Below are 144,179 nucleotides of genomic sequence, written 5' to 3' on the forward strand. Positions count from 1 at the left end.
GACCTCAGGATGTGCCAGCCAGTTTCTTTATGATGTTATGTCGGGTCTTCGGGCCGAGGGGTCTAAGGCGCTTCTACATCTACATCAACATTTATACTCCACAAGCCACCCAACGGTGTGTGGCGGAGGGCACTTTACGTGCCACTGTCATTACCTCCCTTTTCTGTTTATAACATCCCAGCTTCCTCAACCAAATTATAACGTCCCAGGACTTTCTGGATCAAATTATAACATTTCAGCTCCTCAACACCAAATTAAAACGTTGCATTAGGAGGTGTCTGCTTCGTGCAAAAGATCTTGAGTTCATATTGACGACAACAAGTAATTCTTCATTACAGACGTTTATTTACAAACAGAACTGAAAGACTTCACAGACTCAACAACTGACTCTCCGAGCTAACAGCACTGTATATCCGAACTGAACTGAACTGGCAACTGACAACTCCTAGGTGTATTAATATCTTTCCAAACAATGAGAGTCTTTGACAATGTTTTGTTTACAATACGATAGCAATTCACGACTTAAAACTAAATTTTAGTACAGATTAAAGTAAGTAAAAGGATCAGTACATATAAATTCTTACAAGCATAATTTCCAAATAGATTTTATAACATTTTTCTACCAGCTTCTGGATAACCTTCACCAGATTTGTACCGATGTTTCCAGAAATATCTTGACATTTGATTCTGGATATTTCTTGAGTGATTTAGAACAACTATCTATATGTAAAATGATTTAAATCGTGTTTCAAAACGCAAACAAATCTTTTTAGCAATATTTCTTGATACAAATCGTCTTTCGAAATTAGATTATGAAACAGTTTTCACAAGTTTTCGTATTTTTGCGATCATAATATAGAATTTTTCCATAGAAAGTTCCAGAAGTGTGCATTAAACGATCATTAACAGACTTTCTCTTTAGCTGGTGAGTTTTTAAAAGTATCTTGTCCATATTATACGAAATAATTTAGCTCAAAACTGAGAATTTATACAATTAATCAGAACTACAGCAAACAGTGAGTCTTTCTTTTACAAAATGAAATATAATTACAAAATTGAATGAAAATAGGGTACTAACACTAATATATATTTACATTAATTCTATTTTTGTTCTTTCTGTGCAAAATGTCCTAATATTGACACAGTACAATGTTTAAACATCACCAAAGTTTCCCTTTACATTTGGCATATCTGTATCGACATCCCCTAAAAGTCTACAGTATCGAATACTTCAATATGTCCCAATATGTCCTGTAATGTTACATGTTCCAGTCACGTGTGGTTCGCGGGAAGAACGGCTGTCTGAAAGCGTCCGTGCGCGCTCGAATCTCTCTAATTTTACATTCGTGATCTCCTCGGGAGGTATAAGTAGGGGAAAGCAATATATTCGATACCTCATCCAGAAACGGACCCTCTCGAAACCTGGCGAGCAAGCTACACCGCGATGCAGAGCGCCTCTCTTGCAGAGTCTGCCACTTGAGTTTGCTAAATATCTCCGTAATGCTATCACGCTTACCAAATAACCCTGCGACGAAAAGCGCCGCTCTTCTTTGGATCTTCTCTATCTCCTCCGCCAACCCGATCTGGTACGGGTCACACACTGATGAGCAATACTCAAGTATAGGACGAACGAGTGTTTTGTAAACCACCTCCTTTGTTGATGGACAACATTTTCTAAGGACCCTCCCAATGAATCTCAACCTGGTACCCGCCATACCAACAATTAATTTTATATGATCATTCCACTTCAAATCGTTCCGCACCCATACTCCCAGATATTTTGCGGAAGTAACTGCTACCAGTGTTTGTTCCGCTATCATATAATCGCACAATAAAGAATCTTCCTTTCTATGTATTCGCAATAATTACATTTGTCTATGTTAAGGGTCAGTTGCCACTCCCTGCACCAAGTGCCTGTCCGCTGCAGATCTTCCTGCATTTCGCTACAATTTTATAATGCTGCAACTTCTATGTATACTACAGCATCATCCACGAAAAGCCGCATGGAACTTCCGACACTATCTACTAGGTCATTTATATATATTGTGAAAAGCAATGGTCCCGTAACACTCCCCTGTGGCACGCCAGAGGTTACTTTAACGTCTGTAGACGTCTCTCCATTAATAACAACATGCTGTGTTCTGTTTGCTAAAAACTCTTCAATCCAGCCACACGGCTGGTCTGATATTCCGTAGGCTCTTACTTTATCAGGCGACAGTGCGGAACTGTATCGAACGCCTTCCGGAAGTCAAGGAAAATAGCATCTACCTGGTAGCCTGTATCTAATATTTTCTGGGTCTCATGAACAAATAAAGCGAGTTGGGTCTCACACGATCACTTTTTCCGGAATCCATGTTGATTCCTACAGAGTAGATTCTGGGTTTCCAAAAACGACATGATACTCGAGCAAAAAACATGTTCTAAAATTCTACAACAGATCTACGTCGGAGATATAGGTCTATAGTTTTGCGCATCTGCTCGACGACCCTTCTTGAAGACTGGGACTACCTTCTCTTTTCCAATCATTTGGAACCCTCTGTTCCTCTAGAGACTTGCGGTAAACGGCTGTTAGATGGGGGCAAGTTCTTCCGCGTACTCTGTGTAGAATCGAATTGGTATTCCGTCAGGTCCAGTGGACTTTCCTCTTTTGAGTGATTCCAGTTGCTTTTCTATTTCTTGGACACTTATTTCGATGTCAGCCATTCTTTTCGTTTGTGCGAGGATTTAGAGAAGGAACTGCAGTGCGGTCTTCCTCTGTGAAACAGCTTTGGAAAAAGATGTTTAGTATTTCAGCTTTACGCGTGTTATCCTCTGTTTCAATGCCATCATCATCCCGGAGTGTCTGGATAAACTGTTTCGAACCACTTACTGATTTAACGTAAGACCAGAACTTCCCAGGATTTTCTGTCAAGTCGGTACATAGAATTTTACTTTCGAATTCACTGAACGCTTCACGCATAGTCCTCCTTACGCTATCGCTGACATCGTTTAGCTTCTGTTTGTCTGAAAGGTTTTGGCTCTGTTTAAACTTGGAGCGAAGCTCTCTTTACTTTCGCAGTAGTTTCCTAACTTCGTTGTTGAACCACGGTGGGTTTTTCCCGTCCCTCACAGTTTTACTCGGCACGTACCTGTTTAAAACGCACTTTACAACTGCCTTAAACTTTTTCCATAAACACTCAACGTTGTCAGTGTCGGAACAAAAATTTTCGTTTTGATCTGTTAGGTAGTCTGAAATCTGCCTTCTATTACTCTTGCTAAACAGATAAACCTTCCTACCATTTTTTATATTCCTATTAACTTCCATATTCAGCGATGCTGCAACCGTCTTATGATCACTGATTCCCTGTTCTGCACTTACAGAGTCGAAAAGTTCGGGTCTCTTTGTTATCAGTAGGTCTAAGATTTTATCTCCACGAGTCGGTTCCCTGTTTAATTGCTCGAGGTAATTTTCGGATAGTACACTCAGTATAATGTCACTCGATGCTCTGTCCCTACCACCCGTCGTAAACATCTGAGTGTCCCAGTCTATATCTGATAAATTGAAATCTCCAACTAAGACTATAATATGCTGAGAAAATTTATGTGAAATGTGTTCCAAATTTTCTCTCAGTTGTACTGCCACTAATGCTGCTGAGTCGGGAGGTCGGTAAAAGGAGCCAATTATTAACCTAGCTCGGTTGTTGAGTGTAACCTCCACCCATAATATTTCACAGGAACTATCCACTTCTACTTCACTATAGGATAAACTACTACTAACAGCGACAAACACGCCACCACCAGTCGCATGCAATCTATTCTTTCTAAACACCGTCTGTGCCTTTGTAAAAACTTCGGCTGAAATTATCTCTAGCTTCAGCCAGCTTTCTGTACCTATAACGATTTCAGCTACGGTGCTTTCTATCAGTGCTTGGAGTTCCGGTACTTTACCAACGCAGCTTCGACAGTTTACAATTACAATACCGATTGCTGCTTGGTCCCCGCATGTCTTTACTTTGCCCCGCACCATTTGAGGCTGTTGCCCTTTCTGTACTTGCCCGAGGCCATCTAACCTAAATAACTGCTCAGTCCACGCCACACAACTCCTGCTACCCGTGTAGCCGCTTGCTGCGTGTGGTGGACTCCTGACCTATGCAGCGGAACCCGAAACCCCACCACCCTATGGCGCAAGTCGAGGAATCTGTAGCCCACACGGTCGCAGAACCGTCTCAGCCTCTGATTCAGACCCTCCACTCGGCTCTGTACCAAAGGTCCGCAGTCAGTCCTGTCGACGATGCTGCAGATGGGGAGCTCTGCTTTCATCCCGCTAGCGAGACTGGCAGTCTTCACCAAATCAGATAGCCGCCGGAAGCGAGAGAGGGTTTCCTCCGACCCATGGCGACACACATCATTGGTGCCGACATGAGCGACCACCCGCAGATGAGTGCACCCTGTACCCTTCATTGCATCCGGAAGGACCTTTTCCACATTTGGAATGACTCCCCCCGGTATTCACACGGAGTGAACATTGGATTTCTTCCCCTCTCTTACTGCCATATCCCTAGGGGGCCCCATTATGCGCCTGACGTTGGAGCTCCCAACTACCAGTAAGCCCACCCTCTGCGACTGCCCGATTCAGTCATGGACTGTGGGTCTGGTCCCCGCGGAGGTTCGAGTCCTCCCTCGGGCATGGGTGTGTGTGTTCGTCCTTAGGATAATTTAGGTTAAGTAGTGTGAAAGCATAGGGATTGATGACCTTCGCAGTTAAGTCCCATAAGATTTCACACACATTTGAACATTTTTTCCGGGTCTTCGGCTTTTTGCAAGTGTTTTTCAGATGTCTTACATTTTAAAGCCCGATCGAGTGTGATACCAAGGTATTTAGGCTCGAAATTGTATCTGTTCTCTGCTGACGGAAGTTTAAATTCAGCTGTTGGTTGGCAATTCCGATGTTTAAGTGGAATGCACAGACTACTCTCTTGGCTGCATTTAGTTGGAGTCTCCATGTTCTGTGATATGTGTCGAGACTTTCTAAGTCTCCAGATAATATATTTTCTCCAAGTGTGCTGGTTTGTATGCCAACGGCAAGGTCATTGGCACAGCAAGACATTTTCCTAGTAGTGTTTGGCGCGTCACTGATGTATAGGTTGAAGAGCAAGTGTGCTAGGAGGGATCCTTGGGGAAGCCCATCGTTTATGGTAAATGATTTACTTTACTTTTGTCCAAGGCTGATGTTGCAGTAACCGTTGATTAACATGTTTCTGACAACTGTCATCAGTTTCTTACTCCGTACACGGCTTTTTAGCTTCAGCGGTAGTCCATCAAGACACACAGTATCATATGCTACTGAACAACAAAGGGAAATGATTCCTTTAATTTCTTCTGGAATCGAGCCTCAATTAGGATATCAAGGCTAGAATCCGTTGACTGCAGCTGCGCTGACTTCTCAACCCTGCTTGATATGTCGGAGTTATCTTATTTATTATTCCTTGAATTCTTTTAAGGATACGCCGTTCCGGTAATAAAATTTGAAACAGCGTTATTGGGCTGTAACTTGAGGGGTTATCTACTAGCTTCTGTATTTGAGGATTGCTAGTACACAGAATGACACTACTTTTTAATGATAAAATGTTAAAAGACTTGTTTCCACTCTGCGGTGGCACTGTAGCTGCCCTGGAGTTGCAGCGTGCTGTTCTTTTTAAACCGTTATCTTGGTGTCACAAATAGAAAACTAGGTTAAATGCAACGTCGTCATGATTTATGCATTCTACACTTATCGGAAACGTAAACATATGAAACTAAAGACTGTTTTACGCCACTATACTAAAGGTGACTCAGCTGAAATCCCACCTCTCTGTGAAAAATAACGGTAGCCTAGCAACATATACATAATTTACTGCAAGTTATCTCCTTTTATACAGCCGTGTAAATAACGCTTCGTAGCACTACTGTATTCTGGAAGCCGTGGCAGCCACCGTATGTGACCCGGGAAGGGGAGGCAGTACATGATTTATGGCAATCGTTTTTCAGGCTTCCTGTTCTATTCGTGGATGACGCGCGGGACGGTCGGTATCCTCTGCTCCCTTCTAAGTTTTCCATATTTTTTTGATGTTATTAAGCGCGTTGTATGTCGGAGAAAATAAGCTTTTTCTCGCCACGTTTTGGAACAAGGTATCTGGGAATTTTGACACCTAGACTCTCCGTGATCCACGGCGCTTTTAGCTTGATGTCTCCCCTGTCAGCTTTTGACGCAGATCTACAACGCTCTTTCCTGGAACACGTAATCTATTCCTACAGTTGTACACTGCTCTGCAAAATTTAAGTAACGTGACATGTTAACCACTTGGTGGAAATGAATGAAAGTGTTGGAGCATAATTCCAGAGGTCTCCCAATCGTACACAGAAAGTTGGAGGACACATCACGTGACGTCAGCATGACTATATCGCCAAATGGGGCAGGCCATGCAACACGAAGCAGTTGAAGGAATGGGATAAGACAGTGTGTGCGTGCGTGCGTGTGTGTGTGTATGTGTGTGTGTGTGTGTGTGTGTGTGTCAATGAGCGAACAGTTACGATGCACTGTGGCGGTGTTCTTAATTACAAGATGGCCCGGAGCCATCATCTGGACGGTTTCACGTGGCAAAGAGTCATTGGGAACATGGAAGGAGGATGAAGTGGGGCGAGCGTAGAACACGTGTGTGGTACTTGGCACCATTACGACATTGTTTCAAGTGCATGAGCAGCTTCCTGAACCACAAGAACTGCTGCCAAAGGAGGGGGAGGTGGTCGACCATGGTCAGCACACTCCACTGTGCTACATGGAAGAAGGGCCCATTTCAGACAGCGAGTGCAATTACAGCCACATTTAACACGCCTGCAAGGCATGGAGACTGCATGCGGGTGGTCTCTTTACGCGATGACCAGTCGTTGTGTCCCGTTCACATCAACACATCTGTGCCACCTTTTGCCAATGTGCCAAGAGTGTGTGGCCTAGACTAACGAGGGGTTGGGTCGCGTGGTCTTCTCATATGAGAGTGGATTCAGTATGAGTAGTGATAGTAGATGTATCCTCATATGGTGAGAAGTGGGAACACGTAATGCCCGAAGGTTACTGTCGATCATGACAATTGCAGTGGTCCAGATGCTATAGTGTAGGGAGGCATTATGTTTCATGGGTGTAATAACTGCCAAATCTTTGAACAGGTATACCCTAGGTATTAGGAAGCATGGTATGTCCAGCCTTTTTTAATGTTCAGGAGAACATCATAAATCGTGGTGACTGTCATTATTTTCTTTGAATAAATATGTCATTTCTGTTCGTCTAATTACGTTTTTAAGTTAATTACCTTCTCTACTATATTTCAGTAGTTCTATATTCGAGCTTTGTTATTTCGCAATGACACAGCAGCAAATGTGACGACTTTGGTTTTTTAAGTTTTGGACACCAATGTATTTGGTAAGTCTCTCACACTGATGAACGATGCTCCTGAGTTCTTAGGAATAGAAGTGAATAACGTTTCCATCAGAATCTTAGTCCGGCATCTGCATCATTATACTCGTCTCCTAAATTTATTAGCTACATGGAGCGCACTGTTGAAACTGGAGCATAAAGGAAGCGAGAAGCAGTCTGTTTGCATTTCCATCACTCCCGGCATTTGGAGAGGGAACGAGTTATCTGAGCTACAAGAGGATATGTTGACTGCATTTTGTGCCAAATGTAGCAACAGCTCTAATTTCCAATGTCTGTGCATTGTTTGCCACGATGACATCGACTAACAAGAATAAGACTCCAAACACTCTAACGCACTACATATTCCCTCGGCTGCGACGCTCTTAGCAACCAGGTCCATATGAGCACTTCACAAACACTAAGAATAAAAATTCCATTTTTGACATGTTTCGTTACGAAGTTAGTTAGACCATCAGAACAATCAACGTCGTTCCAATCATTGAGTGCTAAGTACGCCAGAGTCTCGTAATGATGAAACACATAAGATGATGAAATGTATGGGTGCACATCTTCTAGGGATTTCGGTGGGGTGCGAGACATGTCGAGGAAAGTTTTGTGCATAGTTCCGTTCAATTTATCGGGAAGTATGTGAAGTCCAATCACATAATAGTTGACAATAATCCCCAGCGAACTTGTGCTGATAGGCTCGACAGACCAGTTCATCCCATACACATCTCTTCGTACTGTTGCACATACCATCTCTTGTAAACATGATCTCATCTATAATACTGAATGGGTTCGCGGCGATATGTACTGATATAATTCCCTCGAGTTTCACGCTTAAAAACCAAGTGGTGGTTGTCCTTTCGTTGTTTCTACCAAAACAATACTCGGCAGAAAGTTATTGGATTTTAAAGCACTAGACGCTTCTGGAAGCAGGAGAGAATTTTACCATGACTTCGTCTGCTAACTACAGGAAAACTGAAAATTGGGGTTTTATGTCCATTGCTGTAGGAACCAATTTGCAAATTCCATTCGACATGGAAAGTCCGTTGGCAGTAATGACTGTATATTCTAGGGATATTATGGGTGCGATTGCTGTTCGTGTAAGAGCCTCAGAACAGCTGTTTGTCTTGTATTCAAAAGTCGCACGACACACCGAATGCCGACAGCACGATTTCCACCATACAAAAGTACTGTGATGTGGAAACAGCACAACATTACATCATTGTTCCTCTCTTCCGTTTAATTTAATGGAGTCATACACAAGGGGCATCGATGAACTTTTAATCTGTACGCTTATCAATATTCAATAAACAAACCAGACGCGGAATCGAGCGTCACTTAATGAAATATTGAGGACAGAGAGTAAAGTGGGCGTTACTCATGTCAAGAGCGGATTCGGTGAGAGATTGGTACAAGACTTTTTCCCCAAACAAATAAACAGCGCATATCGTCCATAGTTGCACAGTTGTGCAGATATTTTCATTGGAGTAGAGATAAAACTGCGGTAAGAAATAAAACATAATGCTGCTACTCTGTAATGAAGCACGGAACATCACTGGTCCCTTAAAACGAAATACTCAAAAAATATTAGTTAACACTCTTCGAAATTTTTTCAGGTTCACAGGTTGTTAATGTTGTGACGTGAAAGGAATAGAAAATGAGAAGTTACTACACTGAACGATAGGAATGAAACTAATCACAAGAAAATTTACAGTTAACATCTTTCACTGTGTAACAGTTTACATTTCACCTATTTGAGAAAAAGTCACTGATGACAGAGAATTACCAGTGAAATTAGTTGGGGGATAACAAAAGCGTTTGCGTCAAGGTGGCCCACAAGCGCTGCTTTGGTTTTGTGCAAACGTAGATCAGTCAGGAGAGAACATTAAGTGTGCAGCGATCGTCGCATGATACTAAACAATGTTCACCAACTACATCAAGAAATTGTAAAAATAAATAAAGAAAAGGTCATGGCTTTTCATTGCCGTGCCGAGATATTTACTCCTTATCGATATACTCCAAGATTTTAGTGTAAACAATATGTTAGCCATTATCTTGTTAATTATGCGTTTTCATATATGCAAACTGTTGGGGTAGAGGTTGGGGGGTGGGTGGGGGTGGGATCGGAGGTAATCATCCCTGCTCTTTTAATCCTATTATAGCAAGTCTGACCAGCTCCTGGGGTTCCTGAACGCAATGGGGCGGTGGCAAGACACTGGACTGACAGTCTGGTGCAACTGGTTCGAACAAGAAACCGGTGATCCTGAAAGGACATCATGAAGAGCTGTGTTCAGTTACGGACACAGATTTATAATTATGGCAGGGTTCTTCTCAACAGCGCTTCCTACTCATGATGTCATTTTCTGCGAGGTGCTCATGATGCTCAGTACATGGATTCAAAATGGTTCAAATGGCTCTGAGCACTTTGGGACTTAATATCTATGGTCATCAGTCCCCTAGAACTTAGAACTACTTAAACCTAACTAACCTAAGGACATCACACAACACCCAGTCATCACGAGGCACAGAAAATCCCAGACCCCGCCTGAAATCGAACCCGGGAACCCGGGCGCGGGAAGCGAGATCGCTACCGTACGACCAGAGCTGCGGACTCAGTACATAGATGTATCAGCATTAATATCATTTCATTCTGAACGCCCCCTCGATTCCTGGACACCATTAATTTGTTATAGATAGGTATACATCATAGACGTGTAGAGCTTATTATTTTGTAGAGACGACAATCAGCCCAGCTGGAAGATGGAAGTCAATTCTATTTATGTCGTTCAACTTGGGAGACAATGCATGGATTCCGTACTGCTGCCATGAGCAAGGAGGCATTTCAGGAGCAATGGTTCACATCCCCATCCGGCTTTACAGGTGTAGGTTTTTCGTTTATGGTGAATGACGGGTTGTTTCTCTTCAAAAGGCGGAAGGTATTCATTCCTTGATCCGAGCTTGTCTTCCTTTTTATTGACTTCCTCGTCATCGAAGAGACGTTGAAACGTTTCTGCTACGTCATCGACTAGTTTCAAAAGTACGAAACTTGCCACTCCTCTGTTTTTCAAAGAGGCACAGATCTTTAATCACGCTACCATGTGCAGACCACTAGTTGGCATCTGTCATCAAGTTGTGTCATATATCTTGATCGGGTCAGGGACTTCGGCTGGCGTGTGCCACTCAGGCGGTTGGCCGAGGAATTTCGGTTGCGTCAGTCAAAAAATGTTCAAAGGTGTGTGAAATACTATGGGACTTAACTGCTAATGTCATCAGTCCCTACGCTTACACACTATTATTGTCGTTTCTTGTTACCAATATTAGTTTATTTCCAAGAATAAGCAGCTTTCACTCGGTTAATACTCGGCAGAAATCAAACCTCCATTTGGATCGGACTTCCTTAACTCTTGTGCAAAAAGGTGTGTAGTATACTGCCGCATCCATTTTCAATAAGCTGCCACACGAATTCAAAAATCTTAGCAGTAATCCACGCGCTTTCAAATCGAAACTGAAGATTTTCCTCATGGGTCACTCCTTCTATTCTGTCGAGAAGTTCCTTGAAAAATTAAGATGATTCTCATTGTATTGTTGATAGTGTTTGCTTAAACTTATGGACTGATTTTCTTTCAGGTTCACGAACATTTATTTTTATCCGTTATTACTTTTTATGTTATAAGTTCATGTACTGACACGTTCCATTACCTTGGAGGTTTGCTCCTCAATTTGGTCCTACGGAATTTGACATTTAAATAAATGAAATACGTAAATAAATAAATATTTAACCTAAATTATCCTAAGGACAAACGCACACACACACACACATGCCCGAGGGAAGACTCGAACCTCCGCCGGGACCAGCCGCACAGTCCATGACTGCAGCGCCTGAGACCGCTCGGCTAATCCCGCGCGGCCACGGTTAGTCGTAAGGGACACTCTTGGCGCTGTATTTGTATTTTGTTTCGTTCGGTCGTACCTGGCGGCGACTCCCGTATTGTGAGATACTGGACACTGGCTACCGTTTTCACCATGCTGTATCATACGTGTTGGGTGGATCACAACAAGCTCTAGATGGAGAAATGCTTTTTAGTCCTGTCCGAGTGCATGCTGTTGACTATTCTATTTATCGAGTCAAAGTTGGAGGGAGTAAATTCTAGAGGGGTGGGGCTGCCAACATTACAAAGTAACTTACCTTTCCTTTGTGATCATTTTACAATGATGTTTCCGCTTAGATAACAGTATCCAGTTATGCTTCATTCACCCGTGAGACTTCGTGACCATCAACCCATCTCTTTTTCAATTATACGCAAGCAAAATGTCTTGGTGAGTTCATTTTATGAATTCCGTAATAAGCTGGTAAATTGCGTCTCTTTTTTGAAAGACCTAAGTAAAGCTATTTATCATGTTACTCGAGTGAACATTAGACAGAATTATTTCAGTATTAAAACCAAATAAACCGAAGAACCTGCCAGAGAGCTATCGACCTATTGCACTTCTTAGCGCATGCTCCAAATTACTAGAAACTAAACAAATTAGGCCCTATTATATTGCATAGTGTCCCAGTGGAACAGGCAGCTGCCCAAGTATTAAGCCTCATAACGCACATAGAAGCTGGATTTGAAGGTCAACTAAAAACCACTGTTGTTTCTGCCGATTTAACTGCGGCCTATGATACAGTTTGGAGAGAGGGTCGTATTTACGAACTTCTGAGTAAAATACAATGCATCCAGATAGTATACTTAATGAATAACATGTCTTGTGACCGGCCTCTTCAAATAGTCATGGGAGAAAGCAAGAGAAAAATAAGGAAACTAAATAATGGCGTACCCTAAAGATCGGTGCTCGCACATACTCTTTTCAATCTATACATATACACTCCTGGAAATGGAAAAAAGAACACATTAACACCGGTGTGTCAGACCCACCAAACTTGCTCCGGACACTGCGAGAGGGCTGTACAAGCAATGATCACACGCACGCCACAGCGGACACACCAGGAACCGCGGTGTTGGTCGTCGAATGGCGCTAGCTGCGCAACATTTGTGCACCGCCGCCGTCAGTGTCAGCCAGTTTGCCGTGGCATACGGAGCTCCATCGCAGTCTTTAACACTGGTAGCATGCCGCGACAGCGTGGACGTGAACCGTATGTGCAGTTGACGGACTTTGAGCGAGGGCGTATAGTGGGCATGCGGGAGGCCGGGTGGACGTACCGCCGAATTGCTCAACACGTGGGGCGTGAGGTCTCCACAGTACATCGATGTTGTCGCCCGTGGTCGGCGGAAGGTGGACGTGCCCGTCGACCTGGGACCGGACCGCAGCGACGCACGGATGCACGCCAAGACCGTAGGATCCTACGCAGTGCCGTAGGGGACCGCACCGCCACTTCCCAGCAAATTAAGGACACTGTTGCTCCTGGGGTATCGGCGAAGACCATTCACAACCGTCTCCATGAAGCTGGGCTACGGTCCCGCACACCGTTAGGCCGTCTTCCGCTCACGCCCCAACATCGTGCAGCCCGCCTCCAGTGGTGTCGCGGCAGGCGTGAATGGAGGGACGAATGGAGACGTGTCGTCCTCAGCGATGAGAGTCGCTTCTGCCTTGGTGCCAATGATGGTCGTATGCGTGTTTGGCGCCGTGCAGGTGAGCACCACAATCAGGACTGCATACGACCGAGGCACACAGGGCCAACACCCGGCATCATGGTGTGGGGAGCGATCTCCTACACTGGCCGTACACCTCTGGTGATCGTCGAGGGGACACTGAATAGTGCACGGTACATCCAAACCGTCATCGAACCCATCGTTCTACCATTCCTAGACCGGCAAGGGAACTTGCTGTTCCAACAGGACAATGCACGTCCGCATGTATCCCGTGCCACCCAACGTGCTCTAGAAGGTGTAAGTCAACTATCCTGGCCAGCAAGATCTCCGGATCTGTCCCCCATTGAGCATGTTTGGGATTGCATGAAGCGTCGTCTCACGCGGTCTGTACGTCCAGCACGAACGCTGGTCCAACTGAGGCGCCAGGTGGAAATGGCATGGCAAGCCGTTCCACAGGACTACATCCAGCATCTCTACGATCGTCTCCATGGGAGAATAGCAGCCTGCATTGCTGCGAAATGTGGATATACACTGTACTAGTGCCGACATTGTGCATGCTCTGTTGCCTGTGTCTATGTGCCTGTGGTTCTGTCAGTGTGATCATGTGATGTATCTGACCCCAGGAATGTGTCAATAAAGTTTCCCCTTCCTGGAACAATGAATTCACGGTGTTCTTATTTCAATTTCCAGGAATATATATATTACCTGCCTCAAACAAGATCCATGAAATACGGTTATGCTGACGACCTAGCACTAGCTACCTGCAGTAAAACCATAGAAGAGATCAGAAATATACTCGCAGAGGATCTCTTCGTGGTGGGCACATACTTCGATGACTAGAGTGTTACTCCTAACATGAATACAACTGAAGTGTCCAGTTTCCATCTCAACAATGGACAAGCAAATAAGCAGCCAGTAGTATATTTTAACAACCACCTCCTACGTTACAATCCGTACCCGAAATACCTGGGCATCACACCGATAGAACGCTGTCGTATAAAAGGCACTTGGAGAACACCGCAGCCAAAGTTAATATTAGGAACAACATAATCCACCAGTTATGCGGCACAATCTAGGGAGCAAACGCATCCACACTTAGAACTTCAGCTCTTAGCCCGGTATGTTCCGTTGCTGAATACTGCTCCCCGGCTTGGCTAAATAGCTACCACACAAAGAAAGTCGACATCAAGCTGAATGAAACTATGAGCATGATCAGTGGTAGCTTAAGAAGGACTCCAGTTCTCTGGCTTCGTGCTGTCCTGTGTCATATTGCTCCCCCCACATTCGCAGATAAGAACACCTACTTTAGATAATACAAAAAAATATTAGCAAATGACAGTCTGTCTGTCCACGAAGACCTTCCTAGTATAGCTCTGCAAAGACTTAAATCTAGGTCTCCTCCACTCCTTACTACAGAACAACTACTAGCAGAAAATTTCAATACAAACGACAAATGGAGAGACTACTGGGATTTCACTATGCAAGTCCTAGCCCCCCACACCATCGACAGTACTGAGATCATACCAGGAATGGAACTGCCTCGTCACATATGGAAGACATTTAATAGAATAAGAACTCCACATGGTGTCTGTCAAGAAGCACTTTACAAGTGGTGATTTGCAGAATCATCGTCCTGCGACTCTGGTGAACCTCGCCAGAGTATCCCACACATTACAACCACCTGCCCACTAAGATCATATCCTGGAGACCCAGCCGATTTCTTCCTAGCTGCAGACACGGCACTGGACTAGATCAAATGGCTCTGAGCACTATGCGACTTAACTTCTGAGGTCATTAGTCGCCTAGAACTTAGAACCACTTAAACCTAACTAACCTAAGGACATCACACACATCCATGCCCGAGGCAGGATTCGAACCTGCGACCGTAGCAGTCACGCGGTTCCAAACTGAAGCGCTTAGAACCGCACGACCACACCGGCCGGCGGACTAGATCAATAGCCTCGATATTACAGTATAGTTCTAATTGTCAGGTATCATAATAAATTCTAAATTTGAATATCTTTGTTTGTATTTAAACCGTAATAGTAGTTTTTTTTTGTAACTGCACATCATCATCATATTAACAATGACTTAGATATCTGCACTTGATTTTATGTTATTATTTGATCCATGTAAGCCATACGCTAAATAAATAAATTAGACAAAATTTTCAATGGTATCCGCATTCGTCTGCTATGTTGAAGCTCCCTTTACTCGTTGCTGGAACCAAGCGATTTCCATGTTCTCGACGGACACTGTTCTTATACTGACGGCTTGTCGAATTCAGTGGCACTGTTTAATCAAACCATGCACTCTTTTCCTGGCTCCATATATTACTCTCCTGTTTCATGTAATGGTCGCATTTTAGTGACGAATGGATTCCTGCCGGAAAATGTATACTTCAGATCAGATCCCTCAACAGCTTCATCAGAAACCGCTAGAACTGAAACATTTTTTGGTGAGTATTTTAGATTTCAGTGTTAGTTCTGTCCTTACAAATGGCAAGGATATATGCACTGCACTAGTGTTTGCCTATAAGACGACCCTCTTTAATGACCTCGTTGATGACGGTACTTAAAAGCCTGATCTTCCTTCCTTCTTTAGACTAAGAATATATTAGTTTTGCTGCTCATATTAATTGACTTCTATCCTTCTGAAACTCATGTTCAAATGCTGCGTTCCGCTTCCGAATGTTTAACTGTTGTCTCTGGTTATTTTCGGGCTAGATTGCGTTATAACATAGATTTGCCTGAAAACTGGCTACTGCTAGTTTAAGAGGTTTTAATTAAACTTTCAGTTTTACAGTTTCAAAACAACGATGATGCTTCAGTATTAAAGGCAAATCTTTTTTTTTTTCCTATGTAATGGAACTGCACAACATACCTCGTTTTTCTTGAAGTATTATCGATTATGATAAATCATTACTGTAAAACCTATTGTTTCCTATAATCATTGCTTTTATTAATGAAATATAAAATATATTTTTATATTTTTGGAAACAATTCCAATCATACGTTACTCTACACATATCTTTGTAACCTGAAGAATTGACACACTCAAATCTGTCTGAACTGTGACTGTGTATATCGTTGTACTTATTGTTGATTAGTGAGTAGAACAAGTCGAGTCTTGAGTCTGGTGAAATGCAGTGAAGGTGGAATGAGTTGCAAGCAGCCATTATGAACTGTACTGAACTCTATTTTTTTGTAATTTACTTCTTCAGATCAAGCAAAGTGTTTTGACTCGTATAAAGTGAAAGAAATCGACATACATAAAAAACTAAAGTGAAAACAGAGACTCCTGCTTCATTATTTCATTTCACCGTTATTGTGTGAAACCAACAACTCTCTTTATCATAGGAAGTGAAGTCATCGAACTAGACAACCTGCGAAAGAAGAATTCTGTATCAATCAACAAGACCAAAGTTAAGGAACTTTTATTTTCTTCAAGAGCACTCACTCATTTTCATGCAAATAATCGCATGTTCATAAATGCTCAACTTTGCAAATTGTTTGTTGATTATACGATAATTGAAGACAACAGAGCGTGTAACTCCCTCTCACTTATCGACCTTAATGATAGGGAAGAATAAAATTTGAGAAAAGCAATCGGCACCGAAGTTAATCTGTCGGTAAAGAGGGAGGAAAGGGTTACATCTAAATGAAAAGAAAAATCCAAATGAAATTGGATTTGAATTGATTTTGAAAAAGGGTAAAGTTAATAAAGAAAGTAAATGTGCGGTCGTTACGTTAGTGACTGAAATTAATAGAGAACTTTGCTTCTGAAACACTACGAAAATAAATTAAAAGAGGTTAGTCTTGGTCTACCTCAACAATCACCTCAAAAGCTACATGAATCTACGCAATTTAGAAATAAGAGATTAAACTTTGAACTTGAATTAAATGATTTTGAACAATTAACAATAGTAAAATTTAGAAGGAAACAAGCTGAGCTGCAGTCACAGGTAGGCTAAAATATTGTAACAAAACTCGCACTCTTAATTTGTGCTTGTGTAATCTAAATATTGTAGCCAGCAATGAATGCTTTAACTGAACTTTAAAATTAAAGACGTGAAATGAAATGATATTACTTAAATGCTGGCGTCTGAATTTCAACGACACTCGAGTTCCTTTCGGAAAAGTTAGTGCAATTCGGACAATGAGCAACAAAGGTTCATGCTAAGTTGCTGTATTTTAGTGATGCAAATGGAACAGTTTGAAAAGCTGAAGTCTGCCATACAGCTCTAAAACTTTACATGCTACCAGTCTTCCTTGTAGGTTGATTGAAGGTTTGAAGTCGTCGATCGAGGAGGTGGCGACAATCGGCCGTAGCTGCTGCAGGAGCTGGATGCTGGCGTGCCTTTTTCTGGACATGGTCACCAGGTGAAACGGGCTCTTGATGTGTGTCAGCTAATGTTTCCCGACTGCGACACCGTGCCAGAAACTATGATAGCAAGTCGAGCGCAATTACATGCTGCCAAACCACGAAAGCGCGGCAACTCGCGGGAGCGTCACACAACACACCTCTTCACCGCCCTATTCCAGCCAGACACTGCTTTGCCCGCGCTCCACGTGGCAGAGCCAACACTACCAAAGATCTTAAACACTTTGGTTCTCCACACCACCTATCGATGTAATAGTTCGATAGCATAGTTTTCCTTAGGCAAGACCCCGCGTAAAAATACAAATAATATTTACAAAACAAACCAATTATACATCGGCATAAATGCATATATAAATTGTAAAACAATTGCAATATATAAAGACACAGAATTGTCATATTTTCAGGTAACAAAATAAGGAAAAAATTTATAGTGCAATAAATGGAAATAGGAGGATATGCATCTCCGTCGTTACAAGCAGGGAGGTGTGTTAAACCTTCTGAAAATAGAAAATGTTCCGCGAACTAGCCGCTAACACACCTGATGTGTGTTCCACTGGGATACACGAACTATCAATTACAATTTTGTTGATGGAGTGGAACGTTCTTCAGCGTTGCAGTAGATAGGGAGGCTTGTGGCAGCGTGTAACACGTGTCAGGGGCGGGCCGGCGGTCTGTTTCTGGCGGCGGCGATAAGGCCAGAGGCTGCGGCAGTTACAGACCGACCAGACCGGAAGTTGGCCCTTGGTTGCAGGCGCGAGCTACATCGGGGCGCCGGCAGAGGCGCCCGCGGCGCGGAGGCGTCTGTGTACACAAGTCGCGCTGGACGCGGTTCGGTGCCTTTGTAAACACCTGCACCGAAATATAACGGCCGCATCGCCCCAGGAATCACTGCCGGTGTACAGTGTGTACCGGAGACACACCAATGTGATTGAAAGCAAAGTGTTTTTACCATGATTTGTGCTACGAAAACTAGTAGTGTGATAAAAATATTTGTTAGCACGATGTACCTGTCGACCGATAAAATCCATGGTGTTGTTGTTGTGGTCTTCAGTACAGGGATTGGTTTGATGAAACTCGCCATGCTACTCCGCCCTTTGCAAGCCTCTTGATCTCTGAATAACTACATCCTCCTGAATCTGCTTAGTGTATTCATCTCTTGGTCTCCCTCTACGATTTTTACCTCCCACGTTTGCTTCCAATACTAAATTGGTGATCCCTTGATGCCTCAGAACGTGTCCTACCAAGCAATCCCTACTTCTAGTCAAGTTGTGCCACAAATTCCTCTTCCCACAAATATATTCAGCACGCCCTCATTAATTACGTTATCTATCTATCTGATCTTCGGCATTCTTCTGTAAGACCGCATTTCAAAAGCTTCTATTCTTTTCTTGTTTAAACTGCGTTGTTGTCCACGGTTCACTTCCATACATGGTTACACTCCTCAGAAATACTTTCAATACGGGCTTCCTAACACTTAAATCTTTACTCGATGTTAAGAAATTACTCTTCTTCAGAAACGCTTTCCTTGCCATTGGCAGTCTACATTTTATATCCTCTCTTCTTCGACCATCATCAGTAGTTTTGCTTCCAGGATATCAAAACTCATACTACTTTAAGTGTCTCATTTTCTAATGTAATTCCCTCAGCACCACCTGATCTAATTCGACTACATTCCATTATCCTCCTTTTGCCTTTGTTGTTGTTCATCTTACATCCTCCTTTCAAGACACTGTCCACTCCGTTCAACTGCTCTTCCAGGTCCTTTGCTGCCTCTGGCAAAATTACAACGCGGTGAACCTCAAAGTTTTTATTTCTTCTCCATCGATTTTGATTCCTATAAAAATGGATGTACGTATATTCGTATGTATGTATTCATGTGTATAAGTGTGTGTGTGTGTGTGTGTGTGTGTGTGTGTGTGTGTGTGTGTGTGTGTGTGTGTGTGTGTATGCTCCATATCTCGTCCTAAACCACTGGACCGATTTCAACTAAACTTGGTACAGATATCACTTACTGTCTGGAAAGAATCGCCGTGGGGGTAAAAACCACCTACCTACCACAGGGCTGTGGGTAGGGGCGAAAAAGCAGTGTAGCCCACGACGCGTGAATACACATACTTTGGTCATCCAGTATTTAAGAATGAGAGCACTTAGTGATTTGCAACAAACTTTTCACATAATAGCAAATCTTAACGAATATTTTTTTCGCCGACAACCCCCACAAAATAGTGAAAGGAAAAAAGTTTCTCCCTTGCTGTATTTTCAACTTCCATGCAGTAAAACTTCCACACGAAGTATGACGTTTTAATTTACTTATTTACTACTGACCTTATTCGCATGACGTGTCGCAAACAGTCTTAGGATATACCACTGAAAATACCAGCGGAATTATGTCATTGTATGGTGTATAGTTCACGACTTATGACGTCATAAACGCTGAGATGCGTAAAAAATTTCCTCATCATGCATGACGTTTGAATTTATTGCATCTATACTACAGACTCTATTCACAACACACTTGGCAGACAATAGCCACATACGTCAAAGAATGTATCTGCAAAACTACATGATTATAGAGCACAAAGTTCAGGGGAGACGACGTCATTAATACTGAGCTGCTCGAAAACGAAACTGGAAGTCGCAGTTTGGTATAGGTATTGGTGAAATATGTGTATAAATACGTGTGACGTATGTTAAATACACGAGAAACATATTTGAGATGTACGAAAGCGAGCAAAACTCATCGTAAACCTCGCAAACGATTTCAACGAAATTTGGTACACATATTATCATGACATGGAAAGAAATACCAGCCACGTATTGGGGTTAGTGTGATAACCTGGAGGGATAAGGGGAAAGAGATGGACACACAGGAGGGGGAAGGAGAGGGTGAAAACAGATAGTGGAGAGGAGGAGATGTATACAGATATGGCGGAAGAGGAGATGGACAGAGACCGGAGGAGCAATAGGCAGAAAACGGGCGGGAAGTGATGAACAAAGAGCGAGGGAGGACGAGATGAACAGAGAAAGGAAAGAGGAGTAGGTGAGCAGAGAAAGGAAAGACGAGGAGATGAACAAGGAGAGGAGGGAGGAGGAGATGTTTCATTCCTGGGACATAAACAGGGCGAGACGTTGTAAAACAATACGAAACAATACTCATCCAACCAAATGACTTTCTTACATCGCTGCATAGTCCAGGTTTTATGGCTTCGTCAACAAGTTTTTCTGTTACGAGCGTTTGTATCATGACATTGCTTTCCCCGAAATTCGATAATTTTTTTTTTCTTTTGTGCATTACCTTGTCATATCGCGTATGTATCATTTATTTCAACTATTCGTTATTTGTTAATGGATCACATTGTTTCTTCATTCAATTTGCTACTGTTTTATATTTTATATTGTACGAATATGAATGTTCTGGTTTTACATGCTTTGTCAATCTTTGGTTACGCTCGGAGAAGTACTGTGTCAGAGAGAGAGCAAACGACTATCGATAGAGAGCGTGCGAGTGGTTGCGGTATCGTGGTCGGTTCGCGGGTATAAAACTTTGCAAATTTCGGCGTGAAAGTCGGTGATACGCGGAGGAACAATTAATTACAGTGCGTTCGCTGTGTTAATAGGAGATTGTGCATTATTAAATGAACAGTAAAACCTGAAAAGTATATCGAGTGTTTACGGTGACGATTTTACAAACTGTGTGAACTTGTGACAATTAGCCATGAACCAGACACCATTGTCGTGTGGAGACACTAACTGTTAGAATTGCGTGAAAGTGGACCAAGCCAAAATGTTAAGTAAAATAACTGTGCTGTGATTTGATCAAGAAACATTTATTATATCGTCCAAACTGTCTTAAAGACGACGACGTAATTGAACTGATGTTTAACGGACTGTTACAGTGATAAACACATGTGACTGTTTTCCTGTGGCAACACGGTGAAAGAACTGTACGAAGTATTGGCATAACCGGATATATATCTTAAATGCTAAAGACGTTGCTTAATTCCGACCTACCCGCAGCGGGTGATAAATAAACTTTTAATAATAAAACGTCGCGCGCGTAACAACTCACATACTGGAACTATTATTATCGCGCCAGTACTGCCAGCTGATTCGGCTACAATGGAGACGTGGACCACCGGCGTAACTGGAATATTAATGAAACAGGAGGATCCATCATTATCTTCACGACACGAGCCAGGATTTACTTCACATATCGTCCGCGCGGACCACCGCTGACGTCATCGCACTACCTGGAGCAACAGTTAAGACATTAAAAGAAAATTATTACGCTCGCTCTCATTTCAGAATTAAAGACAATTGCAGTTAAATTAACTATTTTAAAAATACTCTCACAATGTCTCAATTTTCTTTGGTCCCAATAAATATACTTTACATTATTTCGCCTTGTTGACAGTGTTGAAAACCCGCCAAATTAAAATTCAATTAATAATTTTCTTTCAAAATTCTTCTCAGACATTTTGCTGCTCATTATAATTTTATTTTAATGTTCGTTTGTAACTTCTTTTGGAGGGAGTACATATTTTATTTTTTGTGTAGTAAAATTAGCTACCATAAAATTGCGTATATTACTAGCTGATGCTGTCCGCCGTTACTGCTTGAAAACTGCGCCTATTTTCTCATTGGCTGTCAGCTTCAAAACAATATTACGTATTTCGTGGGCATATAGCAGATGCACGATGTCTATGTAGGCCCCTACAATAATTTGTTTTTACTTTTGCAGGTTTACTGGAATTATATTGACTTTGATTGTTCATTTTTCCTCGTTAAAGTGATTTATCGCGTCTACATAATAATTGTACTGAATTACCTAATTTATTTTTTTATTATATAAACAATGGCATATCATATTTAGATTAAAATTGACGTCTTATTGGCCTCACATAATATTCTACACATTCTGATAAAGACTATTCCAATTTTTTTTCGTCCATGACTAACAGGAGTAATCAGATTCCTTGCATAGGTCGTGTTTTATTATTTAAAAGATTTTTTTTAAAGTAGAGAACCAGTTTCTTTACAATCACTGGCGAGTGGTTTTGGAATTCGAGCTCGTTCTGCTGTTTCCTCCTTATGAAGCTCCCTTTATGGTAATGTGGTACTGACAGTGTTCGCGAGTGGTAATAAGTTCTGCAGTGACTTTTGCAGCTGTCGTTCCCTTATTTTTAGTCACAATCCTTTTCACTGACCGTACGTCCCGATCACTCAGCAGACACTTTCGTTCGCATTTTGACTTAGCGGATGATGTTTTTAAGCTTTCCCTTTAAGCATTATAAATCTTCTATACGGTGCGTCTTGGAACACCAAACTCATAGGTTATGTTGGCTAATGAAGCACCCATCATACGATCACCAACAATTTGCCCACGACAGACGGCACTAAGCTCCGACATAATGCACCCACTACACTGAAGACAGTTCTGACCACGATTGACACTTGCAAAATATTGAGGACATTGTACAAATGCTGTTCGTGGTTAAATACAAAAGCACAATCTGATAGCTTGGCTAGCATCTATGTTTATTTTCAATCCTGCATTTCTCGCGGTGTCTCCGTATTTTGTCCAGTCCCTGCAATAATCATCGTGCCCAATGGTTGTGTATGTGCCGCCAATGCCGCGTGTCTTCAGTTACTCTTGCGAACTCGTGAACCGTCTCTCCTTTCTGCAGTCGTGTAGTCAACTTGTACCCGACAGCAGACTCGGTCGAGTCTCCGATCATACAGAGACAATTAGTTTGGAGGTCGCGTCATAGGGTCCACTGGAAAGCGGAGAATATGGTGCTCATTTCTGTCTGAATGAAGAATTCAATTCTTTTCAGTCAAATTCCAGACTAAGTCGGAATGGGGGAGAGTGGACCTCATTTGCGAATATTTTAAGGGTGAATTACATTTACAGCAGTTGTCTTACATTTAAATGAAGCCTCCAGAAAAACTTTGACATTGAGATTCGAGCTATTTTTAGTTTATTTCTGAACAATAAGTATCACGGAAAAAGCTGAAGACCTAGTGCGTGCTTGAGTATCTGATTGCGTATATAACAGATTAAAAACGATGATCTACCTGTGACGTGTGATGGGTGTTGTGATGTTTCGTGAGGTGACTTTATTCTTTAGATTTCATTCTGTACCGCAAATGATAGGACGGGCTAATCAAGACCCGAGATATTGTGCGTTATAGAGCTTATACGATGATAATAGACTGTCCACTTACATTAATTGACCACCAGTGAAGAGCCCGAAAAACCAACTTTTACAGTGCGAGGCGTACAGGAAGAGAGTCATCTGAGATTCTGAAAGGTATCACCAAGGATATGGCGCCACGTAGACTCCAGGGCCGTGGCCAGCTGCTCTATGTTTCTCGGTAATGGATCCGTGGCGTGAACAGCCCGAACAAGGTTGTTCCACAGATTCTCGACTGAGTTTAGATCCGGGCACTTTGGTGTCATCCTGGTGTTCTTCAAACCAGACTCATACACTACGAGCTGTGTTACACGTTGCACTCTACGGCTGGTAGATGCCATCGTGCAGAGGGAAAAAAACTGCATGTAGGGGTGGACATGGGTCCAAGCCTAGATGTATACTTCCAAAATGACGAATCACCCAGGAAATGCCACGAAAACGTTCCCCGTACCATAACACTCTCTCCTCCGGCCTGGGGGCACCGACGATTGTTGCAGGGTGTTTGCTTTATGTCTGGAGAACCATGAAACGTCATTCATCTGGGAAGACTACCTGTCGATACTCAGTGGACGTCCAGCTGCTTCACTGGGGTGCAAATTCCAGCCTTCGTCGTCGGTGAACGGCAATCAACATGTTTGCATTAGCCAGGCCCCTACTGCGGAGGTCCTTGTGCAGCAACGTTCGCTGAACGGTCGTCAAGGAGACACTGTTGAGCCCCTTGGTTCATCTGGGCAGTCGGTTTCTCAACAGTTGCACGTCCATTTGCCCGTACACATCTCCGTAGCCATTGTCCATCCCTGTCATCTAAGGTCCGTGGTGCAACACAGGTGAATCGGCGCAGATTTTGGATACCGTCATTTTGTAATGCACGCTATGCTTTAACCACGCGAACAGCTTACAAACTTGGCCATTTTGGAAATGCTTCCAACCATGGTTCGAAATGAATGAGCATGATCTGTTGGATGTCTGATAAATTGCTCCGGTTCAGGAGTACAGCAACGACTCACTGATTAACTTTTCTCGGGTTATCAGCCGAGTGATGGCGTCGTCTTGTCCCAACGTTTCAATGAGTTTCGTACCCATCATATTCTGGCGAAGATCATCTTCGCCAGAAGGTGATTGGCGAAGATGATCTTCGTCAGAATATTATGGGTACGAAACTCATTGAAACGTTGCGATAAGACGACATCACCACTCGGCTGATAACCCGAGAAGAATTCATCAGTGGAATATGCCGAGAAAGACTGAAATCGCATAAACAACGACTCAGTTTACCATGTCCCCTCGACACGCTTTATGTACCCTTCACTGGTATTACTACGAGCTGCCGTCTGTGAGTAGTTATTGCACGTTGACTTCGAAAACGGACGGTTCTTACATTAACGTGACTGGACTGTGTATGTCTAACAGCTTGGTGCGAAATATATCTTTGTATGTATGAGAGTTACTTTAGTGATCTATCCAACATGTGCAGTTGACTTGCCCGCTGGCTTTTGGCTGCTTGTTATCAACTTAGTAAATTGTTATTGACCATTTAAAACTGTGTCACCCGAGCACCGGATCAAGCACAGCTTCAGAGCTATGACTCGGTGCCGCCTGCTCTCCATTCGGGATACTTGGAAGTCCGGCGTCGGCCAGAAGGCAGAAGAAGAGATGCCGCGTGAGGCGGGAGATGGAGAGAGCGATTTCCACCCCAAGTTTATCGTCATCAGGACCAGGCGGTGTCCTCTTATCTTCACCCACGTGGCGTCTGGGCCACACACGAGGGCCCTGTGGCAGCTGCGTCTCGTCAACTCATAGTGAAAGAATGATAAGCTGCCCAGTTACCGCGCCAGCTGTATGAGTCCAGCTGGCAAAACTTCCAAGAACTACACTAATGACAACCATCGCATCTATAAAAGGTGAAATTACCAAATACATTCCACAATTTCATATCAAGTATCCTCTGATTTTGTTGCCATGCACGAATGACAAATCAGTTTCTTTTACATAGACGCCAGAATAAATTTGTTTTTCAATGATATAAAAATTATTTGTAACCCAATCTAACAGAGGTCAAGAGATAAAATTTAAAAATTGCCCCTCATTACTGGTGGATACACATGCGTGTAAGTGTTTGTCCACTGAAATTACGAGATAAGATAGTAACCAGTCACCATAAGCCCATTTACATCTAGACATGTGCTGTAGAGTACAGACCGTGGAAAGCGCCTTACATTATGTGACAAGATGTGTGTCTGTATCATTGTAACTCCCCTCCCCCCCTTACCCTTCCTCCTCCCTCGCGTCGCCGTACAAATCACGAATAGTGTGTGGAAAGAATGAATGTCAATAAACCTCTGCTCGCGCTGTAACGTTCCTCATTTGTCCGTCACGGTCACCTTTAGAGAGATACACTATGTGATGAAAAGTATCCGGACAACCCCAAAAACACACGTTTTTCATGTTAGGTGCATTTTCCTGCCACCTAATGCCAGGTACTCCATAACAACGACCTCAGTAGTCATTAGATATCGTGAGAGAGTAGAATGGGACGCTCCGTGGAACTCACGGACTTCGCACGTGGTAAGGTGATTGGGTGTCACTTGTGTCCTGCGTCTGTACGCGAGATTTCCACACTCCTAAACGCCCCTAGGTCGACTCTTTCGGATGTGAGTGAAATGGAAACGTGAAGGAACACGTACAGCACAAAAGCGTACATACCGACCTCGTCTGTTGACTGACAGAGACCGCCGAAAGTTAAAGCGTGTCGTAATGTGTAATAGGCAGACGTCTATCCAGACCATCACACAGGAATTCCAAACTACATCAGCATCCACTGCAAGTATTATGACAATTAGGCGGATGGTGAGAAAACTTGAATTTCATGGTCGAGCGGCTGCACACAAGCCACACATCACTCCGGTAAATACCAAACGACGCCTCACTTGCTGTATGGAACGTAAACATTGGACGATTGAACAGCGGGAAAACGTTATGTGGAGTGATGAATCACTGTACGCAATGTGGTGATACGATGGCAGAGTGTGGATATTGCGAATGCCCGGTGAACGCCATCTGCCACCGTGTGTAGTGCCAACAGTAAAATTCGGAGGCAGTGGTACTATGGTGTGGTCGTGTTTTTCATGGAGGGGGCTTGCACCCCTTGTTGTTTTGCGTGGCACTATCACAGCACAGGCCTACGCTAATGTTTTAAGCACCTTCTTGCTTCCCATTGTTGAAGAGCAAGTTGGTGATGGCGATTGCATGTTTCAACACGATCGAGCACCTGTTCATAATGTACGGCATGTGGCGGAGTGGTTACACGACAATAACTTCCCTGTAATGGACAGGCCTGCACAGAGTCCTGACCTGAATCCCACAGAACACCTTTGGGATGTTTTGGAACGCCGACTTCGTGCAGCCGGCCGTGGTTGCCGAGCGGTTCTAGGCGTTTCAGTCCGGAACCGCGCGACTGCTACGGTCGCAGGTTCAAATCCTGCCTCGGGCATGGATGTGTGTGATGTCTTTAGGTTAGTTAGGTTTAAGTAGTTCTAGGTTCTAGGGGACTGATGACCTCAGATGTTAATTCCCATAGTCCTCACAGATATTTGAACCATTTTTTTTGACTTAGTGCTAGGCTTTACCGGCCAACATCGATACCTCTTCCCAGCACAGCACTCCTTGACGAATGGGCTGCCATTCCCCTGACTGAGCGTATGCGCCAACACCATATTGAATTCCAGCACTACCGAAGGAGGGCTGAAAATGACTCTGAGCACTATGGGACTTAACTTCGCCGGCCGTTGTGGCCGAGCGTTACTAGGCGCTTCAGTCTGGAACCGCGCGACCGCCACGGTCGCAGGTTCGAATCCTGCCTCGGGCATGGACATGTGTGATGTCCTTACGTTAGTTAGGTTTCAGTAGTTCTAGAGGACTGATGACCTCAGATGTTAAGTCCCATAGTGCTCGGAGCCATTTGAATTGGAACTTCTGAGGTCATCAGTCCCCTAGAACTTAGAACTACTTAAACCTAACTAACCTAAGGACATCACACACATCCATGCCCGAGGCAGGATTTGAATCTGCGACCGTAGCAGTCGCGAGGTTCCGGACTGAAACGCCTAGAAACGCCATGTGGATGAATTCATACTTTCCATTATTTAGGTTCAATCGCCAGTTTTCGTACCATGCATGGATTCAGTATTTGATGCGAGAGACGTATTCAGCATCTTCTGAAGAGCTTCAAGTCGTACCAAATTTGAATTACAATCTAGTGAACGCAGCTATTTCACTTATAATGTTGAAAGCAAGTCTCATCTATGAAACGACTAACTAAATAATTAGGGACTTCTTGAATTTATTAATAAATCGGATCTGCGCGTATAGCGTAATTGGCAGTACTCTACCTTAAGAGACGAGGAGGTAAGCCAGAATCTGCGCCGTGGCTAATGGGTGTGAGCCTGCGAGAAGTTCCGTTCGCATCCGTCAATTCTGGTTTCGGCTGCTGACGAAGTATCGACTTCCTGTAGGAATTGTCTCCTGTAAACATGCGTCGTTGAATCATGTTTTGCAGCATTGACTTCTATGATAAGTTTGCTTATGAAGAAATGCTGTGCAACCCCTAGAAGTTCGAGGGTATCGTTTCATTGCGTTCAGCATATTTTCCACTCTTCCTTACATTCCTTAAGTACACCATTTGATCAAAATCATCCGGACACCCCTATGTAATACTAACTGGCCATTAGATATCACGCGAGGCAGGGAAACGTGTTGTCTGTGGTAAAGCAGACAGCTCAGTTCCATTCCTGCGCTTAAGAACGCTAAATGCGGGAGACTATGAACATACTTTACAGCATTATATACTGTGTAAAGTAGAGAAACATTTCTAGACGACGATTCTGCGTCCAGTAGAGGAACAGCTGGGAGACAGTGACTGTTTTATCGGCACGACAATGCACCCTGCCGTAGAGCAGCACCTGTGTGGCAATGGTTTGTCGAGAGTAACATTTCTGTATTGGACTGATCTGCTCAGAGTCCACACCTCAACCCGGTGGAACACCTTTGGCGTCAGCCTCTCTCCAGGCCTCACCGTCCAACAGCACTGCCTTCTCTGGTTTCGGGTGTAGAAGAAGAATGGGTTGCCATTCCTCCACAGACCTTATGATACCTAATTGGAAATATGTCCATCACAGTTCAAGCTGTCATAAAGGTGAGGGGTGGCCAGACCATATAGGTGTTGGGACATTTTTACCACTTGGGTGTTGGGATATTTTTGTGCACATACTGTGTGTTGCTTGACTAAACTAAAGCTCTAGGAATTTTTAAAGTAAGCTTCTGTGTGATGTGCAGCACCTCTTCTGTAGCATCTCTTACTGGAGTTGGATGACATTCTCCATTATGGCTAACAGATTCTGCGATGTAATGAACAGAATGTCTTCGAATCCTCTCTTAATAAATGGCCCATGTCGACAAGCAATCAATAAAAAAAAGTAGAGGTTTGGCAGCTGCCTCCTTCAGAGATGAATTAAATTTGCTAAGAATGTTCGAAGTTACTCTCAGCCTGCCAGCTGCCTTTCCAAAAATTACTTTGTTTAAGGTCGTTTCATCTTAAATCTACTTCAGATCCAACCTCGTAGAGTATTTTTGTGGTTCTTCAGACTGTAGCGGCACCACCGTTTAGGATAGGGAAAGTTAGTTTTGTGCAACATTCTGAACACAAGTTACAACCAGGTGTGGGCCGGATTGCAGTGAGTTACGCATACCAACAGTTGCGAAGTAAAATAGAGGCCACAGGGCTGTCAAATTGCCGAAAGAGTATATGAATTTTTTTGGATGTCGCAAATCACAGGTAGAAGGGGCCCACTGGTCAACCCAGCGTGTTATGAGTAAGTGACGCGAAGCAGCATGTATAGCAAAACAGAGGCGCACAGCCACATATAAATAGGTGCAGGTTTCTAACAAGATTCATTCAAGTGTGGCAGGTCTCCTGGATGGCAGGGTGTGTCACACCACCAGCTACACGCAGCAGCAGATGGGGAGCCAGCGTTCCAGTCACCGCGGGTCACTGGTTCGACCCTCTGAGGCTGACGCAGGGTCCGTAGCCAACCAATGGCGGGCCACTCCACGGCTCGCTACCATGGGCAGGCATCCTGGCTTCCAACACACGCTGGAGGCATCCCGAGGCGAGGGCCACAGATTCGGATGCTGGATCACGGGCACTTGTTGTCGCTGCGATCTGAGCCATGCCAGCGAGAAGCACATAGCTGGCCACCTGCAGCTTACACCAAGCGGCACTGAGTCAGCAGGGACACAGACCACTGAGTCGACTGCCGGCATCCTGATGCCACTGCAACTCTGCTGGTGTACAAGGCCGACACATAGTGAGAGCACGGGTCGCTGAGGCAGCCATTCCATGCCAAGACGTTTCACAGACAGTGAAGTGGTGTCCTCAGCACTGCAGGACCGGGTGACGCAGACCGAGGGGAACACAGCACTGTAGTTGGAAACAATAAATCACTTGGAAGCCTCGGATGAGTCTTAATACAGTGCCTTCTTCCTCTTTCCGCTACATTTGGTCATCCTGATACATTTGATGGCAGAAGTTGACACTACAAGTGCTAATAAAAGGCACTGATGCTCAAATCGTTTTAGGCACTGGAAGCTGCCTAAGGCCCGAGAAAATTTCAGCCCAAATTTTTGGGAAGGTCCTAATGGTGTTCATAAGGTGTAGGCTACACACAGTTGGTGGTGGTGTGTTTGTTCCTGTTGGTAGTTTATCTTGTAGTGAAACTGAAGTAGGTAGTTTCTGTGAGCTGGTATGGGTAGAAGTCATTCTTGGCAACAGGAGTTAGATAATAAATGGATCCTTTTACCGACCTCCCAACTCAGATGATACAATTGCTGAGAGTTTCAAAGAAAACTTGACTCTAATTTCAACTCGTAAGCGATTAATACAATTGTGACTTTAATTTACCTTCGAAATGGCGAAAATACATGTTTAAACCCGGAGGTATGCAAAAAACTTCACCTCAAATTGTGCTATACGCAGTCTCTAAAAACTATTTCGAGCAGTTAGTTTATGAACCCACGCGAATAGCAAACGGCTGTGAAAACACACTTGACCTCTTAGCAACAAATAAACCTGAGCTAATAACGAGCATCAAAGTGGATACAGGGGTTAGTGAACACAGGGTTACCGTAGCGAAACTGACTATTGTTACCCCCAAATCCTCCAAAAATAAACAATAAATGTACCTATTCATAAAAGCTGATAAAAGTTCACTTGACGCCTTCCTGAGAGACAATCTCCACTCCTTCCAAATTAATAATAATGTAGGTGTAGATGAGATTTGGTTTGAATTCAAAGAAATAGTATCGACAGCAATTGCGAGATTTACACCAAATAAATTAACAAAGGATGGAGCTGATCTCTCTTGGTACATAAAAGGGTCATAACACTGTAACAACGAAAAACGTATGTCACATTTGAAAAGAAACGAAAAATCCCCAAGATTGTCAATGTTTTACGGAAGATCGAAATTTAGAGCGGAGTTCAACGCTAGATGCTTATAATAGTTCAACAACGAAACTTTGTCTCGAAATCTGGCAGAAAATCCATAGAGATTCCGGTCGTATGTGAAGTATGCTAGTGGCAAGACACAATCATCATCTTCTCTGTGCGATAGCAACGGAAATACTACCGACGACTATCCTGTCAAAGCAGTGTTACTGAACACAGCGTTCAGAAATTCCTTCACTAAAGAAGAAAAAGTAGCCAGAACTCGAATCAAGAACAGCTGCCAACATGAGTAATTTAGAAGTAGATATCCTTGGATTACTGAAGCAACTTAAATCACTTAATAAAAGCAAGTCTCCCGGTCCAGACGGTATACCAGTTAGTTTCTTTTCAGTGTATTCTGATGCTATAGTTCCATAATTAACAATCATATACAACCGCTCGCTCGACGAAAGAACCGTGTCTAAAGACTGGTAAGTTGCACATTTCACACCAATATTCAGGAAAGTTTGTACGAGTAATCCACTAAATTTTAGGCCCATATACAGCAAGATTTTGGAACATACATTGTGTTCGAACATTATGAATTACCTCGAAGAGAACGGTCTATTGATACACATTGAACACGGATTTAGAGAATATCGTTCTTGTGAAACACAACCAGCTCTTCACTTACACGAAATGCTGAGTGCTATTGACAAGGGATTTTGAATTGATTCCGTATTTCTAGATTTCCAGAAGGCTTCTGACATTGTACCACAAACACGGCTTGTTGTGACATTGCTTGCTTATGGAATATCGTCTTAGTTATGTGAATGATTCGTGATTACCCGTCAGAGAGATCAAGTTCGTAGTAACTGACGGAAAGTCATCGAGCAAAACAGAAATAATTTCTGGCGTTCCTCAAGGTAGTTTTATAGGCCATCTGCCGTTTATTATATATTTAAACGATTTAGGAGACAATCTGAGCAGCCGTTTTAGGTTTTCTGCATACGATGCTGTCGTTTATCGTCTAGTAAAATCGTCAGAAGATCAAAAGAAATTGGAAAAAGATTCCAAAAAGATATCGGTGTGCTGCGAAAATTGACAATTGATCCTAAATAATGAGAAGTGTGACGTCATCCACATGAGAGCTAAAACGAATTCGTTAAATTTCTTTTTCATGATAAATCTGTCAAATCTAAATTATAATTATAAACAACTTAAATTGGAAAGATTACATAGAAAATGTTGTGGCGAAGGGAAACCAAACAATTCGATTAACTGGCAGAACACCTAGAAAGTGTAACAGATCTACTGAAGAGACTCTCTACAGTACCTTTAACCGTCCTCTTTTGGTGAAATGCTGCGCGGTGAGGGATCCTTACCAGATAGGATTAACGGAGTACATCGAGAAAGTACAAAGAAGACCAGCACGTTTTGTACTATCGAGAAATAGGACAGAGTGTGTCACGGACATGAAACAGGATTTGGGGTGGACATCATTAAAACAAAGGCGTTTTCGTTGCTCCGGGATCTTCTCACAGAATTGCAATTCCCAACTGTCTCCTTCAAATGCGAAAATATTGTGTTGACGCCGACCTACATAGGGAGAAATGAAATGATCATTACAATTAAATAAAAGAAATCAGAGCTCGCTCGGAAAGATATAGCTGCTCGTTGTTGTTTTTTTTTTTTCTTTTTTTTTCACAGGCTGTTGGAGAGTGGAATAAGGGAGAATATTGTGAAGATTATTCCATGAACCCTCTACCAAGCAGTTAAATGTGATTTGCAGAGTACCTATGTAAAAATAGACGTAAAACCGTTACGAAGAAAATTTAATACCCTAGATCGCATTCGGTACTATGATCGTTTTCAGCACTTAAAACGGTCATCTTCGATAGTTAAGAGTTGCTACACGTGCTGTTCCATTACGAAAGTATCACAAACGCCATGTTGACATTATAGTGGATAGTATGTAGCACATTCCACACAGTTTTGTTAAAAACAAAAGCTGATTTAACAAACCTGAGCGGAATGTACTACATACAATGCACTACAATGTCAACATGTCACATATGATACAGTAATAATGGAAGAGCACATATACCCACAAGTTTTTAAATTATCAGACGACGACACTCTTAACTCTTCAAACCTGTTATCAGGAATAAATACAATTCCTAATATCGTGTCGGACCCCCTTTTTTCCCGGCGAAGTACAGCAGCTCGACGTACCATTGACTCGACAAGTGGCTGGTAGTCCCACGCAACCACACAGCCTCCATAGCCGTCCATAACTGCGAAAGTGTTGGTGGTGCAGGATTTTGTGCACGAACTGACCTCTTGATTATATCCCATAAACGTTCAATGGGATTCATATCGGACAACCTGGATGCGTAAATCATTCGCTCGAACTGGGTAGGACGTTCATCAAACCAATTGCGGGCAATTGGGGACCAGTGACAAACGCGCATTGTCATCCATAAAAATACCATCGTTATTTGAGAACATGAAGTTCATGAGCGGCCTCAGATCTCTTCCAAGTATCGGAACGTACCATTTTCAGTCAATGATCGGTCCTGTTGGACAAGCGGACGCAGTTGATTCCGTGTAAACACAGCCCCCACCATTATGGAGCCACCACCAGCCTGCCAACTGGGTCCATGGGTTCATGGCGACTGCGCCACTCACCACATGAAATTGGGGCTAATCTCACCAGGTCATGGTTTTCCAGTCATCTAAGATCCAATCTACGTGGTCACGAGCCCAGGAGAGGCGCTGGGGGCGATGTCGTGGTGTTAACAAAGGTACTCGCGTCGGTCGTCTGCTGTCACAGCCCATTAACGCCAATTTACGTCGCCCTGTTGTGACTGATATGGTCATCGTACGTCCCACTTTGGTTTCTGCGGCTATTTCACGCACTGCTGCTTGTCCGTTAGCTCTGACAACCCGACGCAAACGTCGCTATTCTCAGTAGTTAAATGAAGGCCGTCGGCCACTGCGTTCTCCGTGGTGAGAGGTAATGCCTGATATTTAATATTCTCGGCATACTCCTGCTGCTGTGGATCTCAGAATATTGAATTCCGTAACGATTTCCGAAATGGAATGTCCATTACGTGTAGCACCAACCACTCTTCCTCGCTCAAAGTCTGTTAATTCTTGTCGTGCGACAAAAATTACGTCGGAAACGTTTTCACATGAATCACCCGAGTACAAATGAAAGCTCCGCCAATGTATTACGTTTTATATCTCGTGTGCGCGCTACTAGCGCCATCTGCATATGTGCATATCGCTATCTCGTGACTTTTGTCACCTCGGTGTAGTCTTGAATGCGACCGTGGCTATTAAGTTTTCTTCAAAGCAATCAGAGATCGCTCGTTCTTATGTCTGATATGACAAATTTCAGTCAGAACCGTTACACGTTGCTGATGTGAAGGATCTAGTAGTTGTGTACAACAGCGTCACTTTAAATTTCTGTGTTGATACCTTTTGGTTCATCTCCCCAGTTTTAAGAAAAGGTTTGATTCAGTAACGTATTTATCATTGACCTATTCTACTTCATATAAAAACGGCTACGTAAAAACGAGTTTTCACTCACGCAGGTTTAAGAAATGCATAAATCTATCAACAACCCGAAGGTTTGTGTAAATTATGTTTTCTGGGAATTTTCCTATTGAAGGTGGTATGCCGCTGGTTCCTCCGACCTTTGAATCGTCTTACCCAACCACTTTTGTGGGGGCCTACATATAACGTGGATACCGAACAAAGGTGCAATTCGGAATTTTAGCATTACGTATCATTGTCAGAGGTGAGAATCTCAGGACTGCCGGTAGATCGAACCTGAGATCTTTCGATTCGTATTTATGTCTCCGAGCCAGACAGCTCCTGCGGAAGTATGACAGTATTAGACGAGAAAGTGCCATCACAATGACTACATGACTACTGTTTTTTTAAATAGCTAATGGAATGTTGTAATCCTTCCCATTGGAAATAGCAAGTCATGCGTCTTGGCACGTTCTTTGAAAAACTGCAGTATGTCTGTCAATAGTGGGACAGTTAATGCAAAACATTTAATACATCAGTTCAATCATTTTAATACGCCACAGTTATGAAATTCATAATTTAGACAAGCTGCGATGTTATATATTTCCATTTATACGAGTTACCTTCTAAGAGTCTGGAGTAGGTGTAAAATTGCGTGTAATGGTATGTTATTGCTTGAAGTCACGAACGTGCGATCTAGAGCTACGTAGATTTTTGGCACGCAAGCGGCAATCTTTGCGCGATATGCATCACTCAACACATTTCCTAAAGAATATGTAAATTACAATTCTTGCAGGTGCCACCTTCAGAGTCAGCGAGAGCCATATTTGCAACGCCATTAAGAAACTACGGGGACGTACTCTGCATACGTATTAAGAAATTGTGGAGCATACATGCGTGGAAAGAAGGCTACTTTACAAACAGCCCTCAGGTCCACGCAGGTGATTGTTGGCGTAATGACAGCTTTAATACGGAGGCGGCGGCGACCGGGAGCGCACAGGAGCAAGATTGGTTCTTATTTTCTTTTTCCTTCTAACGCACGGTTGTCTACCCACGTAGCAAACTGTCCTTCCCTTAATAGCTCTGTCGTCGATGTCTGATAGCAGCGTAGTTGCCGACAAGGGTCCGTCACGCATAGCTGCACTGTAGCGTAAAACTGTGCTTCAGAGCATGACAGTATTCTCTTATTGGCACTTGGCGTCAGAATATTGTGTGTCAGTTGCACTCTGCTTGCTGACTTTCAGTACAAGCCGCACTGCAAACTAACGAAGCCTATCGCTCTACACGGTAGTTACATATGCAGCAGCAAGAGATTAACTATGAATCCATTTACGACTGTATGGTCTTCTCACAAAATATGGGACACAAGACCCAAAAAGTCTCATCAGAAAAGCCTCGATATGGAAATAAAGTACTGCAGTATGGATAAATAAATATAACCAGTGAGGCGAAAACACTTTAGCACCTACCACACTCACGTCTAAACACACACACACCCACACACCTAATTTATTCCTTTATTTTCAGTCAAAAAAATGGTTCAAATGGCTCTGAGCACTATGGGACTTAACATCTTAGGTCACCAGTCCCCTAGAACGTAGAACTACTTAAACCTAACCAACCTAAGGACATCACACACATCCATGCCCGAGGCAGGATTCGAACCTACGACCGTAGCAGTTATTTTCAGTCAGAAACAGAACTAAACGTAACGTTGGTTTATAATACTGATCACTCCTGTGATGTTCAGCGATGAACAACAGGTCAAAAATCTCGTGAAGATTTTCTTTGGGTCTACTGACCTTCTATATGAAAGCTGTCATGGCGAATAGATGTATTCGTTTGAGAGGCAGAAGCAAGCATTTAACTAAGTGCCAACATCTGTCACTTAAAAATGTATGTGTTTTTCGTTAATTCATTGGCTTTTGGTTTGTGCCCAGACAGCCATGTCAACAGTGGAAAGTGTTTGTTTTGTTTTGACAACGGAGAATACGCGGTAGTTTGAAGTCGTATCCTGGCAAGAGGTTACATATGCTTAAGACTTGTCACGCGCTACTAGTTAGGCGATTTTTTTCGTGTCGATACGAAGACAAGAGCAAAATGAAAGCCAGTCCCCGAGAGTAGAAAATGTCCGAGCCGGCCCGGAATCGAACCCAAGCCCTGCGGTTAGCTGTTGTCTGCCACGTTGGCCCCACAACTACCGAAATAAATAAATTCTAAGTATTATGACAAAAAATTTATAAAGTTGATTCACTGTATGAGCAAAAAATATACATGTATGTAGGAAAACATTATAGAAAATTGTTAAATCACAACAATGTTAAACTGTTTTAACAACATCTCCGTATTACACAAAAATGACTCAGTATTAAAAACCGTAAATGCATTTAACGAATATACTGCAACACGCACTCCCTCCAATAAAAAAGTGTCCATTCAGTCTTGTTAGTTCCAAAATATATATTTTTTTAAATATCTCCTTTACTCTCCCACGACTGTATATGGCCGGCCGTTGTGGCCAAGCGGTTCTAGGCGCTTCAGTCTGCCTTTTCCCACGTACACAAAAATACCACTGATACTACACTGGAGCGCCAAAAAAACTGCTATGGGCATGCGTATTCATATACAGAGATTTATAAACAAGCAGAATACGCCGCTGCGGTGGGCAACTCCTAAACAAGACCACAAGTCTCTGGCGCAGTCGTCACATCGGTTACTGCTGTTACAACGGCAGATTATCAAGATTTAAGTGACTTTGAGCATGATATTATAGTCGGTGCACCAATGATGCGACACAGCATCTCCGACGTGGCGATGAAGTGGGGACCATTTCACGAGTGTACCGTGAACATAATCAAATCTCCGACATCGCTGCGACCGGAGAAAGATCCTTCAAGAACGGGACCAAAGACGACTGAAGAGAATCGTTCAGCGTGACAGATGTGCAACCCTTCAGCAAATCGCTGCAGATTTCAGTGCTGTGTCAGCAAGAAGTGTCAGCACGCGAACTATTCAATGAAACCTCATCGACATGGGCTTTCGGAGCCGAAGGCCCTCTCGTGAACCTTTGAAGACTGCACGACACAAAGCCTTACGCCTCGCATGGGCCGTCAACACCGACATTGGGCTGTTGATGACTGGAAACCTGTTGCCTGGTCGGACGAGTTTCGTTTTAAATTATATCGAGCGGATGGACGTGTACGGGTATGAAGACAACCTCATGGACCCTAGTCCCTCAATGACAGCAGGGTACCGTTCAAGCTGTTGGAGGCCCTGTAATGGTGCGGGGCGTGTGCACTTGAATTGATATGGGACCCCTGATACGTCTAGATACGACCCTGACAGGTGACACGCACGTAAGCGTCCTGTGTGATCATCTGCATCCATTCATGACAATTGTGCATTCCGACAGACTTGAGCAATTCCAGCAGGACAATGTAACGCCCCATAACTGCTACAGAGTGGCTCCAAAAACACTCTCCTGAGTTTAAAGACTACCGCTGGCCACCATACTCCCCAGACATGAACATTATTGAGCATATCTGGAATGCCTTGCAACTTGCTGTTCAGAAGAGATCTCCACACCCTCGTACTCTTACAGATCTGTGAACATCCCTGCAGGATTCATGGTGTCATATCCATCCAGTACTACTTCAGATATTAGTCGAGTCCAGGCCACGTCGTGTTGTGGCACTTCTGTGTGCTAGAGGAGGCCCTACACCATATTATGCATGTGTAGCTGTTTTCTTGGCTATTCAGTCTCTAATCTTGAAATATTCAGTAAATGCCGTTTTCAGAGCTTCAAATGGATCAAATGGCTCTGAGCACTATGGGACTTAACATCTATGGTCATCAGTCCCCTAGAACTTAGAACTACTTAAACCTAACTAACCTAAGGACAGCATACAACACCCAGCCATCACGAGGCAGAGAAAATCCCTGACCCCGCCGCGAATCGAACCCGGGAACTCGGGCGTGGGAAGCGAGAACGCTACCGCACGACCACGAGATGAGGGCTTTCCAGAGCTATGCCATGGTATGTCAACATGTAATAAATTGTAACGAATGTAACAGGTTTGTGCTTGGGAACGGTAGTACAGTATGGAGTAGATAAGATCGAGGGAAATCCCTCTATAAGGGAAAGTTTTAGGCGCGACTGTAAAAGGTGCATAGGCGTAAGTTGTCGCGCCTAGTCTTTGTGTGACAAAGGAGTCTGTGGCTCTTAAATATTAAACCTACCGAACGCTCAAGGAGGCAAGCATTTCTTGAATAATGGATTAAATATGCCTCGGATGTAAATTGTTTCTAGCCGATGTATCATAGCACTTTGGCATTGCTCCGTAATTTTCATTTCCGACGCCAAGAACAAATATTCAGAGTGTATTACTGCAAGAGCCAAGCTTGCATCGTATGGTATTGTTATTTCACACAGAAGATGGCTCTACATCCACCTTCAGGCAAAATACTATCTAGTTTTGTATATACTTGCATGGGATACTGATTGGCTGAAGTTTTCGCGTTATAAGTGTTTAATCTTAACGGTGTGTCACTAATTTTGATTTGTCCTAAATCACCCACCTTGACAGGATCCTATTCCTGTTACAAGAATATTTCGAGTTGTAAAACAAAGCTCCATGACAGACTGTTTCTTATTCGGTTGAATGCTATCGCTTTCCATCAGTTATTATCACCCCGTTACACCAATATGATTCCATACGTTCTGTAAGTGTGGATACGTAGCTGAAAGTCCTTTATGGTTTGCAATTCCCAAGGCGTTCATCTTCGATCTTTACGGTGCGAACCTTTATAATCACTATGGCCTACCATTTTTCGTTCTGTGTTCATGGTACAAGTTTATGGTTTGTTTGTTGACGATGTCTATTTTGTAAAGTGTAATACATATATTCCATGGAAGTGTGACCTTCATACCTTCCGAATATTCCTTTCCTGTCGCCCTTCTGATGCATATTGTGAGTCGTTAGTAGCTAATATTTTTCCTATCATAATTGTTAACACAATACTTTCAAATGAGTCTATCTAAAGATTAAACTTGCGATCTCGCACTCAATGGGCTACTGAGCGCCTCTACACATTCCCCATTCCCCAATAAGGACAACAGCGTCCATGTTGCGACCTAGCAGATCATCTCGCGCATTCAGCTTTCGCTTCCAGACCTCAGACTTCATCCAACCCCATAAAGAAATCTCTGCTGGCGTAAGATCTGGCTATTTTGGTGGCTAGCTGACAGAGCTACTAGAAATCCAGCGATTAGGGCTGGAGCAGTTGATTCGTTCCCTTACACGCCAGGTAAAATGTGGAGGGGCTTCGTCATGCTCGAAGTATCGTGGCCAAAGGAATGTGCTCAAGATATCCAGCAAGCGAATTTTCCGAACAATGCAAGTAATCTTGTCCCGTCATTTGCTGTTCTAAAAAGACTGGACCTATCAACATGTTACTGATCACGCCGCACAAAACATTGCTCGAAAAACGTACTTGGAAATTGGTTTCCACTGCAGCGTGTGGATCTCCCTGCGACCATAGACGATTATTACGTTTGTTGTTGACTCCTTTCCGTATAAATTTACCTTAATCAGTGAATAGCATTAATGAAAGCAAATGACGAGCGACGATTTAACCAGTGACAAAATTCAACTCGTGTGGAATTGTCTGTCGCTAACGTGAAGATTGAGGGCATGGTGTATGTGAAGTAGATATAAGTTTCTCGCATGGAATGGACAGTGTCTTGAAAGGAGGATATAAGATGAACATTAACAAAAGCAAAACGAGGATAATGGAATGTAGTCAAATTAAATCGGGTGATGCTGAGGGAATTAGATTAGGAAATGAGACACTGAAAGTAGTAAAGGAGTTGTGCTATTTAGGAAGTAAAATAACTGATGATGGTCGAAGTAGAGAGGATATAAAATGTAGACTGGCAATGGCAAGGAAAGCGTTTCTGAAGAAGAGAAATTTGTTAACATCGAATATAGATTTATGTATCAGGAAGTCGTTTCTGAAAAGTATTTGTTTGGAGTGTAGCCATGTATGGAAGTGAAACATGGACGATAACTAGTTTGGACAAGAAGAGAATAGAAGCTTTCGAAATGTGGTGCTACAGAAGAATACTGAAGATAAGGTGGATAGATCACGTAACTAATGAGGAGGTATTGAATAGGATTGGGGAGAAGAGAAGTTTGTGGCACAACTTGACTAGAAGAAGGGATCGGTTGGTAGGACATGTTTTGAGGCATCAAGGGATCACAAATTTAGCATTGGAAGGCAGCGTGGAGGGTAAAAATCGTAGAGGGAGACCGAGAGATGAGTACACTAAGCAGATTCAGAAGGATGTAGGTTGCAGTAGGTACTGGGAGATGAAGCAGCTTGCACAGGATAGAGTAGCATGGAGAGCTGCATCAAACCAGTCTCAGGACTGAAGACAACAACAACAGCATGTAATGTTAGTCATGCATATGTTTGTCGGACGTTGATACGAACAGAAAATCACCATGTGTTGGTACTAGGACTATGCTGCACCAATTCAACAGTCCGATGCTGGAAGGATACCTGTTTCACGCAATCTGCTGAAAAGTGTGGTAAACACTCTACGATCAGGAATTTGATGTCTGGGAAAGCGCTGACGGTATTCTTCAGCAGAAGTGGGAGCACTACCATTGCAGAAACTGTGAACATACGCCATACTTGGATTGTTTTTCACTTGTGTAAATGTGTAGTATTTTAGACAGCACAGCTAACAGATGCTTCTGTCCGATTCAGTTTCAGTCCCTCGCACTACTTGACTCACAACACACCAGAACAGCTTAGTGGGAGAAAGGCATTTCGAAGAAGGAGATTGAAAGCAAAGAGGAAGGCTGGGCCACATTAAGGCGTCTAAGGGGTTGGATGGGTAACAGAGGTGCTTGCGTGCCACTTTCCTAAAAACAATAGTACATTAAATGTATTCTATCTGGAAAACCATTCTGCAGGGGGGATAAGTCCATATGAAGCTTTTTGCTTGAAATGAGCTTTCCTGTCATATTCCTGAGTACTGACCGTCCCTCCTGGGACACCCTGTACATCCTTTCCATTTGCTTATTATTAATTAGTCTTTATAGCTGTTGAAAGGAATTTACTAGGGTACACTTATATGTGGCACCCAAATATTGTAATGATACTGATGGGCCCTATAAAGCCGATCGCTGACTTTGCACGACTGCACAGCCAAAGATAATGCTTCTTGTCTGAGATTGTAGTGTTGGAGTTAAGAGAGCGCTTGGTGCACAGTAGTGAGTGTATATCAGTCTGTGAGCGAAAGAGGATGCAGTAGGAAGTTTTTTATGATGTTATCTGTAAAGCCACCAAGTGTTAGATTATAATGTAGGAATTATCTCAAATCAATATTTTGTGTTACACCACACGTAAAATAGGTAGTTAAAATGAAGAGTGATTTTATAATGGAATGTAAAGTGAAATGAGGGAATGTAGACTTAATTGTGAGAAGAAAGGATTACTGAACTGATATTACAAAGAAGCTCTACGATTACATGTATTACTGGAAATGTAAACGTGGAAGCAGACGTCTTCTCGCAGTTAAGGTAAAGAATGTAATCGTATATTACTTTCCTTTTGCCAACACGTGAGCGTAAATGAGTTGGCTGATCACTGGAAGAGTGAGTTCTATGTTGAGTAACCCCAGAAAGTACATAAACAGATTTGATGTATACGTTAGTTAGACATTTCCATTTTGTAACGTTTGTAAGATTTGTTAACACAGGTATACGTGATTTGAAGTTTTGTATTTATGCTCTTTGGTGATGTTAGATAATACTTACTGTATAAATCTCGTTGTTAGCGACGACGTCAGCAAAGAAAGGTTTTCATTTAGTAACAACGATGTAATTTTTCTGAGTAATGTAATTTCACTTGTCAGATGTTTTGAAAAGCCAAACTTAACATCGAACACAACTTCAGTATTGAAAAAGTCAGTGTCAGTAATTCGCCCGAATCACTGTCGCCTCAGTGTCCACGTCATATGTTTTTTTGAAATACATTGAAGTTTTCTTAAATGTTTTAATTTATCAGCCAAAAGAATTTCATGTATATTCGAAACTAATACGGCCACACGTCTGAGTCGCTAGCTAGTTATTTTATTCTTCTTCATGAGAGAGCACAATTTAACGCGATCCACCGTTGCTGCTTTAGAGGTAAGAGAATTTTATTTATTTGTTATGTGCACAGGGAACAAAGCTATCAGTTTTGAACAGGGCCAGACGATTGTGCTGTTTCTCCTGGGTGGACTTTGATTTTAAAAAAGTAAACTAAACATTACGATAAATTTTATAAATAATCGACAAGTACGCCAAAGAAAAAGAGGTAAAACTACAATGGACATGTTATTCCATGGACTCTTGCGCTTATATGCATGAACTATCTTTCCTTTGTCTTTCACTTATATAATTTATCTGCTTGGATTCGGACCTAAGAGGATGTTCTTGTGTAAAGCTCATCTTGCTGTACCAGCTGATAATGTAAGTTGTACTTAAAACCCGAAAAAAATATAATGGTTATTTTGTCAAAAGAATTTGTGTATGTGGTCAATCAATTGGTAGTCTGATACCTGGATTGTCTTAAGTAGATATGGGCCTTAACAAAGAATTTTCATTGTTAGGCGCCATCTTAGAAAAATCTTTAACCTTTCCCTTTTAGCTCATCTACGAGACGTGCCGTCGGTTAGGACAATTAATCTTATTTCAGATCCCACGAGATCGGAGGCAGCTAATAATAATTTAACAATTTTACCTACAGATTTTCTTTATGTAACGAGATAACATCCCAGGCAGAAAAGGTCTGGTCACAGGATTCCAGTTCCATTATAGGATTTCATTTGCAGATGCTACTCTTGTTATCTTATATTGGGGAATCGAGACGAAACCACGAGGTTAAGTTACGTATTGCAGTAGTGTAGATCGAACTGACTTGGCAAATATTCTCTAGTGCAGTAAGCACACGACTTTTTACGAGCCTGGAATAATACCTGTAGTGTTGGGTAAATAACAAAATGACAATTAACTATCGACGATTATGTAACTACCCTGAGAACTGAGCTAGTTTACTGAGTGCTTATACACGTCGGGCTAAATTAAACAACATATTACACTGTTAATAATATTCCTCTTTGATGCTGAGCCGTTGCATTAATGTGTGTTTCAATTTTATATAAATCACGGCTCATATTCATTCTATTACATTACACTGATAACAAAGAAAAGGAGTCGCAAATAATTTTTATTTTATTACATTACACGATTCAGTACTTAAGGGCTGAATGTATTTTGCAGTGACTCTATTTCTTTATTGGTATTGGGAGCTGCGTTGCCCAACCAGCTGGTATAAAGTTTTTCTAACAATAACAGAGAGTAAGCACACCACTTGCAGTTACAACAAACTACACGATAGCTCCAGTTTTGTATGCATTTCCAGTCCAGGCGTTCGTTTTAGTATTTCGATAACTTTTAAAAAACGTTACACTGTCAAAATGTTACTCTTCTTAGTCGGAGTTACCTTTTTGATCAATAACAGGACATTGACGTTATTCTACTGTGGCGATACGATAACTGCGCCTTTGATGTGGTCCTGCTGTGCGCTCCCTCGGTAGATATTTCAAGATAATAAGCGGCATTAAAGCGCGAAGAAGGGCCGTAATATCCTCCGAAGTTGCAAGTGTGACTCCGTGCTCGCCGAGGACGGCTCTCCATCACATTAATAAATAGGGACGTGCCCCCGGAATGGCCTGTAACTACAGCGGCGGCGGCAACCGCGGTGTATTAAGGGGAAGGCCGCGCCGGTAGCGCTGTGCCAGGGTCAGGGGCCAGCCGGCCCACGTAAGCGGCGCGTCTGTCCTCATTAGGAAAGCCGGACAGGCGGCGGTACTCGCTGGCGCAAGAAAACTGCCGCCACTGCGCTTTAGGACAGGTCGCAGCACCGGCCGCGCCCCGTATGGAAACTTGAGGCTCAGACGTGCCCGTCACCGAGTCCGCGCTGCCTCACTGCTCGTACGGCGACAGTACGAAAGGTACCCGACCTCAGACCGAGGACAAACAGGTTCCTATATGCCATTACGATACACAGTCCCCTTTAGAGAAGTGCCCTTGCGATTCCACACGCTTCGACCAGATGTTCGCCCGTTGACGGCACGGATGCTGAATGGCTTCCTCTCCCGTCACGTCATAGATCTCCCCTGCGGAAGACTTTCTGGTTTCAATCTCGGGAGCGAGAAGGGGAAATGTTATGAGAAAAAGAAGAGACGGAGACAGTGGTCGGCTTGGTAAGTATGAATGAGGAGGGCAAGTAAGAACAACTGCCAAAGACTGTCTACCTGTTCCCCAGGATCACCACGCCAATACTTTGTAAGGCGGCCTGTATTCTTGATGATAGCCGCAGTCCTCAAGTTTCTTCAGATATACCACATCCAGCTGAAGCCAATCATTGTTGATTACATTCCATAGCCAACAGCTACCAGATTGCTAGGATGTTGATTGTGTAGAAGCAAGTCAAACAACACCTGAAGACACCTGTCAGAGCTCGAGGACCCCAATTAGGCCACATACAGCAGTGAGCTGGCACCGGCCAGCGACCCTCGAACTGAGTCGATTTCTACCAATTTCATGTCACAGCCGTCTGCATGACGAAACTAGGTTGGCAACCGCGCGGCCTGATGCGTCATGTCGCGGATTACACGGCCCATCCCGCCTGAGGTTCGAGTCCTCCCTCAGCCATGGTTGTGTGTGTTGTTCTTAGCATAAGTTTGTTTAAGTAGTGTGTAAGTCTAGGGACCGATGACCTCAGTAGTTTGGTCCCTTAGAAATTCACACACATTTGAACATTTTGAATCAGGTCGGTCACAATGAAGAACTGCAGCTCGACCCGCTGCCCAATACGACAGCCGGTCATTGAGTTCATTCCAGGTGATGGCTCCTTGAAGGTTGACGGCTTAAATGCTGTTACAGCTTGCTGACTTCGCGGAAAGCGTGTCAGTAGTGTGGCACGCAGAGTCATGTGGCGCCCAGTCTGTGATAACCGAAGCCACTGTCATCATCATTGCCGATTTCGACTCTTGGAAACACCATCGTCGGGCCGCAGAGACACCCCGACCTTCCATTACGTCGGTCGACCTCGCCAGCCGATCTCTCCAGGCGCTCCTGCTCTTGAGGACCAGTACAGATTTCCACTCTTGAAAACACCATCATCGGGCCGCAGAGACACCCCGACCTTTCATTACGCCGGTCGACCTCGCCAGCCGATCTCTCCAGGCGCTCCTGCTCTTGAGGATCAGTCCAGATTTCGACTCTTGGAAACACCATCGTCGGGCCGCAGAGACACCCCGACCTTCCATTACGCCGGTCGACCTCGCCAGCCGATCTCTCCAGGCGCTCCTGCTCTTGAGGATCAGTCCAGATTTCGACTCTTGGAAACACCATCGTCGGGCCGCAGAGATACCCCGACCTTCCATTACGCCGGTCGACCTCGCCAGCCGATCTCTCCAGGCGCTCCTGCTCTTGAGGATCAGTCCAGATTTCGACTCTTGGAAACACCATCGTCGGGCCGCAGAGACACCCCGACCTTCCATTACGCCTGTCGACCTCGCCAGCCGATCTCTCCAGGCGCCCCCCGCCGCAGAAAGCCATCAACACTTCTTGCCCATCGCTGTCAAATCACCGCCGGTGTACCGGAGACGCTGGCTCATGAAAAGAACATGGAAGAAGGGTCAAAATAAGCGAACACGTGTCCCCGCTTGCCAGTAGATACTCGATCGTTTCTGAGTAAACGATGATAAAGGTTTTCGAGGAGCTTTATGTCCCTCTTCGCACAGAACTTGTTCAGTCAATGTGGTATCACAGCAGCTACGGTCTTGGCTACAAACTCGTTTATTGTTTTTATTTTATTTATTTATTTTGTGATTACCTACCCATGTCCATGGAAGATTACTACACGAATGTGTAAAAGAAAAAATTAGTGAGGATTTTTGAAAATGTTTTCAGTGGAATTTTTGTTGTTTGTTTTGTCAAAAATATTGGTGGTGTTGCATACTTGTTCCCGATAAAAGGTTTGCGACCGGACATCAAGTATTCCTGCACTCTGCAAGGAGGGACTTATGTTCATTCGATTCTCACTAGCTCTGCTGGTTTTGTCAAAATGTTCCAATGTGTGTGAAATCTTACGGGACGTAACTGCGAAGGTCATCAGTCCCTAAGCTTACACACTACTTAACCTAAATTATCCTAAGGACAAACACATACACCCATGCCCGAGGGAGGACTCGAACCTCCGCCAGGACCAGGCGCACAGTCCATGACTGCAGCGCCTTAGACCGCTCGCTGGTTTTGTCCTCTTGAGGAAATGTGTGGTGCAAACACCTCTTTCCCGAATTATTTCTGAAATCGAACAGACAGTAATGGACCATACATACATATACGCTGATAGGATACCACTTAAAGCATGTCGAACCTCATTTTGCTAGGCGTAGTACAGCTACTCGACGTCGCAAGGACTCAACTAGTCTTTGGAAGTCCCCTGCTGAAATATTGAGCCATACTGCCTCTAAAGACATCCATAGCACGAACTGACCTCTCTGTTATGTCCCACAATTCTTCAATGCGATTCATGTCGGGCAATCTGTGTAGCCAAACTCGAATTGACCAGAACGTTTTTCGAAGCAATTGCGAACAATTGCGGCCCAATGACATGTCGCATTGTCGTCCATAAAAATTCCATCGTTATTTGGGAACATGAAGTCTATGAATGGCTGCAAATGGTCTCCAGGTAGCCGAACATAACTATTTCCAGTCAATAATCGACTCAGTTGTACCAGAGGATTCAGTCCTTTCCTTGTAAACACAGCTCACACCGTTATGGAGCCTCCACCAGCTTGCACAGTGCCTTGTTGACAACTTGGGTTCGTCCGCAGCTCGTGGTCGTGCGGTAGCGTTCTCGCTCCCCACGCTCGGGTTCCCGGGTTCGATTCCCGGCGGGGTCAGGGATTTTCTCTGCCTCGTGATTACTGGGTGTTGTGTTATGTCCTTAGGTTTGTTAGGTTTAAGTAGTTCTAAGTTCTAGGGGACTGATGACCATAGCTGTTAAGTCCCATAGTGCGCGGAGCCATTTGAACCATTTGTACTGGACCCAAATCAAGATACGAAAAACACATTTGAAACATCACAGAACCAGCTCCGACCTGAACGACGCCCTCCACACAGTGTTGGTTATTCGATACATTGAGTCTTCGGTGCAGTCGACGTCTTGCATTATTTGAAAAGAGGCAAAATCGCGACTCGTCAGACCACAATACACGTATCTAGTCATGTGCTCCTAATTTTTGTGTTGTTTGGCCCATTGGAGAAGTGTAGCCGTATGTACTTCTGTGAGCAGTGATTTTTTATGAGGTACCCGACTCAAAATGTCCGTTGCATGCGGTTCTTTGCTCAATGTTTGCTCGAAAACAGCAGTATATCGTTATGGGTTTGAAACCAACCGTCATTGACAAGGTATCATTCGTCTGTGGTCCCTGTCAGGTAGGATGTGCTAGTTGGCCGGCCGGAGTGGCCGAGCGGTTCTAGGCGCTAGAGACTGGAACCGCGCGACCGCTACGGTCGCAGGTTAGAATCCTGCCTCGGGCATGGATGTGTGTGATGTTCTTAGGTTAGTTAGGTTTAAGTAGTCTAAGTTCTAAGGGACTGATGACCTCAGAAGTTCAGTCCCATAGAGCTCACAGCCATTTCAACCATTTGACTGTGAGTTGTACACTTTTCTCTATAGAGAGGTTGGGCAGTCCGCATTGATACATCAACAAATCGGAGAACTTGATTTACGGTTTGGTGACGGACATGTCCAAACACGATGGCTCCTTTATGCTGTTCTGCTATGTCTCCACGTCGACCCGTGTTACTGCTCTGATACCATACAATACCGTCATCACCTACGTCAACAGTGGAGTGCCAATGACAGCAAGTCCGACGTGCCGTTCCTTAGTGGACGGTCAATATTTTACTCAGTTGGCTCATCATGCTGCGGTTGGCAGTTTTTCGGTCTGTTTCACCTTATTTCTTTATTAACATTATGGGGCTATTCTCCGTATTTCCTCTTATTCCTGGTGTCGCTTTCAGTAGTGTACTTGGGGTGTTCAGTAAAACGGCGCTCCGTGTAAGATACTGGCATCAACTTCGATCGTACAGAACACCTTAAGTCTTTATGAGGCTCAGTTATGTTACCTATACATCAGACATAGATTACATATTAGCGTATAGACTTACTTACTTTTAAAGGTTTATCCAGTCTTCAGCAGTTGCCCTGTATTGCTACTCGTCAGCTTTCACGATCATGGCAGTCTCACCCTTTCAGATCTCTCTTCCTGATCATTCCAATTACTCCTTCTCTTCACGTTAATCTTGGCACTTCACGCTACTTCCTTGCCGTCAGCGTCCATTCCGGGATTGTTTTTGGCCGTCGTTCCTGCACACGGCCATATAATTGAAGGGTTCCTAAATTATTTGCACTACTGGTTGTTCCCTATCCATTATCTCTCCAATTTCCTCATTTGTTCTCCGCTCTGTTCTGGATATCCTGACTGCCATCCTTATTGCATCCATCTCTGCTGTCTGTACTCTGTTTCTCTGCCGCTGCCCCAGGGTCCATTCTTCTGCACCGTGTGGTAGTCGTCTATCCTCTTCCTAGTTTGTTTTGCCATTGCCCTGCTCCACATACCTCCATGTAGCGTTTCAGTTGCTCCTCTTTCCTGGTGAATCCAGCGTTCCACATCTGCTTCACAGCTTCCAGAGGAATAGATAATCGATCCTAAGCATTCAAACTTCTTTAGAACTTTAATAAACCATTGTGGCAATATTACATCCCTTTCATCTCCTCCCAATACCACATATTCCGCGACGGGGTTTCGCAAGAACTACGTCTCCCCCAGCACCATTCCAACAAATCTAAATCTTTTATATATGAATGCGTGGTCTCCGTTTTTTCGAGCATGGGCCATTAGAACAGACATCTCTCGTTCACGTAGTTGATTCGCCTCGATGGCCAACGAATCCGCAACCTTCAGTGAGAATGCACAGTATCGTTCGACCTCCTGCGGGAACCTAAAATTAGCGAGCATGGAGATGACATGCTTCCGAGTGGCGCAGTGGTTCCCGCAACTGGTGAGGAAGCAAGAGGTCCCAGGTTCGAAATGCGGCGCAGCACTCATGTTCACTCGTCGGCACTGTTTCAGCACATCGTCCCGCTGCAGCTGACATCAATAGTTCCTTACCTTTCCTTTCTCCCCCCCTCCACTTTCTATTTGTATAAAACCTAAATTTGCCACTCGCTCTACCTGATACTGATTTAACTTGATCGCTCCGTTTTGTATTGCTTCCGAGTACCGACGTTAAATACTTATACGACGTGACATGCTGAAGACGTTGATCACAAATCTTGTAATCAAATTCTCGAATTCATCGATATTTAATGAGAGTTGCCATTCATTACACCAAATGTAAATTTTGTTCATATCTTTCTTTTAGTATTTGTGATTTGTCCAATGACGATACTTCACTATACACAATAGCATCGTCAGCGAAAAATTCTGTAGTGCTCCTGGTCGAACCTGATCTGAAACTATGCGCCGCGGTTTCCCCCCAGCAATTATAATTTGCTCCTGCGCAAGATGTCAAACCTGCTACCTTCAGGTGCAGCGCGTTGGCGATCTCGGCAAGAGGCGCGGTTTCCACGGTCGCTAGCTCGAATTCCCTTATAGCTGACGTAAAGAGGCGCGAGACCAGCCGTTACAGTCGGTGGCCTGAGCCGCCGTACGGCTATCGGAAAGTCAGTGGAGAGACGCACTGCCGAGGCGGACACGCAGCTGTGATTTACGAAAGGGTCGCTGCACGCTGGCCAGCCTATATGGCAACTTGTGTAGTCAGACCAGCCGTGATGCACGGCGTGTCGTTTCGGAATTCATGCCAGCGACGTGACATAAACTACGGCCTCCAAAAAGGACGCAAGTAATTTTAGAAGGAAAAAATTCAATGAGTTATGTACCTCTTAACCTCAGGTCAATGGCGCCTTTCAAGGTCGTATTTGCGTTACGTGTGGTACTTAGTAACGTTAACAACGTGTTGATTTTACAGATGAAACAGAATAGTGTATGGTTTTGTACGATAGAAGTTTGAAAATTAATATGGATTTGAGGGTATAAAAAGACTACGACGCTGTGTGCATTGTTAGGCGACTAAAGAATTTTCTGAATTAATTTTGAAAGTATATCTGCAAGACAGATATGAACATAACACACTATACTGGTTTTTTTTTTGGTTGTTCCTTGAGTGATATGTGGGAACCAAATGCCTCCTAACAGTCTTACATCCATGTGTTAGACACGCGCATCTTCAAGACAACGACAGACAGATTATTATATTAAAAGTACACCAATCATTCAGCCACTACAGTCTCAGGGCTGTGACGAATACAAGAATAGAGAGACATACAGGGTGTCCATAATGAAAATTCCAGTCTAAAGTGCTGTAGAAAGAGAACCACTGCCCAGAGTGTCAATAAGTTTGAACAGCATATTACTGACTTAGATAGAAACGCCATGGAACAAAAAAATTAACAAAAATTTGGCCAGTATATGGCGCTGGAAGTGTCAGAATACGCGCACCAACAAACCCGCGGCACACGGCTGTTCCTCAGTTTGTATCCGGCAGCCCAACATGGCTGTCCCCGTGAGGGATCAAATGGTTCATATGGCTCTGCGCACTATGGGACTTAACATCTACGGTCATCAGTCATCTAGAACTTAGAACTACTTAAACCTAACTAACCTATGGACATCACACAACACCCAGTCATCACGAGGCAGAGAAAATCCCTGACCCAGCCGGGAATCGAACCCGGGAACCCGTCCGCGGGATGCAAGAACGCTACCGCAGGACCACGAGCTGTGGACCGTGAGGGATCGCGCGTTTCTCTGAAAGCTCTTTTGCAAATCGGCAACTGTGCGCCAGTAGCCCTGCAGAAGTTCCGGACACTCCTGGGCTTGAAAAAAAGCGTTCGTCCGTTGTCTGCGGCCTGCAGAAAATTATAACCAGATTCAAAATGACATGTTGTTTGGAAGTGAATTGTGGCAGAGGGAGGAAAGCAGTTGATCCGACTTCTGTGGAATATGTGGCCACAGCATGGCATGAGGGGTCGCATTTCAGATTGCGGTTTATCCTACCGCTGCTCGCGTTGGTCGAGATCCAATGACTGTTAGCAGAACATGGAATCGGTGGGTTCAGGAGGGTAATACGGAACGACGTGCTGGATCCCAACGCCCTAGTATCACTACCAGTCGACAAGACAGGTATTTATCCAAATGGCTGTAACGGATCGTGCAACCACGTCTCGATCCCTGAGTCAATAGATGGGGACGTTTGCAAGACAACAACTATCTGCACGAACAGTTCGAAGACGTTTGGAGCAGCATGGACCGTCAGCTCGGAGACCATGGATGCGGTTACCCTTGACGCTGCATCACAGACAGGAGCGCCTGCGATGGTGTACTCAATGATGAACTTAAGTGCATGAATGGCAAAACGTCAATTTTTCGGATGAATCCAGGTTCTGTTTACAGCATCATGATGGTGGCATCCGTGTTTGGCGACATCACGGTGAACGCACACTGGAAGCATGTAATCGACATCGCCATACTGGCGTATCACCCGGCATGATAGTATGGGATGCCATTGGTTACAGGTCTCGGTCACCTCTTGTTCGCATTGACGGCACTTTCAACAGTAGACGTTACATTTCAGATGTGTTACGACCTGTGGCTCTGCCCTTCATTCGATCCCTACGAAACCCTACATTTCAGAAGGATAATGCTCGACCGCATGTTGCAGGTCCTGTATGAGCCTTTCTGGATACAGAAAATGTTTGACTGCTGCCCTGGCCAGCACATTTTCGAGATCTCTCACCAATTGAAAATGTTTCGTCAATGGTGGCCGAGCAACTGGCTCGTCACACTACGCCAGTCACTACTTTAGAAGAACTGTTGAAGCTGTATGGGCAGCTGTACCTGTACATGCCATCCAAGCTCAGTTTGACTCAATGCCCTGCCTTATCAAGGCCGTTATTAGGGTCAGGGGTGGTTGTTCTGGGTACTGATTTCTCAGGGTCTATGCACCCGAATTGAGTGAGAATGTAATCACATGTCAGTTCTAGTATAATATATTTGTCCAACGAATACCCGTTTATCATCTGCATTCCTCCTTGGTGCAGCAATTATAATGGCCAGTAGTGTAGTACCGGTTAATGTGCGTGCGTGTCTTGCGTTGCCCCCATTCTGCAGTTCAGCGATTTAAGATGTCCTTAGATAATTACAGAGATTCAGATCAATTACCTTTATTGAGAATTACGGTAGAACAACAGAAATCAGGAAGACGTAGTGAAGTTTCTACATCTGCATCTTCATTTCAGAGAACTGTCGCATACCGATACTTGCAGGGCGAAAATAATAATGGGTAAAATAAGAATTTCCTGTTTGGGTCAGACACCAGCCGCCGATGGCGGTTTATTCGTCAGCCGGAATCTGATGGTAGGCAGGAGTTCGTGTGTCATAGGCAGACCAACATTTCGGACGCCGTATTCCAGTCACGTACTCTGACGTTAATACAGAGGTCAACTGCTTCACTGCAGAATGGCAGTCCACGCGGCGTACAGACGCTTTGCCACGACTGTTGAAGCGTAACACTGCTGAAGTTCTAGCACTTGTACTATCTGCGAAGAGAATTATATCACACAGTCTGCTATTTCACCAGCAGACTGGTTTCATTTTCGCCTAACGGTTGGAAATCCTAAGTTACCTTTTAATGTTGTGATCATTCAATACATATTTCATAGCAAAAGCAGGAGCCAGCATTTTACTGCGACCTTTTTATTTTCCTGTCTCACATGAGCAAAAGAATGTCGCGTGACGATCGCACCTCTCATCTCTGAGCAAACTCGTGGCCGGCCGGTGTGGCCGAGAGGTTCTAGGCGCTTCAGTCTGGAACCGCGCGACCGCTGCTGTCGCAGCTTCAAATCCTGCCTCGGGCATGGATGTGTGTGATGTCCTTAGGTCAGTTAGGTTTAAGTAGTTCTAAGTTATAGGGGACTGATGACCTGAAATGTCAAGTCCCATAGTGCTCAGAGCCATTTGACCCATTTGAGCAAACCTGTAACCAGAAGACGTGTTATGTCGTCAATGAAAAGAAAATGCTACTTGTAGGCAGCCTACCATACATTAAAGCAACACAACAAGCGTCACTATGACGTCACTGTTCCTAGAGGTTTTTCAGTGTCATCTACTCACTTTCTATCGGATTGGTGTTTCAGTCTCAGGTATATTTAAAAAATAATTGAAAAATATTAGTATCTGTTAGTTGCTATAGCTTTTCAGATTAGCGTTCTAGTTGGTGCAGGTCTGCCATTTTATTCAGGGTAATATATTACGGTGTTTACTATATCTTTCACATAATCAACTAGCTTTGCGCTCGGGCTGCGAAACGGAACTTAAACAAGGGCTCAGGAGAATCGTCGAGAGCGATATACTGAGCACCTGCCTCTCCATATCCGCATCGATTGACGCGTATTGGCTGAGGATGATGAAGATGATGTTTGGTGTTTGGGGCGCTTAACTGCGCGGTCATCAGTGCCCGTATAAAGTCCCAATATTTACACAGTCCAATTAAGCCACTTTCAGGAATGATGATGATCATGAAATGATGAGGAACACTCAAACACCCAGTCCCCGGGCAGAGAAAATCCCCAACCCGGCCGGGAATCGAACACGGGACCATAGCTGCGGACTGTTGGCTGAGGATGACATGGCGGCCAGTCGGAACTGTTCCCCTCCCCCCCCCCCCCCTCCCCAATAAAAATCTGAATCCCCCATGTCTGAATTGTGTATGTTCTTCCGTAGAAAGTGTAGCTGATGTACAATGTGTCTATTAATTTCCCAGTTGGACAAGAAAGGAGACAAACTGTTTAACGCATCAAGCTTGGCAAAATGGTGATGAACTATGTGTCATATTTTAATCATTTTTCTGGCCTGCAACTGGCATATTGTTAATTCTTGTTCCGATATTTCGGCTCTTAGCGTTCCGGCCATTTACAAGGATGGTCGCTTGCAATATTTCAAAATCACACGGTACTAAAGCATTTTACACCGGAGACCCTGCACATCGGTGCTACTCGAGAGAATAAAGCCACGTGCTCGGACGAGGTTTCAACCCCTTCCTACTCTCACCAAACACACGAATCCAGCACATACAACAGATACTGTAACGTGCGTGCGCTGGTATCGATATCTTTGCTTGTGGAACGTCTCTGAGTTTCGTTACCTAGCAACGGGTTCTCTGACGTCACGATAGCTGATGGTCTCGCGACACCTCGGACGCTTTCTTAAGTGCACAGGCAGCTCACGCTTGTGGTCAGTCTGCTGAGGGTTGACTGTCGGGGAAGGGCAGTTCTGGCCGGTGACCTGAGATCGCTAACAGTGCAGGTGCACTAGCCGCGTTTGGAGGGCGGATGTTTACTTTAAGGAACGTGCCTACGCCTGTTGGAGAATCGCCACTTCTCTCTGTCTCTGCCGTAGCAGGCCATACTCGGGAGTTCGACGAGGCCTGTTTCCTACTGCCCTCGTTGGTGGACATGACCTGTCGCAGGAACAACGGTGAGCACAATTTTTTGTGTGGGGTAAAGTACCAACAGATGTTCATGAACCACTGTGATTTGTTACTGAATTTCGTTTTACGTTCTTGCCGTAAGGTGATTTGGATTATATGATTGACCTTTGTTTTGGCTGAAGCCCTTAATGTCGGTCATCATCTCCGTAATAAGGACGTGCCCAACTTAAACATTTAGTTATTTGTAAGAGAGCTTCCATTTTACCTTGCACTGGACTCGCATACGGGAGGACGACGGTTCAATCCCGTCTCCGGCCATCCTGATTTAGGTTTTCCGTGATTTCCCTAAATCGCTTCAGGCAAATTCCGGGATGGTTCCTTTGAAACGGCACGGCCGATTTCCTTCCCAATCCTTCCCTAACCCGAGCTTGCGCTCCGTCTCTAATGACTTCTTTGTCTACGGGACGTTAAACACTAACCACCACCACCACCACCACATATTACCTTGTTCTGTTCATGAAAGATATGATTTGAGCTACACTGCTGGTGCGTGTGTTTTGTAGGTTAAGGTATCTTTAAATTTTTCCATTGTCTCTTAATTTTGAACTTTACCTGCACTACTGGTGGTGTACTTTATAATTTATATCAGTTAACTTTGATCTAAAATGCAAAATCCTGCGGATTTAGGTATCTTTAATATTTTTAATTGTAAGTTAAATTTAAAAAGCCCATGTGGGTGCTGTAATTTACTTAATTACATCAGTTCTATTCTGTTAACTAAAAGTATTTCTGGGTCAAACGGACTCAATTGTATGCCTATCCGCTGTCATGGTTCGGACCCCCTATGCTATTTGCCATTAGTATTTTATCAAAATGCTATGTGTATATTTTAGAATCTCTACTGACTCGAGCAACCGTTCGCGACGTGGGCCGAGCCCAAGCCGGTTACCATTTGTTGGTTAACCATGTGTTTCAGTCCATTTATTTGCTTTGGATTTGTCTTTGGTTGATCTTAAGAATAATTGCCGATAGATGTTGATTTGCTGACGCTCACTTTCTTAGCTTAAAGCCTGCATAAGCGTATCTGTTGTCTTGCATATTCCGTTAGCTTGAAAATTTTGTTTAGTGGTTAAGTGTGTGCACATTGTGGTTTTTGTATTGTACATTCATACATAATATAACATTGATGACAATCCGTAAATATATTTAAAATTTTTAAAAGGACATTAAAGACTTATAAATGACGATAATAGCTACTAGACTAGAATGAAACTACTGTCTGTGTGCATTAGATAGAACTATTACGAGTACGTCGTGCACATATAGGGAAAGAGTGCAAAGTAGTCGTGCAGACAGCCCAGCAAAGATACGTAGAGCAGGCCGCGAACGGTTGCCAACTCACGCTCTGCGAAGGGAGAAGAGTTTTTCCAATTAGGTAGCTGAACCTTGTCCTCAGTGTCTTCCAGTCGTCCACGCCCTGTGACTGTGCTAGCTTCAGTACGGGAATAATCGCTCGTAGTTAAACCAGCATAGTGCGTCAAGGCCTCAACCCATATAGGAGTAGAGCGACCAACACTTTATTATGGTTTCAAGGGAGATAAATAACAACATACCATGGTTTCAAGGGAGGTTTAAAGGAGATTTACTTGCAATAAATTTCAACTGGCCAACTACATCGCATTTTCTTCGAATGGGTGATACAGAGAGATACCTATATATTTTCAAGGCGAGCAATTTAATTTCTATGGCTGAGCGGTTCTAGGCGCTTCAGTCTGGATCCGCGCGACCGCTACGTTCGCAGTTTCGAATCCTACCTCGGGAATCGATGTGTATGATGTCCTTAGGTTAGTTAGGTTTAAGTAGTTCTAAGTTCTAGGGGACTGATGACCTCAGATGTTAAGTCCCATAGTGCTCAGAACCAATTTAATTTCTACATCTGAGGCGCTATATGCACGTTTTGTTGCATTATGCAGAATGCGATTTGAACATTTGGTTTCACCAAATGTCTGTTGTCTTCTTGAAGCAGTTTGAACACAGAATTATGTTTCCCACAATTTAGATTTTCAGTATTTCCACACCATGCAGTGAAGTTATTGACACCTGTATTATGAAAATTTAGTGATGACTTGATCGGACTAGGAACACCATTATCTGTCCGATCAGCCTGTTCAATGAAGTACTAAAATACCTCACAAATAGATGGATCTTCTTTGTGTTTTCGTCGTTGGACACATCAGATGCAATAGAGAAAAAGTTTCTTGATGTAGCTTGATATTTCAAGACATCTGAACACTTTTTGGAGCCAAAACCTTTTTCACGCTTGCTTCTGGCTTAGTTCGACCACATACCATCACGTAGCGAAATTACAACCATAGAAAATATCGTTCGACAATTTATTTGCACACTCCATAATTCTGTAGCTGATATAAAGTCTGACAGTATGAAACACTATTGCTAACTGACCCGCAATGTTGTGTTTTCTTTCTTACTTTTATGACCGATGTTGAAGTCACGCTTATGCGAGTCATTTGGGAACTAAATTATGTAACAAGTGTGTTTAAACAAGAATTTCATAATCTGCTTTCGCGAGTCCTTGACACTTCCGTCTCTAATTTATACAACAGCTCCTGATAGGTACATAAAATTCAAATGGCTCTGAGCACTATGGGACTTAACATCTGAGGTCATCAGTCCCCTAGAACTTAGAACTGCTTAAACCTAACTAACCTAAGGACATCACACACATCCATACCCGAGGCAGGATTCGAACCTGCGACCGTAGCGGTCTCGCGGATCCAGACTGACGCGCCTAGAACCGCTCGGCCACACCGGCCGGCCTGATAGGTACAAGGCGGGCGCATTCGTTGGCTCCCAGTACTGACCCAGAAACGAGCAAACATTCCCCCTCCGACGACCCCTCTAGACGAGTAGGCTAAATCATTATTTCTCTGCTCCCGCATTGCCTCTATCCAAAAATATTCAAATGTGCGTGAATTCCTAAGGGACCAAACTGCTGAGGTCATCGGTCCCTACACTTACACACTACCTGAACTAGCTTAAACTAATTTATGCTAAGAACAACACACACACCCATGGCCGAGGGAGGACCCGAACCTCCGGCGGGAGGGGCCGCATCTATCCAAACCGTCTTCTTTCCGTGGAAGTACGAACAGAAGACTATTCTATTTGTTGCCAATAGTATCGATTATTATATCAAAATGTTTCTAGTTTTGTTGGACAGGTATTTTTGAACTATTGATAGCACGTCGCCGAATTATTGTGTACAACAGTGATCCCTGCCGAAATATACGGGAGAAAAAGGCAGTCAATAAGACAGACTGGAGGATTAAAGAAAAATTGCTATAATAAGAGAGAGTCTCCATTCCTTCCAAGCTAATCAGGGAAGTGTAGACCAGATATGGCTCAAATTCAAAGATACAGTATCGACAGCAATAGATAAATTCATACCGCGTAAGTTAATCAGAGACGGGACTGATCCAACATGGTACACAAAACGCGTCAGAACACTGTTGCAGAAGCAACGAAAAAACGTTCCAAATTCTCCCCCTGCGGGTTCGGGGGCTAGAATAGGCCCGCGGTATTCCTGCCAGTCGTAAGAGGCGACTAAAAGGAGTCTCAAACTTTTCGGCCTTGTATGATGGTCCCCTGTTGGGTTTGACCTCCATCTCTCAAAATTTTCCGAAGAGCGAGCCGATTGGGGAAGGGCGCCTTACTTGGTGCATTGTGTCCATCTTGCGATCAGACCTTTCGCCAGCTTATACACCGTTGAACTGCAGTCCTGTCCGCTCTCCATCTCTTGGGCATGACTCTGTTTCTGCGTGCAGATTACACCTTGCACTGTGCAGTGCCTCTTTCTGCACCGACGGCGGCCATGGACCACATGTTACCTAACATCCAGCACGGTAGCCAGACCGCTGTGGTGGGGCCGCTATGTACCCTGTTGGTTGTAGCCCCCTGACAACACAGGGATCGCTCTACTGATGCCTGCGCCGTTAACTCCCCACGTATGCCAAGGAGTAGATGCCTATCCTCCTGGGGTATCGGGACTCCCGACAACGGCCATCCTGCCAGGTGGCTCTTGCCGTGGCTGGGTGGCGCCCGTGGGGAGATCCCTTGTTCGGAGTAGGTGGCATCAGGGTGGATGACCCGCAATGAAGCGTGGTACATCGTCTCTTGCTGGTGGCAGCCGCCAGCAGTCTCTAAGCGTTCTTGGGCTCAGTTTAACGCTCAGAAGTACGATCCGAAAACGTTCCCCTCCCTGGCCACACCGTGGGAGGAACGTAAGTCTCAGGATGGCAGTAGAAGTTATTCGCCCCGCTTCTTAGTTTGTACGAGGGCTGATGGGGACTCTTTTCTCTCCACAAAGCCTCAGTTCTTCGTCGAACATTTAGAGGACAAGTTTGGGGAGGTGGAGGGCTTGTCAAAAATGCGCTCTGGGTCAGTCCTGATAAAAACGGCATCCTCTGCCCAGTCACGACGGTTACTAGCTTGTGACAAGTTGGGGGATATTGCCGTTACGATCACACCCCATAAGAGTTTAAATATGGTCCAGGGAGTTATTTACCACATGGATCTTCTTTTGCAGTCTGATGAAGAGCTGCGCGCCAATTTAGAGCGCCGAGGTGTACATTTCGTCCGGCTCGTTCATCGGGGTCCGAAGGAAAATCAGATTGCTACCGGTGCCTTCATCTTGGCCTTCTAAGGGGATACATTACCGGAAAAGGTCAAGGTGATGGTCTACCGATGTGACGTTAAGCCCTACATCCCTCCCCCGATGCGGTGCTTTAAGTGCTGGAAGTTCGGCCATATGTCTTCTCGCTGCACTTCCAGCCTCACATGTCGAGATTGCGGACGCCCATCACATCCCAATACTCCATGTGCCCCGCCTCCCATCTGTGTCAACTGCGGGGAGCACCATTCACCTTGCTCCCCAGATTGCCGAATTTTCCAGAAAGAGCGTAAAATCATGGAATACAATACCCTGGACCGACTAACCTATACTGAGGCCAAAAGGAAATACGACCGACTCCATCCTGTGAGAATGACATCTTCCTACGCTGCTGCTACAACATCTGTGCTGGCCCCGTCTGTTTCTCCAATTGTGACCGGATCGACGAGTAGTACAACTCCTCCTGCCCCCTCGCCAGTGGGGGGCTCTACCCACCGGGTTGCTCCTGCGCTACTTACCTCAGGAGCAACACCATCCCACCCATCGGGGACGTCCGTCCCCACTTCTAAGCCGGAGAAGTGTCGAACTTCTTCGGCTTCGGACGCTCGCAAGGGGTCCCTTCGGTCCCTCCCTTCCCAGGTTTCCGCCAGCGAGAAGGCTGACGACCGACAGTGCCGTAAGTGCCCGTAATCCGCTGGTCGTAGGGCTTCACGATCCTCCTCCGTCCCGGAGACTGAATCGGTGAAGCCCTCCCAGCCGGTGCGACCCAAGGAACGGCGTGAGAAACCCAAGAAGAGCTCTCAGCCCAAGGAACTCGCGGTGGCAGCCATCCCACTGCAACCTTCCAGGTCTGCGTCTGAGGATGCGGTGGAGATTCTGGCGTCCGCTGAGGACCTCGATCTCGCCGGTACATCAGACGCCATGGAAAGCACTATCACAGGTGCTAAATCGGAGGCAGCAGGTGACCCAGCGGCGTAATCTCCTTTCCCAGTCCCGTCACGCCTTTCTCAGCCATGGACAACACCATCCTCCAGTGGAACTGCAGCGGTTTCTTCCACCATCTAGCTGAGCTCCGCCAACTTATCAGCCTTCACCCTTTCCTCTGCATTGCTCTGCAGGAAACTTGGTTTCCGGCAATGCGAACCCCCGCCCTCTATGGCTACCGGGGCTATTATAAGAACCGGGCAGATTATGAAAGGGTATCTGGTGGCGTCTGCATATATGTCCTGAACTCTCTTCACAGCGAGTCTGTACCTCTCCAAACACCTTTAGAGGCTGTTCGGGTGTGGACGCCACAGGCTGTTACCGTCTGCAGTCTTTACCTTCCACCGGATGGTGATGTCGCGCAGCATGTCCTGGCTGCTCTGATAGCCCAATTGCCGCCACCTTTCTTGTTACTGGGCGACTTTAACGCCCATAACCATCTGTGGGGTGGGTCGGTGGCAACAGGTCGAGGCGCCATCGTTGAGCATTTATTGGCGCAGCTCGATCTCTTCAGTGTGGCGCATGGCACATACTCCCGCCATTGACCTTTCGATCTGTAGCCCTAGCCTATTACCGTCTGTCCAGTGGAGAGTGCATGACGACCTTTGTGGTAGTGACCACTTTCCGATCTTTCTGTCACTACCACAGCGTCAGTCTTCTGGGCGCCCTAGCAGATGGGCTCTGAATAAGGCTGACTGGGACTTGTTCTCCTCCACTGCCGCTATTGAGCCTCTCTCTAACAATGATATTGATGCAGTGGTTCAATCGGTCACCACCGGCATCGTTACTGCCGCCGAATCTGCCATTACCCGTTCTTCTGGGTCCCCTCGGTGGCGGTCTGTGCCTTGGTGGTCGCCTGAGATCGCTGAAGCAATTAAAGCTACCCGGCGGGCGCTCGAGCGTTACAAGCGATATCCCTCAATCGAACACCTTATCGCCCTCAAACGGCTGCGTGCGCGAGCCAGCCGCATTATCCGCTAACGCAAGCAGGAGTGCTGGGAGCGGTGTGTCCACCATTGGTCTCAATGTCACTCCATCGCAGGTCTGGGCCAAGATTCGCCGCCTCTATGGCTATCGGACACCTGTCAGCGTCCCTGCGCTCTCACTAAATGGAGCAGTTTGTACTGACTCCGACGTCATTTCAAACCGCTTGGCAGAGCACTTTGCTCTGAATTCCGCTTCTGCCAACTACCCCTTGGGCTTCCGCTCCATTAAAGAGCGGATAGAACGCCGAAGTCTTTCTTTTCGCACCCACCATCCTGAATTGTACAATGTTCCATTCAGTGAGTGGGAATTCCGCAGTGCCCTCGCCGCTTGTCCTGATACCGCTCCTGGCCCAGATAGCATCCACTCTCAGATGCTGAAACACCTTTCAGTGGACTGCCAGCGACGCCTCCTCGACCTTTACAACCGCATTTGGGTCGAGGGTGAGTTTCCGTCGCAATGGCGGGAAAGTCTTGTTGTCCCCATTCTGAAACCGGGAAGAACCCTTTGGAGGTGGACAGCTACCGTCCCATTAGCCTCACCAACGTTCTTTGCAAGTTGCTTGAACGGATGGTGAGCCGGCGCTTGAATTGGGTACTGGTGTCTCGGGGCCTTCTGGCTCCGTCTCAGGGTGGGTTCCGTAAAGGCCGCTCCGCCGCCGACAATCTGGTGAGCCTGGAGTCGGCCATCCGTACTGCCTTTGCCCGCCGTCAGCATCTGGTCGCTGTCTTTTTCGACATACGGAAGGCGTATGATACGACATGGCGTCATCACATCCTTTCTACGCTTCATGGATGGGGCCTTCGGGGCCCTCTGCCGATCTATATCCGCAATTTTCTGTCGTATCGTACCTTCCGCGTGCACCTCGCGGCCTCATACAGTTCCTCCCAAATCCAGGAGAACGGTGTGCCACAGGGTTCTGTTCTAAGTGTCTGTCTGTTTTTAATAGTCATTAACGGGCTCGCTGCCCTGTATGCTGACGACTTCTGCCTTTACTACAGCTCTATTGGCATTGCAGCTGCTGAACGTCAGCTACAGGGCGCAATCCGCAAGGCGCAGTCTTGGGCTGTAGCGCATGGTTTTCAGTTTTCGGCAGCCAAGACCTGCGTTATGCATTTCTGCCGGCGACGCACTGTTCACCCGCAGCCGCGGCTTTATCTTGATGGCGAGCTTCTTACAGTGGTGGAGTCACATAGGTTTTTGGGGGTGGTTTTTGATGCCCGGTTGACTTGGCTGCCTCATATTCGGCAGCTTAAACAGGCGTGTTGGCGGCATCTAAATGCTCTGCGATGCCTGACTCACACCAGGTGGGGCGCTGACCGATCTACTTTCTTACGGCTTTACCAGGCGTTAATCCAGTCCCGACTGGACTATGGGAGTCTGGCTTATGGCTCAGCATCCCCATCTGCGTTGCGGCTGCTGGACCCAATCCTCCACAGCAGGATACGCCTTGCCACTGGTGCCTTCCGGACCAGCCCTGTGGACAGCATACTTGTGGAGGCAGGTGTCCCTCCACTGCGGTTACGACGCCAACAATTACTGGCTGCTTATTCTGCCCATGTTTTTAGTTTGCCCTGGCATCCAAATTATCGTGTCCTGTTCCCGCAGTCAGTCGTCCGTCTGCCAGAACGTCGGCCCCGGTCGGGTTGTCCGATCGCCGTACGCATCAAACAGCTTCTCTACGGGCTTGGGTGTTTCCCTGTACCACCTCCTTTCCGGGGCCCCCTGAGTACACCCCCATGGTGTGTGCCTCGCCCTTGCCTTCGGCTCGACTTGGTTCAGGGCCCGAAGGACTCAGTCCCTCCGGTGGCCTTCCGACGCCGCTTTTATTCCATCCTGGCCACGTATCAGGGCTCTGGCGTTGTCTATACCGACGGTTCGATGGTTGCTGGTCGTGTCGGTTATGCACTAACTCTAGGGGACCATTCTGAACAACGTTCGTTGCCGGCTGGCTGCAGTGTTTCACTGCTGAGCTGGTCGCCACCTTTCGTGCCCTATAGTATTTTTCCGCTCCTGCTCAGGTGAGTCCTTCGTTATCTGTAGCGATTCCCTGAGCGGTTTACGAGCTCTCGACCAGTGTTTCCCTCGTTCTCGTCTGGTGATGGCTATCCAGGAGTCCCTGCATACTCTTTTGACGTTGCGGCAGATCTGTGGTCTTTGTTTGGACCCCAGGCCATGTTGGGATACACGGAAATGAAACTGTTGACTGCCTGGCGAAAGAGGCCACTAGTGCACCATCTCTGGAGATTGGCCTACCGGCGACTGATTTGCGGGCACTATTACGCAGCAAAGTTTTCGATTTGTGGGACACTGATTGGCGCAACCTGCCCGTGCCAAACAAACTTCGCCGTGTGAAGGAGACGACTACTGTGTGGCGGTCATCCATGCGAGCCAACCGCAGGGAATCAGTCGTCCTTTGTCGGCTCCGCATTGGCCACACCCGACTCACGCACAGTTGTTTACTGTGTCGTGAGGATCCTCCTATTTGTCGTTGTGGGGCGTCCTTGACGGTGGTCCATATTCTGTTGGAGTGCGCCCTTTTAACTGTGCTCAGGCAGACTTTTGCGTTGCCTGATACGCTCTCTGCGCTTTTATCTGACGACCCTTCCATAGCGGACATAGTTCTGCGTTTTATTCGGGCAGGGGGATTTTATCGCTTAATGTAAGTGTGTGAGTTTTTGTGTTGATTTTGGCCTATGGCCTACGATTTGCCTGATGTTTTAAAATTTTTTTTCATGTATTTCTCGGTGGTTGGCTTTTCCCTTTTTGTTTGTATAGTCGGCCAACCACCGTCACACTCTGTGTGATTTTAGTTCGTCTTGTCTGGTCTTTGTCTACGTTCCTCTTGTTCTGTGTCGTCTGTCTTATCGTCTGTTGATCGCTTTTATTCTCTGTGGGTGTTTTTAGTATTTGGAAAAAGGGACCGATGACCGTAGCAGTCTGGTCCCTTTAACCCCCACAAACCAACCAACCAACCAAACGTGCCAAATTCAGAAGAACGCAAAATCCCCAAGACTAGCTAAGTTTCACGGAAGCTCGAAATTTAGTGAGGACGTCAATGAGAGATGCTTTTCCCCAATGAAATATTGTCTCAAAATAAGATAGAAACCCCAAAGAGATTTTGGTCGTATGTAAAGTACACCAGTGGCAAAAATACAGTCAATGCCGTCACTGCGCGATAGCGATGGAAATGTTACCGGTGCCACTAAAGCGGAGTTACTAAATACAGTTTTCCGTAAGTCCTTCACGAAAGAAGACGAAGTAAATATTCCAGAATTCGAAACCAGAACAGCTGTTAGATTGAGTGACATAAAAGTAGATATCTTAGATGTTTCGAAACAATCGAAATCACTTAAGAAAGGCAAGTCCTCCGGTCCAGATGGTATACCAATCAGGTTCCTTTCAAAATATGCAGACACAATAGCGCCTTTCTTAGCAGTCATATACAACCACTCACTTGGTGAAAGGTCTGTCTGTTGCTAAAGACTGGAAAGTAGCACAGGTCACACCAATATTGAAGAAAGGAAATAGGAGTAGCCCATTGAATTACAGACACATATCACTGACTCAATTTGCAGTAGGATTTTGGAGCATATGCTATACTCGAACGTTATGTATCACTATGAAGAAAATTACCAACACGGATTCAGAAAATATCGTTCTTGTGCAAGACAGCTAGCTCTTTATTCCCATGAAGTAATGAGTGCTGTCGACAAGGGATTTCAGATGGATTCTATATTCCTAGATTTCTAGAAGAATTTTGATACGTTCCTCACAAGCGACTATTAATCAAATTTCGTGCATATGGAGTATCGTCTCAGTTGTATGACTGATTTCCTCTCAGTGAGGTCACAGTTCGTATTCGTATTGATAGACGGTAACTCATCGAGTAGAACAGAAGCGATATCTGGCGTTCCGCAAGGTAGTGTCATAGGCCCTATGCTTTCCTGATTTATGTAAATGATGTAGGTGATAATCTGAGCAGCCGCCTTAGATTGTTTACAGATGACACTGTAATTTACCGTCTAGTAAAATCATCAGACGATCAATTCCAATTACAAAATGATCTAGAGAGAATTTCTGTATGGTGCGAAAAGTTGCAATTAGCACTAAACAAAGAAAAGTGCGAGGTTATCCACATGGGTATTAAAATAAGTCCGGTAAATTTTGGATATACGATAAATCGCACAAATTTAAGGGCTGTCAATTCTACTAAATACCTAGGAATAACAATTACGAGCAACATAAATTGGAAAGACCACATAGATAATATTGTGGGGAAGGCGAAACAAAGACTGCGCTTTGTTGGCAGAACACTTAGAAGATGCGACAAACCCATTAAAGAGGCAGCCTTCATTACACTTATCCGTCCTCTGATGGAATATTGCTGCGCAGTATGGGATCCTTACCAGGTAGGATTGACGGAGGACATCGAAAAAGTGCAAAGAAGGGCAGCCCGTTTCGTGTTATCGCGCAATAGTGGTGAGAGTGTCACTGATAAGATACACGAGTCGGGGTGGCAGTCACTGAAACAAAGGCAGTTTATGGCGAGGTCTGTTTACGAAATTTCAATCACCAACTTGTTCTTCCGAATGCGAAAATACACTCCTGGAAATGGAAAAGAGAACACATTGACACCGGTGTGTCAGACCCACCATACTTGCTCCGGACACTGCGAGAGGGCTGTACAAGCAATGATCACACGCACGGCACAGCGGACACACCAGGAACCGCGGTGTTGGCCGTCGAATGGCGCTAGCTGCGCAGCATTTGTGCACCGCCGCCGTAAGTGTCAGCTAGTTTGCCGTGGCATACGGAGCTCCATCGCAGTCTTTAACACTGGTAGCATGCCGCGACAGCGTGGACGTGAACCGTATGTGCAGTTGACGGACTTTGAGCGAGGGCGTATAGTGGGCATGCGGGAGGCCGGGTGGACGTACCGCCGAATTGCTCAGCACGTGGGGCGTGAGGTCTCCACAGTACATCGATGTTGTCGCCAGTGGTCGGCGGAAGGTGCACGTGCCCGTCGACCTGGGACCGGACCGCAGCGACGCACGGATGCACGCCAAGACCGTAGGATCCTACGCAGTGCCGTAGGGGACCGCACCGACACTTCCCAGCAAATTAGGGACACTGTTGCTCCTGGGGTATCGGCGAGGACCATTCGCAACCGTCTCCATGAAGCTGGGCTACGGTCCCGCACACCGTTAGGCCGTCTTCCGCTCACGCCCCAACATCGTGCAGCCCGCCTCCAGTTGTGTCGCGACAGGCGTGAATGGAGGGACGAATGGAGACGTGTCGTCTTCAGCGATGAGAGTCGCTTCTGCCTTGGTGCCAATGATGGTCGTATGCGTGTTTGGCGCCGTGCAGGTGAGCGCCACAATCAGGACTGCATACGACCGAGGCACACAGGGCCAACACCCGGCATCATGGTGTGGGGAGCGATCTCCTACACTGGCCGTACACCACTGGTGATCGTCGAGGGGACACTGAATAGTGCACGGTACATCCAAACCGTCATCGAACCCATCGTTCTACCATTCCTAGACCGGCAAGGAAACTTACTGTTCCAACAGGACAATGCACGTCCGCATGTATCCCGTGCCACCCAACGTGCTCTAGAAGGTGTAAGTCAACTACCCTGGCCAGCAAGTTCTCCGGATCTGTCCCCCATTGAGCATGTTTGGGACTGGATGAAGCGTCGTCTCACGCGGTCTGCACGTCCAGCACGAACGCTGGTCCAACTGAGGCGCCAGGTGGAAATGGCATGGCAAGCCGTTCCACAGGACTACATCCAGCATCTCTACGATCGTCTCCATGGGAGAATAGCAGCCTGCATTGCTGACAAAGGTGGATATACACTGTACTAGTGCCAACATTGTACATGCTCTGTTGCCTGTGTCTATGTGCCTGTGGTTCTGTCAGTGTGATCATGTGATGTATTTGACCCCAGGAATGTGTCAATAAAGTTTCCCCTTCCTGGGACAATGAATTCACGGTGTTCTTATTTCAATTTCCAGGAGTGTATTTTATTGACACACACCTACGTAGGGAAAATGATTATCATAATAAAGTAAGAGGAATCAGAGCTCTAAAGGAAATATTTAGGTGTTCCTTTTCGCCACGCGCCATTCGAGAGTGAAATGGTAGAGAAGTTGTATGAAAATGGTTCGATATATGTGAATTGCAGAGTAACCATGTAGATGTAGATGTAGTCGGTCGCCCTGTTTAGGAGGATGACAGGAAGACGTTGTTCCACTACTTCCAACGCAGTTTCCCCAGATACCGGAAACTGTCTCTGGCGTCTATAACAGCCAATCGGATGTTCTCTGGGACGCGGCCAGGGATGACATGTTAGACCTTAAATTACTACTACAATTGTGCGGCATCAGTTTGACGTCTCCTAGCGGTGTTGCACAACCTCGTCCAGCAGTGCGTTTTGAGACGGTCCTTTCTCTGTAGCTGGAGGTGTTGCGTGGTGGTGGAGCACCACGAGTGTTCTTCACGCCAGGGTGGAGCGTTCACAAGTGCCGCGGAGGCCGGGAGCTCGTATATCAAGCGGTCGGGGGCTGGAACACGGACGGGGGAGGGAGAGGGAGGCGGAGGATCGACCTCCAGCGCCGCGAGTCGCCCCCCCCCCCCCCCCCCCCCCACTCCCCCACTATCCCACGGACGTACAGCGCGCAGAAGAGGTGCTCGGCGACACACGAGGGCGGAGCAGCGCCGCGCCCTCACACTTCATTAGCGGCGATGTGACGACCGCGGCGACGCGACAGCCCGCCGGCGTTTGATTTGTTGGCGGAAGGAGCGGCCGCACACTCACTCACACCCCTCTGTCTGCCGGCTCACACTGGCCGCGCCGCGCGGAAGCCAGTCCTTCATCCCATTAGCACTTCCACTGCGCAACCGCAGGCCGCAGCAAGGCGTGCGCTTGGGTGTCGCTCAACGCTGTGACAGGCTGGCCAGCCATAAAACAGTTCGCAGATTCACCGGCCCCGCCACAGCCACACGACTTGGGATCGACGATTGGTAAAGAAAGAGAAACTAGGCAAAAGAGAAAGGATGAGAAGAGCGTTAGAGACTGGGCTCGATCTCGGCAACATTTTATACGATAATTCTTCATTGAGAGAGGCGAGTAATACACTGACGAGCCGAACTTTGTGACCACTTGCTGGTTCACTTTTGAAACGGAAGACTTCACTGCCTGGCATGGACTCGACAAGACCTTGGTAAGTTGCTGGAGGTGTGTGGTATCAGTGTCCTGCCAACTGCACTCTGAGGAGTCTACACCCAGTGAAATTTGCACCCTGAAAAGATCGAGGAAGGGTCGACTAATGCGCTCGTCCCAACTCCGCGACTTGCCCGACAATTACAAATGGTTCAAATGTTCCCAAGCACTATGGGACTTATCATCTGAGGTCATCAGTCCCCTAGACTTAGAACTACTTAAACCTAACTAATCTAAGGACATCACACACATCCATGCCCGAGGCAGGATTCGAACCTGCGACCGTAACAGCAGCGCGGATCCGAACTGAAGGACTAGAGCGGAACCGTAGTCTACGTCATCTACCCCGGCCTGCCCTTAAATGGAGTGCGGCTCAGGTGGACTGGAGATACTCGGTCAAGAACTGTAACCCCTACTTTTTGCAGTCACAAGGGATTATGCTTTTATTTTTAAAAAAATTTTCAACCAAATAATAGTTTTCTTTATTTACGACCAGATCTATTTGGGCAGCAAAGTAACTGATGATAGTCGAAGTACAGATGACATATGTGGACTGGCAATGGCAAGAAAAGCGTTTCTGAAAAAGAGAAAATTGTTAACATCGAGTATGGAATTAAGTGTCAGGAAGTCTTTTCTCAGACAGTATATAGAGTAACAATGTATGGAAGTGAAACGTGGACGATAAACAGTTTAAACGAAAAGGAAATAGAAGCTTTTGAAACGTCGTGCTGCAGAGGAATGCTGAAGATTAGATGGTTATATCGTGTAACTACTGAATAGAACTGGGGAGAAGAGCAGTTTGTGGTACTTCTTAATTAGGATTCGTAGGACACATTCTGAGGCATCGAGGGATCATCAATTTAGAACTAGAGGGAAGTGTGAAGCGTAAAAGTCGTAGAGGGAGACCGAGAGATTAATACACTAAGCAGATTCAGAAGGACGTAGGTTCCAATAGTTACTCGGAGATGAAGAGGCTTGCACAGGATAGCGTAGCATCGACAGTTGCATCAAACCAGTCTTTTGACTGAAGACCATCACAACAGCAACAACCAGATCTTGAGAAACATGGAGGAAAACATTAAATAGAATTAGACACGGATTTTTAAAATCGTATGTCTTCTACCCGACAAAGTATACTTCAAAATAAAACATGGCCTATACCCGTGGATCAGCATATAGTACATGTATTTTACACGAGACGCATCGTCAATCTAACGAAAACGCCATCATACTTGTATACGGGGTGAAGTAGAAGTCAACCGACCAAATTGCAGAGGTTGTTCTTCGGTATTTTCCGAGAATTTCCATGTAATTGACCCGTGATCTCCGGTAGCTCGTTACAGAATAATTACATTTCGTTTGGTTTGCTACCCCTTCATTGGTAATGAATTGAAAATACATGCACAACGATGTAAATGTCCACTATTTTTCACTTTGCGTGTTGTTCGGAAACAAACTTGTTGCGTTGACTCACTGTTGACAACAGTAATGGCCTCTTCACTCCTTACCCTCAAACTTGTATTGACTACTGTTCAGTTCATTGTGGGTTTGGTTTCGCCGGCAGTGCCAGCTGTACTTCAACAGAGATCCACAACTGTGTGGATAGGTCGATACGCAGCTCCTCTGTGGATTCACTGAATACAACGGAGAAACGGCACGACGACGATATGCTCTGCTGTTCCCGCAGCGATGGTGACCACGTAACAGGAGTTTGGCATCTCTACACAGGCGCCCACGAATAATAGGACCGTTTCGCACCATTATATTTCAGATATTACAGGTTTTTTCACTATTGTGAAAGTACACTCCTGGAAATTGAAATAAGAACACCGTGAATTCATTGTCCCAGGAAGGGGAAACTTTATTGACACATTCCTGGGGTCAGATACATCACATGATCACACTGACAGAATCACAGGCACATAGACACAGGCAACAGAGCATGCACAATGTCGGTAATAGTACAGTGTATATCCACCTTTCGCAGCAATGCAGGCTGCTATTCTCCCATGGAGACGATCGTAGAGATGCTGGATGTAGTCCTGTGGAACGGCTAGCCATGCCATTTCCACCTGGCGCCTCAGTTGGACCAGCGTTCGTGCTGGACGTGCAGACCGCGTGGGACGACGCTTCATCCAGTCCCAAACATGCTCAATGGGGGACAGATCCGGAGATCTTGCTGGCCAGGGTAGTTGACTTATACCTTCTAGAGCACGTTGGGTGGCACGGGATACATGCGGACGTGCATTGTCCTGTTGGAACAGCAAGTTCCCTTGCCGGTCTAGGAATGGTAGAACGATGGGTTCGATGACGGTTTGGATGTACCGTGCACTATTCAGTGTCCCCTCGACGGTCACCAGAGGTGTACGGCCAGTGTAGGAGATCGCTCCACACACCATGATGCCGGGTGTTGGCCCTGTGTGCCTCGGTCGTATGAAGTCCTGATTGTGGCGCTCACCTGCACGGCGCCAAACACGCATACGACCATAATTGGCACCAAGGCAGAAGCGACTCCATTCGTCCCTCCATTCACGCCTGTCGCGACACCGCTGGAGGCGGGCTGCACGATGTTGGGGCGTGAGCGGAAGACGGCCTAACGGTGTGCGGGAACGTAGCCCAGCTTCATGGAGACGGTTGCGAATGGTCCTCGCCGATACCCCAGGAGCAACAGTATCCCTAATTTGCTGGGAAGTGGCGGTTCGGTCCCCTACGGCACTGCGTAGGATCCTACGGTCTTGGCGTGCATCCGTGCGTCGCTGCGGTCCGGTCCCAGGTCGACGGGCACGTGCACCTTCCGCCGACCACTGGCGACAACATCGATGTACTGTGGAGACCTCACACCCCACGTGTTGAGCGATTCGGGGGTACGTCCACCCGGCCTCCCGCATGCCCACTATACGCCCTCGCTCAAAGTCCGTCAACTGCACATAAGGTTCACGTCCACGCTGTCGCGGCATGCTACCAGTGTTAAAGACTGCGATGGAGCTCCGTATGCCACGGCAAACTGGCTGACACTGACGGCGGCGGTGCACAAATGCTGCGCAGCTAGCGCCATTCGACGGCCAACACCGCGGTTCCTGGTGTGTCCGCTGTGCCGTGCGTGTGATCATTGCTTGTACAGCCCTCTCGCAGTGTCCGGAGCAAGTGTGGTGGGTCTGACACACCGGTGTCAATGTGTTCTTTTTTCCATTTCCAGGAGTGTATTTTCACAGAAGCAAAGATACTTCTGGTAACCAAGCCAAATACGCTGTAATTATATTATATCTTTGTAAAGATCGACCGGATACCAAAGGCCCTTGTACCAAAATATTCGGAACATATCCCTGAACAACTTCCATACTTTTGTCAGTGGAGTTCTGGTTCGCCCTACACAGGTGACATGAGTAGCACGTAGCTTCTTTTCCCATTCCTAGCACCAGCTGTGCGAGTCTTCTATATGTGACTTAAAAACATGAAAACAATTTTCTCTGCAACAACATTTGTACATCTACATGTACACTGTGCAAACCACTGTGAAACAAGTGGCAGAGGCTACCTCCGATTGTACTGTAACGTCCCCTCAGAATCATTATGAATTACTGTGCTGGTAAACTTCTACGTTATTTAATACAGAGACAGCTGAGTAAAACTGAACGTACTCAGAAATTTCTCTCTTTGTTTATTCTGATCATCACTAAACTGACACAAAATAATTTTAGCACAACGCAATCTGACTTTCAATAATCTCTACGAAAGAATGGCCCTGACTAACAATAACCTATACCTTTCATGAATCACTCACCTCACAAAAATCTTCGTTACTCGAACTACTGCAATATAGCGAGCGCCAATACTGTCAGCTAAATAAAAGATTCTAACTACTGAAGGTACTAACTACTGATAGGCATAAATAGCAAATGAAAGATTTTGATAGAGCACAATGAATTTACCTTAATAGTGTTCAAAAGTCATAATATATATCTATCAGTTCATGATATCCATCTTTACAAATTTCCTTTTTCTGGCGGACACACGTCCAGATCGTCCGCTCTCAAAACTCTGCCATCTTTCTCCCCACATCCACCACTGCTGGCGGCTCACCTCCAACTGCACAACACTACAATATTGAATATTCCAACAATGCCAACCAGCCACAGACTGCACACAACAGAGTTTTTTTTATTCAGAGTGCTACGTGGCGTTACCAACATAAAAACCTAAACAGCCTACTTACAGTACCAGTTGTTAGGGCTTCTTCCCCTTCCACTCACATACTGAGCGCGCAAAGAATTATTGCGTTATCCGCCTCCGTGGGCGCTCTAATAAATCTGAACTAGACCTCGCGATCTCCATGGGACCGATACCTGGAGGGGCTGTATTGTATTCATAGATTCATCATTTAAAGTTGGTTGTTGTAACTTACTAACTACACTTCCTCGAAATAGTCTGCCTCGATCTTCAAGCTTTTTTCAGTTCAGTTTTATCAGCGTCTCCGTGACGCTCTCCTATTGGTCAAACAAACCTGTGACCATTAGCGCTGCCTTTATCTTTTCCGTTCAACATTCCCTATCAGTCCTATTTCGTGCGGCAAACTTGAGAAATACTCTAGGATCAGTCGCATGAGTCTTCTGTTTGCAGTCTCCTCTGTAGATTGATTCCATTTCTCTAGCATTCCTCCAATCAACCGAAGTCTGCCACCTGTTTTACCTGCGACTGAGCCTATGTGATCATTCTATTTCATACCCTTACAAATTGTTACGCCCAGGTATTTGTATGAGTTGACCGATTCTCACTGTGACCTTCTGATGTTTTAGTCGTAGAATACCTCGTTCTGAAGCGCATAATTTTACATTTCTGAACATTTAAATAAAGTTTCCCATCTTTCTACGACTTATTACGATCTAAGGCAATATTTCTGCTGCTTTATTTCACATAGAACCTCATTACAGATAAAACTACATCATCTGCGAAAAGTCTGAGGTTATTAAAAATTTGTCTGCAAGCTCATGATTATACAACATTGACAACAGGTGTCCCAACACATTTCCATGGGGCACACTCAAAGTTACTTCTACTTCTGCTGTTGACTTTCCATCCAAGACATCTTTCTGCGTCCTCCCACCAAAAAATGTTCAGTCCATTCACAAATTTCGCTTGATCCGCCACACGATCGTACTTTTCATGGTAATCGTAGATTATGAACTGATTCAAATGCTTTTCGGAAATCGAAAAATATTGCATCTACCTGACTGCCTTGATCCTTGGCTTTCAGGAAGGCATACTTAAAAAAACAGCGAGTGGGTTTAACATGGTCGATGTTTTCGGAATCAATGCTGTTTGGAACGGAGGAGGTACCTCATTACTTTTGAGCTCAGAATGTATTCTAAGATTCTACAACAACGGTACTGATAGGTAGTGTTGCGATTTACTTATGATGTGCTTATTGTAGGTGGGTGTTTTCTTCCAACGACTGGTCGCCATTCTTTGTTTGAGGGATCTGTTTTAGACTGGGGTTAAAAGTGGAGCTAGCTCAGACGGAATAATGGTATGGAATCCGATGGGGATTCCACCGGGTGCTGAAGCTCTACTAAATTTTATTGATTTCAGCTGTTTCTCAAAACCACTGACACTGATGTCTACATCACTTCTCTTTGCAATGGCGCGAAAATTATATAGAGTGAGTCACGTAAGAAGTACACCGGTTTTATTTCGTGAACGGTTACATATATTCTTATCAAAAAGCAGTTTTCGGTAGATGTTTGAGCATCGAGGGGCACGTATAGTTTTGTTTGGTTAATGTTTTTAGCGTTGGTATCAACTGAGCTATTGAAGTAATTCCTTTTTTTAATGGAACCACATACTTTCTATACCTGCATTCGATAGCTTTTGAGAAGTCAGTTACAGTGATATAGGGCCTGTTAATGTTGACGTTGAAACCCCTCGTAAAAAAAAAATCAAGAAATGTCGTAGAGCGTGAGAGCACGAGGGCTGGAAACGGTATCTGCGGTGCAAGCACTGCCAACAAGGCGTCTTGGACTAGGTTGCGTAATTGTCCACCGTAAGGCAGGTCTCCGCTACGAGAGTAAAGCTTTATTTCCCCTTGAACCAACTTATGACCTAGATGCAAGGTCACATACGAATGTTGTGTATGGAAACACGACAAAAGCTAGAATCTTGCGTGTCACAAAGGGCTTAAGAGAACTATTTCACATTTGTGTATCGTCCCAGATTTACGTGAGCTAAAAAAAAAAAAAACCAGAGAAATCACTTGTTCGTTCATCAAAGACAAAGAGATCTTATACGCTACAAAAGACGGCTAATGTAATATCAAAATGTTAAAAGCAAAATTTTGACCTGTCTTTCCCTGTTGGTGGCTGCGTGCTTCTTGGAGGTAAAATACACGCTGTCGTATAACAGTCTGTACCTATACCGCTCTAAATTATAACATGTGGGATACATCTGTTGACCTAAACATTTTATTAAAAATACTTAAGTGGCCACCTATACAATGCAAAATAAATTTCCTTCTTAACGAAATGTCGTTTCATGCTGAACTCAAGCGCGTAATTACTGTGTTACCAGCTACGTGCAATACACGCTGTCGGCTTATATTGAAAGGGTCCTGTAGACACCTTTCATTAGTCCGGTAGCCCATTTTCATTACCATTTCTCTTTCTTTTCCTTGTTTTTCTTTTCTCTTTACTTTCATAGTGGTGTGATTGAATGAATGTGGTTGTGTGTCACGTTGCTAGACGGTGGCGTAGTCTACTGCAGAAAGTCTGCGATAGTCGTACAGATTCAGCAACAGTTGTACAGAATAGCCAACTCTCGTAGTGGTCAAGTAGGCAAAGAGGTTTTCACTACTTGTGAGAAATCCACCTGCGTTAGGTTGGTGGAGGAAATAGCATCTTTGGGTTTTCCGGGCCACGCGGAGCGTGGAAGAGGCTGGAGAAGAAGCGGGAGGCAGTCTGCCGCCGGTACGGGAAGCGTCCACAGCTGTGCTCCAGTCGAAGAAGGGTGAGTTGTTACTTGGCAAGGGGAGAGCTGTTAGCTTTTGGTCTCGCTTTTCAGATTGCTTTGCCTTGTCGCAGCAAGGAATGCAAAACTTTGGCAGATTTTCCTTTCAGTAAATTTCTATGGCAGACTTGGATCCACCGGAAGAGTGCCGCACAAAGGTTTTGATAAGAAGTGAGCACTCGCTTCCGTATGAATGTCTTCCTTCAGCTGTGCCTGTACAAGCTTTCACCTTTATAAATATTTATAGCTTTGCCTTCTCGTAAATTTTCCTTGCTTTATATGTCTTTCGTCCGTGAGGAGCCAACCACGTGGTAGAACATTATAGTTGTTGGGCTACCGGCAACACTAACTGTCCGATCTCGTGTTTGTCTTAAATAATGTTAACTGTTCATGACTGTGTGATGTGATAGTTGCAATTTGGGCACTATACCTAGAAACTGCGTCTCCACAAACCACGTGGGCACGCGGGTGTGCTGCGAACCATGCAACGTTTCACGAGTTATTGCGATCAGTTATCAGGCAACAGCAGTTGTATGAATGACCCACACCAATGATGTTAGGTGTATATTATAACGGTGAATGTATCGATGCTTTTCTTTAATGTCTTAGGAATAAATGATTTTGTCCACAATTTTCTCTTCATCTCCGAAGTTACGTTTTTGCCCCTAAGCCACTCACCTCGTAGCTTTCCCGTTAGCACATCCAACGCGTTTCCTTACGCACAGGTCCAGTGATTAGTTTCATCTTTTATTTGAAAACAAGTGTTTTAGATTAAGTCTTATTTTCAGGTGTGTTGCTGGGAGCTGATCTTATGCAGTGTTCATGCATGTTCTATTTTGTTTTAAATGTTTGATTGTCGTGAACAGTGCAGGGGCAATACTAGTAATTACATTGTATCCGCTATGAGCGACATCACAACGTATGCATTTTTGTGGCTTTTGGTCTGTTCAAATGGTTCAAATGTCTCTGAGCACTATGGGACTTAACATCTGTGGTCATCAGTCCCCTAGAACTTAGATCTACTTAAACCTAACTAACCTAAGGACATCACACACATCCATGCCCGAGGCAGGATTCGAACCTGCGACCGTAGTATTTTGGTCTGTGATCAAATTAATTTATTTTACGACTCGACCAAATCTTCGATTAGTTGTCGGTGGCGACCCTAATCTTCTCACGTTAACTTCCCAAACGATAAGTATTTACATTCCCAATAATAACGTAACAACCCGTAGAAACAGAGTAGCTACAATATGACATTGTAATACAATTACGCCTACACGTAAACGAAACAATTTATTAATAATGATTTGGTAACCGCCCAAATAACATACTATGAACTTTGTCTTCCACAAAACTAACTTTATCCTTTATTTACGCATGTGTTCAAACTGTTGGCCATGGACTGAAAGGCACATTTGCAAACGCCATTCGAAAGAACGATGAACGATCTACTTACAGTGTATGATATGGCAGAGGATGCACTGGTGATTCGACGACACTTATCGTCTGGTGTAGTTGAGGCTTCATCGTAGACTGCATCTTTGAGTGCTCCCCAAAGGAATGAATCAAGAAGAGTCAAATCGGTGGACCCTGCAGGCCATTTGACAACATAATTTTGTCCTATCTAACGTGCAGGAAAGTTCTCATTGGGTATTTGCGTTGAAACACGAGACGATTGAACTGGACATGCACTGCCGAATATCCAGCGGTACCTCTCCTGGAAGAACTGGCAGAATGTTCGTCAGAAAGTGTGTACACGAATGTCCATTTAGAAAGCCTGAAACGAAGAAGGTTCTAAAATGTAATTTTCTACGAAACCGCACCATACGTTTACACTCCATAGCCGTTATTGCACTTGATGAAGCCAGTGTGGATTTTCGGCTGCCCAGTAGTGCATTAGCGTTCGATGTGACGAAATTCGCTTCTCTTCGTTGGGTTCTCTCTATGTTTTCTTTAAGTCCTTCTTGATAAGGCAGTAGTATATCTAAAATGACTCTGGCCTACTTATGACTTACACGTGGTACTGAATGTTGCAAGGTCACCTACGTCAATTGCAAGTTCTATCGATGGCTTCCAACATGCATGATGTCGCCAGCCGTACCACTCATTCAATGACATCATCATCTGGCAAACTACGACCTTGCCCCCACCCCTCACCCTCCCTCTCACCCTCCGCCTCCTTTCTGTAGCCAATAACAGTGTGGTATTAAAACAAACAGTAAATTACAGCGTAGTACTTTACTGGCCGTTAAAAGGAAACAGCCAGTCACAATGTACCCCTAGGCCATACTGGCCATGCTCAATAGTACTTGAACGATCTGAATTCATTTCAAGTCATGTTCAAAATATTATTTGAAGGGTGTATCTTGCAATATTTCCACACCTAAAAAAACCAGCAAAACACACACACAATGTTTGTGCCATGAAACCAGCGGTAAAGCAGCAGTTGTGAATATCTGAAGTTTGATTATTATACCAGACTTGGTGTAAGGCTCTCAAATTACGTACTTCCCACAAGTAAATTCTTCTATGATGCTAGTCAATGTCACAATGTCCTTTCCTCATCGAAAATGACAAAAAAAATTACCAAAAATACAAAAAATGCAATGTGTATGAAGCGCCAACATGTTATTTACAGACACACATAGAGAATACCACAAAATGTTTTGCATCACCTCGGTTCCGAGAGTTCCGGAATCATTGCAGAAAACTGGAATAGAGATCAACATAAACATAAACATCATTTCCGTCCTTTTTATTGCTCATCAAAACCACACATTGCATGTTGTACCAGCATACAGCGAGACCTCCAGAGGTGGTGGTACAGACTGCTGTACACACCAGTTCATCTAATACCCAGTAGCACGGCCTCTTTCATTGATGCATGCCTGTATTCGTCGTGGCATACCATCCCCAAGTTCATCAAGGCACTTTTGGTCCACATTGTCACACTCCTCAACGCAGATTCGGTGTAGATCCGTCAGAGTGGTTCGTGGGTCACGTTATCCACTGTTGTTGTGGTCTTCAGTCCTAAGACTGGTTTGATGCAGCTCTCCATGCTACCCTATCCTGTGCAAGTTTCTTCATCTCCCAGTACCTACTGCACCCTACATCCTTCTGAATCTGTTTAATGTATTCATCTCTTGGTCTCCCTCTACGATTTTTACCCTCCACGCTGCCCTCCAATACTAAATTGATGATCCCTTCATGCCTCATAACATGTCCTACCAACCGGTCCCTTCTTCTCGTCAAGTTGTGCCACAGACTCCTTTTCTCCCCAATTCTATTTAATACCTCCTCATTAGCTATGTGATCTACCCATCTAATCTTCAGCATTCTTCTGTAGCACCACATTTCGAAAGCTTCTATTCTCTTCCTGTCCAAACTATTTATCGTCCATGTTTCACTTCCATACATGGCTACACTCCATACAAATACTTTCAGAAACGACTTCCTGACACTTAAATCTATACTCGATGTTAACAAATTTCTCTTCTTCGGAAACGCTTTCCTTGCCATTGCCAGTCTACATTCTATATCCTCCGTACTTCGACCATCATCAGTTATTTTGCTCCCTAAATAGCAAAACTTCTTTACTACTTTCAAGTGTCTCATTTCCTAATCTAATTCCCTCAGCATCACCCGAATTAATTCGACTACATTCCATTATCCTCGTTTTGCTTTTGTAAATGTTCATCTTATACCCTCCTTTCATGACACTATCCATTCCGTTCAACTGCTCTTCAAAGTCCTTTGCTGTCTCTGACAGAATTACAATGTCATCGGCGAACCTTAAAGTTTTTATTTCTTATCCATGGATTTTAATACCTACTCCGAACTTTTCTTTTGTTTCCTTTACTGCTTGTTCAATATACAGATTGAAGACACTGTTCATTCCATTAAACTGCTCTTCCAAGTCCTTTGCTGTCTGTGACAGAATTACGTCATCCAGAAACAGCCCTTTTCAACCAATCCCAGGCATGTTCAATAGGATTCATTCCACTCTAGTCGAGCGATGTCGTTATCCTGAAGAAAGCCATTCACAAGATACGAGATGTGCACGAGAGGTGCGCTAATTGTCGTCTGTGAAGACGAATGACTCGCCAATATGCTGCTGATATGGTTGCACTATCGGTCGGAGGATGGCATTCACGTATCGTACAGTCGTTACGGCGCTTTCCATGACCACCTGCAGCGTACGCCGGCCGCACATGCCACCCCAAAAACAGCAGGGAACCTACACCATGCTGCTTTCGCTGGACAATGTGTCTAAGGCGTTTAGCCTGACCAAGTTGCCTCTGAACACGTCTCCGATGATTGTCTGGTTGAAGGCATATGCGACACTCATCGCTGAAGAGAACGTGATGCCAATCTTGAGCGGTCCATTCGGCATGTTGGTGGGCCCATCAGTACCGTGCTGCATGCAGTCATGGTTGCAAAGATGAACCTCGCCATGGACGTCGGTAGTGAAGTTGAACATCATGCAGATTATTGCGCACAGTTTGAATCGTAACACGACGTCCTGTGGTTGCATGAAAAGCATTATTCAACATGGTGGTGTTGCTGTCAGGGTTCCTCCGAGCCATAATCCGTAGGTAGCGGTCATCCACTGTAGTAGTAGCCCTTGGTCAGCATGAGCGAGGCATGTCATCGACAGTTCCTGTCTCTCCTTATCTCCTCCATGTCCGAACAACATCGCATTGGTTCACTCCGAGACGCCTGGACACTTCCCCTGTTGAGAGCCCTTCCTGGCGCAAGGTAACAATGCGGACGCGATCGAACCGTGGGATTGACCGTCTTTGCATGGTTGAACTACAGACAACAGAAGCCGTGTACCACCTCCTTGGTGGAATGACTGGAACTGATCGGCTGCCGGACACCCTCCGTCTAATAGGCGCTGCTCATGCATGGTTGTTTACATCGTTGGGCGGGTTTAGTGACATCTCTGAACAGTCAAAAGGACTGTGTCTGTGACACAATATCCACAGTCAACGTCTACCTTCAGGAGTTCTGGGAAGCGGGATGATGGAAATTTTATTTTTTGATGTGTTTATGCATCATGCCGAATGGACCGCTCAGGACTGGCGTCACGTTCTCGTCACCGATGAGTACCGCATATGCCTTCAACCAGACAATCGTCGGAGACGTGTTTGGAGTCAACTCGGTCAGGCTGAACGCCTTAAACACACTTTCCAGCGAGTGCAGCAAGGTAGACGTTCCCCCCTGTTTAGGGGTGGCATTATGTGGGACGGACGTACGCCGCTTGTGGTCAAGGAAGGCACCATAACAGCTTTACGATAGGAGAATACCGTCTTACAACCAATAATGCAACCATATCGGCAGCATATTGGCGAGGCATTAGTCTTCACAGAGGACAGTTAGCGCGCGTCTCGTGCACATCTCATGAATGACTTCCTTCAGGATAACGACATCGCTCGACTAGAGTGGCCAGCGTTTCCTCCAGACATGAATCCTATCGGACATGCTTGGGATTGATTGAAAAGGGCTGTTTACGGACGACGTGACCCACGAACCACTCTGAGGGATCGACGCCGATTCTGTGTTGAGGAGTTGGACAACGTGGACCAACAGTGCCTCGATGAACTTGTGGATAGTGTGCCACGAGGAACGCAGCAATGAAAGACGACGTCTACTGAACATTAGAGGCATCGGTGTGGACAGCAGTCTGTACCACCACCTCTGAAGGTCTCGCTGTAGGTAGTACAACATGGTAGTACAACATGCAATGTGTGGTTTTCATGAGCAATAAAAAGGGCAGAAATGATGTTTATTTGATCTCTATTCTAATTTTCTGTACAGGTTCCGGAACTCTCGGAACAGAGGTGATGCTTCCAATGCAATGATTTGGGAACTGTCTCATTTCTATCCATCAGCGACATATGTGCCGGACACCCAACGTGTTGATACCACATTCTGTTCCTTGTTCCTAAAGGTGTTATGATTCTCGTCGTCAGTTATTATGATGACAGGTGGCCAATGCTAACTAGAAACATATATTGCAGGTTTGGCAGTGAAGTCGGTTAGGAGCTAACTGCATAGTCCGTATCTGCAACGACTGAAATAATTAGTAGTCGTTGGTAAAAAATAATATATATCGTACTTGTGTTACAGGCTTCATCATGTGCTGCATATATATAATTACAAACATACCTAGAGAGGCATTACTTATGCCATAGTTGACTAACCGTGGATATGCCGTATTCGACGAATATTTACTATCTGCACGATATACGAGAGAGAACTGTCAGAGCATGTGCTTCGATAAGTGCCGAAGTGATAAAGAATACCACTCAATCCATGATAATAAGATTGCAACACTGCTTTGATAGCAATAATCATCACTTCGAACACCTTCTGTAAATAGACGTTCATTCCACCTTTTGAGCTTCGTTGACCTTCAAAGACCTTATTGTTACACATCATTGGATTCATTTCGCTAGCCGCTATCAGAATATAAGTACCAAACTATAGCATCTCATTTAAAAAACAAAGTTGACTTTCATATCTCTGAAGCGACCCCACCTAGCAACTAAAAACCAACGTCATATTATGGCCCCCTTTGTCCCATGCAACATTTGTCCCACGAACTTTTCAGCTACTATCACATTTTCGGAGTTATTCAAGGTGCCAATAGTTAGTGACTCACACTGTATATTTTGCTAATTTGCTAAACAAGCAAGCACACAAACAAGTAGGCAGTCTGAATTAGTGCCGGCCACTGGAAGAATGTAGTTAATTTCATTTTTAGGTATACACTTTGTACAATGAACCCTCAAATAAAACATTGCCACTCCAGAATTGTTCTGTGGGTTTTGTCAGATGTTACAATGGTATCTACAATTCTAAGATAAATGGGGTGTTATATTTAAGTCTACTGTTATGTTATTGGTGGTTCATAGAAAGAACTACCATCACCTAATCTATTTATAAGTTTTTCGTATTGGTAAGAAATGAACGACCTAATTTTGAGTACTTTTCATGGACGCTACCCAAATACGAATATACATAATCATAAGTACGAGCCTTTTCAGGATATTTGACAGGGAAACGAATTCAAAAATAAATATTCTTGCACAAAATCTTTATTAATTTATGTTTACACATTTACGCACAGAAGAAACTCATTATTCACGTCTGTTTGATGAAGTTTTAGTAACATCCAGCTTCATTTTCAACTTATTCTTTAAATCTTAATTTGACAGAAATAAAAAAGACATATCCTCTAATTCCAGTATATATCTAATTTTTCCTATGGACTATCTGTTCAATAACCTCATTATCTCAGTCCCTTCAAATGATTCTTCTAACTGAGAACTTTCGTGAATTTTAATTTTGTCATTTATTTCCCACATAGTAAGGCTGTTAAAGCATTCCACATTCTTTCAGCTCTGAAGTGGTAACTCTTCTCATCCGATTTCTGGTGGACCTTCTGTAGAGAAATTTAAATTTACAGTTTTTGCAAACGAATAGTCATTAAATGTAGTTGGTCCATAGTTTTTAAGCTCTGAAAATGACCTTTCTATTAATAAATTCGCTGTTTTCAGATCACTACTCTTAGGTACAACGTAACCATCCTTTTTAAGCAGATTTGTAAACAAATTTTTTTTTTATATGCTCTAAGGTAGTAAACGTCCTTGGCTCCCTTCTTATCTGTAGGACAACGTTGTGTCATCACTTTCGACGGGCATTTACATTAAATGCTGACGCCTTGTATTCACCAGTCATACACAGATTTCTCCGTACATTGTATGTAAGTCTTGCTTGCACAAATACAGTGGCTTCTTGTTTTTCCAATAGCAATTCATACTCATCCGCGTGGCACTTGTTTTCAACATACTCTCCAGGGATTCGTTTTTTGATTTGAACTCCTTCCATTTCCATCTTTCTTTTGAATATGCATGACACAGTAAGTGCACTCAAAAGTGTAATTTCTTTAATAGGTAGTGGTTAAGGTCTGTTTGATAGATTGGTTCTTTTAATTAAGGCTTTTGGAATAACGTTATTTGTTGGAACCAATCACAGTTTGGTAAAGACTGTATTTGATGGTATTGAGGAGGATAATGTCCTGTACTCAGAAAAAATCTTTCTCCTACTTTAACGTTATACTTGTGTGTAATTCTTACGTCGACTTTCTTGGAATTTGTAATTAAGATTTCCACAAAGTTTACAGGAAAATGATTACGGCTATGAGGCAGCCCGCTTGATCACAGATTTTAACCACCGGAACTTTGTCACAAAACGGTTTTGTAATGGACATAAGCACATTTAATTCCTTGTAGCTAAGTACCGCGCCATTTTCAGTGTAATTTATGTTACCAGCCTCAATAACAAGATTGTCAAGGTTATCCAATAATAACTACACACCAAAGCGTTCATAACTTGGTCTTTTCTTCCTCTTTAATGGCCGAGAGATGCATTTGACCCTGTGGAAGACTGTATAAGTTTATTAAACACCAACGAACCATATTTAGAATGTCCAACACTATATTCTGTGCTCAATGCTTCTATGTGGTACAAATTATTAGATAGCTTGCACAGAAGGTGCTGTGTTGTGTTTAACATTGTACTGCAGTTTGTCTAATGGTGCAATAAGAATTCCAAAAACTTGATTGGTGTACAAGTCAACCTTCCAGTGAATGAAGACGCAATAAAGAACGTAAACTATGTTCTGTCTGCGTATATTTTTAATAGAAACTGTTAACGCAGATTCCAACAGAGTCGACCTAAGCATTGCACACAAGTGATATACTAAATTTAGAGAAGTATATTTTTCTCAATACGGGACATTTTTTTTCTCAATACTATCAAATGTAAATATTGCCGTATTGGGATTGGTTCCCACAAATAATGTTATTCCACAGACACTAATAACAAGAACCAATGATCAAACAGACTTCAATCGTTTTCTATTAAAGAAATTACTTTTTTAAGTGAATGTACTGAGTCATGCATATTCTAAAGAAAGATGGAAACGGAAGAAGTTGAACTCAAAAGGACGAAAACTGGAGAGTATGTGGAAAGTAACTACCTCAATGGAAGAATATAAACTGCTGTTGGAGAAACAAGAAGCCGCTGCAGATGTGCAGGCAATGGTTACATATTACTTTCATCACAATGTAGGGAAAAGTGACTTCACAATCATGTCGTTGTGGGTATGGCCATCATGGAGCTTTAGAGCATATAATAAAGCTGATCAGTAATCTCTCATACATCTTATTCACGGTAAGAGAAAAAAAAAATTGCCTCAAGTTTAACGAGGGAATCTGTCTTTTCGCGAGGTTGATCAGTGCTACGTTTCCTTTTTTCCCACAAACATATACCCCATCCTCTTTGGTTGCCAAGGGGTATGGTGATAACGCACTCCTTGATTGTGAAGATATCTGGAAGCTGCATATAAGTTGCGAGTCAGTTCACAGTTGCGAGAACATTGCAGAAGGTAGACATCGTAATCAAGGCAAGAGGGAATTTCCTTTCACACTTAGGATTATTTTGTTGCTATCGTCAGATTGCTCATTACTAGTCCTATACGGCGTTTTCATTGACAGCAAAAGATTATGCACCACTGAAAATAATATGTTCCAAAGCAATTTGCATTTAGACTCTGGGTGGCACTCGAAGTAGGATGGTTATTTCTAGTGGTTTCATTTTAGTGTCAACAACCCCTTACTATGAGTTAGATATAACTTCTGCAAAACAGACAATGAAAAATTGCCACCATAACTGTAGTGGCTCAGCTGGTGTGCCAGTGAAGACAGCACTGAATTGTATATACATAGTTATTTTATCTGTCACGTGTCTTTGTGAAGGGTTCTGAGAAAGTGAAATGGATTAAAGACTTGTTGCCAGAATATGCTGTTCATAATGTGGAAAACATAGGATGCCCCTCATTTCCTACTCTCCGTTCAAATATGTGCTTTCACAAATATGTATCAGTGACTAGAGAGTTAAATGTAAAGCCATTGGAACAGTGGTGGCGTGAGTGTCATCTGCGCTACTTCCCGTATGACGCCAGTTAGAAGAATGGACAAAGTTGTTTTTGTTAAACAACGAAAGAAATATGAATTTGTCATAATTAAATTTGTATCTTTGCTTTTTCTTCTCCTTCCCCCTCTGTAACATCTTAGATGAAGAAGTTACATCGTTTCGACAAGACGTTGTTCTTGTTATTGGCTTCATTGCAATTAGTATCAAAGCTGAAATAGCTGAAGAACAGTATCACTCAACTCGCAAAGCTTGTCGGAGGTGGGTCGTTATCATGAAAGGAATTGATGACCATCAGGCTCATTTGGCTGACCTAACTGCATATTTCAAATACATTTCAGGTTATAAACATTTGTTAATAGCAATTAACATGTACTCAAAATATGCTGCTCTTAAATACTAAAACGTGCTGCGGTTGCAGTTGGGTTTAAAAAAAAAACATACGGCAGAAGTAACGGGATTCCAAATCATTTCCTAATTTCGGTAACGAATTTTACAATACACATTTAAAGAATTTAATGGAAAAACATGAGATTAAACACTACTCATCATTATCAACATATGAAGCTCCAGTTGTGAAGCTGGTCAGAAGCACTATTAAAGAAAAGGTATTTAAACATTTCACTTTTTGGGCGCTCTCAAACGGACTGATATGGTGTAAGATCTATTCAATCTGTGTACTCACATAAAACGTAGAACAATTAATATGGGACCCACTGATGTGAAAGATAAGTCTTTTGTCTACTGTGTATTAGTAAATTAAGATGATAGATCCACATAAACCTAAAAAGAAATTCGTTGATTTTGTTAGAATTAGTGAACATAAGGCAATTTTTGAGAAAGGCTATGCCCCAGATGAGTCTAATCAGATATTCAAAATTTGAGCAGTTCAGGACAGCAACCCAAGAACGTATCTGCGTATGTGCTGTAGAAAAGATTTCTACAGCAAAGAAAAAAAAAGATCCTTGCGCATATCTAGTTGCAAAAATCATAAAATGGTGAAGAACTAAAGCTTTCGCAAAGAAACACAAGAGAGAGAGAGAAAGAGAGAGAGAGAGAGAGAGAGAGAGAGAGAGAAATCGTATATGTAAGGAGTACCATTTTTGAAGCATGAAATGCAGAGCTGTGTGTGTGTGTGTGTGTGTGTGTGTGTGTGTGTGATGGAGCTAGTTTACGCAGTTCAGATGCAAATATCTTAGAACATGGTGCCATTTCAAGTGAATCACACACACTTTTTTTTCGGAAACAGTGTATATCTTCTATCTTGGCATCATTTTTATGCAATTCAAATTAAGCTTGCGTAATTGCACAGCTGTACTGTAATTAGTTGCCTCATTTTAATACTCACTAAAATACCACTCTGTGGTTAGCAGCCCTATTTTAACCCTTTTGTGGTTAGGTCATATATGTATACCCTACGAGTAGAGCGCCCACACGGTTACAGGCTTCCATGTGCGCCCGGCAGGAAGAACAGGCAAATGGCTGCGTGCATTCATATACGCCCAGCGCGTAGGAGGGCCTGAGAGGTTAGAGCATTCATGTACGCCCACAGTGTTTGCCTGGGCGTGGGAGTACGTAAACATGCACTACAGAATGGCAATTCACTGTTGTCTGTGTTTCAACATTCGTGCCAACGCTGTCATTATCTGCTCTTCCTCGTAATATTGGTAAGTACTACACGTTTGCTCCTGCTTCCATTCTGATTACAAGTAGATCTAATAGATACGAGGGGCGTTTGAAAAGTCCGTGCAAAAACAAAAACTTCTTACGTGTTTGGGGTAAACCTGTTTTATTTTTCGACATAGTCTCTTTCTAGACTTGTACACTTCGTCCAGCGCTGTTCTAATTTGTTGATGCCTTCTGAATAATACGAATTGTCCAAGTCTGCAGAATAGTCATTAGTTGCTGCAATCACCTGCTCGTTTGAATAAAATCTTTGTCACGCCATCCATTTCTTCAAATTGGGGAACAAATAGTAGTCCGAGGGAGCCTAGTCTGGAGAATAGGGGGGATGTGAAACGAGTTGAAATCCTATTTCCAGTACTTTTCCGACCAAAACTGCTGAGGTGTGTGCCGGTGCATTGTCGTGATGGAAAAGGGACCAGTTTTCTTGCAGCTCGGTTTTCAAACGGTCCAGTAACGATGAATAGCATGCACCTGTAATAGTTTTACCCTTTTCCAGATAGTCGATGAGAATTATCCCTTGCGAATCCCAAAAGACAGTCGCCATGACCTTTCCGGCCGAAGGAATGGTCTTCCCCTTTTTGGTGCAAATTCTCCCTTGGTCACCCATTGTTTAGATTGTTCTTTGGTCTCAGGAGTATAGTAATGTATCAATGTCTCATCAACAGTGACGAAACGACGATTAAAGGCCTGCGGATTCTTCCTGAACAGCTGAAAACCATCCTTAGAACACCTCACACGATTCCGTTTTGGGTCAAGCGTGAGCAATTACGGAATCCATCTTGCGGATAGCTTTCTCATGTCCAAATGTTTTGCAAAATATTATGTACCCGTTAATTCGAGATGCCCACAGCACTAGCAATCTCACGCACCTTAACACTTCTGTCATCCATCACCATATCATGGATTTTATCTATTTCTGGAGTGGTAACCTCCACATGGCGTCCAGAACGTTCAGCATCACTTGTGCCCATATGGCCGCTCCGAAAATTTTGAAACCACCTATAAACTGTTCTAATCGAAGGTAATGAGTCACCGTAATGTTTATCAAGCTTCTATTTAGTCTGCTGAGGCGTTTTGCCTTTCTAAAGTAATGTTTAATAACCACGCGAAATTCTTTTTCGTCCATTTTTTGACAATCACTCGACTTCCTTGATTCACACGAATGCCGAACCCAAAGAAATAGACCAATATGGGTGAAACTTGGTGTGCGTTCTTACCAAAGATGCTACTAACTTAACATGGCCTGGATGCGAGCCGGTGGTGCCATCTTTCGGACTTTGCACGGACTTTTCAATCGCCACTCGTACAATTTTATTTTTTACATACACAAACGAGTGACACAAACGTGTGCAATCTGGACGGCGTGATTTATCCTAATAAACTGGTGGATCAGAGTTAAAAAAGGAGAACAGTACAGCAGACACATGTTAGTTTCTCAGCAACACTCGCGGCCGCGCGGAACAGAAAGTTGCACTCCCGATCAAGTAAGTGTGGTTTGATTCCTTAACCTACACAATACACATGGTACAACTCTACATAAAGTGGAATGGTATGAATTATCTCCTACAGAACAGATGTATCAGATGTTTCAAAAGGTGAACAGTATAGCAAAATTCTTGCTGTTTTTCAACAACTCTCGCGGCTACGCGGAACAGAAGATTGTCCGAATTTTGGGCGTCTCGGTAGAAAATGTTCACTTTAAAACTATATATCTTGAAACGTATTTTTCCGATGTTAATGAGATTTTAATTGTTTGGAGCCACATATATCAGTAGTGTAAATCTCAAGCTACAGGATTTCCCAAGCAAAAATAAAGTAAGTTCTTATCTTTTTTTCTAAATTAATATTTTATCAGCTTGGATTAGTTTTGAGGTTCTCTTTCATGGTTATCAGAAACTGCAACCACTGTGATGGCAGTGGTTCTGCATGTACAGGAATGCCTGATTAGCCGAAAGCGGCCGTAGCCTGCAGTGGATGTAGGGCTGTCAGCCATCCGCCAGCGAGGCGCACAATACGTCCGCCCCTTACCTGGACGGGAGAGCAGGACGATCATACATCAGCCCTAGCAGCCACGAAAGGGTAAATACTGCCTGAAATTGGCTGGAGAAGTGGAGGGAGTACAAAGCACAGCTGGGTTGGCTCCGCCATCTTGGACTTTTAAATTATCCATCACTGCCATCTTGCTTTCTTTAAATTTCCCTTCATAGCCATCTTGCGTTTTTAAATTTCCCACCAACGCGACCTTGCATTTTTTTAATTTCCCGCCTCCCCCAGTCTTCCGATTTTGGACTTTCTGCCAGTACAATTTTGGGTCTTTCAACGACTGCAGCCCTGACTAGTGGTGGTACTTCAATTGTGATCCAGCGCTGGCATACAAGGGTCACTCCGAAAGAAATGCACACTGTTTTTGTGAAAATATAGTTATCGTTCTGCATGTGTGAAAGTTTTACAGTGTGTAGATGCATCCTTTCAAACGTAGTTCAACCTGTTCCCGTGAGTGGCGCCGTCACAGCATGTCTTCAAGATCGCTGCTACACTTGACGTTCGTCAGAAGCAACGTCCTGCCGTAGAATTCCTGTGCTGTGTGAACGAGACAGTGAGAAACATCCACAAGAGGTTGGAACAGGTGTATGGAGATGCCGCTGTCGATCGCAGTACAGTTAGTCGGTGGGCGAGCAGGTTACGTGATGAAAGCGGGCACGGCAATATCCAGGATTGTCCTCGGAGCGGCTGGCCGCGTACTGCACTCACTCCAGACAATGTGCAGAGAGTTAACGAGTTTGTGACTGCTGACAGACGCATCACAGTGAACGAATTGTCACGCTGCGTTGGGATAGGGGAAGGAAGTGTTTGCAGAATACTGGAAGTGTTGGCGTTAAAAAAGGTTTGTGCCAAGTGGGTTCCCAGGATGTTGACAGTGGCTCACAAAGAAACAAGAAAAACAGTATGCAGCGAACTTTCGGAACAGTACGAGAATAATGAAGAACAATTTCTTGGAAGAATAGTGACAGATGATGAAACATGGTTCCAAAATTTTTCACCAGAGACGAAAAGGCAATCAATGGAGTGGCATCACATAAATTCACCCCCCCCCCCCCAAAAAAAAACTCAAAACCACACCTTATGCTGGAAAAGTTATAGCTACGGTGTTTCTCGATTCCGAAGGACTCTTGCTTGTGGACATCATGTCAAGTGGAACCACCATAAATTCTGATGCATATGTGACGACACTGAAGAAACTTCAATCTCGAATGAGTCGTGTCCGGCCACATCGGCAAAAGCAGGATGTTTTGCTGTTGCACGACAATGCACGGCCACATGTCAGTCAAAAAACCGTGGAAGTGATCACAAAACTCGGATGGACAACACTGAAACACCTGCCTTACAGTCCTGACCCGGATCCATGTGACTATCATCTCTTTGGGTAACTGAAAGACTCGCTTCGTGGAACAAGGTTTGAAGATGATGGCTCCCTTGTGCACACTGCCAAACAGTGGATCCAACAGGTTGATCCAGAATTTTACCGTGCAGGTATACAGGAGCTTGTTCCAAGGTAGAGTAAGGCAGTTGATAGTGATGGAAATTCTGTGGAGAAATGAAAATATTGTTCCTAAAGGATGTATCTACACACTGTAAAACTTTCAAACATGTAGAATAAAAGATGGATAAAAAAAAAATAGTGTGTATTTCTTTTGGAGTGACCCTCGTACATACTTTAGTGGAGCAGAAGGGACACAAAGGGTGCTAACGTGAAAACAACTTGCAGAGTAGTGTGCTGAATCCATGCCCCACCATACTACATCTCGATGCTGCCACTGGCTGAGGATGATACGGTGGTCGTTTGGGCCTCACTGGTCCACTTGCTGCTAGAGCGCCGGTGCTCTGCGTTGCCTGGCATGTATGCAGTACATATTTATCTTGATAAATGTTTACAAAGTGCAGCAGTAATTCTAATACCTTTTTTACAGTTACTCATACATTGTTCCAAGTTTAACTGCTCGTGTGTGAGAATTTTATTCTTTGTTGCGTACTGTATCAAATGTAGTGTACCATGTCAGAGTCGTAAATTTAGTATTTCTGTGTTGGAGTTTATGTTATTTGTACATTTCATCTATTTTACAACCTACTAACAAATTTTGTTTGATATAATAAGGAGTGTTATTTGCTGTAATAAATGTAATTCTCATACCAGGATTTTCTTATTGAAATTAGGTCTATCCTGTACCAAGAGAGTAATAATGTGTTACAACGTGCCAATAGTGAGTGTACAAGGTTCAAAAAATGGTTCAAATGGCTCTGAGCGCTATGGGAATTAACATTTCAGGTCATCAGTCCCCTAGAACTTAGAACTACTTAAACCTAACTAACCTAAGGACATCACATACATCAATGCCCGAGTCAGGATTCGATCCTGCGACCGTAGCGGTCGCGCGGTTCCAAACTGTGGCGCCTGGAACCGCTCGGCCACTCGGGCCGGCGAGTGTACAAGGCTAGGACTGCATGTAACTTTGCGAATGAAGTAATAGAGTTAGGGGTTGGGAAGCTTGGCAGTAAACGTTATTTAACAAGCAATGAGAGATAGAGTATATTCTTACGTCATGAATGGTTCAAGAAGAGATCCCTCTGTCCGCTGGTCAATTACGTCAAGCTGAGAAAGTGGGTCACTTGGTTCCCTACAAGGAATGAACCAGGACTTAATGGGTAAATTGCAAGCCGAATACGTATGTTTCTTCCTTGGGGTAATACTTTGAGATGCAAAAAAAAAATTCATATTTAAAGAAGATAAAATCCATATAACAACATCATTGGACCAATCGTACTCATGGATCCGAATTATAAGTCGTTGGAAAGTCTGATAAAAAGAAACATTTCGTTGTTGAAAGAAGAGTGTGGATGAACATTACTCGAACTAGTAAAGCTGGAGATGAGTAAGAACAATGGGCGGAAGAAGAAATATATGTGTGATATAATAAGAAGTAATCTGCGTACGAACATCATGAGACTTATGCGGACTCGGTAGGCTGAGGTTGTGACAAACATGTCTTTTAAAAGATATTACTCAGAGCTGTGACGCATAGAAAAATTAAGGAAATTCGTCCCATCGGTGCCAAGACCGCAATGGAAAGGTGAATTGAAAAACAGCCTAATTCATCTAGAAAATTAAGTATACGGATAAAGGAGGCTTCAGACGGAGGCAATCGTTACTACAGCGCATGGTCTAACAGAACTGTGATGATATTTGGGAATGTTTGGAAATAAATCTTAGTCGTACCTGTATTTAACATTAAAACAATCAGATCGAGGTTTACACACAGTTGTATACACTACTGGCCATTAAAATTTCTACACCTAGAAGAAATGCAGATAATAAACGGGTATTCACTGTACAAATATGTTATACTATAACTGACATGTGATTACATTTTCACGCAATTTGGGTGCACAGATCTTGAGAAATCAGTACCCAGAACAACATCCTCTGGCCGTAATAACGGCCTTGATACGCCTGGGCATTGAGTCAAACAGAGCTTGGATGGCGTGTCAGGTACAGCTACCCACGCAGCTTCAACACATCAAGAGTAGTGACTGCCGTATTGTGACGAGCCAGTTGCTCGGCCACCATTGACCAGACGTTTTCAATTGGTGAGAGATCTGGAGAATATGCTGGCCAGGGCAGCAGTCGAATATTTTCTGTATCGAGAAAGGCCCGTACAGGACCTGCAACATGCGGTGGAGCAGTATCCTGCTGAAATGTAGGGTTTCGCAGGGATCGAATGAAGGGTAGAGCCACGGATCGTAACACTTCTGAAATGTAACGTCCACTGTTCAAAGTGCCGTCAATGCGAACAACAGATTACCGAGACGTATAACCAATGGCATCCCATAGCATCACGCAGGGTGATATGCTAGTATGGCGATGACGAAACACGCTTTCAATATGCGTTCACTGCGATGTCGTCAAACACGGATGCCACCATCGAGATGCAGTAAACAGAACCAGGATTCACCCGATAAAATGACGTTTTACCATTCGTGCACCCAGGTTCGTTGTTGAGTACACCATCGCAGGGGCTCCTGTCTGTGATGCAGCGTCAAGGGTAACCGCAGCTGATAGTCCGTGCTGCTGAAAACGTCGTCGAACTGTTCGTGCAGATAGTTGTTGTCTTGCAAACGTCCCCATCTGTTGACTCAGGCATCGAGACGTGGCTGCACGATCTGTTACACCCATGAGGATAAAATGCCTGTCATGTCGACTGCTAGTGATACGAGGCCAATGGAATCCTGCATGGCGTTCCATATCACCCTCCTGAACCCAGCGATTCCATATTCTGCTAACCAGTCATTGGATCTCGACCAACGCGAGCAGTAATGTCGCGATACGATAAACCGCAATTGCGATAGGCTACAATCCGACCATTATCAAAGTTGGAAACGTGATAGTACGCATTTCTCCTCCTTTCACGAGGCATCACAACAACGTTTTACCAGGCAACGCCGATCAACTGTTGTTTGTGTATGAGAAATCGGTTGGAAACTTTTCTCAAGTCAGCACGTTGTAGGTGTCGCCACCGGCGCCAACCTTGTGTGAATGCTCTGAAAAGCTAATCATTTGCATATCACAGCATCGTTTTCCTGTCAGTTAAATTTCGCGTCTGTAGTACGTCATCTTCGTGGTGTAGCAATTTTAATGGCCAGTAGTGTACTTTTCTGCCGTCCCTTGGTGCCCGAGCGGTTCTAGGCGCTTCAATCTGGAACCGCGCGACCGCTACGGTCGCAGGTTCGAATCCTGCCTCGGGCATGGATGTTTGTGATGTCCTTAGGTTAGTTAGGTTTAAGTAGTTTTAAGTTCTAGTGGACTGATGACGTGAGATGTTAAGTCCCATAGTGCTCATAGCCATTTTGTACTTTTCTGGCACCGGTTAGGTCATTATGGTGGATTCCTTCCCGTTAGAAAGGAAATTCACGAAGTTCAATTTGTTCACCAAAGAATCTACCGATTTCCAGAGCACCAGTTACAGATACACTAACAGAGTTCGTATAAAGGAGTAGATCCGCATATAACATTCAGAGCTGGACCTGCCATATAGCTGTTGCAGACATCCTCGCTACATCAAGTAACCGCAAAGGGAAAGTAACCAGACGTTCAATTGGTCCCATCGAGCCGTCCATTCTCTGGTAAATGCAGAGGACAGTGTTTGCATATTAATATTCCCTTAATAGGCCGGCGGAGCGTGGCATTTCCGTCGACGTCGGCGCTCTTGAATCAGCGGAAATTTCAATTAAAACGCCGCTGCATATAGATTGTATATCGGAAAGCAATAGCGGCCGCGCGGCGGGCATTAGCCAGACACTGTCTGCGGTAGACACAGGGCGCGGCCGCTAAATTGGATCCCCAGCCGTGATTGGACGACGCGGACAGCGGCTGTGCTCGTCTCCACTCTCGTCCTTTTACAGCCAGAACGAGGAAGACCATTCTTATCGGACTACCAGCACATGTGCGTGTATTCTGACCTCTGTAAAAGCGTGTGTAATTGTAATAGTGGAAGAGCATTAGAGATGGAAGCACAGGATTACAGGTCATGCACGGAAGTATTTGTCCAATAAATCGCTGACGTAGATACTAGTACTGGTGCAGCTGTACGGTGAAAGAAGGTGTTGCCATTCGTGTATGATGTGTTTCACATATAGTCTGCCGGCCGCGGAGGTCTCGCGGTTCTAGGCGCTCAGTCCGGAGCCGCGCGAGTGCTACGCTCGCAGGTTCGAATCCTGCCTCGGGCATGGATGTGTGTGATGTCCTTTGGTTAGTTAGGTTTAAGTAGTTCTAAGTTCTAGGGGATTGATGACCTCAGATGTTAAGTCCCATAGTGCTCAGAGCGATTCGAACCATTCGAACATATAGTCTGAAATTTTATGGTTCTGTACATCAATCGGTAAAAAAGGAGCCCTTATAGACTCACTTCATTATCCATCTGTCTCTCTCAGTCTGTCCCCTTTTCCACAGGAACGGGTAGATGGATCAAGTCGATATTTATATCACATTGTGAGGTTTACCGTACCTTAGCGGTGTGAAAACGTTGGGCTACTAAGTCAAAGCAATCAAAAGACAGGGCCATTTATGTCACAAATCTCAACATTCGCAAACTCAATTATCAAAACATATTGATGAAGACTGCATAGACATGGAGGGCTTGGTTCGTTTCTTGCTGCGATCTCAGTCCGCTTTCGGCACTGTATCCTCTCCGGATGTGCTCCGTTAGCAAGATCCTTGTTTACATCCGTGTCGCTTCATGTAGCGGCGTATTGCTTACCACGGATGAAGACGGGTCTTTCCTACCCGAAGGCGAAAATCAAGTTCACGTTCGCCACACAACACACAAGACCGAAAGCGCATGAAATCGAAAGATTCATGCGCAATGTGGTGAAGTTAGATTCACGCGAGCTGATAGGGAACCACCTATCCATAGTGTCTAGCGTAGTATAAGTAAAACTTATAGACGAAGCAGCGTGTGACAGGCTCATTCGTTGCTCCACCGACGGTTCTCGTTTTTGCCAAGCCGACGAGAACGTGCGTGTCGTTTCAGTTGATCACGCCGTCTTCGGAATAAGAACGGTACTTGTATTCGAACCCCCGTTCGAAGTTCCTGCAGACATGGTAATCGAAGCATTTAGCTCAAATCATACGTTTCTTAATCACGCTGCGGAGAAATGGACCAGCTTCGGGATGTATACCGTTCTTAGTGCGGTCCGCAAAATAAGGACTGAACTCCGGAAGCACAAACGATCTTACCTGTCAATAGAAGGTTGTCGCGCCGTCGTATTTTATGATGGTCAACCGCAGACGTAGTTACGAGCAGGAAGGTCACGCCCGAAGTGTCTTTAGCGACGCCTTGTACTGTTACCTCGGGACACCCAACACCCGCCACAGCTGATGACATGCTGCCTATTGTGTACGTGGAAGAGCTCCGGAACGAAGTGGGCGACCTGCTTGCAGGCCGTTGCCTATGGCACCTGAGAGTATCACCCCCAATCCCACGTCTTCGATGGCGTAGATGAATTTGTCACACGATCAACCACACGCCCCACAACAGCTGCCGCGTCAGGGTCTTCCCGCGTTCTCGTCGAACATATCTTCAGATATGGAAGTGTAGGTGCGACTACGAAAACGGCGGTCGCCGAAGAAGCGAAAAAAGCGGCGGCTGTCAACAGGAGACGAGTAGCACAGCCGAGGCGGCGAACAAGATACTGGGAATGATCACGATTCGTCTTCGCCAACTGGGAAGGCCTTTTTCTCACTCACAACATCTTTGCTACAGATCGTAGGGGAGCCACAATCACAAGGCGAGGTGATAAAGACCACTTTGAAACAGGATGACGTCCCACTTGTCACTAGAACATACGGACACCTGTCAATTCATTGGGGAGGGGGGGCTGTCCACAAGTAATGGACGAAACTGACGAAATGCAGGAGATGGGCGTTCACTCACTGACTCCCACTGACAATGAGTTGGAAGGGAATCTTCTCCACGGTGCCCAATGAGAGGCCTTGTCCTGTAGTTCCAATCCAGGTAAAATGCTCCGTTGCCAGACTATTCGTTGGTGCGCAACGTCTGTGGTATTGGTGCACTTAACATCAATGGTATTTTACCCGAGTAAAGATCCAAATGTTGTGAGACACACTACGGATGGTGGACGTCGAAATAATTTTGCTGTAGGAGGAATGGCACGATACCCAGTAGAGTTTTATGGTCATGACGTCTATCGTTTAACGAGGCGTCGACGGTAGGAGTGTCACAGCCATACTGTTACGAGAAATAAGTACCAGAAGATGTGGAATACTATCGACCCGTGGTGTTGCCCTAAGTTAGGGGATGCCTGCTTGGTGAATGTTTACTCACCATTTGGCTAGACGAAGAGACACGAACGCACGACTTTTTACACAGAGGACGTGACACCGCTCTTCCGAGGACGTCAGGAGAATAAATTGTAGGCGTCGACTTAACCTGCCTTCTAAGGCCCGAAGACCAATACCCACACTTCATCCCCTGAACAGTATTATGAACGCAGATGCGGGACCGTGCACTGCTTGATGCCTGGGAAATGAAGCAGGGTGGATGTACGTACCCTTACGAGCCATTCGGCCAGTTACCTGACCGGGTTGTCGTGTCGTGGGGGCTACGCAAGGAGACGATTGACGCTGACGTGTGGCCGTTGGCATTTACAGACCACCAAGCTTACATATACACAACCGTTCTGCCAAGGCAAAGGACGTGGAGCAGCAGGGGTCCATAGAAGCTAAACATTGACGACCTATGGGATCAGAACTGTTCCCGGGAGGTTGAAGGTACATGGCGTCAATGTCAACGGCGTCAAAGCATGTACGCTGGACACCCCCAAAAACATACGTTTTTCATATTAGGTGCATTGTGCTGCCACCTGCTGCCAGGTACTCCAGATCAGCGACCTCAGTGGTCATAAGACATCTTGGGAGAGCAGAATGGGGCGCTCCACGAAACTCACTTCAAACGTGCTCAGGTGATTGGGTGTCACTTGTGTCATACGTCTGTACGCGTAATTTCCACGCTCCTGAATATCCCGAGGTCCACTGTTTCCGATGTGATAGTGAAGTAGAAACATGAAGGGACACGTACAGCACAAAAGCGTACAGGCCGTCCTCGTCTTTTGACTGAGAGAGACTGCCGACAGTTGAAGAGGGTCGTAATGTGTAAAAGGCAGACATCTATCCGTATTATCACACAGGAATTCCATACTGCAACGGGATCCACTGCAAGAATTATGACAGTTAGGGAGGAGGTGAGAAAACTTGGATTCCATGGTCGAGCGGCTGCTCATAAGCCATACATCAAACCGGTAAATACCAAACGACGCCTCGTTTGCTATAAGGAGCGTAAACATTGGACGATTGAACAGTGGAGTGACGAATCATGGTACACAATGTGGCGATCCGATGGCAGGGTGTGGGCATGGCGAATGCCCGGTGAACATCATCTACCTACGTGTGCAGTGCCAACAGCAAAATTCGGAGGCGGTGGTGTTTTGGTGTGGTCGTGTTTTTCATGGAGGGGGCTTGCATCCCTTGTTGTTTCGCGTGGCACTATCACAGCACAGGCCTAAATTGATGTTTTAAGCAACTTCTTGCTTCCCACTGTTGAAGGGCAATTCGGGGATGGCGATTGCACCTTTCAACACGATCGAGCACCTATTCATAATGCACGGTCTGTGGCGGAGTGGTTACACCTTTGGGATGTTTTGGAACGCCAACTTCATACCAGGCCTCACCGGCCGTCATCGATACCTCTGCTCAGTGCAGCACTCCTTTCATCCATGTGTCTGGATACTTTCGATCAAATAGTGTAAGAATCAACTCTTACATTGTGGCTGTGCTGTGTCAAACCAGCTTCATGCAGAATATTCACTCATTATTTCACACTTCATAGAGTACAGATGAATGGTGTAGCACTGATAATATGCATTTCGATTTACTACCCAAAATCAGATCGAAAAGAGTAATTTCGGCTTATCTGTTGTAACCTCGACGGTGGCTGTGCTACACTCCTGGAAATGGAAAAAAGAACACATTGACACCGGTGTGTCACACCCACTATACTTGCTCCAGACACTGCGAGAGGGCTGTACAAGCAATGATCACACGCACGGCACAGCGGACACACCAGGAACCGCGGTATTGGCCGTCGAATGGCGCTAGCTGCGCAGCATTTGTGCACCGCCGCCGTCAGTGTCAGCCAGTTTGCCGTCGCATACGGAGCTCCATCGCAGTCTTTAACACTGGTAGCATACCGCGACAGCGTGGACGTGAACCATATGTGCAGTTGACGGACTTTGAGCGAGGGCGTATAGTGGGCATGTGGGAGGCCGGGTGGACGTACCGCCGAATTGCTCAACACGTGGGGCGTGAGGTCTCCACAGTACATCGATGTTGTCGGCGGAAGGTGCACGTGCCCGTCGACCTGGGACCGGACCGCAGCGACGCACGGATGCACGCCATCACCGTAGGATCCTACGCAGCGCCGTAGGGGACCGCACCGACACTTCCCAGCAAATTAGGGACACTGTTGCTCCTGGGGTATCGGCGAGGACCATTCGCAACCGTCTCCATGAAGGTGGGCTACGGTCCCGCACACCGTTAGGCCGTCTTCCGCTCACGCCCCAACATCGTGCAGCCCGCCTCCAGTGGTGTCGCGACAGGCGTGAATGGAGGGACGAATGGAGACGTGTCGTCTTCAGCGATGAGAGTCGCTTCTGCCTTGGTGCCAATGATGGTCGTATGCGTGTTTGGCGCCGTGTAGGTGAGCGCCACAATCAGGACTGCATACGACCGAGGCACACAGGGCCAACACCCGGCATCATGGTGTGGGGAGCGATCTCCTACACTGGCCGTACACCTCTGGTGATCGTCGAGGGGACACTGAATAGTGCACGGAACATCCAAACCGTCATCGAACCCATCGTTCTACCATCCCTAGACCGGCAAGGGAACTTGCTGTCCCAACAGGACAATGCACGTCTGCATGTATCCCGTGCCACCCAACGTGCTCTAGAAGGTGTAAGTCAACTACCCTGGCCAGCAAGATGTCCGGATCTGTCCACCATTGAGCATGTTTGGGACTGGATGAAGCGTCGTCTCACGCGGTCTGCACGTCCAGTTCGAACGCTGGTCCAACTGAGGTGCCAGGTGGAAATGGCATGGCAAGCCGTTCCACAGGACTACATCCAGCATCTCTACGATCGTCTCCATGGGAGAATAGCAGCCTGCATTGCTGCGAAAGGTGGTTATACACTGTACTAGTGCCGACATTGTGCATGCTCTGTTGCCTGTGTCTATGTGCCTGTGGTTCTGTCAGTGTGATCATGTGATGTATGTGACCCCAGGAATGTGTCAATAAAGTTTCCCCTTCCTGGGACAATGAATTCACAGTGTTCTTATTTCAATTTCCAGGAGTGTATAAAATAGTGTTGGATGCCTTTGGTTATTTCCACTAAAGGCTGAAGTGCTGTCGGAAAATATTTCTGCACTTGACGCCATCCTTCCAAAAATTGTTGCTGAACTTAATAGCCCACATACTGCATGACGTTTGGCTCCTCAGATTCCTACAACTTGAATTCTTGTTTTTCAGTCTCTGTAACACAGGCGTTTGCGAATGAGTGTTGTATGTCTGTTGGTAGTGTACTGCACACACATTCTGTGAATTCTTTTGCTACCTCCCATACCACTCTAGTACTCCTGAGTAGATTACGTCCGTATTCGTTGGTAAGACACTCTATCGTCGTTTGCACGCCTTCTCTTGTATCTTGCACGTGACTTGTCACTGTATTAAGTTCCTGCACAGCTTCTTAATCTGCTGTCCCTCGTTCTGAGCCACTACGCCCATCCCTAGCATCACCTGTGGTCTAGATTCGTCACACAAAGTTGTAGCTCCTGGTAGTCGCCGTAATTTCCGAGACAAAGGTTTCTTTCTGTGCCTCCGTGTGTAACGGCCTCAAAATCTCTTGTAGCCGGCGAGTATCATTTCTGACTTTCCATATGTCGAAAGTTAGTCCTAGTGACAACTAATCAGCAATACATCTGGTTATTTGTAAAACAACACCCCAGAGTTTGGTGGTTGGTTCTTGATATCACTTCCAACTTCTCTGTTAACATGTAGTGGCATTATGAATACAGTCATTCTTTAGGGTATTCCTGCTGTTACGCTACCTAGTGGAAATGAACGCTCATCAATTCCCTCTTCAAAAGGAGTGTCAACATAACAAAAATAATGCATGACCCACACTAATATCTTTCTAACCCTCAGACATACAATACAAATATAATACTACCAAACAAATAAGAGAAAATGTTATGGACTGTTATATCAAGTGAAAAAGTTCTTGGTTTTCCCTTTTGGCCTGTATCGATTGATGACCAACACCCAATGGCCAGCTTTGAAACATGGAAACTACCTTGCTCACTGTCCCACATATTCTTGCCTTTCCAGTGCTTTTGTATTGGCTTCTCATACTCTTTGCATACATACCTAACAAATTTCTTTGCTGACTCAATGTCAGATCCTAACTTTGGTTTTAGTACATCGTTGGTAGGTGGCCTTTTCCTTCTGTAGACCACCTCTTTGGGTGACTCAATGTCAGATCCTAACTTTGGTTTTAGTACATCGTTGGTAGGTGGCCTTTTCCTTCTGTAGACCACCTCTTTGGGTGAGAGACCAGTAGTAGTGTGGCCTTTAGAACCGCACAAGCTGACGACATACCGAAAGATGTGTCCCAGTCTTCATTTTGGCTGTTGGCAAAGTGACTCGCCATTATCAGTACTGTTCGATGAATTTGTTCTTTATGTCCATTTGCTTGTGAATGAAATTGGCACATCCATAACTCACAAACACGAAATACGTGGCACAGATTTTTCATCAGATCAGATAAGAAGTTAGTACCTCGTTCATTTAGTTAGATCTCTGGCCCACCAGCTGTAAGAATCCAGTAATTCACTAATGCCGTAGCAAAGGTAGCACCTTGCTAAGCCCAAACGGTATATGGAGAGACTGAAAATGTCCCATGGGACCATAAAAGCTGTTTACTACTCTTTCAGTACTACCTTCATCTGACAGTACCTGTTAAACAAATTCATCGTAGAGAAGCATTGCAACTCCGTAGAGAAGCACTTGCAACTGCCTAAATTGTCAAACACCTCTGTGATAATTGGTATTGGATAGGCACTGGTGGTAGTTCACACATTCAAATATCTGTAGCCGCAACGAAAGTAATGTTTCTTCGTACCGTCAGTCGATATTTTTGGGGCCTGGGCCACAGGGGTTACCTGTTTGCTATCCCTGGTTTCTATAGCACCTTATTTGAGTTGTTGGTTAATAATTCTTCCATGAGCGGCTGTAAAAGCTTTGATATGCAACATGCTTTCTTATAAACTGGATCATTATTCCCTGTTTGTACATGATGTTGGATAATAGGAGTCACAGTTAATGGATCCTATGCAGAAAACAAATCCTTAAATTGTAAAAGAGTGTTTCCTCAACTTTCCAGTCACTGCCGTACAGATGACTTACTTTACTTCATACCACGAAATCAGTGATGGTATGCTTGTGTTTGCGGTCAGTATATGACCTACTTAGATCTTCTTCTTGCAAAATATATTCTCGTGATCATTACGTTCTTTGGTACACCCACATCATCGATACTGAAATTATCCAGGCTAACCAGAACTATATACTACCCATTCACGCTACTTATACACTTAACACTTCTACATACAAAACAGTGAATTGTATCCAATAGCTTGTTTTTCTCCAGTGGCTCAACTATGCTTAACATTTCTTGCAGTAAGTCTATTCTCATGGATACCCAAACTAATTTCCCTATGTCTGATGGCATGATGTTTAGTGAGGCCATTTTCAGCGTGCTACTGTGAAGTACAGTCGGCAACATTTCCATAACTGATCTGCTTTGCAACATTGCCTTGGTTGCTGCGATATCGCTAAGTGGAAATGAAGTTCCTCCAAGTTCAATTCTATGCTGAGATAGATCGATTTCGGGATGATGTTTAGTAAGGAAATTAAGACGAAGGATCACAGAATACCTGTGCCTCACATTAGCCCTGGTTCCTCTAGACTTAGAACTAATTAAACCTACCTAACCTAAGGACATCACACACATCCATGTCCAAGGCAGGAATCGGACCTGCGACCACAGCAGCAGCCCGGTTCTGGACTGAAGTGCCTAGAACCGCTCGACCACAGCGGTCAGCTGTTCTCATAACATCTTCTGGATGATGGTTTTCATGAAGACAGGAGCCCAGAGCTTCCTCAGCACCTGCAGAATACAACCAGGAAGGAGGTACACGTACAGCCGGGGGGTGGGGGGGGGGGGAGGGGGGGTGGGAGGAAGGACTCAGGTCCTCACCCAGCATGCACGGCAGATTGCAGTCATTCGCTTTGGCCCTTTGCCTGAGGAAGCCTCATTAGGTCTGCAAGTTCTGTCAGTCACGGCAGTGACACGTCGGTAATTGCAGCATGGAGTGATGAAGTCCAACTATAGCCTGCGGGCTGCGGTTTCGTAGTTGAAGTCTTCAAACAGGCAGCAAGTAGCGTTTCATTATTAACTAGCAGAGTTAACCTGTAACTAACGAGTCTGTCGTTCTATCAGGATTGGTGATGCAAACGGAATGACCAGACATTGAGGATGAGATGTCTGAAACAGTGTCATTTAAATCCAGACTTCGCATTATTGTAGCAGGTTAGGTAGCCATTTGCCCTCGTTTAACCAGAAGTATCAGCAGTCCTCTCTGGACCAAGAAATTGCGCAGTTTTCCCTTCCATTGCATTTGCTATTAGTACTAGAACGCCTTGGAGTGGCAGAGCTCAGATATAGCAAGTTATTACTTCGTATTGTACAGTTCACTGAACGACGTTCTGGGTGCTGTCAGCTGCACCGTTTGTGCTCCTTGATACGCCTCTGCTTGCTGTGTGGCAATGAGATACAAACGTTGCCATTCGCTTACAAAATAGGCACTGTTCATGTTCTCTAGATTATGTTTGTGACACATGATCTGAGTTCGGATTTGGTTCTTACGAGTTTTTTGGTAACAATGTTTGCCCGTTGTGTATTATATATATTCGTATATTGTGTATAATAAAAATATGTAGCGTATGTCTGTACAATTGTTTATTAGAGTATTCTGTAAAATTCAAAATAGATCAGCCACAGGGTTTTTTAGATTGTTGCCAACATCACAATGTCTATTAGGATAGCGCGTAAAAATTTGATATCAGTCAGTCCAATAATATTACTGTATGTATGTTTTTATACCATCTACATAAATATGTAGCTTGTGTCCATCTGAAGGATGGAATTTTAAATAAACTGATGAAGAACATTCCGACTTTTATTCTGACAATCTTTTCTATCTATATAGTATGTACATACTTATATACCATTTATATTAAGAAAATGTGTAGCCGATGTACATCTGCATGTTTATTAGAGTATCGTGAGAAAATCTGAAGGACGTCAGTCTAGAAGTTTTAGAGATTTCTTGATATATGTAAGTACATACCATATAAATAAAAAAATGTCGCCTTTTTCTGTCTGAAGGTTTATTAAGAGCATCGTGTAAAAATTTGAAGAAATTTTATGAATAACTTTCCGAGACTTTTGCTAAAAATCTCTTCGCCAGAACGTTTATTAAAGTATAGTGTAATAATCTGAAGTAAATCGGTTAAGAACTCTTCGAGATTTTTAGTAACAACATTAAACTACAACTTGTCCTTATGTAGTATATAGATTTATAGTTGTTTAGATTAAAGCACTGAGTCATTAAAAGCTCTTCTCCTTTTCTTGACTTGCTAGGTAGATGATGGGGCAGCCAGTTTTGGCTTCTCCAACTTGTTCTCACATGTTCTTCGTGAAGATTCATAGGGCAGGATTTGTTTCAATATCCTTACTCTGGAATTTGCAGAGCATCTATATTATTCTACTTAATATTCTTCTATACTGTTGTTTCTGCTAATAGTGACACGCTGGTTTTACTCACACAGTCTCAAATTTTTATCAGTCTGATAGATTTTATTTCAGATTAACACTAGAATGCCCAAAGGGGTCAAAATGACCTTTTTTTGTTTTAAAGTGATAGCTATGTTCCACACAATGTTTCTCCAAACATTTCCTTTGTGAAGTTTTATTCATTTGGAATGTATTTTCAGTATGCTGAAAAAGAGTGGACTTTGCGCTACTGATAATTTTTTGAAGGTTTTACATTTAATGCCCAGTGTGGTCGTATTGACTGTTTTAAGATGATCCTAAAATTATGTTTATTGTTACACCTTACGACTAGTTTCTGCACTCCCAAAATGCAGCTATTTTAGCTGGTGGTCCAATAATTAACTTTTGTTTATATTATTGTGGTGTGAATGGACAACAGTAGTGTATCAAATGCGTGGTACTTCCTCATAGATAGCCATGTAATCATATTTTGAAATGTACCATAACACAGAGTACTAGGAAATGATAACTTGTCGATGTTCACAGAAGAAAAAAGATTCATTTATTTCTATTATTTGTATTTTGTGGTTAGAGTGATTGTAGAAGTAAAGACCTCAACAGCTTATGATCACACTCCTGGAGCTTACACTTTTGTGTAGAAATCATGAAAAGAAATAGATTCTATGCAATTATGATATTCCTTGGGTCTGACGAGAAGTCTACATGCTCTGTACGTTTATTGATGGATAAATGTGCATTAGTTTCTGCTGTTTAGAATAAATTCATAGAAAACTCCATGTGTTACAAACATGTTTTTGGCAATAATGATAGATACGCTATCTTTCCCAAGGAAAACTAGGTGCCCTTTCGCACTCTTCATGGCTTCAAAGCCTGTTGAGTATGGGCAAAAAGAATTGGTTAGCTGTAGATGTCTATATCAAATACATTCTCAGTAGTTTCTGTTATCTTAGCAAATTTATTGCACGATCCCAAGATGTAGGGGTTCAGATTATGTAGTGGTGCTGGAGCGATTTCAATACAATGGCTGAGATGCCACTACAGATAATTACTTCCCTTCTCTTAAACTTGTCAAGAAGTTGAAAGAAAATTCAACCTACTTCATAGGAACAATAAATAGAGGAAGAAGAGAAGTACCACATGAAAGATGGAAAGAATGTAAAAAAAAGGCTAGCGATAAACTCCCTTCATTTTAGTGTTACTATAGATGTAAATGATTAAAAGGTCCAGAAACTGTAACTTACTACAAGATAAAGTTTGGGGTTGACATAGTAGACAAAATGACCAGGTATTTTTCTGAGAACATCTCCTCAAGAAGTTGGTCAGTACATTTCTTCTACAAAATTCTAGACTTAGTCGAAGTAAATATATATGTAGTGTTCAGTGCAGTTATTGGGAAGAAAATCAGTTTCATTTCAGAAATTGCAGAGGAGTTACACAATGATTATGTGAAAAGTCACTCACTTCGTAGGACCATGGAAAATTATGTCAAGAATGGAGATACAAATTAAGACAAAATAGCACAGAAATGTCGAGAACATCAAGTTCTTAAATTATGCAGATCTAATAAAACTGCTTCCAAGTGCACTGTTTGTTACAAGATAGTTTGTGAAGAATACAAAGGAAAACTGAACGCAAAGGTGTCGATTGTGGGGAAGTATGAACCAGCTAAAATTGCTGTAAACACGAATAACTCAATTTTTCTATATGCCTTTAAAACTAAGTAAATTCCCTCACTTGCTTACTTTTGTTTGGGCTTCTCAATTACATTTGTTTATTTTTAATAACTGAAGTTACTTGTGTTCCATTGCATTTTATTCACAATTCCGTATCTTAAATGCCACAAAAATCATGTAATAATATTACAATAGAACAATTGCATAATTTAATAAAACGTAAATATGTCTTAAGAAAACAACAGTCATGTGCCATTTATTCAAATTAATGCGACATGTGTCACAGGTAAACATTCTAAATTTTCAGCGTGATATAAAAGTAACTTTAAGCATGATGAGAGCATTTTAATCATTTTTACTTCTATTCTGTCAACTTCATTACACATTGTAATTTGTTAATTTTTGTCAAAGAACTATGTCTGGGGAGCACTGAGACCGTGAGAGAAACTCGTGGCCCCCCAATACTGTCCCCCTTCCCCCCCCCCCCCCCCCCCCCAAGAAAGGAAATAAGCAGAGAAGTGTGACAGAGGTAATATTCGTCTGTCACACAAAAGAAAAATGGGCTGTTGCTGCACAAATCGCGTGACAACTCCACAGTTTCTGCAGCGCCAAATACAAGGGGTTTGAACCCAGTAACTTATGTTAAAACTTATTCTCGGTGATCAACGAAACATGTCGACGTTCCTCAACCCTGCATCCTGAAAGAGCATGGCAAGTAAATGGTTGGAACTGATCGAATAGATTACAACGTGAATCGATTTGGGATAAACGACAAGAAAGGCTACTGAGCTCTTTTCAGTTAGTTGCTGTGAACACTGTACCTAATGCCTAGATTATCTGCCGCAAATATGGATATACAAACTCTCATGTAAATTTTCAAAGCGAAATTGTGCTGCTGTTTTTGTGGAGGTATGCAACACAATCGAAAGGAGGGATGAATACTGCATTCCAGTACAGCACCAGATGAGCTCCAGATTGAAGGAATAATCAATATGATTGTGTCACTACAACAGCTCACAAGATGACGATGTGTTGGAAAAAATTGTATGATACCAGCACAGCCTCAGGGTAATGTAATTTTTTGCAGTTTATTTAGCAAACAATTTGTTATCTTTGTTTTTCATTTGTAATTTCTACTACTGTTTAATTTATTTCATTCACTACAAAAATTTGTTTTTTTATATAAATTTGTTTTGCCGTCAATGGTGTTTAGTAATACATATGTTGTATGATATATCACAGTAAATCTAGAAAGGTAAAAATCGCTTTTTCGCTTTAAATGCTTTTTTCTCAATGTAATAAACAAGGTAAAAGCGATTAATGTAAGAAATTAACAAGCATGAATTTGGGCACTGATGCTGGCCAGGGCCAGCTCTATGCCTTAAACAAATAATTAGGTACATGAAAATATCAAATAAAGAGATAGTGCTGATTGTTGTTGATTTAAAAAGGCATGTGATTCAATAAACAGAGACTCTTTCCGCAAACCATGGAGCACTTACCAGAAGACAGGGAAACGTTCGAAATAAATAAACAAACTATTACAAACACAGTATCTAAAAGTTAAATTTCTTAAAAAAACTTCTTGTCCCTTCGAAATTGAACCAGGCGTCAGACAAGGAGGTGGGTTGTCACCATTATTTTTCAACAGTGTTTTGGAATAACTTTTAAGTAAATGGGAAATAGAGGAAAATAAAAAAAGGAAATATTCTGCCGTTAAATAACAGATAAGGTCATAAAAAGACAAGTTATGGTCTGTGGATGTCTAGAAAGAACGAAGGAAGAAAGATAAACAAAGAAGACCCATCCATTTTTCCAAAACAGGAAAACAGAAAAAGACAATGGGTGGTTGGGCAAGACAGAAAAGGACTTAGAAAAAATGCAGATTAAACAGAAGACTTTTCTCAACAAAGACAAATGTTGAAGTTGTAACACTTATATTTCATATCAACTATACCTATCACGTGTAACTTATTTGTCTGTTTGTGCTTTGTGTGGATCTGTATCACCATATTATTTGATTCAAACTCTATTTAAATGTATCTTCATACTTCCTATTAATCTGTGTCCCTGTAATTAAATTATGCATGTAATTAAAAAGCTGTGTTCTGTAAAATCACTGAGGCGGTTAAAATAATATTTGTATAACTGGTTCATGCGTAGGGAAACCTGAAGGCAATAAATTTCCTTTACTGCACGCCTTGGGTCACAAATTCTTTTGTCATGTTTTGATCTATAATGAACATCGTGATATCTGTTTCAGAACATGTTTTCATAAAACCACATCTGGAAATGGTCATTATAGACTGAAACCGGTAATCTGATGACAATTTGTCATCATAAGCGTGTAGTAAAGAAATTTATTCTGTATTCGGGTCACTGTTCAATTCGCGACCATACCGCAGCTTGTGAAAACTGGAGGGAGATCCCTCCACTACGAAATCCGCACAATGGGAATACAAAAGGAAAATTTGAAATTAGAGCACATGGAGTCTTTGTGGCACATCACACGGTGGCCAGCATGCCAACTGTTCACATCTAATGAGCTGAATGAGACAAGGTCGGCAGCAAGACTCAGTAATAATGCCTCAGATGTGGAAGATTACTGGCTAATTTTTCATGACTTTTATTCTTTGGCTCTTAATCACAAAAATCCAGCGACCAGAAGATAATTTTCAGAGCCTCTATACACGAAGAGGCATGAGCATATTTTCAACTTTTATTTCGACCAGAGAAGATCGCTACAGCCACCACCTTCATAACAAGTAAAACTTAAGTACTGCCTATGTTTCAACAGACCAGTAATTCCTTTCATATGCAAATAACAAGAGTTTCAGTTTCAAGTGTTTGGATCACTGACTCGATCCTCAGTCATACTACGGAGACAAGATCCTTTTCCTAGCGAAGCAATGTACCCGAGTGTCCTATTTAACTGAAATGCAAAGTGTTTATTGCTTGAGTAGTGCTCATTAACTTCAGTGGAGTTGTAAATGTTTTAAGTGTTCACTTAGTTTGGCTTCTGAAATACACCACATAAATTTTCATAATGGAGTAGCTAAAGTTTTGCAAAAGTGTAGATGAAAAAATGAAGTAATTACTTAAATAAACGTCTTTCTAACTAGAATCTTCATTCAGTATTAAAAGCAACTGAATAAACCATTGTTCATAATATGTGGTTGTTGGGTATTGCAGTTTAAAGACTAACATGATGAATATCTGCTTCACAAGTTTGTAACTGTGTTACATTCATTGTTTGTGTTATAAAGAATCTTGCTAGAAGTGTTTAGTTCTGTCCTGACTCTACTGGTAGCACTGTTTCTGAGCCTCATACCAAATTCTGAGTTAGTATTACAATCACTGTTACATCGGAAGTGCCTATTAACAACAGTAATCATTTTAACAGCTATTGTGTTCTTGAAAAACTAATCGACTACAACTGTTAAGGCCATAATAGATTTCGGACCCCTTTATCTCATTAATGATCTATTTAATGCAAATAAATACATGCTTCCAAGGAAAATACACTCCTGGAAACGGAAAAAAGAACACATTGACACCGGTGTGTCAGACCCACCATACTTGCTCCGGACACTGCGCGAGGGCTGTACAAGCAATGATCACACGCACGGCACAGCGGACACACCAGGAACCGCGGTGTTGGCCGTCGAATGGCGCTAGCTGCGCAGCATTTGTGCACCGCCGCCGTCAGTGTCAGCCAGTTTACCGTGGCATACGGAGCTCCATCGCAGTCTTTAACACTGGTAGCATGCCGCGACAGCGTGGACGTGAACCGTATGTGCAGTTGACGGACTTTGAGCGAGGGCGTATAGTGGGCATGCGGGAGGCCGGGTGGACGTACCGCCGAATTGCTCAACACGTGGGGCGTGAGGTCTCCACGGTGCATTGATGTTGTCGCCAGTGGTCGGCGGAAGGTGCACGTGCCCGTCGACCTGGGACCGGACCGCAGCGACGCACGGATGCACGCCAAGACCGTAGGATCCTATGCAGTGCCGTAGGGGACCGCACCGCCACTTCCCAGCAAATTAGGGACACTGTTGCTCCTGGGGTATCGGCGAGGACCATTCGCAACCGTCTACATGAAGCTGGGCTACGGTCCCACACACCGTTAGGCTGTCTTCCGCTCACGCCCCAACATCGTGCAGCCCGCCTCCAGTGGTGTCGCGACAGGCGTGAATGGAGGGACGAATGGAGACGTGTCGTCTTCAGCGATGAGAGTCGCTTCTGCCTTGGTGCCAATGATGGTCGTATGCGTGTTTGGCGCCGTGCAGGTGAGCGCCACAATCAGGACTGCATACGACCGAGGCACACAGGGCCAACACCCGGCATCATGGTGTGGGGAGCGATCTGCTACACTGGCCGTACACCTCTGGTGATCGTCGAGGGGACACTGAATAGTGCACGGTACATCCAAACCGTCATCGAACCCATCGTTCTACCATTCCTAGACCGGCAAGGGAATTTGCTGTTCCAACAGGACAATGCACGCCCGCATGTATCCCGATCCACCCAACGTACTCTAGAAGGTGTAAGTCAACTACCCTGGCCAGCAAGATCTCCGGATCTGTTCCCCATTGAGCATGTTTGGGACTGGATGAAGCGTCGTCTCACGCGGTCTGCACGTCCAGCACGAACGCTGGTCCAACTGAGGCGCCAGGTGGAAATGGCATGGCAAGCCGTTCCACAGGACTACATCCAGCATCTCTACGATCGTTTCCATGGGAGAATAGCAGCCTGCATTGCTGCGAAAGGTGGATATACACTGTACTAGTGCCGACATTGTGCATGCTCTGTTGCCTGTGTCGATGTGCCTGTGGTTCTGTCAGTGTGATCATGTGATGTATCTAACCCCAGGAATGTGTCAATAAAGTTTCCCCTTCCTGGGACAATGAATTCACAGTGTTCTTATTTCAATTTCCAGGAGTGTATATAGTGATCATATCAGTTAACAGTTCAAATCATTTATATGTCTGTGTTTTTCAATGGTAAATTAATAAAAGTCCCTCGTGTCTAAATCAGTTGTGCATCTTCCACAGTAACTGATATTGTATAAAGAACGTTAGGTTATTTGCGTTTAATGCAGAAAGTATATGTTAGTAAGAGGCAGCTTGCTGGAAGAACATTTCGAGTTTCATATGTATTGCTCGTAACAAACTGCTTCAACATTCTAATACTTGCTAGAATGTGATGCTGTTATGTGTTTTATTTGCAAAACAGCCTTTAGTACCACTTAAACTCATATATGGAAGTTAATTTTCTTAATAAACAGTACTATCAGTTGATTGCACTTTATCTAATTAGGCTGGCGACTGTTTCTTCCTTTATGTAATTTACAGATTACTTTAAAATTACCATAGCCTTGGTTAGATTGTCACCAGTTCAACTACTGCTCCCTATGGAAACATAATCTGAACAGCACTATGTATTTACAGAGTTGTGTAAATACTTTGCCTGACAACAAAGAGTGAAGCATCGAGACGAAGAAAAGGAAAACTAGTGAAACTTCATAGGTTGGGAGAGTATCTCGTTATTTCAGTGATTACAGTATCGAGTGAAGTTTACAAAGAAATTGGCAGTCAAAGAGATTTTCAGTCTGAAGTGGCAGTTTCCTTTTGCCTGGGCGCTCACACTAAGTCGGTTTGGAAGCATGTAACAAAGCCGTTGTACCCTCTCCTGAGGCAAGCTGGACCACAGCTGTTGTAGCTGATCCTTGGTATCCTGCGTCCTGACACAGGAACAGAGTTTGCGTGCGGAATGGTCCCATACACGTTTTATTGGGGACAGATTTTGGCATCTTACTGACCGCAAAGTACTTCACCATCACGCAGACAGTTCACAGAGTAACGTGTTATCTGTGGACGAGAGTTGTGTTGTAGCAAAACTGGACGACAATACTGTCTCATGTAACACACGAGGACGCAGGATGTGTGTGAAATACCTTTCTGCAACCACAGTTCACTTAGTCACTGCCAACCATTACATATTCCCATGGTCCCAGCGGAGGTTCGAGTCCTCCCTCGGGCGTGGGTGTGTGTGTTTGTCCTTAGGATAATTGAGGCTAAGTAGTGTGTAAGCTTAGGGACTGATGACCTTATCAGTTACGTCCCATAAGATTTCACACGCATTTGAACATTTGAACCTAAACTCATACACGATGGCTCCACACAACATGACGCTAGGAGTAACATTGCTGTGCCTGAAACGGATGAATGGGACTTCTCGCCAGGTCTCCTTCATACTCCCTGACGATGTGCGAGCGGGACAGTGCAGAACTGCGAATCATTCCTATGCACGCTGCTACGAAATTCATCAACAGTCTATGCTTCGTGCTCCCGGAACCACTCCAAACACAGAGGTTTGTGTTGTGGTGTTAACTGCAGCCTACGCATGGGGCAGTGACTTCCTAGAATGAGATTTTCGCTCTGCAGCGGAGTGTGCGCTGATATGAAACTTCCTGGCAGATTAAATCTGTGTGCCGGACCGAGACTCGAACTCGGGAGTATGCGGCGTGAGTCGTGCTTGGGTAGCTCAGTGGTAGAGCACTTGCCCGCGAAAGGCAAAGGTCCCGAGTTCGAGTCTCGGTCCGGCACACAGTTCTAATCTGCCAGGAAGTTTCATATCAGTGACTTCCTAGTATTCGGTCAATGGTGCGAAATGCCAAAGAATGTGGCAGGGAGTTCTTTATTTGCTCTCGGATGGCAGGTGCTGGTGTAAGAGCGTTACGGTGTTCTTGGTGTGCAGCTTGGCGATCCTCCCTAGTGGTGAAGAGACGTAATCGATCTGAACGTTGACAATGAGTGTGCCTGCCCTCACGTTCCTATTCATGCCAACATTGGGCCACTGTCACACCCAAATGCCCCCCAAACCAGGTTATTGCACGATTCCGTAACCCTGCAATAGGAGACCCACCATGAGGCGCCTTTCCAACTCTGCCAGGTGCTGAAAACGCTGTCTCACACGAGTACGCAATATCTGACGTTGTTTGTATGTTAAAATCATGGCAATCTGTCGGAATTTATGGTCAGGTGCAAAACAAACATTTTACAAGAGTTTTTCTTCCTTTTTTTAAAAATGATGAACAAATGTATGTAGTTTCAAAAGAATTGGAAGTTAGTGTGCGGCGACAGCGAACCGCATTCCACTAGCACATCTCGCCAAGTTTTTTTTCTTACCTTCAGTATTTGTTAATAAACAACTGTGTGTGAAATCCGCTGACAAGCTCGTTTTATTTTTAAATGTCAGAGTACCACAATTTATCAAAGTGACTGAGAAAACATGAAGAAAAGGAGTGAACAGTGTTTTACCACATCATACTAGTAATTTTTTTCTGAGAAACGCATTTCAATCGCTCTGGTCAAAATACTTTGCTGTGCATTTCGCAATCCACTCCCACATGTAACTTGGATATTCATACAAGTATTTCAATCTTTCATTACGTAGTAACAGTGTAAAGTCCTTTAAAAATTAAATCTTTGAGGTTCTTAAGTGAATGCGCCAACTAAGGAGTGGATATGTAACTGGTCATGTAACGTGTTGTAACCGCAAGTGGTACGCTACTGTGTAACGTCCCAGGCTTATGGTTACCACCCTGCATTATGTATTATTAGATCAGTACTCTCTCCAGCTATAATTAAATTCAATTACTTTTCGATAATAGGAAAAAGGCTTATAGAAGAATAATAGCAATACCACACGATAATAGTTATAATATCTTTGTACATTAAACAATCGAAATCAGATTCAGGAAATTAATATATGGAAAATGTGTAGATGAAAGAAGAGTACATTTCGTTCTCATCATATGTAAATGGTAGGAATTAAATCTCGAGACTAATTAACACAATATAGATAATTGATCATTTAGCATTGTTAGAATGCTTATTTATGAAATTTCAATATATATCTGATTTTCATGTGTTTAGAAAATGTCTTAAATTTGTTCTAGGAAAGTAAGGGATATTTTAGAGTGTTTGATAATGCTGTTAAACTATTTCATATTATAGAGTGTTTGATAATGCTGTTAAACTGTTTCATATTATAAGTAATGTTTTGCGTTATTATAACCAGTAGTACATTGTAGGAAGAGTATAAATACTCGGCCTCGAGTATTGTTAAGGCAGATGAGTGTTGGACCCACAAGAGGACAGATCTGCGTGTACAGTTGAGTTAAGTTCTTGGAGCATGATTCAGGTTTAGATTTACAATAGAGCAACTCGTGTGTTGGACATTGTCTAAAACAGCATATTAGAACAGTGCAATGACGGATTAGTCGGAGTGTTAAGTAGTTTTCATTTAATTTCGCTAAAAGAAGAATGATACGTGACTTTATATTTGTACTTCGTTGAGTATTAGCGTTGAACAATGCAATGGACCTCACACACGCATTTATGTCAAATTACTGCATCTGGACTATTTAATATCGCCAGTGTAGTATGTTTTATCATCGGTTAACTATAATAGTAACAACAAGGCTTATTACACCGAAGATTGATCATGAGCTCATAAGATACAGGTTTTGAAGTGAATAAATCTACGTACTTGCATTACTTAAGTTGGGGCCTACATCATTGTAATGATATCCATTATGTTATCCTGTATTTATTCAACAAGCATATTTTACTTAATGTATGCAGTCGTCGAGGGACACCGAAGGCGAGGTATTCTCAGGTATTTAAACCATTTTTTACTTCTCACTAACCAGTGGAACGTTACAACTGTTCGCAAAAAACTTTATACGAACTGATTGGGCAATGCAACTCCCAATACCAACTAAGAAATACATTCACTGCAAAAACACGTTTAGCTCCGTAGGCACTGAATCCTCTGGCCCTGTTCAAAACTGATAATTTTGGTCCCTGTGCACATAAAAGTTATTACATTGTCTTACCTGTAAAGCAGCAAGGGAAGAACGCGATGTATTCTGGTCACTCATGGAAAAAAAATATGCTAGCTACAACATATGCTGGACATCATACTTTGAAATGTACATGAAATGATTTTGGCTTATAAATAAAAACATTTAAGAAAAATCCAACTTCTTTGAAAAACGTATGACCTGAATAGGGAGGCGCTACTGATTGCAAGGTTATATTGCAAGATTATATTTTAGCAAGATTATATTGCTAGTTAGGTTTGTCTTTTCGAAAATAAGTGTCAATTGAAATTATATTGGTAAAAAAATATATCATATTTACTAATTGATCCATGAACAATGAGATTTATACAGCAAGTATTATCTAACCTCACTAAACCAGCATAAATGCAGATCATCAAAATGCATATAGCTCTCAGAAACATTAAAAAATTGGAATATCTACCTAGCCTTTTTATCAATCAGTTTACGTGCGTTCTGGGGTTACTCAACAGTTACAAATTATCAGCTAACTCATGTATACTAATGCGATGGCAAAACAAAAGTTAATTATATAACATTTTTAACTTGCTTGCATTAAGACTTCTGCTTCCATGTTCAACAATATTGATATACCTACATTAATCTAACACTTGGTGGCTTCACAGAACACACCACAAAACTGCCTACTCCATCATCTTTTGCTCACAGAACCGCTATGTACCAGCGCTCTCTTACCCGAACACTACAATCTCAGACAAGAAACAGTACCTTTGGCTCTTCGGTCGTACACAGTCAGCGATCCGCTTTATAAAGCCTATCATAGACATACATCGTTTATAATATTATAGTTTCAGTTTACTTTACATTAATATTCTTATCATATTCGGGTGCCACATACAAGTGTACCTCAGTAGACTCCTTTCAACAGGAACGGTTAATACCTCAATCATGGTGAATCATTTGTACTATCTTGTTTCCTAATTCACAGGAGCACTGAATTTGAGTCAAATAGGGAAAAATTCCCATTCTTAGCCTCTTTGATGTTATAGATACACAAGATAGGCATAATCATTTTGCAAATTTCTTGAGAACTTCAACGAGCTGAAACAAAAAGCCTGTTCATATTGACAACTATCCTCTAAGTGTTTCCACTTCTTTGTTGGTCTATGGCGGCGTAAGCTGAGCTAGTAACGGCAGTCATAACAACTCCAAAGCCTCGCAGCGCCAAGAGTGCGCGACACTTTTGTAACGGAAGCAGTGATATCGCTCTGAAAGGAAGTTCATTATTATTCCGCTATCCAATCAATAATGCAACAGGCGATAATATATTCCATCCACTGGTGCTTCGCGAAACTCTCATATTTTACGCGTCAGTAAATCGTAGCGTGAAAGGTTCTTAACCAAAGTGACAACGCTCTTTATTCGTTTGTCACTTGATAAACCTTCCGTGTCTCCTGCTCGCTTAGATGACACTGATTGTGAAGAAGAGTTTCTGGAGCAAGACGGATTCTGAACCGGAACAGGAAGAAATATCGGAGCTTAATAACCCGTCAACGAGACGGAGCACAAGCTCAGATTTTGGAAGGATGCGCAAAGAAATCGGCCGTTTCCTTTTCAAATGGACAGCCTTAGCATTTGTCTTAAGTGATGTATGGAAAACTTCAAATTTTGATGGCCAAACGGGTATCCGAACCACCGTCTATCTGGATGCATGGCCTACGTGTCGCCGCCACTGCACCGCCTCTCTCGGTTTTTGAATCGGTGTGTCGTGGAACGTGTCGCGTGAATTCAACTGAGTAGAAGAATGCCAGTATTGGAATGAAAGTATTCTAAGCTACAGAATTTCAGATTTTATGTGAAATTGGCTTGCATATCGATGGAAGGAAAATGGGAACAAAAGTAAAATACCACAAATCTAATCAGTTTTCGAGAAATGCGCTATGACAGCAAATGCAAATTTGTTTGCTGTACAGTATTTCCAATACCTTATCAAGAAACATTGATTGGAAGTGTTTATGCAAAAGACATCGGTATTGTTCTTTGTGAGACAGGAAACAGCGTAACGGGATGCTCTCTGTCAACTCCAAAGACCTAGTAATTACAGCACGCTGAGATAAATAGTGACGACTCAAGAAAAAGAAGAGAAACACGTGGTAACGTTACAGTAAACAAGTAAATTGGTGTCAAGAATTAATTTTTACTCTGCTGCGGAGTGTACGCAGATATGAAACTTATTGGCAGATACAACTGTGTTGCGAACCGAGACTCGATCTCGGTACTTTTGCCTTTCGCAGTCAAGTGCTCTTCCAATGGAGCTACCAAGCACGACTCACGACCCATCTACACAGCTTTGATTCCACCAGTATCTCACATCCTACCTTCCAAATTTCACAAGAGTTCTCCTGTGAAGATCACTTGCCTGTGAAAGGCGAAGGTCCTGAGTTCGAGTCTCCATCCGCCACACAGTTTTAATCTTCCATGAAGTTTCAGAAACAGTGGTGATAATGGAAAATGCTTTGCGTTGTCAATGTTTTCAGGTCAGTTGTGCATATACTATCACGTGGTTCAGTATTTCCTCGTGAAATTTCGTCAGTTATGCTGTACCGTGTTATTCATAATCATAATCATGAATCTCAGACCAGTGGAAGATGCCGCGCAAGTGGGCGCATTGAATCAAAAGAGGTTATATTAAAAGCTCTACAATTTTTCGAGGAAAACAAAAGCAGAATCATGTAATGATACCTCTATAGAAAACAATCTTGCGAGCTGCAAAAATGGTTGAAAAATCAGAACAGTAAAACTCTTTCTGAAAGTGTTTAAGAAAGCGGAAGAAAGCAAGATAAAAGTTAAAACAACTAGAAAACAAACGAATTTCATAAAAGAAGGTTTCCTCCATGTCTTCAGTAAAGAACTTATTCGAAGACAAATTTTGGAGTATTATGAGCAGAAGAACGAAATCCCAACATTAAGAGCTGCTTATATTTCCAACATTTCGGAAAATTTTGAAAGATATGGGTTTTTGTTTCAAAAACTGTAAAATTAAGTACCCTCCTACAGATGGTTCCCACATTTTTGGAAAATGTGCGGAATATTTGAGAGCAAACAAAAAACATGATAAGGTTCCAAACAGACCAGCGGTATTCACGGACGAAACGTGGGTGTATACGCATTATAGCATGAGAAAGCGCTGGCAGCAGGAAGAAGTTCCGGGTGTAATCACTGTAATAACTGTGGAGGCCAAAGAGCTGTTGTTGAACACGCTGAAGCAGGAATGGTTTTCATTGAAATTATTGCGATGATTTGAATGGTGATACTTATCACAAATGGTGAAAATAGAAATTGGTTCTTAATATCCCAGCTGGTGTACTGTTATGCTTGATAACGCACCGAATCATGCAGTACTGACAAAGAATCTCCCGCTACTGCAATTCGAAAAAATGACATAACTGAACGGCTTATTCAGAACAAACTAAGTTTTGAACTGAGCTTAAAAAGAAATAGCCAACGAGCTTGCCGCAGTGGTCTACATCTACATCCATACTCCGCAAGCCATCTGACGGTGTGTGGCGGAGGGTACCTTGAATACCTCTATCGGTTCTCCCTTCTATTCCAGTCTCGTATTGTTCGTGGAAAGAAGGATTGTCGGTATGCTTCTGTGTGGGCTCTAATCTCTCTGATTTTATCCTCATGGTCTCTTCGCGAGATATACGTAGGAGGGAGTAATATACTGCTTGACTCTTCGGTGAAGGTATGTTCTAGAAACTTTAACAAAAGCCCGTACCGAGCTACTGAGCGTCTTTCCTGCAGAGTCTTCCACTGGAGTTTATCTATCATTTCCGTAACGCTTTCGTGATTACTAAATGATCCTGTAACGAAGCGCGCTGCTCTCCGTTGAATCTTCTATATCTCTTCTATCAACCCTATCTGGTACGGATCCCACACTGCTGAGCAGTATTCAAGCAGTGGTCGAACAAGTGTACTGTAACCTACTGCCTTTGTTTTCGGGTTGCATTTCCTTAGGGTTCTTCCAATCAATCTCAGTTTGGCGTCTGCTTTACCAAAGATCAACTTTATATTGTCATTCCATTTTAAATCACTCCTAATGCGTACTGCCAGATAATTTATGTAATTAACTGCTTCCAGTTGCTGCCCTGCTAATTTGTAGCTAAATGTATTCGCAGCACATTACACTTGTCTACACTGAGATTCAATTGTCATTCCCTGCACCATGCGCCAATTCGCTGCAGATCCTCCTGAATTTCAGTACAATTTTCCATTGTTACAACCTCTCGATATACCACAGCATCATACGCAAAAAGCCTCAGTGAACTTCCGATATCATCCACCAGGTCATTTATGTATATTGTGAATAGCAACGGTCCTACGACACTCCCCTGCGGCACACCTGAAATCACTGTTACTTCGGAAGACTTCTCTCCATTGAGAATGACATGCTGCGTTCTGTTATCTAGGAACTCTTCAATCCAATCACACAATTGGTCTGATAGTCCATATGCTCTTACTTTGTTCATTAAACGACTGTGGGGAACTGTATCGAACGCCTTGCGGAAGTCAAGAAACACGGCATCTACCTGTGAACCCGTGTCTATGGCCCTCTGAGTCTCGTGGACGAATAGCACGAGCTGGGTTTCACACGATCGTCTTTTTCTAAACCCACGCTGATTCCTACAGAGAAGATTTCTAGTCTCCAGAAAAGTCATTATACTCGAACATAATACGTGTTCCAAAATTCTACAACTGATCGACGTTAGAGATATAGGTCAATAGTTCTGCACATCTGTTCGACGTCCCTTCTTGAAAACGGGGATGACTAGTGTCCTTTTCCAATCCTTTGGAACCCTACGCTCTTCTAGAGACCTACGGTACACCGCTGCAAGAAGGGGGGCAAGTTCCTTCGCGTACTCTGTGTAAAATCGAACTGGTACCCCTACAGGTCCAGCGACCTTTCCTATTCTGAGCGATTTTAATTGTTTCTCTATCTCTCTCTGTCGTCTATTTCGGTATCTACCATTTTGTCATCTGTGCGACAGTCTAGAGAAGGAATTACAGTGTAGTCTTCCTCTGTGAAATATCTTTGGAAAAAGACATTTAGTATTTCGGCCTTTAGTCTGTCATCCTCTGTTTCAGTACCATTTTGGTCACAGAGTGTCTGGACATTTTGTTTTGATCCACCTACCGCTTTGACATAAGACCAAAACTTTTTAGGGTTTTCTGCCAAGTCAGTACAAAGAACATTACTTTCGAATTCATTGAACGCCTCTCGCATAGCCCTCCGCACACTACATTTCGCTTCGCGTAATTTTTGTTTGTCTGCAAGGCTTTGGCTATGTTTATGTGTGCTGTGAAGTTCCCTTTGCTTCCGCAGCAGTTTTCTAACTCGATTGTTCTACCACGGTGGCTCTTTCCATCTCTTACGATCTTGCTTGACACATACTCATCTAATACATATTGTACGATGGTTTTGAACTTTGTCCACTGATCCTCAACACTATCTGTACTTGGGACAAAACTTCTGTGTTGAGCCGTCAGGTACTCTGTTATCTGACTTTTGTCACTTTTGCTAAACAGAAAAATCTTCATACCTTTTTTAATATTTCTATTTACGATTGAAATCATCGATGCAGTAACCGCTTTATGATCACTGATTCCCTGTTCTGCGTTAACTATTTCCAATAGTTGGGGTGTCTTTGTCACCAGAATGTTTGATATGTTATCGCCACGAGTCGGGTCTCTGTTTAACAGTTCAAGGTAGTTTTCAGATAGAGGACTTAAAAAAAATTTCACTGGATTCTTTGTCCCTGCCACCCGTTATGAACGTTTGAGGCTCCCAGTCTGTATCCGGCAAATTAAAATCTCCACCTAGAACTATAACATGGTGGGGAAATCTCCGTTCCCGTCAGATCACCGATGATTAGCGCTGTCGGGCTGGGCCAGCAGTTGGTTGGGTGACCATCCGGTCTGCCGAGCGTTGTTGGCAAGCGGGATGCAGTCAGCTCCTATGAGGCAAAAACAGGAGCTACTTGATTCAGACTTATCTCCACTGTCGCGAACTGACGTTCTACCGGGAGAGCTGTGTACTGACCACGTGCCCCTCCATATTCGCGTCCAGCAACGCCTGTGGGCTGTGGATGACACGGCGGCCGGACGGTGCCGTTGAGCCTTCAGGGCCTTCTCGGATGGAGATTAATATTAAAAAAAAGGAATGATGTTTTACAAATTGTGCCTTTTAACAAGCCAAAACCCGTTTTTAATGCATATGTTGTTTTAAAATATAAGTGATGTACTGCTCTGAGGCTGCCAACATACTATTCTCATCTGAATCTGTGAACGTTTGGGCAGGAATTGTTGGTGATGTCTTGATTGGGCCCCATGTTCTTCCACCTACGCTCAATGGAGCACGTTATCATGATTTGATACGGGATACTCTACCTGTGCTGCTAAAACATTTGCGTTTACAAGTACGACACAACATGTGGTTCATGGACGATGGAGCTCCTGCACATTTCAGTCTAAGTGTTCGTACGCTTCTCAACAACAGATTCGGTGACCGATGGATTGGTAGAGGCGAACCAATTCTATGGCCTCCACGCTCTCCTGACCTCAACGCTCTTGAATTTTATTTATGGAGGCATTTGAAAGGTCTTGTCTACGCAACCCCGGTACCAAATGTAGAGACTCTTCGTGCTCGTATTGTGGACGGCTGTGATACGATACGCCATTCTCCAGGGCTGCATCAGCGCATCAGGGATTCCATGCGACGGAGGGTGGATGCATGTATCCTCGCTAACGGAGGACATTTTGATCATTTCCTGTAACAAAGTGTTTGAAGTCACGCTGGTACGTTCTGTTGCTGTGTGTTTTCATTCCATGATTAATGTGATTTGAAGAGAAGTACTAAAATGAGCTCTAACATGGGAAGTAAGCGTTTCCAGACACATCTTCACATAACATATTTTCTCCCTTTGTGTGTGAGGAATCTTTCCTGAAAGTTTGGCCGTACCTTTTTGTAATATCATATATATATATATATATATATATGATGGTCAATGATCGCTTCATTGCAGATGTTCAATAAGCCCGAACTCTTATGGGAATCGCCGAAAAGCTGCGCGTGATGAGGATACTGGGCAAGGGGAACTCCATCAGTAGTGTGTGGATAAAATGAGAATTTGGGTCTGATGTAAGGTGTACTAGTGCAGTCCATACTGCTCCGGTGATCACTATGTGCAGATATGGTACTGGTCAGCCCGTCTGCCTAATAAGCAGCAGGCCTGGGTTATAATCCCACTCCACCACTATAAATTTTCAGCTTTCTCCGTTGGTATAAATCAATGTCTTTAGTCCCTTGATTCATACTGGCTGCAGAATTAAAATGGCGTCGGAAAGAATATATAAAAACTTGGCCGCAGTCATCTGGTGCAGCTTCCTTGCCAGGGACTTCTTTGATATCACATATTTCTATACTAGTACTTAATCCTCACACTCCTAGAGCCCAAGAAACCTTAATCGCAAGTATCTGCGGGCTGCTTCACGGCCATTGGACATACATTTGCTTGAGGAATGTGATGATGGACACACGCAGGTTTCCGTGAAGACGCAGTCCTCAGTCCACATAAAACTGAAACTTTCATTCCTCCGCCTGTTTAATTATTACAATATTAAAATGCCCATGACTCTGCATGGTATGTATCTTATACTCTATCATGCTACCGTATTATTTAACAGTTGGCTGATATAAAATGGTCTAGCAGTACAATATCGCAAACTCCTAGTTGTGGCACTTACTCCTCAAACCTGCAGAGAGCACCTTAGGGCACGTTTATGCTGCAGTCTCGCTGGTGGCACCTCGCTGCTAGCGCATTGCACCTTGCCGCTCGCTGCTGTCACATAGCGCCTTGCCGCTCGCCGGGTGCCTTGTTCATTTAAGCTGTAGCCACACTGCTCGCTGCCCGCCAGGACTAATTAACCTGCAGCTATTCACATAGCGAACAGAGTGCTAGGAGAGACAGACGCCTCGACACTAGATTCACCTTGAAGCAGCCAATCTCGTCTCACGTTTCAGGACATACGGCGATGGTCACAGCAGGAAAGACGAACCAGCTTATCATCGCCTTTCTCAAGTTTCAGAACATACGGTGATGGTCACAGCAGGAAAGACGAACCAGCTTAATATCACCTGGCGAGGATCGTAGAAAGCAGCAGGTCGAGAAGCGATGGTGCTGGTGAAACCGACAGGTAAGACTGTGATTGTCATTCGTCATCACCGTTCAGTGCCGGGCAAGCAACAAGTGTAGAAGTGGCAGCGTAAACACACCCTTACTCCTCAGATGTTGAGGAACAATATGACTGACATCTGTAACTTCGACTGGATGGTCTGGGACGAATCTGTGACTTACTTCTGAAGCGGTGTGAAGTCATCCAACATCTTACTCTCAGCCTAGAGAAAGCCATAAACGTTAGTTGGTCCATAGTTACGGGGTGCACATCCCAGGACAGTTCTAACCTTGTATCAATCGCTGGAGCTACCTAAATTAGAGCACAGTGCAATCTTTTGCCACAGCAGCACGCCACTGGCACCCACCAAATTAGACATATTAAATACTGCGTCACAATCTATATCTGAGCTATGTCTTCAAAATTGAATCACGAAGTACTCTTGGAAGCTATGGAAATTTATATTCAGTGCCAGTTACTGGCAGATAAATTCCTACTTGCAGAGAATGTAAATAAATGAGTCCTCATTGTTCAGAAATATATTGCAGATATGGTCCCCTGTGGATACGAACGGGCACTTCCACATTCCTTTACATCAAGTAGAGGAGAGTGTTGTACGTGGAGGGTGTGTAGGGGGGAATATGTGATACTTCCTGGCCAGTGTTTCAATCTAGTGACTAATTTTAGAATCACTTGCAGGAATGTGCAGTGGCGCCATAAACAGTCTCTGGCATTTTCTAATGTTTTTGTTGCTGTGAAACATGAGCCGAGTTTCGTGCAGCGTTTTTAAATATTACGATTTCTATAAGTTTATGTGATGTTTAACAGATGAAAGTTATTTGGAGGATAGTCCTGGTTCTTCAGTTACAGAGTTTTATGATGAATTAAATTCAGTATATTTTTAAAACTAGTTACACAACGATTGGAAGCTTAAGGCAAATTTCTTCGATTGTGCACCAGTGCACCATCTTGTACCATGAAACGAAAGGCGATCTTCTACCATGGAACATCTTACAGCTGCAAATGAGCTGAGTTTCTTAACGCACTGACAAGGTTTTTTCGACTGGAACACTTTTAGATTTCAATAGAATATTTGTTGTTAGGTACATTACCATGTTGTCCCTTGGATCAGTTTCTCAGCTTTAGAAAAACCTTACTTTTTCTGCGCAATTTTTATAACCACAGAAAAAGACTGCAACACACACAAATAGAATGCTGTCATTTCAAAATGGACTAAGATAATGCATTTAACTTCTGTTAAAGCGCTGAATAGAGTCAGAAGCCTCATAAGTGTTCCAAAGTACAACACTCCCTCCAACTTGATTCGTGCAACGTGTATTGCTTCCCAAAAGTGAAGCTGTGTACAGACATTGTTTTAATGTTCTGAACTGCAAGACGCGCAACATTTTCTTGTCCACTTGATGATGAACGTATCGTTAACGGTGTAGACCATCAAACACATTACTAAACCGTTGTTAACATTCCAGAGTTTTCTATTTTACCATCCTTTTTCATCTCTTTTATTAGTATAACATTGTGCGTAAATATTAGGTGGTGCTTAAGTTCGTAGCATTTTTGTTTTTCATGTTGGATTCCGGTTACTGTTGGATTATTAATAGACTGACATTTATTATTTGTAGTTCACTGTTGTTATTTGAGTTTACTTATTGCATTTTTGTCATCTTGAGATAATGGAGCTGCGAACTCTAGAAAGTGGAGTGCCAGGTTGAGAAATCGGAAAGTTTCCGATCTATTCTTCTGTTTGACTTCAGTAGAGGGATAACAGCAGCGAATGTAGCCAGAAACATTTGCGCCCTATATGGGGATAACGCCACTAGACATAGCACGACAAGAAAATGTTTTTTAAGAAGGATCGTTTCGACATTAGTGACTCTCTACGTTCAGGAAGACTTTCTGGGTTTCATGACAATCGTTTAAACTCGTTAGTCCATAATGATCCATGTCATTGTTCTCGAGAACTTGGAAAATTAGTGAACTGTGATCATTTCGCCATTGTGCGACATTTTCATCTAATGGGGAAGCTCCAAATATTGGCTGTATGGGTACCGTATGTCCTAAGCCAAAATCACTAAAATCCACAGGTTGCCCTATACGCATCTCTGCTTGCTCGTCATCATTTGGCTCATGGACGACACCGACCATTCCTATCCTGTATCTTTACTGGTGACGAGTAACGGAAAAAGGAAAAGAAACGATTTGTTGAGCCCAAACAAAGCAGCAGCTCCCCGTACAAAGATCTGGACGCACCCACAAAAGATGTTGTTACGCATATTGTGGAACAGCGACGGTGTGGTGTACGACGAATTGCTTCCCCGAGATGTGACCAACATTGCTGACATTCATTGACAACCACTGAGACGTCTTGCAAACGCAGTCCGAGAGTAACGACCAAGAAGACTTGGTTAAGTGATGCAACTCCGCGATAATGCCATTCTGCTAGAGTGACAAGAAGCAGTAGAGAGGAGTTGGTTTGGGAATTCATTCCACACCCGCCTTATTCACCGATCTTTCGTCCTCAGGTTTTTGACGTTTTCGTCTCCCTATCGAACTACGTTCAAGGAACTACCTTTCCAGGTGAAAATGCGCTCCCGTCACGGCTCCACGAGTTCTACTCAAACCCACGTGATTTCTACAGACGCGGAATCGAAGAATTAACCCAGCGTTGGCACAATGTTGTAAATAGTGAAGGACGACATATTATTTATGACTAAATACTCTGTTATGTCTATCTGTTGCATTTTCTAAACTTACAGAGAAACGCTACGAACTTATGCACCAACCAAATTATAACTGACGATGTACATAGGTTGCTGCGACGAGTTTTTAAATCTGAAAAAACTGTCAATCGAGAATACAATAAAAACTGTGATCTACACTGGGCTATTGCTACAAATAATAACAAGTGCCCAAAAGCTACCTTTGTTAAGGTAAGGGGCCGAAACAAAAGTCGCAGTAATGGACGTGTTCTACAACATTTTTACACGTGTGCAATGACTTACACTAACATCCCATACGTACTGAGCCTCAAATTAATTAATATGACCATTATTTGCTTCTTAATTGCAGTGGACATGACGTGAAAAGTTATTTATGTCGAGACAAATGAAGCTCGCTCGAAAATATGAGCTTTTTATGGAAACACACCACTGTCCAATTCGCTGAAAGCACCGTAGAATGCCCCTACCCAAACGACCTCTTACAAGGTGACCTGAATTCTCAAGACGGCAGTAAAAGGTGGAGACATCCATTCCATCCTTTGAAGTACCTGCTTTAACGTCACGCAGTCTCGCGTTTCCAGGCCGCCCCGCCCAGCTGATGTTATGCTGGGAATCTACCACTCGTAAAACAAGGGCACGAGAAACACGAACACGCCAGACGCAATGAAATGAACTACGGGGACACCTCCAGCACAAACAGCTGAGATAAGCCCAAAACTCGAAACAAAAGCGATGATTTCCATAAGAATTTATTCGTTACACTGGCGCAGTGTTTTGACCCAAATATCATTAAGATACGTGGGAAGGGCTCCAAAATTAAGCAAAACGATAGGCGACTTCCCAGGATATCCACACAGACTACTACGTCTGATCACGTAGCAGTTGTTATAAGAACCGCAGCAAATATGTTAGCCCATAAATTACCCCATGCAAGGTATATCACAACACTTCGACATGCACAGAGATGTTCTCAAACAACTATTTTCATTTACTGTTGGCATACACTTAGGTCTGCAACATAGAAACTAAAGCAGGCTGCATCTTTTCATTCATAATACATATTATTCTATAATTTTACTTAATAACTATTTTCAGAGAAATATTACTTTCCATCTAGGTCTATAAATACTATAGTAACACTGCTTAATAGCTACATTTCGATTCTTGATGTAGTAACTACTTTCTGATTAAAGTCTTGTTTCTTTATTTAGTTACTACTTTTGTTTATTTCCTGTATTCTAGATCTAAATGTCTATCCATACTCTGCAACTAATGTCAAGTGCATAGCATGGGGTACTTGAATTTGTACCATATTACTGTTTCCCTCCCTTCCATTCGCAGACTAAATGTTTGATGTCTCTGTGCTTGCTCTAATTAGTCTAATCGTCTCTTCATGGTCACAAGTAAGTACATCTGTATGTAAAGTAATTACAGAAGACGCTAAAAAGTAATCATCTGCGTGGAAGATACACTCCTGGAAATGGAAAAAAGAACACATTGACACCGGTGTGTCAGACCCACCATACTTGCTCCGGACACTGCGAGAGGGCTGTACAAGCAATGATCACACGCACGGCACAGCGGACACACCAGGAACCGCGGTGTTGACCGTCGAATGGCGCTAGCTGCGCAGCATTTGTGCACCGCCGCCGTCAGTGTCAGCCAGTTAGCCGTGGCACACGGAGCTCCATCGCAGTCTTTAACACTGGTAGCATGCCGCGACAGCGTGGACGTGAACCGTATGTGCAGTTGACGGACTTTGAGCGAGGGCGAATAGTGGGCATGCGGGAGGCCGGGTGGACGTACCGCCGAATTGCTCACCCGGCCTCCCGCATGCCCACTATACGCCCTCGCTCAAAGTCCGTCAACTGCACATACGGTTCACGTTCACGCTGTCGCGGCATGCTACCAGTGTTAAAGACTGCGATGGAGCTCCGTATGCTACGGCAAACTGGCTGACACTGACGGCGGCGGTGCACAAATGCTGCGCAGCTAGCGCCATTCGACGGCCAACACCGCGGTTCCTGGTGTGTCCGCTGTGCCGTGCGTGTGATCATTGCTTTTACAGCCCTCTCGCAGTGTCCGGAGCAAGTATGGTGGGTCTGACACACCGGTGTCAATGTGTTCTTTTTTCCATTTCCAGGAGTGTATTACTGTACTTTTCTTTTTTTTACTGTACTTCCACTGTTAATCGCATAAAATTGAATCCACAACACAAAAAAATTAGTCCAAGTATACAACTTCAACATATGTAATATTTATTTACACAATACGAAACAGTTTCTGCCAGTAAAATTTTAATATTATACGTTGTTAATGAATTTATTTCGGGTTACAAAATGTTTATTATTAACTTTCAGGCAGCAATAAATTCATAAACGATGTACAGAATTACAGTTTGACTAGCAGAAACTGTTACTTATTTTGTACATTTTACATGTGTCAGCATCGTGTTTTTGGATGTGAACATACGCCAAAGTAAAAATTATCTGCGGGAGGACAACAGTAAAGAGGAAAGCAACAGTTAATAAATTGCCTCACACTGCGCAACTACCACATCATAACCAGTACCCAAAAGTGCCTAGCATCTGAGAATAAGTGCAGGAGTCTGCTGCATTCTGTGTCTGCCCACACCATTCGTCGGAGACTGGCAGTAGCCGGATTAGGTATTATCATCCCATACATAGGCTGCCGTTAGCACAACACAAACTTCTGCATCTGAAATGCTGCAGTGTGCTCACCAATGAATCGCGGTTCTGCAGTATCTCAGATGACCATCTACGGCGAGTACGGCGGCGAAGTGGTAAGAGGTCCCAGGCTTTAAATGTTTTGGAGAGGCACAACGGTGTTGCTCCTAGCATGATCGTATTGGGGACCATCGGGTATGACTTCAGGTAATGGCTGGCAGCGATTCAGGGAACTCTGGCGGTATGTCACGGAGATATTGCGTCCTCGTGCGTTTCCTGTCGTCCAACAGTATGTGGTGCCATTTTTCAACAGTACAGTACTCGTTCACATAAGGCACTTGTCGCTATGAAGTATCTACATGATGATGAGATACTCCCCCGGCCAGCAAGATCTGCAAATCTGTCCCCGATAACACTTTTTAGCGACCGGCTCGAACACAAGCTCAGCCCCATTGTCAGTGTCACGGATATCAAAAACCAGTTGAAACAGTTGCAGGTCAGCTTGCCTCAGCAGACGAACTGCGTCTTTATGAGATTGGTCCCAAACGAATCAGTACATGCATCCAGGTGAGACATTTACAGGGTGTTACAAAAAGGTACGGCCAAACTTTCAGGAAACATTACTCACACACAAATAAAGAAAAGATGTTATGTGGACATGTGTCCGATAACGCTTCATAGCCATGTTAGAGCTCATTTTAGTTTCGTCAGTATGTACTGTACTTCCTCGATTCACTGCCAGTTGGCCCAATTGAAGGAAGGTAATGTTGACTTCGGTGCTTGTGTTGACATGCGACTCATTGCTCTACAGTACTAGCATCAAGCACATCAGTACGTAGCATCAACAGGTTAGTGATAATCACGAACGTGGTTTTGCAATCAGTGTAATGTTTACAAATGTGTAGCTGACAGATGCCCGTTTGATGTATGGATTAGCACGGCGCAATAGCCGTGGCGCGGTACGTTTGCATCGAGACAGATTTCCAGAACGAAGGTGTCCCGACTGGAAGACATTCGAAGCAATTGTTCGGTGTCTTAGGGAGCACGGAACATTCCAGCCCATAACTCGCGACTGGGGAAGATCTATAACGACGAGGACACCTGCAATGGACGAGGCAATTCTTCGTGCAGTTGACGATAACCCCAATGTCAGCGTCAGAGAAGTTGCTGCTGTACAAGGTAAAGTTGACCACGTCACTGTACAGAGAGTGCTACGGGAGAACCAGTTGTTTCCGTACCATGTACAGCGTGTTCAGGCGCTATCAGCAGGTGATTGGCTTCCACGGGTACACTTCTGCGAATGGTTCATCCAACAATGTGTCAATCCTCATTTCAGTGCAAATGTTCTTGTGGTGTCACCGCCAGACACCACACTTGCTAGGTGGTAGCCTTTAAATCGGCCGCGGTCCGTTAGTATACGTCGGACCCGCGTGTCGCCACTATCAGTGATTGCAGACCGAGCGCCGCCATACGGCAGGTCTAGAGAGACTTCCTAGCACTCGCCCCAGTTGTACAGCCGACTTTGCTAGCGATGGTTCACTGTTTGCCGAGACGATAGTTAGCATAGCCTTCAGCTACGTTATTTGCTACGTACAACCTAGCAAGGCGCCATATTCAGTTACCATTTATACTGTGAATCATGTACTGTCACGAGCGACGTTTTTCATTAATGGATTAAAGTTAAGTATTCCACCAGCTACGTCCGTTTTTCTCAATTCTAATTCCCTTGTCATGTTCCAGACCTCACGCCAGCCTGCGTGAGCTAAAACGCGTGCATTTCGGCCTCCTTTAGCAATACGGTGTTGGCTCTCCTGCCAACCACAACATTGGCGACGAGAGTAAAAGTGTTCTTATCTAAATTGTCCTGATTTACTTGTGTAATGGCTTCGCCACTATCTCCAGATGTATTGTCCGAATTTTATCGCTTACAGACTGTGCAGGCGTAGGCCTTACTGGATGCCCATGGACAGCTCGTCCAGGGTCAACGTGCAATGCAGCCGCCGCTCCACCGCTAACGCAGCCACAACACGCTGTTGCACCCACTTTTCGACCTTTTGATGCTGCACTGGAAAGATGGACGGAGTGGTCACGCCAATTTGGATTCCATCTCGTCGCCTACAGAATTCAAGGTAACGAGTGGCAGCCTTTTCTCCTTTCATCCGTCGGGATGCAAACGTACCGTGTGATAGTTAAATCATTTCCCCGACGCGACGTAGCAACTCTGACCTACGAAGAAATTTTGTCTGCATCAAACGCATATTTCAAGGAATCAATGTATTTGCGAAAAGGTATACCTTCTTTCGTACAAAACGTACGGCAGGTCAGACTAATCGGGAGTGGGTTGCAACCTTGCAAGGCCTTACTAAGGATTGTGCTTTTGAGTGTCAATGTGGACTCCCTTATTCAGATACTATGGTACGTGATGCAATTGCACAGAAGGTTTCTGATGTTCGTATAAGGGAACAGATTTTGACACTTGTAAATCCCTCCCTTCAACAAGTGATGGACATACTGGATCGGCAGGACACACTTGACTTTGCTCAGAAATCATTTGAAACTTCTCCAGCAGTGTGTCAGGTTCACCGGCCCGCCGGGCGAGCTGCTCGGAGCAGTAAAAAGCCCTTGCGCCCGGCAGCGCCGCTGCCGCCAGGCTCTCGGCCACGTGTGTCGCGCCGGCAAACAAATGCAGTGATCAAATCATGCCCGCGGTGTGCTGCTAAACATTCGCGTGAGAATTGCCCGTCGCGTCAAGCTATTTGCTTTTATTGTAATAAAAAGGACATGTTCAGAGTGTTTGCCAGAAAAAGCTCAGATCAGAAGCTCAAAACCGTTCCAGGCCCTTTGCTTCGCGCCGGAATCGGAATCGAACCAAGGCTACTCAGGCTTGCGAAACTTCGCCCATGGAAATTCATATAGTTCATTCCACTCCGCCTAGTGCCACTCTCTCTAACAGTGACTGTGTTCGTCCCAAAAATAGTGTGCGTCGACCTCGCCGGAACTCCCGTCATGTCGCAAGTGATTATGTACCAGTGTCAGTTCACGTTGCACGAGACAGTTGCTCTTGTCGTCAGCAGGACAATAAACTTTTTGTAGACTTGGACATTAACGGCAAAGTGATACCATTCCAGCTCGATACAGGAGCTGCAGTTTCCCTGATCAATCATGACACTTACAAACTGCTGGGCACACCTCCGTTGCGTGCCGCAAATGTTAACTAGCTATTCCGGTCAAGCGATCGCTGCATTAGGACAGTGCAGCCTTCTTGCAACATATAAAGGACAAACAAAGCTTGTGTCATTTTACGTCCTTCGTTCTTCTTCTGCAGTGAACTTGTTTGGTTTGGATTTATTTCAGTTGTTTAACTTGTCTATAGTAAATCAGGTCCTCTCAGTGAACCAGACTGTGCCTTCAGACAGTGTTTCTCGTCTATGTGAATAATTTGCAGACATTTTTGCACCATGCCTTGGTTGCGCTAAGAACTATAAAGCACATTTGGAACTGAAAGTAAACGCGCAACCGAAATTTTTCAGAGTGCGCAATTTTCCCCACGCATTGCGTGATGAGGTCGCAAAAACATTACACGATTTGGAATCACAAGGTGTAATTGAACGTGTGCAGGCTTCTCTCTGGGCATCACCCTTAGTAATTTTGCCAAAATCTTCCGGAAAGTTGAGACTTTGTGTGGACTTCAAGGCAACAGTGAATGCACAGCTAGCGGTTGCAACTTTTCCTTTACCCCGCCCGGAAGATCTTTTTGACAAACTGTGCCCGGGTAAATATTTTTCGAATTTGGACCTCGCAGATGCGTACTTGCAAATACCGGTGGACAAAGAATCCCAGCGCGTTTTGGTTCTTAATACGCATCTTGGTTTGTATCGATTCAAACGACTGCTATTCGGGTGTGCATCCGCCCCTGCATTGTTTCAGCAATATCTACAAACTGTTTGTGCGTCGGTCCCTACTGCAGCAAATTATCTAGACGATATTGTGATCTCTGGAAAGATGGAAGAAGAACATTTGGCCAATCTCAGAACATTATTTCAGGTCTTGCGACAAAATGGTCTTCGCTTGGGGAAGGACAAATGTGTGTTTTTTGCTCGGGACTTGCCAGACTTGGGACATGTAATCAATGCCCACGGCATACATCCCAGTCCCACGCACTTTCGTGCCATACAAGACTTGCCTTCGCCGCAGAATTTGAAGCAGCTACAGATTGTGCTGGGAAAAACCAACTATTATTACAGATACGTGCCGCATGCCTCTTCCATTTCAGCTCCGCTTCATCGCTTACGCCGTAAAGGTGTTCCGTTCGTCTGGACTACGGAATGCGAACGCACCTTCCGCCGGTTGAAATCGGCGTTGCTTTCCAATACTTGCCTTACGCCATTCGATCCCCAGAAGCCCCTTTTGTTGATGGTGGATGCATCGTATTTCGGGATCGGTGCTGTGCTTGCGCACAAAGATGGATCGCACGGTCGCCCTATTGCCCTTGCGTCCAAATTACTCTCGTCTGCGCAAAGAAATTATTCACAGATCGAGAAAGAAGCATTGGTTCTCATATTTGGTGTTACAAAGTTTCATGATTTCTTGTGCGGTCGTCACTTTACCATAATCACAGACCACAAACCTTTGACATCGCTTTTTCATCCGACCAAGCCTGTACCTCCACGTACAGCGCAGAAATTCATTCGCTGGTCTATTTTTCTCTCGCAGTGCCGCTACGATATCTTGTATCGGTCCACTGCTAAGCACGGAAACGCCGATGCGTTGTCCCGCTTGCCTCTTGCTGAGGATAGGGCATTCGATTCCTCCGAACTTCCTTGCATGTTCATTGATGCGGAAACCGATGACGTGGTCGAATCGTTTCCATTTTCGTCGTGTAGCTACAGACACAGCTGCCGACCCTGTCCTTGCTCCCGTTCTGCGTTTTGTTGCTACGCAATGGCCCTTGTCAAAGTCACGGATCGAGGACCCGTTGGTTCGCCGATTTTTTGCTCACAAGGAGAGACTTTTTGTACGACGTGGTGTTTTGCTGTTGCGTTCTGATAATGATCAGTCCAGGGTCGTGGTACCACGTTCGTTACAGTCCTCTGTCTCACAGCTTCTCCACCAAGGACATTGGGGTATAGTGAGAACGAAACAACTTGCTCGTCACTACTGTACTTGGTACGGAATCGATGCCGCGATTACGAATATGTGCTCTTCTTGCATGGTGTGTGCCGAACAACAATCAGCACCACCGCGGAAATTCTTGGCATGGACAAAAGCCGCTTCCCCTTGGCAACGCTTACACATCGATTTTGCTGGTCCATTCTGGAATGCTCAATGGTTGGTTGTGGTAGATTCATTCAGTAATTTTCCTTTTGTTGTCCGGATGTCTTCCACGACGTCATCTGCCACCATCCAAGCGTTATCCGCTATCTTTTGCATTGAAGGTTTTCCACAGACTATTGTTTCCGACAATGGCCCACAATTCATGTCCGCAGAATTTCAGTCATTCTGCCGGGCCAATGGTATTCAACATCTGACGTCCGCGCCGTTTTCGCCACAGTCAAACGGTGCCGCTGAACGATTGATCAGGACTTTCAAATCACAGATTTTTAAGTTGAAAGAGTCGCATTCTCGGGAGGACACGTTATTGCTCTTTTTGTCCTCGTTTCGCTCTCAGCCCCGAGATGGTCGCTCACCGGCTGAGTTGCTCCACGGTCATCATCCAACCTTGATGTCTTTGCTACATCCGCCGCATCAGGTTCCTGTGCAGCGGCAGACACCTGCTTTTACTCCAGGCGACGTTGTCTACTATCGCCACTGCCGAGGTTCACGGCGTTGGCTCGAAGGGCGCATTCTTCGCTGCCTCGGACGCGCTATGTATCTGGTTTTGGGGGTCTCTGGTGAGGTGCGTCGGCATCTCAATCAGCTGCGCCTCTGTCGTCGCACGGGATCTGCCGCTCGCCGTCTGCTTTCAGCGACGGTGCCGTCCGGTCAGCGCCCCGGGGACCCATCTACTGGCTCGCCTCAGCCCCAGGTGTTACCGCCGCTGCCTTCCATTTTGCCCCATGGCGACGCTCCGCCGCCGTCGCCGCCGCCGCCTGTTCTTCCCCCGGCGACGCCCGCAGAGGACGCGTCGCTGCAACCGTCGGGTGCCTCCCTGGGTCACGCGCCGCCGATCGCTTCCCGTGACCAGTTGTCCTACGACATGGAACTCTTGCCTGCTCCGGACCATATGTCGTCTTCGCCCGTCGGGTGCCCCGGTCCTATGGAGGTCGACCCTTCGGCCCCTCCTGTCTCTCTACGGCGCATACACCGCATGTTGGCGTGCACCCTGGAGCAGGTTTTCAGGCGTTTCCTAGCTCCCCGCGGTCCGAATAGCAGGGTGCGGGTGCCACAGCCTCGCCTGTTGTTAGGCTCCCCACCTCGTCCCATATGTCACCATGGGGTCCTCCCCACGACGGGCGGAAGCCTTATGCCACAACCGTACGCCGATTTGCGGGGGAGGAATGTGGTGTCACCGCCAGACACCACACTTGGTAGGTGGTAGCCTTTAAATCGGCCGCGGTCCGTTAGTATACGTCGTACCCGCGTGTCGCCACTATCAGTGATTGCAGACCGAGCGCCGCCACACGGGGAGGTCTAGAGAGACCTCGCCCCAGTTGTACAGCCGACTTTGCTAGCGATGGTTCACTGACTTCTACACTCTCATTTGCCGAGACGATAGTAAGCATAGCCTTCAGCTACGTTATTTGCTACGACCTAGCAAGGCGCCATATTCAGTTACCATTTATATCGTGAGTCATGTACTGTCACGAGCGATGTTCTTCACTAATGGATTAAAGTTAAGTATTCCACCAGCTACGTCCGTTTTTCTCAATTCTAATTCCCTTGTCATGTTCCAGACCTCACGCCAGCCTGCGTGAGCTAAAACGCGTGCATTTCGGCCTCCTTTAGCAATACGGTGTTGGCTCTCCTGCCAACCACAACAGTTCTCTTTACAGATGAGGCTTCATTCCAACGTGATCAAAATGTAAATTTTCGCAATCAACATTTGTGGGCTGACGAGAATCCGCACGCAATTGTGCAATCACGTCATCATCACAGATTTTCTGTGAACGTTTGGGCAGGCATTGTTGGTGATGTCTTGATTGGGCCCCATGTTCTTCCACCTACGCTCAATGGAGCACGTTATCATGATTTCATTCGGGATACTCTAACTGTGCTACTAGAACATGTGCCTTTACAAGTACGACACAACATGTGGTTCATGCACGATGGAGCTCCTGCACATTTCAGTCGAAGTGTTCGTACGCTTCTCAACAACAGATTCTGTGACCGATGAATTGGTAGAGGCGGACCAATTCCGTGGCCTCCACGCTCTCCTGACCTCAACCCTCTTTACTTTCATTTATGAAGGGCATTTGAAAGCTCTTGTCTACGCAAACCCAGTACCAAATGTAGAGACTCTTCGTGCTCGTATTGTGGACGGCTGTGATACAATACGCCATTCTCCAGGGCTGCATCAGCGCACCAGGGATTCCATGCGACGGAGGGTGGATGCATGTATCCTCGCTAACGGAGGACATTTTGAACATTTCCTGTAACAAAGTGTTTGAACTCACGCTGGTACGTTCTGTTGCTGTGTGTTTCCATTCCATGATTAATGTGATTTGAAGAGAAGTAATAAAATGAGCTCTAACATGGGGAGTAAGCGTTTCCGGACACATGTTCACATAACATATTTTCTTTCTTTGTGTGTGAGGAATGTTTCCTGAAAGTTTGGCCGTACCTTTTTGTAACACCCTGTATAAAAGACATCATATTTACGCCAGTGACTGTAACACTTTCTTTATTTCACGATTGCTATTTCAGCCTTAGGCCATTATCAAGCGAAGATGTCATGGTTATTAGGCTATGTCAACTTAAAATTAGCTGACACATTTGTATGTCGTTGTCATTACTATTAAATACATTGGTGACGCTGTATTTAACAGCAATGACAACGGCCTATAATTGTGTCAGCTTATTTTAGGTTGACTGCGTCTAATTGAAATAAAGAAAGTGTTACAGTCACTGGCGTAAATATGATATCTTTCATAAAGTTCTACATGACTGTGAATCCCAGGTATAAAAAGTCAGGTGAGACATGGTGCAACGTCATACTGACAAGTGGGGTCATGCTGACTGTTTTTCATAAATTTGACCTGATTTTGTAACCACTGAAACAATATCACGCATACTCTAAACTCGTGAAGTTCAATTTGTTTTCTTCTCTAGCTCTGAATCCTTCACTCTTTTTATCAGGCAGTGTATACACCAGACAGGGACTCAGACATGATCAAATGTCTTTATACTCAATACCGAGCTATCCAGGCAAGACTTGCTATGCATCTTCATAGTTTCAGTTCTGTCAATATGGAGCTTGGGTGATATGTATTAGCCCACGAGAAGCAGTCTCCTTGATTAGAGTCCTAGTTTGGCACACAGCTTTACTGTCTCTACTTTTCGCGGTAGCACGTACTCAGGTATAGGGGGAAGTTCCAAATGCAATACCATTCATAAATAAAAAGAAATGGTCAGGGATAAACTTCCGCAGCAACTTGAACCAAGTACGACTTTTCTTCATTACCTGGCGAAAGATGGAGTAAATATGTAAAGTCTAGAATTCTGGCAGCACAACAGCGTTTACAAACAAAGTAGTGGGTGAATGTCGGAAATGTTTTATTGAAGAATCAGTTGATACGTTTACTGGTGATTCATTCGAAGAAACAATCATTTCCTTGACGATTGCTTTACTGTTGAATTTGAATGTATTATTGCTCCAGAGACGCAGTGGTTAATGAACTGAAAATACACATTACTGCTTGCTATGGGGAAGCAAAATATTATCAACAGCTTCGTGAGAAAAGGGATTCACTCATTTTCTCATAGATATCTCGTAGTAAACAGCAGAATTTATTTTTCAGGAGCACAGGACGACAAGGAATAGACTATTCCAAGGATAAGTCATATCTCCTATGCCAATGAACGTAAATGCATCATCCCCTCCAAGCAGACATCACACCAGTGCCGTGTAACATCACCTCTAGTCTTGCTAACGGCCTCAATTCAGTGAGGAAGATAATCAACAAATTTATTCAGGTATGCCATACGCAGCTGAAGTCACTAGTTTATGATGAGACCCGTACAGCTCCCAAACGACGGGGATGTTGACTGACATGTTTCATTCATTTTTTCAAACAGTGCGGCACCCGGTTTAAGATCGGGTGATGTTCCAGGCCATTTGAGGTGCGATAAGAAACCAGAGTGTTCGTCAAACCAGGTAAGTATACACAGAAACGAATGAACAGTAGTGTAGTAACCTTGGAGCTGAAGTCCCAACGGCGTCCTCACGAACATGTAGAAGAATGGGTAGTATTTGCACACCGATGTTGTTGAAATAAACATCGTGGTTCATACTCACGGTAACCTGAATAACTATGCTCATGTCATGGTACAGAAAACAATGCCAAAATATCACAGGACCAGCTCCAGATTGAATTACTCCTCTACACACATCGGGTTATACACCTTAATGGTTTTACGCCCCGGGATAATATCCCCAGCGCACACTAAAAGTTCGTCCAAGTTCTACCTTGGCAGCTATGGGAAGCCAAACTGCTTATCAGTGATAAAGTGGACTAGGAGGAAATGCTGAGAGAGTAAGAGTGATTTCAGGTGTGCCGCAGGGGAGTGTCGTAGGACCGTTACTATTCACAATATACATAAATGACCTTGTGGATGACATCGGAAGTTCACTGAGGCTTTTTGCGGATGATGCTGTGGTATATCGAGAGGTTGTAACAATGGAAAATTGTACTGAAATGCAGGAGGCTCTGCAGGGGATTGACGTATGGTGCAGGGAATGGCAATTGAATCCCAAGGTAGACAAGTGTAATGTGCTGCGAATACATAGAAAGAAAGATCCCTTATCATTTAGCTACAATATAAGTCAGCAACTGGAAGCAGTTAATTCCATAAATTATCTGGGAGTACGCATTAGGAGTGATTTAAAATGGAATGATCACATGAAGTTGATCGTCGGTAAAGCAGATGCCAGACTGAGATTCATTGGAAGAATCCTAAGGAAATGCAATCCGAAAACAAAGGAAGTAGGTTACAGTACGCTTGTTCGCCCACTGCTTGAATACTGCTCAGCAGTGTGAGATCCGTACCAGATAGGGTTGATAGAAGAGATATAGAAGATCCAACGGAGAGCAGCGCGCTTCGTTACAGTATCATTTAGTAATCGCGAAAGCGTTACGGAGATGATAGATAAACTCCAGTGGAAGACTCTGCAGGAGAGCCGCTCAGTAGCTCGGTACGGGCTTTTGTTAAAGTTACGAGAACATACCTTCACCGAGGAGTCAAGGAGTAATTGCTCCCTCCTACGTATATCTCGCGAGGAGACCATGAGGATAAAATCAGAGAGATTAGAGCCCACACAGAGGCATACCGACAGTCCTTCTTTCCGCGAACAGTGCGAGACTGGAATAGAAGGGAGAACCGATAGAGGTACTCAAGGTACCCTCCACCGCACACCGTCAGGTGGCTTGCAGCCATAAGAGCAGCAAGTGAAAAAAAAGGCCAGGATCGGTGCGCCAAATCACCTGAAATGTGTAGACTCAGTCACCATCTTTGGTTGTGTTGTGTGAGTATATGAACGAAGCAATCGTTCTTCAGTTTAATATATTGTAATTCAACACATCCTTCAGTTCATCCTAAAAAAAACTCGTGTTGCAGTTTAAGTGGCAGAAACATATTCTTTCCTTTCTAAAATTTGGTTTAGTTGTATTGTGTTGATATGGGGATATTTTTATTACATTTTGGCGTTGCTTAAAGGAAATACAATCTGTAAACTTTTTAGAGTCTTATTCCTGATTGGTAAAGGTTTTAGTGAGCCACTATTTTGTTGCAGCAATTTGTGTCATACTGAACTCGACTGGGTCCATTTATTTGTAATAACTGCCATCTATTATATTTTTTGCCGTCATCGTAAAGTGCTGGCGAGAATAATTGCTTTAAGAGTGACCACTTGTTTGTGTGTTTGGCTAGTATTTTATTGTGTTCAAGTTAGCTTGGATCCTGTAGGCCTAACTTCCTGTTGTTTTTCTAAAGCCGTATATTTTAAACCAAGAAAATAGCAATGAGACACTTAATTTCTCATCTACAGCTATATTTTTGTATGCTTCCCTAGTATTTTAGCTGACAGGTATTTTCTGCAGTTAAAAGTCTGTTCACGTCAGTTGCGACCTTTTCGGACTAACTTGGAACGTCAACTGTGTGTTATTGCTTTAGGCATGAAAATAGCTTTGGCTCACTTAATCTGAAAGGCCACAGCGATGTTTTAGGAACCAGTTTGACAAATATGTCTAGGAAAGAACATTGTGATGCTTTACATAAACAATGTGATACTTGTCATAAACATTGCACATTATTGCATTGCTGATGCACTTTTGCGCACATTTCAGAACAGTGTGACGTTTGACAAGTGTCACAGATTTCGTAAATGATTAATCTGAGTCTCTGTTGTGTGTCTGACACTACAGTACAGATATTGGACTTCGAACTTTTTACCAGTGTACTGTTCTTACGGTGGAAACAGGCAACAGGGGGAATATATCAGAAGTTGATTTTATTTTGCGTTTCTGAAGTTTTGCGGAATTTTTTCAAGTGAAACTTATTTTCAAATACTATGTATAACAAATTCGTTAGTTACATTGTGTAAGTAAAAATAGTTTTTTGTCCATTATGGAAAATATATGTTATACTCATTCTAATATTCCATAGAAAAAGTCATAATAACTTTCTATGTAATTCGCAGATGCTTACTAACTCCCACTCCCCAACAGTGAAATCCATGCTGAGATAACCCTCGTCAGAACGCTCCATCTCACACTTTCCTTCCATTATTTCCTGCCTTCTTCCTCCATCTTGTCGTCTTTTAGTTACTACCTGCAGTTCTACTGCACCCCATCGTCACATTCATCGTTCGACCTTCTTCATGACCATTATCATTTTCTAGTATCACCAGCGTAGCTATCACTGTTACGGCGTAAAGTCAAGCTCTGGCACACCAGTCGGGAACGGTAGAGAAGAGATGGCTGTGGAAGAGGTCAGCCAATCACATGCTGGCAGACCCCTCTCTAGAACGACAACGTGACAGCAGCGGCGTCTATGTGAAGAGAACATAAGCACCGCGACCGACCGGCGACGGCCCAGTCAATAACAGCTTCAAGATGGGCGACTTCGATAGCAGCTTCAACGCCAGTCACTTCGCATGTACTCTCTATGTAGCACAGACTTGGGATTGTCTATACTGAAGAAGACTGATTATTTTGTATGCCGCCCTTTCCTTCTGTGTCATTGTCAAAGCGAGGTATTGTAATTTTATTTTTGTAATAAAATTCATTAACATGACTTGTTTGATTGTTTGTCTAGTGTGCCGAGTATGCAGGGTTCCTAGACACTACAATTATGCCATGGATTCAGTCACGATATCACCAGTGACTATACCCGCCAGAGTAGCTGAGAGCGCTAACACGCTGCTTTCTGGACTCGGGTAGGCGGGCTGGCCCCAGATTGAATCCGATTCGCGGCTTAACGACGAGAGCCGGTGTGCTGGTTAGCCTGTATGTGGTTTGTAGGCGGTTTTCCACATCCCGCTAGGTGAATACTGGGCTGGTCCGCCTCAGTTACACGCGTCGCAGACATTTGAAACTCTTTCGCACTATTTCACTATTTACACAAGATGCAGACAGCTGGGGTACACTGATTCCATCCCTGGGGGTATGGGGTGTCGGCAGGAAGGGCATCCAGCCATCCCTAACACTAACATTGCCAAATCCATTGTAACCAAGGCGACCCTGTGATCGCTGCGGGACTATGGCGTAAGGGAAAGAAAGAAAGAAAGAAAGAAATCACCAGTGACTCTTAAGTCTGGTACAAAATCTTCAAATAAGATTTGAAAATCATCAGTATTTCCCATCCACGAGTTTTTTTTAAATATTCATTTACTGCCATCTATTTCATGTAAAAACCGTAAATGTCGTCCACCAGTACGTTTTTTTAAGTCTTTTTTACTATCAACATTTTATGTACAGGGTGTCTGTGTTAGAGGTATACGAAAACATTTGTTTAGAATTTAGTAGCTATTAACGTTTACAGCTTTATTTGTCCAACATTGTACACAGGAGCTCAAACACTCCTGTGCATGTTTGTACATTTCAATGTGGGCACTGTTTGTAGCTCGACAAATACCGAAACGGCACTCCAACTCTCGCCATATGTTCATATGACTTCAGGTGTCATGGCCTCCACTCAGTGCAGACAAGCTTTTTTTTTCATATCTACCAGATCTCGAACCTTCTTTCTGCTTCAGCAAAAAATGTCCGTGATAAACCTCATGCACTGAAATTCAGCAGTGTGAGATCGGGAGACTGAGGACTCAGGCAGTGGGACCCCACTTCTGATCCAACTCACAGGAAACATCTGAGAGAGAAATGTGGCAACATCCTGATGACAATGGGACGGGGAATCATGTTGCTGGAGAATGACGTCAGGAGGCAGTGGTGGAACTGTATAGTTCATCAATACATCAAGATAGGTATGCCCTGTCACTGGCATGATGCGCGATGCGACTCAGCACTGTTCATGAAATGATGAGGAACACATCTAGGAGAGTGCCCTTATCGACTGCATATTTACTCAGAAATATAAAATGTCTACTCCTTTCTTTACAGGTATTTCTTTGTGTACAACTGTAGCCTGGACACTCTGTATATTAACCATCTTGTAAATATTAACAACTTCTGGCTGAGGAGCAGTTTGTGTCCACTGCTAGTCAGCGCCGTTTGTGGGGAATTGAGAGGAGAAAAATAACAGATGCAGTGGTTGAGGCAATCGGTAAACGATTTTTTTCGTCACTGTTAAAAACATAGTTGAAGATTTTTTGGCGTCATTTTACGCGGTTCACAGTTCTGAGATATGTAAATACTGCAAACGTAACTTTTGGATGAATAATTCAGACATTTTGGTGGCTAAAATACTAGGATCTGATTGGTGGAGAGGAAAGAAGAGTGAAGGGAGGTGGTGCATTATGCAATGTTTGTGTGTATGTGCACGTGCATTTATGCAATATAAATCTCATGTAAAACATGCATTTCGCTGAACTTTATGTATCATTTTTATATTACACCAGAGGTATATAAATATCTCTGACTTTCATAGAAATAATGTAACTTGACACAATTTTTACGAATCATGCTAGTACTTTATTGTGCTCAGCTGAAAAGATGGGACAGTGGCTCTGACCACTATGGGACTTAACTTCTGAGGTCATCAGTCCCCTAGAACTTAGAACTACTTAAACCGGACTAACCTAAGGACATCACACACATCCATTCCAGACTGTAGCGCCTAGAACCGTTCGGCCATCCCAGCCGGCCGATGGGGACAGTGGCATGGAGCTTAAGGCACAACCATCGTGGATTTTTTGATTGGCTCTTTCATTTTTAA

The sequence above is a fragment of the Schistocerca gregaria genome, chromosome 2 (genome assembly GCF_023897955.1).
Source record: "Schistocerca gregaria isolate iqSchGreg1 chromosome 2, iqSchGreg1.2, whole genome shotgun sequence".
Lineage (NCBI taxonomy): Eukaryota > Metazoa > Arthropoda > Insecta > Orthoptera > Acrididae > Schistocerca > Schistocerca gregaria.